Below are 142,364 nucleotides of genomic sequence, written 5' to 3' on the forward strand. Positions count from 1 at the left end.
GCGGCTTATGACCGTTTCCATGGAAACGGTCCGTATGGTAAAATCCTGACCAAGAAAGAACCAATCAGAACGCGCGGATATACCTCAAGACTACCTTGCCATATAATAAATGTGTTTAAGTAACTATCTACCTGTTTGTAAGTGTTAAATGTCACTCTACAATCTGAACAGAGTTTGTTAGTAAAAGATAGAGCTTGATGGCCCAGTCAAGGACAGCTTCTACATGCAGCATGTACAAAGCTTACGAAAGCATCACATTTTTCTGAATTTAATCAATAACTTGAGATGGCAGGCAATATGGATTTTGAGATGGCGGGCAATATGGATTTAGAGATGGCAGGCAATATGGATTTTGAGATGGCGGGCAATATGGGTTCTGAGCTTTTATTAAAATTTATTGGGTATTTCCCAGACTACCTTTCGGCATTGTGGCGAACGCTTTAACGCTTTTTTTGGACAACCTTTGTCGACACGGCTCTATAAGAAACAAGCTGATCGGACAATCGCAGATGTATTAATTTTTATGTGGATCTCTGTCATTACATTGTCTCGATGCGTAAAAATAAAAGTGGTTAATGCTTGGTAGTCGGTTCATATTTACTAAAAGTTTCTTCATAAAGTAACTTATATAACCCTTATTGGTGATAAAAGAAAGCAGACCGCAAGAAGTCTAAAAGTTTTAATTTCTTGCTTGAACCTTAATGACTGAGAATGGATGAACACCTGTTCAAACTGTTGTGCACAGAAAGTATCCCTTTACTTTGCAATTACAGTTGAGTCAGTTAGAATCATCCAGATCCCGTTCAAAAGGTTTTTGGAAGTTACCTTGAAATCTTGATAGACTTACATAAGAAGTGATGATCAAGCAGAAATGGAAAACAAAAATAATTCCTTGCGGTCTGCAGAAAACATATGATATTTAAATTATTTCTGTCACGCGATTGTTCAGATATTTCCATATATGCAGGACGAACTGTATAAATCTACAAGAAATCATTAAAGTTTAAACAACGAGCACGGCTTGTTGACGGAGCAGCTACAGTGACATTGATGCTTCATCATTGACTAGACGGATTTTAACTTAGATGACGTCATCTGGAAGCTGCAATACAACTCTCTAGTCCAGTCTTAACAAAAAGTTAAATTTATTTATTTCCCATTTACCATAACCAGCACAAGCCTATAAATAGATTCTGAGACTAGAAATAACCAATGGTTAGGAAGTGCGGGCTAGAACACTTTTGAGTCGAGGGATTTTCAATAAAACTTTTGTTGAGCGTTGAAATTGGTTGGCCATCGCGTTGGGTAGTTAGATTAAAAAACCTGCATGGCTCTGTTGAAGCCAGTCCGTATAGCGTACTGCGCAATCTTAGGGTTTGTTGTCATTTACATCCGAGATTCGATGGGTTGAAACGTCCGATTACACCCGAAACTATTGTGCGTTTTTTAATCAAGGAAACGCTGTTTTCGATGTTTTGATTTGAAAGATTAAAGTACAATCAAGCATAGTTTTGTGCAGCGTACTGGTAGCGATCACGCGTTTCCATTCTCAGCTTGTGAAACAGCGGCCGAAAAAGTCGCAATCTTTTAGTTTCGCTTCCTTCACTGTTTATTACTGGGTTTAGTGGACAGGTTTTCCAGTCATCTGTCAGAGGAAGACACCGTTACAATTTAAAATTAGTTGATAGAAAATGAAGAAAACGTGACATTGCCTCTTGAGATGATCTCGATATTATTACAGTATTATTATTATTATTATTATTATTATTATTATTATTATTATTATTATTATTTATGCAAATTTGTAACGCTACGCCGAAGAGTGTAAACATTCAAGGCGGCTTTCAAAGTCTGCTCAAAGGCAAGCGATAGCCACGTTAAAGTTTCCCCGGTTCCTTGCCGAATTCTACCGAAAACGTTGTGCGTTTTTAAATTAGGAAAAGCTTTTACCAAAGTTTTCATTCGAAAGATTCAAGTACAATCTTCATTCTTGCGCAGCGAAGATTTTTTAGAAGCGATTGCGCTTTGGAATCCAGTGATATTGCTGTCGCACATGTCGAGTCCCATTGCGACATTCATGTGACGAAATTGTGAAGCAAACGCCCAACCAAAGTCCTATATTTGCCATATTTGTAGAGTATTCAGGTGAATAGAACATGGATTGGTAGATGTTTATATAATCTACGATTCCACTGTCGGTTCGCATCGAATCTCAAATGAAGTTGGTCGGAACAAAGTTTCATCGCTTGCTGCTCTTCTTTTGACATCATAGCGAGAATTGAATTCAATCTCTTGAATGTACGTTAACACTCCAATGATACGAAACTTTGGCTTTGAAAATCGAGTACACTGGCCGACGCGGCGGCCATCTTTTTTAAAACTGATATGCTTGTTCGTGTGGAAATGGATTGTGATTGGTTTACGAGAATTTATCGATCGGTTTTGGTAGAACAATTTTGATCCAAGATCGAGATCTTGCGTCCAAAGTAGGGTTGCGGTCTCTCCTTGAGCCCGCAATAACAAATTGTACTGCGCGGTTATTTACATTTTCACGAAAACAGTGTTCTAAAACACAAACAACAACAACAGCCCAGGGACCCCACTCACTTATTTTAATAACGGGGGGGTCCGAAGGATTTTTTTGGGTCTGACATTTTAGCCAAAAGGGATTTTTTGGGTCTACGAAAGATGCCGGGATTTTTTTGGGTCGCGAAAACAACACAGGGATGTTTGGGGGTATTGTATTTTTCATCAGCTCAAATCAACAAAAACATAAGCGCAATTAACTGCTTAAGTGGTATTACGGGATATATATTAATTTGAAAAGTAATTACCGGCACTCCACGCGCATCTAATCCAGAGAGAAATATTCATATAACAGTCATGCAAGCTTTTTGTATTTGTTTTTGTATAGTTTTGTTTTTGACCAAAACCAAAGTTGAAGTTGGCATGTTTTAGCTTTCCAGAAGATAAATAATAAATTGGCACATCATGTTTTCACGCGCTTGACACCAGTGTCATGTTTTCAAGCGGTTTTTTGACACGTCATGTTTTCCTGGCATCGGCGTTATGTTTTCCTGCGCTTGGCTTCCTATCTTGTCCCTTGGGTGATCATATCCTTAATTCTTACGACTTTAGGGGTTGAAACTGAACCATTGCTATTACAAGGAGAAATTTGATGCCGATCACTGTTACGTCTTAAAGGGTTACTTAATTTGGGTCGATCTAAAAGAAACTGTGATCATGTGCTGGGCATGTGAAATAGACGTACTGATCACAACATCAGAAGCAAGAAAATTGTGACACAGTGAGTCTCATGACATGACAAATAACACGAAATTTGATCTCACTACTGTACACTTACTTCTAAACAAATTTTCTTGCTTCAGGCAATAGTGTTCAGCTTTAGACAGACAACCAACACTGACGTTTTCTCCAGAGTCGTGAGCTGTGCTACAATGTCTATGAAAAGCGAGGTACCATATTGTTCATTAATGTAAATATATTCAACTTCTCAAAAAGTCTCTTCTGTTTAAAGAGACAACTTTCACCTTCTTTTCTCGTTACAAGAAGTTTACCTCTAATAACATTTTCAATATTTCTTTTGCGTAGGACAACGCCCCACCCCAAGCGATAGATGAGCATTGCGAATCAAACCATGACGAAGGTAAAGGAAATATTATAGTTTTTGTCAGGAACGAATCGCTCCAGAAATTTTGATTGTACAGTAAAGTAAAACTTGACTTCTTGGCTTCGGCGTTCTGTACCTAAAAGGAAAGTAGCATCGCTCCAGAAATTTTGATTGTACAGTAAAGTAAAACTTGACTTCCTGGCTTCGGCGTTCTGTACCTAAAAGGAAAGTAGCATGGGAAAAATAGTTCCTTTTCGTCAAGGAACGAAAAACGTGGCATTAGAGACATTCAGCACCGGGCTTTTCGGCAAAAACCTCAGGCGGCGAACGGCTAGAGATCACGTGACAAGGCTCTGACGTTACGTTTGCGGTTTTCAACGTGGAGAGGTAGGTTTTCACGCGTAAGTCGTTTACCTCAGCGATTTGAGTCGTACTTTTCATTTTTTTGAAACGTAAAAATGTCAGATTTATAAGTAGCAAGTCTTTATGTTGATGTTTAGGTGTAAACTAACGCAAAAGAGCGAACATGAATCTTTATGTTGCTGTATGAAAAACAGCACTACTGCTGTTCGCAAGTTCAATATGGCGGCCACTTCAAGAGAGAGGTGTAGTTAAAGGGGTAGAAGCCATAAACGTCAAACACTAAACGCCTAATCTGAAACTGCCGTTTCCGGTTTGCCGTTAACGCAAAAACCCTGGTGCTAAATGTCTCTAATATAGCGCGCGAACTTTGGCCACGATTGTCAACAAAACTGAAGCGGTGCCTTTCTTCGTTCCCATAAAATCGTTGATCTTTTTTAATATGGTGAGTGAAGTATTACCGAAATTTATAGTAATAAATTGATCTTGAAAATCGATCCTAGGCAATTCTTGGGCAAAGTCTTTTTGTACAAATATTGATTATATGCAGTTGTGCTGCATGTTACATTCTGACACATGAAAACGGATTTTACCAGATGTCCTCTACCGAACAATTAATGAAAAGATCCGGGTACGAGATTAACAGAATGCCTACTGTGTCTATAGTTAGGAAATAGAATTTCATTTTTTAGTTGAGTTATTTTAGTCAGGGGCACCCAACGACAGTTTTCTCTCAGATCCTTTGAAACGCTATTTTAGGCTATCTGGAGTGCCTCTAAGCTCTGTAGGTTCATTTTAGGCCGCGCTATATTTTTATCTCTTCGGTCATTCTAGGGCCACTTGAGTCTTTTCGAAACTACTAGGACAATTTTGTTCATTTCCCGAAAACCTTAGGTCTTGTTTCCTTTCCGAAAATCTTAGCTGACCTTTTTTCGGTACCTGAAACGACATTTTTGTCAATCCGAAAACACTAGGCCTTAAATTTCCCATATCACGAAAGTTCGAAGTGAAAATTCCCTTCAGAAAATTGTAGGGGATTAAGGGCCTTCCGAACAGATAATTTACCGAAACGATCCGTTGGGTGCCCCTGTTTAGTGGCGTGATGTAAGAGCTTGCGACCGTCATGTTGATCTTGTGATCTGAACATGCAGGGTAACCGAACGAGAACTTACATTAATTCAAGCAAAATACGTCAAATTTTTCCTGTGTTCTCAGGTCGCCTGCTGCCAGGCTTTTAAAGACATATTTGTGTAATTGGAATAGACATTGATTTGTTGCGATGCTGAAAATTTAAGTTGTAGACAAATTGAGAGACTCAAATTTTATTTCTCGAATTTACTAGCTACTGACTATTTTACGAAAAGTCCAGGCGAAACCTTTTTCGCATTTTTAACGACACATTTGCCCCTTCGAAGGAAAGGAATTAGTTTGCCATCGATACGAAATTTCAGCAAACATTTTACTAAACAAACTGGTGGATTTCATTTCTTTACGACTAAATCCCAATTTCTGAATCGATTGAGGCCGCTTCCGAACAGATATCGACCTAAATGAACCGCATTGGGTGCACTTAATTCACAGTCTAGGTTATCCTACATAAACGTACGTTTTGTAGGTTGTCGTCTGGTTGGTTTATTATTTAGGTCTTTTAATTAGCGTTTGTTCCCTAAATAGACATGCTCGGGAGTTCTTGCCGACCAATTGGCTTGCATCATTGTATTTGAACAGTCTGTTTCTTTAAACTGTTGTTCTGTTCGAATTTTCATTGGATACCCGTTATTCTAAGTAGTTTCAAAAATTTTCTACCTATTTTACTTTATTAGATATCACCTTTGACATAGATATGCCTTGCACCTGGTTCCTCTCCCGTGACTGTTCGTGCTCACCGTTCGTAATCTTCCTATTTTCTATTAGTGTTCTCATTTGTAATTTTAACTTGATTTTTCTTAGGTTGGGTTTGCGCCACGTATGGGTATCATATCCCGTTCGCGCGAACCCTTTTGGTCTTTCTTTTCATATTTCTTTCTCTCATATAATTTGCTGTTATTTAATTAATTGAACAATAAAGCTGAACGAATAAAGAATAAACGTGAATTACTTCGACACTCAATCGAAAACTGCTCTGATAGGACAATTCTTGTTAATCTTAGAACCTGGAGTTGAACAACACGACATTAAAATTGAAAAATCAATGCAGCACACTCATGATCACTCTCCATCTTTTTGTTTTCTTCAGGCCCACTGTTAGTGCCTTCAAACATCCAGGAAAATTTGCCTGTTGCATTTGCGATGCTGGAGAAGGTGCCCGACAAGTGCAGATGTCATTCTTACAGTATTTTTGTAACGGATGGATCTACTGCGGAAAGCATATTTCAATAACATAAAATTATGACTGCCCTATCAGAATTTATAATCCCGGTTGAATCGTGCAGTAAAATAAGTCAGTAAATCTCATCGAAATTGCTCTTTTTTAAATCGCGATGTTATCTAAACAAACGTATATAGGAAACAAGCTGATCGGATAATCGTACAAGTGTTTTGTGGATCTCTGTCATTACGTTGTTTGCATGCCTAAAAATAAAAGTGGTTCAGTAATGCTTGGTAGTGGTTCATATTTACTGAAAGTTTCTACATAAAGTAACTGATATAACCCTTATTGGTGAAAAAAGAAAGCAGACCTAAAGAAGTTTAAACGTTTTTAATTTCTTGCATGAATCTTACTGACTGAGGCGTCGTTCACACGTATCCGGAAATTTGTGAAAACGCAAATTTTTTTTTACGAATACGGCTTGTGTCCACACGTATCCAGCGTATTTTCCGGCCGTATCCGGAAATTTTTGAAAACGCTCTCCAGAGTGGAAATTTTTTTATCCGATACGAATACGTATACGTGTGGACGGTCGTATCCGGAAATTTTTGAATACGCTTTCGTCATTCTCTTGGATCCAGTCTTCACGGCGAGCATTATAAACAAACATGGCGTACAGCAAGCCGGGTTGTAGCTTCTTTGTTAGTTGCTCTGATTTCTAGTTTGATATCATGCGTTCAGATAAATGCAGCTGTGATAAATTCACACAACCAATACATTAGAGATCGACAGGATGTTTTGAGATTGTTATTCTGGATGCGACCAGGAAGGACAAGCGCATAGTGGGACAATTTTATCAGTGGCACAACGATCGAAGAAGAATGGAGAGAGAATTTTAGAACTGGGAACTAGAGCAAATCAGAAAATTTCCGGATACAATCGGATACGTGTGGACGGCTGAAAACGATTCGAATATGCTGCGTGTGGACGCGAAAATTTTCGCATCCGCAAAAAAATATTTGCGGGAAAAAAAATTTCCGGATACGTGTGGACACGAACCCCTGTTCAAATTGTACATCAGAAAGTATCCCTTTACTTTGCAATTACAGTTGAGTCAGTTAGAATCATCCAGATTCCGTTCAAACTGGGTTGGAAGTTACCTTGAAAGCTTGAAAGACTTACTTAAGAAGTGATGATAGAACAGAGATGGAAACGAAAAGAATCCCTTGCGGTCTGTAGAAAACATATGATAATTAAATTATATCTGTCACGCAATTGTTCAAATATTTCTATATATGCAGGGCGATCTGGATAAATCTACAAGAAATCATTAAAGTTTAAACAACGACTATGGCTTGTTGACGGAGCAGCTACAGTGACATTAATTCTTTATCATTGACTAGACGGATTTTCACTTAGATGACGTCAGCTTAAACCTGCAATAAAACTCTCTAGTCCAGTCCTAACAAAAAGTTAAATTTATTTATTTCCCCTTTACCATAACCGGCACAAGCCTATAAATAGATTTTGTGATAAATTGTATTGCGCTACATAATGCTTACGACTTAACTAGATATTCATTCATTGAATGTAAATATATGAAACATATATTTTGAACCGCGGATGAAAGATCAAATTGAAGAAAGATGCTCGCAGTTAGTTTGCAACTTAAGCAGTTGCTAAAGAAAGGCCTGAAAAAATTTAGGCTTGAACGGGATTCGAACCCATGACTTCTGCGATGCCGGTGCAGTGTTGTACCAACTGAGCTATCAAGCCAACTGGGAGCTGGTCGTATTGTGAGTTCGTAATATACCCGTGAAGGATGAATAAATAAATGTAAATATATGAAACATATATTTTGAACTGGGGATGGAAGTTCCTAGTGACCAGCTCCCAGTTGCCGGTTTCCAACTTGTAAAGTAAGGGCACCAACATTGAAAAAACTAATTCCTTTAGTTTTCGAAGGAGCAAATTAGTCGTTTAAAATGCGAAAAAGAACAAAAAGGCAAGCTTGCATTTTCTTAAAACCAACAACAACAAGAAAATTTGGGAAATAAACTTTTCTTTCCCAAAACTTTCTCTTACTTCAATTTCAGGCTCAAGCACCTTTATTAGCTTTCACAAATGTGTCCTTTAAATGCCACAAACGATCTGGGAACACGCGATACAATATTTTATCCATAATTGGTTAAAGTGCCTATGAAGCGAAAATTGGTTTTGTGTGGTTACAAAATTTTCACTTTGAAATATACGATTCCGACGTTTTAAAGTGGTGGGGCCTGAAAATTGTGGATTTTACGAACGCTCAAAGTTAGCCTATTTTGCTCTCAAAAATGGTCAGAGGACTGGGTCGAGTTTTATGCTGAATTCCAAGTTATAACGTCACGTTGGTGCCAAAAGTTTGTTTACTTTCATTCCGTTCCTTCCGCCAAAGTGGATCGGAGAAAGAGAAAAGCATGTCTAGCAATTCTGTGAACGATCGATTCTGGCAACTCTCTTTGTTACGGACGCTAGGAACGCAATATCGCCCTCGGTGTCGCTTATCTTTCTTCTCTTCCGCCATGATGAATTGCAATTCTTGGCACCAACGTTTCTCTTGGAGCACTTAAAACTGACTACTACATCAAGGTTTAACAGAAGAAATAAACAATGTTGCTAGATTTTTGACTCTATTGTATCGGGCCCCCATACGACACTCGTCTCAACAAACCGTTTATCCCTGACATGTGCACATAGTAGAATCATAAATTTTTACATCTTGTAATTGAGTCTCACCGTCCACTTCAAGCGAATGGCGCCGATTATTTACATTTTCACGAAAACAGTGTTTAACAACAACAACAACAACAACAACAGGCTCCCTCGTTTAGCGTTAACCAACGGTTAACGGGCGGTTTTCCGCGTTTTTGGCATCAGTGTCATGTTTTCTCGCGCTTGGCGCCGGTGTCATGTTTTCCCGCGCTTGGCACTGTTGCCATGTTTCCCCGCGCTTGGCACCAGTGTCATGTTTTCACACGCCTGACACCAGTGTCATGTTTTCAAGCGCTTTTGGCACGCCATGTTTTCACGCGCTTGACACCAGTGTCATGTTTCCAAGCGGGTTTTGACACGTCATCTTTTCCCGCGCCTCGCATCGGTGTTATGTTTTACCGCCCTCGCTATACTTTTCTTATGAAATTACAACGGAGACGGTATTCAAATATCAAGAAAAACGCCTTGGGTGATCATATCCTTAATTCTTATGACCTCAGGGGTTGAAAAACCATTGATATTACAAGGAGAAATTTAATGCTGATCACTGTTACGTCTTAAAGGGTTACTTAATTTGGGTCGATCTAAAAGAGACTGTGATCATGTTCTGGGCATGTGAAATAGACGCACTGATCACAACATCACAAGCAAGAAAATTGTGACACAGTGAGTCTCATGACATGACAGATAACACGAAATTTGATCTCACTACTGTACACTTACATCTAAATAAATTTTCTTGCTTCTTTTAAGGTTCAGGCAGTAGTGCTCAGCTTGAAACAGACAACCAACACTGACGTTTTCTCTAGAGTCGTGCGCTGTGCTGCAATGGCTATGAAAGGCGAGGTACATATTGTTTGTCAATGTAAACACATGAAAAGTCTCCTCTGTTTAAAGAGACAACCTTAACCTTCTTTTCTCGTCACAAGGTATTTACCTCCGAGAACATTTTCAATATTTCTTTTGCGCAGGACAACACGCCACCCCAAGTGATGGAGGAGCATTGCGAATCAACTGATGACGAAGGTAAAGGAAAAATTTTAGTTTTTTGTCAGGAACGAATCGCTCTGGAAATTTTGATTGAACGGTAAAGTAAAACTTGACTTCTTTGCTTCGGCGTTTTTGTACCTAAGAGGATAGTAGCATGGGAAAAATAGTTCTTTTTTGTCAAGGAACGAAAAACGTGACTAAGGAAACAATTTTAAACTGCAGGATGCTCGAAAACCGACGGAAACTTCATTAGTTCAGTTAGAACGGTCTCTGTTTCCTAAAAGTTTTCTGCCACCAGAAATCGGTCAACTAAAGAATCTATACAGATTAACGTATGGTCCAACAATTGTCCTGAGAAAAAAAAAAAAAAAAAAAACAAAAACGAAACCATATTCAAAATATTTGTCTTGAATATTTCTTGTCTGGTTTTCTCGACTGATTAGTTGAGTGGGAATAGAGAGAAAAAGTAGTAATAAAATGAAGTGTTCGGCAATTATTCCAGGACCATAGCTAGCGCTCGTCTAAGTTGTATCCCAAAATAAAAACCAACAATACTGTTAGTTGAAAGTCGATAATTCTCAAACAGTATTTAGTATACGCTTGCGTCCTGAAAGGTGGATACACTGAATAGAGCCCTGTCCCTAACATTGGCTTATTTTAAATTATAAGTTCATATTTAAGACTGTCAATTTGTTTTGCATGTGGCTTTCTGACGGTTTATCTTCACCTCTTGTTCTGTTAAAGAGCAACTGACAAATTAAAGCCATTCCCGGTAACTAAACGGGCCTTAAAATGGGCTCTATCACGGAGATTGTGCTGTATGTTTGTCGAAACTATTCAATTATTTGTGAAAATTTTTGTTTGGCAATAATTATAAAGCGCGCGAACTTTGGCCACCATTGTCAACAAAACTGAAGTGGCGCCTTTTTTCCTTTCTCAGAAACTTAAAATCGTTGATCTTTTTTAATACGTTGAGTAAAATATTACCAAAATTTAAAGCAATAAATTGATCTTGAAAATCCGTCTTAGGCAATTCTTGGGCAAAGTGTCTATGTACAAATGTTGAGCATATGCACTTGTCCTTTGTCACAGTCCTGACACATGAAAACGGATTTTACCAGATGTTCTGTACCGAAGAATGAGAAGATCTGGGTACGAGATTAACTGAATGCCCACTGCAACTATAGATAGGGAATAAAATTTCCTTATTTGGTTGAGTTATATTAGTGGTGTGATGTAACAGCTTGTGACCGTCATGTTGATCTTGTGATCCAAACATGCAGAGGAACCGAACGAGAACTTGCATTAATTCATGCAAAATACGTCAAATTTTTCCTGTGTCTCTTTAAAAAAGACATATTTGTATAATTGGAATAGATATTGATTTGTTCCGATGCTTAAAATTTAAGTGGAAGAACGTTTGAGAGACTCATATTTTATTTTTAGAACTTTCTAGCTGTTGTTTGTTTTACGAAAACTAGGCTAACCCTTTTTCGAATTTTTAACGACACATTTGCCTCTTCGTAAACGAAAGGAATTAGTTTTCCATCGACACGAAATAATAATAATTAGAAGTTTTTTTTTCTCTCTGAAGCATTAGGTGCACTTAATTCAAAGTCTTGGTTAATATCCTACATAAACGTTTTGTAGGTTGTCGTCTTGTTGGTTTATTATTTAGGTCTTTTAATTAGCGTTAGTTCTCAAAATAGACATGCTTGGGCCAACTGGCTTGCATCATTGTATTTGAATATTCTGTCTTTTAAAACTGTTGTTTTGTTCGAGTTTTCATTGGATACCCGTTATTGGATACCCGTTATGGCCGTGTAAGCATATTTCGGTTTACTTCGATCATTTAACCCAAGGATTTCTAAATCATTGGAATCATTCAAGATTCTAGTTAATTGAGAATAGTCGGAGTTAGTTGAGAGTTTGTTGAGATGCAATAGTAAGATGGCATGTGCAACTTTGACCGATAGAAGCGGAGCAAGTCAAGATTGAAGTCGGCTGGAGAAAACACAAAAATTTCATCGACGGTCTTAACAGCTTGGTATCTCAAGACAAACACGAGTTCGCTCATCTCCTTTTAAACGATTCGCCCTCAACATCAATTGCTGCCTTTTTTGAACACAATTCATCAAAGTCATCCACACTTTAAGGAACTGTGAATCCATCCAGGGTGGATGCATTTCTACCAGTTTAATTTCAAACCATTTTGCGCATGCAAATTTTGCACAGTGCCTTTTGTTGTTTTGGTTGCATGCTATCCTGCGAGAGGAAAGGGAGGGGGGGGGGGGGGTGGGGAGGAGAGGGGGATCCGCAGAAATTGGGTTGGTGTTTATAGCGCTCTTTATTAAACTGTTAACTTCCTTCAAACCAAAGTGTTTAATTTTTCCTACCCTGTTCACATTAGGCCCTTAGACCTAAGGAAAGGCTTCAATTCACGATGTTAATCAATGCACTTCGGTAGACACAAAGTAGTGTTTTATTAGAACGGTTTTCATTTGAGTGTCATAAAACCCAAACCAAAATAATTACTCTGGCCAATCACAACTGACGCAAAAAGCGCAATGAAATAATCAGAAATCGAAGGAAATATATGTAACCGACGCCAAACGATGGAAACAGCGTGCGAGGAAGGCCTGCTTGGTTTCGGTTTTGTTGCTGATTGGTTGACAAGGTGTCACGTATTTCGCTGGCCCATTACAAAGCGAAGTAAAGCAACACCATAGGAAACGTGAAATTACTTTGGACACTCAATTGAAAACCGCTCTTATACTTTAATAGGGCAATAATTAGTAGTCTTAGAACCAGGAGTTGCACATCATGACATTAAAATTGAAAAATTAATGCAGCACACGCATGATCACTCTCCATCTTTTTGCTTACGTCAGGCCCACTGCTAATGCTTTCAAGCATCCAGGATTTGCCTGTTGCATTTGCGATGCTGGAGAAGGTGCCCGACAAGTGGAGATGTCATTCTCACAGTGTAATTATCACGGAAGGCACGAAAGGCTTATTTTGTGGTCTACTCTATAACTGACCACTAGCCAAAGTATTTTGTATGACTTTTATACAGAAACTCGTGAGCTATGGTGGAAATAATAAAATGAGCCTGAGTCGGATCAAAACATATTTACGCCCGCGAACATCAACTCTATTGTTATATTAGTATTAAGAGTATACTTAGATTCTTATCAGTTTTCCGCGATTTACAAAACGTGACTAGATCAGCCCACTTTGAAAAAGAATGATAGCCTGGGCCGAGAGTAGCCGCCCAAGCGATTGTGGGAAGGTTTGGATGGAACGTTGGCTATTATCATCGCCAATGTAGATTAAACAAGATTGCTGTGATATGTGTTTATATTGGAGATAACGTGACCATTCTCATGACTCCAACGTTCGGGAGCCGTTGTAACTTTGACAAGTGTACATTTGGGACTCCAACTAGTAGGCTATTGCAATAATCAATTTGCGCCATAATGACAGATTTAACTAGCGCTTTAGCACTGTCTAAGGACAGAAACTTCCTAATGCACCATATATTGTGAAGATGGTAAAGGCATGATTTTCATATTGCATTTATATGATTTATGATACCAGGGTTTGAATCAAAATGTGCCCTTAAACTCCTAACAGATGTAACAACATAAATACTAGCATTGCCAATGGTGATATGATCAAGTCTGACTTTGTTAAGTTGCTGACGAGATCCAATCAGTACAAATTGGGTGTTATTATTATTCAGTTTTAACACCATGTGATATTTAGATAATGCTAAACTGAAGAGAATTCTAAAACAAAACTAAGAGTCAAATTTTTTCAAAGGATCTTTATTGATTATTAATTAGACTTAAATCAAAGTTCACGCTAATCCAGGGTTATCTTAACCTGCCTTTGAACTACTGGGTCCTGGGTGAGTTGCATAAAATTTAACGTCGGGCGTAACTGCTGACGCCAGACCTTCAGCCCAGTCACATTCAGTATTTTAACGTCTGACGATAGCAGTTACGCCCGACGTTAAATTTTATGCAACTCATCCCTGATGTTTAGTCTCATTCACTTACATTAGCATAAACTAGGGACAAACTTGTTACAAGTAAATGTGCTCTATAAATTGCAACGTCGGAGACCCATGGGCAGATAGTGAGGACGAGAAAAGAGTCGAAACGAGCGTGAAAAAAATTGATGGAGACATTTTTTCCCTCCCATTTCAGTCGTCTTTTTAAGGCTGGTTCACACGTGCGACGCAAACGGAGGTGCAATGTAAACATATTTCGGTTTACTTCGATCGTTTAACCCAAAGATTTCTAAATCATTGTAATCATTCAAGATTCTAGTTAGTTTAGAATAGTCAGAGTTAGTTGACAGTTTGTTGAGATACAATTGGTGGAACGTGGAGCGTGTTTTGCTGGCCAATTACAGAGCGAAGTAAAGCAAAACCAAAGCAAACGTGAAATTAGTTTGGACACTCAATTAAAAAGCGCTCTTATAGGACAACAATTAGTTGTCTTAGAAGCAGGAGTTGCACTGGTCATGGTATTAATATTGAAAAATCAATGCAGCACACTCATGATCATTCTCCGTCTTTTTGCTTTCGTCAGGCCCACTGCCAATGCCCTCAAACATCCAGGAAAATTTGCCTGTTGCATTTGCGATGCTGGAGAAGGTGCCTGACAAGTGGAGATGTCATTCTTACACTATTATCATCACGGATATGACGGAAGGCTTACTTGGATAAAATAAAATTATTACTGCCCCATAAGAATTTATATTCCCGGTTAAATCGTCCAGTAAAATAAGTCAGTAAATCTCATCGAAATTGCTCTTGTTTAAATCGTGATGTTATCTAAACAAGCGTATATAGGAAACAACCTTTTATCCTTAAATCTCTCAGTGCCAGAAGGCACATAAGGCTTAGACATCAGCCTTCTACTGAGTCGGTCTGAGGCGGCACAGCGCGCCGCACTCCAAGAGCTCCAGCCTGTGCCGTTCCGCTCCACCTTCACCATGCGTCGCCATGTTGTTTTGGGGCGGCCTCTCTTCCATCTTCCCTCCAGAGTCCACCCTAGGGTCACAGCGCAGTCGTCTGTTGGTTCCTTCTTCAGCACATGGCCGATCCAGTTCCATCTCCTTCTTTTCACTTCATCGCTGATCTTCTCCGCTTCTACCGTTTCGAGAACCGTCTTGTTTGAGATGTGCTGCTGCCATCGGATTCTGAAGATCTTTCTGAGGTATTTTGTTTAAAAGATGTCAAGTTTTTCTTCCTCTCCTTTGGTCAGTTTCCATGTCTCGCATCCGCACAGTAAGAGTGATAAGACTAGGCTCTTAAAGAGGGAGGCTTTGGTCTTTCTGCTAATGTCTGTTGCTTGCAGATGTAGTTGGGTCTTCTGAACGATGCGCTGGCTACTGCTGTTCTCCTCTGTTTGTTTGTTTTCGATTGTAGGTGGTTCAGGGTTGATGACAAAAGGGCTATGTCGTCTGCGAAATCGAAGTCCTCAAGTACTGTTGTGAAGTTCCATCGAATCCCGGTTTTCTCCCCTTCCACCGTCTGCCGCGTCACCCAGTCGATCACAAAGAGAAACAGAAATCCCAACATGCATCAACCCTGCTTCACACCAGTCACCACTGGGAAGAAGTCTGTCGTCTCGTTGTCGTCAAAAACCGCGCGTTGGAAGTTCTCGTAAAGAGTCTTCACCATCTGGATGAGTTTCTGAGGGATTCCATACTTTTTTTATGATGATCCAAAGGCTTTCTCTATGCACGGAGTCGAATGCTTTTGCAAAATCAACGTACTGGATGTACAGTGTAGCATTCCATTCATTCGCCTGCTCCAGAATGTTTCTGAGGACGAAGATCTGTTCTACAGTTCCCCTGCCTCTCCGGAATCCTGCTTGCTCTTTTCTAAGAGCGTGGTCAGTCCCTGCCTGGATTCTGTTGACTAGGATCTTGCTGAAGACCTTGCTTGCTAGAGTTAGCAGGGTCACTCCCCTCCAGTTGCCACAGTCCTGAAGGTTTCCCTTTTTGGGGATCTTGCATATGAGTCCTTTGGTCCGCTGCTTTGGAACTTTTTCTTCTGTCCATATCAGGTCGAAAATGTGTTTGAGCTCCTTACTGGTCTGCCCTGGGCCTGCTTTTAGCATCTCTGCTGTGATCTGGTCTACTCCTGGTGCGTTCCCGTTCTTGAGGGCTTTCATTGCTGCTCTGATTTTTTTCCAAGGTCGGCGCCTCGACTGAAATGTCCAGCTCTTCTACTTCTAAGTTTTCATCTTCTGGTGGTGATTCTGGCGTGTCTCTGTTCAGTACTTCTCCAAAGTGTTCTTTCCACCTGGCTAGTCTTTCTTCCTTGTTTTTCAGCAGCTCTCCATCCTTGTTCTTCACCGCCGCTGCTTGCCTGTTGTTCTGGCCTGTCAGCTGCTTTATGATGTCGTACAGCTGCTTGGATCTTTCATTTTCTGCTGCGTTCTGCGCTCTTTCTGCTTTCTCCGCCATCCATCTCCTCTTGTCTTCTCTCACGCTTCTCTTGACTTCTCTGTCCTTCTCCCTGTACTCGTTTCTGATTCTGTTCTTGATTCTCTCTGATCGTGTGCTGTCAATCTTTGTCGTGATGACCTCGGGTCCCCTCCATCAAGTAGAAACCTTTAATCTGAATACATCCTTTGTCTCAACAAGGCGCCTGCACACATGCACTGGAAGTTCTGCAAAGAGTTTGGTATTGAGTTGAAGGAACGATGGTATGAGCATGAACCCAAAGCTGTCACCGAGAGGGACAACGTCACTACTTTGTGGGATATGCCCATTTACACTGACAGGACCATCGAGCTAATAGGCCAGACATTGTGCTGAAGAACAAGAAGGCCTTCTCATTGACATGACTACACCCCTCGACTCCAACACATCAGTCAAAACCAAGGAAAGCTCAACAAATACAAAGACTTAGAAATCGAAGTCAACTTGTCAACGGTCATCCAGATCCTAATATCTTTAATACAGCTCTCCATAGCACGCAAAGCATCAGCCAAGCTAGCCTCAGGGTTAATGGTGAGAAGGATATGTACAGTTGAGTGTCATCTGCGTATGGGTGAGTTCTCCGGTACCCCTGGATTTGACCCTTCTTTCCTACAGTTAATCTGCAACGAGCCTTCAATTCCAATTAGCGTCTTCCACCTATCACGATCCAGTGAGATGGAGCGGTAAATTATTTAGATCTTGAATTAGCCGTTACCGCAAGTTTATTTAGAGCAGTTTTACGACGGTTTTGATTTTACGACACTGAATTGGAAACCGCTCTATCTTTTAAGGTACCAAGTCTGAATTAAGTTTCGGGTGTATTTAATATTAATTGAATGACTAAGAATGAAACAGCTGAGCCAAGGATATAGAATTTTGCGTAAAGATTTTTCAAGCCATAACGTATCTTTGGTGGCAAGGACTGCATGACTTGTGTAATTCAATGTTTTGTACAGAATTTACGGTTTTTCTTGCCAATTATTTTATAGAAGTCATTTTTTATTTTATTTTAAAGAATGTTCTCCATAATTCAAACCAACCAACAGCTTCGTTACCATTCTCTTTCTGTTGGTGTCATATTCATTTTCACTGCCTTCAAAAATGGTCGTTTAATATTTTCTTTAAATTCAGGTTATTAGTAAGTAAGGGACATGCCAGAAATTTGATTGGAAACTGAAACGTTAGCACTCGAATCTGTTTACGGTGACCAAATTACTTTTAAATCAACTCAGTTGATGGCACGAAATATTCTTAAGCTTAACAAGGCTCATAATTGACATAATCTTTCACCTCAATTTATGCAAAATTTCTCGATGTTGGCTACGAGAACATTCTGCAACTCGAGACGTGTTTTCTTTGTCTGTACCTAAATCACAAATTCTTGTAGGTTGATCTAACGCGATTTACACTGTCCATCTCGTATCATCAAAAGTTGCACGCGCACCCATTGGCATGTCATTTCTTAAAAAAAAAAAAATATTCAACACACCATGCTAAATTTCCTGAGAACAGCAAAGTTGCCAAGCCATTTCAATTTATATTTATAGTGGGGACGAGCAAAGGTTGGTTCACACGGGCAACGCAAACGCTAGCGCAAGCACAAGCACAATCACAAGCATACACACGTGTGAACAACTACAATGCAAATGCAAACGCAAGCACAAGGGCCAACGCAAGAAATGGAAAAATTTTCATTTCCTTGCGCTTGCGTTTGCGTTTTACACATGCCACCCGAGGAAACGCAAGGGAAAACGCCAAAGTAAGATAAAAAAGTACTCATTCTCGCATGCATTTAAGGTTTAAGCTTAAACCAAGATGGCGTCCTCCTCTGCCGTCTTTACTTGTCTCGTTCCGAGAGTCCTCGTTTCACGACTGCTGGTCCAGGGTAAAGCAGAGTGTGGGAACAAGATTGCCGCCATCTTGGGATACTGAAATGCGGATGTGTATCTCATTCTGCTTGCGCCTCCGTTTGCGTCGCACGTGTAACCAGCCTTTAAAAGACAACTGAAATGGGCGGGAAAAAATTTCTTCGTCAATTTTTTTTCACGCCCGTTTCGACTCTTTTCTCGTCCTCACTATCTGCCCATGGGTCTCCGACATTGCAATTTATAGAGCACTTTTATTTATAACAAGTTTGTCGTTTATGCCAATGTATGTGGATGAGACTAAACATCAGGGATGAGTTGCATAAAATTTAACCTCTGGCGTAGCTGCTATCGTTAGACGTTAAAATACTGAATGTGACAACCTAGTTCCCAGGGTCTCTCTTCTTCCCGCCCCCTAGGTTGTGAATGTGACTGGGCTGAAGGTCTGGCGTAAGCAGTTACGAAGATAACCCTGGATTAGCGTGAACTTTGATTAAAGTCTATATAAGAGTTGATGTTCGCGGGCGTAAATATGTTTTTGGCCCGACTCGGGCTCAAATGAGTTCTGAGAAGGGCCAAAAACTTATTTACGCCCAAGAACATCAACTCTATTACTATTATAATAATTTCAGAGGGCATTCACAAAAGGAATCAAAGAAAGTACAGTTAGTGATCGCGATATCTTCTGTAAACGCTGCCGGAATCGCGTCGGCGTTCATTTCATTATACAAAAACTTTCGTTGTCACAAAAAATTAAAGCTTTGGCAGAACACCGCAAAATTTGTCAAAAAAATCTTTGGCTCTAAGTTTTCAAAAGGAAAATAACAGAATTTTGTAAACAGCGAAGAAATAGTCACTTACGACTGTTAAAATTAATTGTGCAATTGCTTAACTTGACTGATTGACTGAGCGGTTTCGCTCGAAGAAGACTACTCTCGCCTCGCCTCCGGCCCTGGAGCAACTACAGGCATTATTTCCACCATCGCCCAGGAATTTCTGTATTAAAGTCCTCTTCATCTAGCTCAGACGACTGAGAATTTGCTTCTTCGTTAGGTTTTCCATCGATTTTGTAGCTAAAAACAATCTCTCTGCAGATGGCAGCGCTTCCAGTCAAACAAGCAAGTAAGCGGCGCGAACAGTTGAATGGCTTCCAGTTCTGATTGGCTGGCTACGTTATTTTCTTCTTTCTTATTGGCTCAGAGCAGCGGGCTAAGATATATTATTTTAGCCCGCTGAATTCTTCATTTTAGCTCGCAAAATACGCCGCAATGCCCGATGAAATTATTATTATTAATAATCAATAAAGATTCTTTAAAAAAAAATTTGACTCTTAGTTTTGTTTTAGAATTTTCGTTAGCATTATCTAAATATTAGCCTTTAAAAGCAGTTTTAAAGAGGGAGATGAAAACCTTGGTTAACTTTTAATCGTGGATTAGCGTTAATCGGCTTTCGAACAACCGGGCCCAGGAAAACAAAGGACGTTGTCCTGGTTCCATAGCATTAAAACTGCAATCTTAATATCTGTTAGGAGGATAGGTTTAATTATTTGAAAGTAAATAATATATTAGTATTACGAGTATACTTAGATTCTTATCAGTTTTCCGCGATGTACAAAAAGTGCCTAGATTAGCCCACTTTGAAAAAGAGTGATAGCCTGGGCCGAAATTAGCTGCCCAAGCGATTGTGGGAAGGTTTGCGGGGGGTGGGGGGGGGGGGACGTTGGCTATTATCATCGCATTCAGCATCCCCCCAAAACAATCCCACAATCGCTTGGGCAGTTACTCTCGACCCAGGCCATCACTCATTTTCAAAGTAGGCTATTTAAAACCTGTCTAAAATTTTAACTATCAGTACCAAACCAAACGTTTATCTGGTTATCTGTTGAATGAATAAATAGTTTAGGAACTAAAATAGTTGTAGGTTTTGCTTTTCCATCGAAATCACTCATTTTTCAGAAAAAAAAAAATCAGTGTGTGGTTTGTAATTTTCGTTCACCAAAGTAAATATGGCTACATATAATTGGCTCAGTTGGTAGAGCATTGCACCAGTATCGCAGAGGTCATAGATTAGAATCCCGTTCAAGCTTGAAATTGTTTTCAGGCTTTCTGCTCGTAGCTGCTTTATATCCAAAGTTGTGCACATACCTGCAATGGTTTCTCACTTATTAATTCTTTCATTCGCTGTTCAAACTACGATTTTCATATATATATTGGCAATTGGAACCAACACCCATTTACAGTTTATGTACAAAAGAAACGTTATATTAATAATCTCTTACCGAGGTTTATTTTTTTAATACTCAGTCGAAAAGAGTATTCCGATTGGCTCACTTACCTTAAGTATCAAAATATCAAAGCTGCCATGGAAGGTGGGGGGACAATTGACCGTTTTAATTTTATGTCGGTTTATCAACGGAGTTGATAACTAAAGGTAAATTTACCACTTTCGATTTACGTTGTTTTACAATTTGGAAATTTTATTCTAAGCAGGGAGCAATTTTTTCTTTTATCATTACTTAGGTGGTGAATAAACTTTTCTTCCTGGATTTGGTTTAGAAACATTTAAATTAAATGAACTGCACCATAACTTAATTTTAAAATTGGCAGTGTTCCATTCCATCAGAATGTTCAGTGTAACTGGTTAAACTCTCCACCCTCGTGCCATTATACATGTGACCATGAATTAGCTATTGAGTACGCGCGCTGTGGAGGGAAAAAACCTTTAGCTACGTAATGATCGGACTAGCTGAACCGCTTTCACGGGGAAAGCCCGTATCATTGGCAGTGTTCCCGGACTTTCAGTGCAAATGGTTGAAATCTACTTTTTCGTTCAACTGAACACGTGACCATGAATTAGCCAATTAATGCGCGCGCTGTGGAGTAAAAAAAACCTTCAGTTACGTAACAAAGGGACTAGCCGAACCGCTTTCACGGGGAAAGCCTGTATCATTGGCAGTGTTCCCGGATGTTCTGTGTAAATGGTTGGAATCTCCACCCTAGTGCTACTGTTAAAGCGTTCAGTAGCATATCCAATCATTTCTGGACAACACATAGCGGTTTTGATTTACAACTTACAATGTTTGAACGTTTTGCCGAGGCATTCTTTCCACTGTGAGGACTAATTCTAAAAAACAACTCTGAAATATATTTTCTAAATATACTATTTCAATTCCCCAAAACTACTCTGAAATATATTTTCGAAAGCACACGTAGCTTTTTCTTATCATACGAACGACTTCTAGTCGTTTTCATGTCATGAGACTTACTATTAGGCTCGATTTCCAGCCGCTGTTCGAGAAACGAGCCCGCGCTCCTCCCCCGAAAAGACTCTCTCTCGGGGAGGAACAAAGACCGGACTCGAGAGAGCGGCGGAAATCGAGCCTAACTTACTATTTACTGTGTCACAATTTTCTTGCTTGTATTGTTGTGATCAGTACGTCTATTTCACATGCCCAGAACATGATCGTAGTTTCATCATCATCTGAACAATGCAAATTTGGTCATGCGACTGCCAAATCACGCGGAATATTTGGCCTGATATTTAGCCGACAAGGCCGTAGGACGAGTTGGCTAAAATCAGGAGATATTCTGCAATATTGAGCAAGGTAATTGTTTTATTTTTCAATTCATTGATAACAAAGCACAGTTTTATTGCAGAAAAGCTGGGGGTGATCTTAATTTTCTCATTTTTCTCCCCGATAAACGAAATTGCGTTTATCGCAGGAAACCTGTTGACTACAGACGACGAATATTCAGTGCACCATGACGATAGCTGGCAAGTGTTGAAATGTGTTAAGTAATACTTCACAATATTTGGTGATCATTTGACGTCAGGGATCATTTGCGACGCAGCACTCCATTTTACATCAATTTGCAGTGTTTTCTAGTGCTGAATCAAGTTCACTCGCTGTCAGCAACATGCAAAATGTTGCCATGGCGTCTCATCTAGATAGGTGGTAACAAATACTTTGATCCGAGGCCGGATGATGTACCTTTCATTGTATTTGTTCTGTTGCAAAATTAAAACGTGATAATAATTTAACTAAATGATTTGAAATGTCAGACCTCACGACTACTTTAAAACGTTATTATATTAGAATTTTATTTTTGTTCTGAGCCAGAAGAACAACGTCAAATGGACAATGAAAGTGTATTGACGTGATGCAAGACTAAATTTAAACCTTCGTCAAAATTGGTGTAGGAGTGTGCAAGCTGTTGTTCTTTTTTCACCAAAGGACAAAGCACGTTTCAAACAAAATTTCTTGTATTCTTATCACACGTTTCTTGGTGATTTAGTTCGAATGAAAATAGACGTTTGAGCATACAAAAAGGCGAGCATAACCCCTGAAGCCCTTATATTAAAGAACAAATTCTCCTATACCTTTCTTATGAAATTACTTTGGGAGAAGTTATTCAAATATGAAGAAAAACGCCTTGGGTGATCATATCATTAATTCTCATGACCTCAGGGGTTGAAAACCATTGATATTACAAGGAGAAATTTGATGCTGATCACTGTTACGTCTTAATGAGTTTCTTAATCTAAGTCGATCTAAAAGAAACTGTGATCATGTTCTGGGCATGTGAAACAGACGTACTGATCAGAACATCACAAGCAAGAAAATTGGGACACAGTGAGTCTCATGACATGACAAATAACACGAAATTTGATCTCACTACTGTACACTCACTTGTAAACAAATTTTCTTGCTTCTTTTAAAGTTCAGGCAGTAGTGTTCAGCTTGAAACAGACAACCACCACTGACGGTTTCTCCAGAGTCGTGCGCTGTGCAACAATATAATGGCTATGAAAGGCGAGGTACATATTATTTGTTAATGTAAATACATTCAACTTCTCAAAAAGTCTCCTCTGTTTAAAGAGATAACTTTCACCTTCTCTTCTCGTTATAAGGTATTTACCGCTAATAACATTTTCAATATTTCTTTCGCGCAGGACAACGCCCCATCCCAAGCGATGGAGGAGCATTGCGCATCAAACGATGACAAAGGTAAAAGAAATATTATATTTTTTTGTCAGGAACGAATTGCTCTGGAAATTTTGATTGTACACGCAGTAAAGTAAAACTTTACTTCTTTGCTTCACGTTCTTGTACCTAAAAGGATAGTGGCATAGGAAAAGTAGTTCTTTTTTGTCAAGGAACGAAAAACGTGACTTAGAAAACAATTTTAAAAACGTCAGGATGCTCAAAAAGCCGACGGCACCTTCGTTAGTTCAATTAGAACGGTCTCTGTTTCCTAAAAGTTTTCTGCGACCAGAAATGTCAACTAAAGAATCTAAACAGATTAACGTATGGTCCGAAAATTGTCCTGAGCAAAAAAAAAAAAAAAAGAAAAGAAAAAAAGAACCATATTCAAAATATTTGTCTTGAATATTTCTTGTCTGGTTTTCTCGACTGATTAGATGAGTGGGAATAGAGAGAAAAAGTAGTAATAAAATGAAGTGTTTGGCAGTTATTCCAGGGCAATAGCTAGCGCTCGTCTAAGTTGTATCCCGAAATTAAAACCAACAATACTGTTAGTTGAAAGTCGATAATTTCAAATAGCATTTAGTATACGCGTGCGTCCTGAAAGGTGGATACACTGAATAGAGCCATGTCCCTAACATTGGCTTATTTTAAATTATAAGTTCATATTTAAGACTGCCAATTTGTTTTGCATGTGGCTTTCCGACGCTTTTTCTTTACTTTGCATTTCACCTCTTGTTCTGTTAAAGAGCAACTGACAAATTAAAGCCATTCCCGGTAACTAAACGGGCCTTTTAAAAAGGTCTCTATCACGGAGATTTTGCTGTATGTTTGTCGAAACTATTCAATTATTTGTGAAAATTTTTGTTGGGCAATAATTATAAAGCGCGCGAACTTTGGCCACCATCGTCAACAAAACTGAAGCGGTGCGTTTTTTCTTTCGTTGATCTTTTTTAATACGTTGAGTGAAATATTACCGAAATTTATAGCTATAAATTGATCTTGAAAATCCATCTTAGGCAATTCTTGGGCAAAGTGTTTTTGCTACAAAAATTGAGCATATGCAGTTGTGCTGTGTGTCACATTCCTGACTCATGAAAACGGATTTTACCAGATGTTCTCTACCGAGGAATGAGAAGATCTTGGCACGAGATAAACAGAATGCCTACTGTGTCTATATTAAATAAATAGAATTTCCTTATTTGGTTGAGTTATATTCGTGGTGTGACGTAACAGCCTGTAACTGTAACTTTCTTATGTCGATCTTGTGATCCAAACATGCAGGGCAACCGAACGAGAACTTACATTAATTCATGCAAAATACGTCAAATTTTTCCTCTGTTCCTAGGTCGCTTTCTGCCGGTCTTTAGAAATTGGAATAGATATTGATTTGTTCAAATGCTGAAAATTTAAGTAGAAGAACGTTTGAGAGACTCAAATTTTATTTCTAGAATTTACTAGCTGTTGCTTGTTTTACGAAAAGTCCAGGAGTTAGTTTTCTATCGATACGAAATAATAATAATAATAATAATAATAATAATAATAATAATAATAATAATAATAATAACAATAACAATAACAATAACAATAACAATAACAATAACAATAACAATAACAATAACAATAACAATAACAATAATAATAATAATAATAATAATAATATTGATAATGATAATAATAATAATAATAATAAGAAGAAGAAGAAGAAGAAGAAGAAGAAGAAGAAGAAGAAGAAGAACAAGAAGAACAAGAACAAGAAGAACAAGAAGAACAAGAAGAAGAAGGAGAACAAGAAGAAGAAGGAGAACAAGGAGAAGAAGAACAACAACAAGAAGAAGAAGAACAAGAAGAAGAAAAAGAATAACAAGAATAACAATAAGTTTAATTTGCTCTCTGAAGCATTAGGTGTACTTAGTTCAAGGTCTATCTTGGGTAATATCCTACATAAACGTTTTCTAGGTTGTCGTCTTGTTGGTTTTTTATTTAGGTCTTTTAATTAGCGTTAGTTCTCTAAATAGACATGCTTGGGAGTTCTTGTCGACCAATTGGCTTACATCATTGTATTTGAATATTCTGTTTTTTAAAACTGTTGTTCTGTCCGAGTTTTCATTGGATACCCGTTATTGGAATCAGTGTATGGCCGTGTAAGCATATTTCGGTTTACTTCGATCGTTTAACCCAAAGATTTCTAAATCATTGTAAACATTCAAGATTCTAGTTAGTTGAGAATAGTCGGAGTTAGTTTAGAGTTTTGTTGAGATGCAGTTGTAAGATGGCATATGCAGTTTTGACTGCTGGAGGCGAAGCAAGTCAAGATTGAAGTCAACTGAAGAAAACACAAAAATGTCATCCACAGTCTTAACAGCTTAGTACCACAAAACAAGCACCAGTCCGCTCATCCCCTTTAAACGATTCGCTCTCAACATCATTTGCCACCTGTTTTGAACACAATTCCTCAGAGCCATTCACACTTTACGGAACTGTGAATACATCCAGGGTGGATGCATCTCAACCAGTTTAATTTCAAACCATATTGCGCATGTAGATTTCACACCGTGCATTTCGTCGGTTTGGTTGCCTTCTATCCTGCGAGAGCAAAGGGAGGGGGGGGGGGGGGGGTAGTGGGGAGGAGAGGGAGATCCGCAGAAATTGGGTTGGTGTTTGTAGCGCTCTTCATTAAACTGTTAACTTCCTTTAAACCAAAGTGTTTAATTTTTCTTACCCTGTTCAATGCACTTCTCAAGACAAAAAGTAGTGCGGTTTAATTTGAACGGTTTTCATTTCAGTGTCGTAAAACCAAAACCAAAGTAATTACCCTGGCCAATCACAACAGACACAAAAAGCGCAATAAACCAGTCAGAAATCGGAGGAAATGTATGTTACCGACGCCAAACGCGGGAAAACGCGTTCGAGCAAGGCATGTTTGGTTTTGGTTTTGCTGCTGATTGGTTGAGAAGGTGGCACGTTTTTTTGCTGACCCATTACAGAGCGAAGTAAAGCAAAACCAAAGCAAACGTGAAATTAGTTTGGACACTCAATTGAAAAGCGCTCTTGTACTTAAATAGGACAATAATTAGTAGTCTTAGAACCAGGAGTTGAACACCATGACATTAAAATTGAAATATCAATGCAGCACACTCATGATCACTCTCCATGTTTTTGCTTTCGTCAGACCCACTGCCAATGTCTTCAAACATCCAGGAAAATTTGCCTGTTGCGTTTGCGATGCTGGAGAAGGTGCCCGATGAGTGGGGATGTCATTTTTCTTCAGGCTACACGGAAGGGATGTTTGGATAACGTAAAATTATGGATGGCCTTTAAGAATTTATTATCTGTTGAATCTTCCAGTTAAATAAGTCAGTAAATCTCATCGAAATTCCTCTTGTTTAAATCGTGATGTTATGTAAACAAGCGAATCTAGGAAACAAGCTGATCGGATAATCGTACAAGTATTTTATGTGGATCTCTGTCATTACATTGTCTGTATGCGTAAAAATAAAAGTGGTTAATGCTTGGTAGTTGTTCATATTTACTGAAAGTTAATTTTTACATAAAGTAACTGACATAAAGTAACTGATATAACCCTTATTGGTGATAAAGGAAAGAAGACCGCAAGAAGTCTAAACGTGTTTAATTTCTTGCTTGAACCTTACTGACTGAGAATAGATGAGCCCCTGTTCAAACTGTTGTACACAGAAAGTATCCCTTTACTTTGCAATTACAGTTGAGTCAGTTAGAATCATCCAGATTCCGTTCAAATGGTGTTAGAAGTTACCTTGAAATCTTGAAAGACTTACACAAGAAGCGATGATAAAACAGAAATGAAAAACAAAAAGAAACCCTTATGGTCTGTAGAAAACATTTGATATTTCAATAATTTCTGTCACGCTATTGTTTAGATATTTTCAGATATGCAGGACGATCTGTATAAATTTACAAGAAATCATTTAAGTTTGAACAACGACTACGGCTTGTTGACGGAGCAGCTACAGTGACATTGATGCTTCATCATTGACTAAACGGATTTTAACTTATATGAGGTCAACTAAAAACGGCAATACAACTCTCTAGTCCAGTGTTAACAAAAAGTTAAATTTATTTATTTCCCATTTACCATAACCTGCACAAGCCTACAAATGGATTCTGTGATAACAAATTGTACTTCGCTACATGATGCTTACGGCTTAACTAGACATTTATTTATTCAATGTAAATATATGAAACATATATTTTGAACTGCCGGATGAAAGATCAAATAGAAGAAAGATTTTCGCAGTTAGTTTGCAACTTAAGCATGCAGTTGCGAAAGGAAAGCCTGAATGAATTGCAATTCTTGGCACCAACGTGACGTCAGCGGTTAATGTCACGTGGCATTTTGGCCGCGCGGTTCGAATACCATTTTTGAAGGCAAAATAGCCCAACTTTGAGCGCTCACAAAATACGCAATTTTTACCCCAGCATCCTAAAACTTTGAAATCGCGTGTTTGAAAGTGTAAATTTTATAACTACCTAAAGACAATTTTCGTTTCATAGGCACTTTAAAATTCCGCGTTGGGTGCCCGAAAGCGAGCCGAAAGTTATTCACTTGAAGAGAATACGATGTTCTGGTTGGCTATTGATGTGTAAATAATTTATCAATGGGTCTGAGATGTAGAAGTCCAGTTCCTTTCTCAAACTGCATAAAAATAATGTTATGGTTAAATTAATTGTTGCAAATGTTCTTTTGAACAAAAATAAGGCAAAAATACGTGAAAAGAAATAAGACGTTATCTTGTAAGCCTGATAAATAAATGATATAGTAATAACACTCGAAAAAGAAAATCCAAGCGCTTCTATCAGGAGTCGAACCTAAGACCTTCCGATTACTAGTTCAGTTCGCTCCCATTCAGCTACAGGGGACTTGCCGGATTTTCTTTGTCCGAGTCACCCCTGTGTTACTTTACTAATTCTTCTACCAATACAAAAATCAAAATAGTCGCTATTGTGGACATAAATTTAAATTTGCAGAAGCTGTTGCTTCACTTTTTCAAATGTTCATAAAACCATCGAGCCCTGTTGACAAACACGTCACTCTCCGCATCCACTTTGTTAATAGGATGATTGTTGCCAGGGTACCACAGCAACCTGAAAATAAAACCAATAATTAATCCTTGCAGCGGTTTACAGTTGAGTGTTGAAAGTAATTTCGCGTTTAATTTGGTTTTTCTTTACTACGCTCTGTTTGTTTGTTTCTCCTGGAGAGTCCAAGCGTTGTTATTTTGATCACTTCAACCTGACTACTACATCATGTTTTAACAGACGAAATAAACTATGCTGTCAGCTTTTTCACTCCATTGTACTGGGGCCACATGCGATAGTCGTCTATACCAAACGTTTATTCCTGCCATGCGCACACAGTCGAATCATAAAATTTTACATCTTTTGTCTCACTGTCCACTTAAAGCGGATGGCGTTTATTTAAGTTTTCACCAAAACAATGTTCAGCAACAACAACAACAACAACAACAGGCTCCCCTCATTTAGCGTTTACCAACAGTTAAGCGTGGCACCAGTGTCATGTTTTCCCGCGCTTGGCGCCAGTATCATTTTTCCCGCGCTTGGCACTGATGCCATGTTTCCCCGCGCTTGGTACCGGTGCCATGTTTTCCCGCCCTTGGCACCAGGGTCATGTTTTCCCGCGCTTTGCATCGGTGTCATGTTTTCCCGCGCTTGGCACCGGTGTCACGTTTTCCCGCACTTGGCGCCAGTGCTATGTTTTGCAGTATTACCTCACTTCAGTTCCTTGTGCCTTTAACACTTTATAGAAACTTATTCCTTGACTTGGAGGAACCCGCACATCTTGTTCTCCCAGCATAATTAGGGTAGGAGTCTTGACCTGTGAGACAAAGGAACATAAACAGCAATTAACACGGGTAAACTTGGGACTTTAGGGAAAATCTTTAATACGAAATGTAACAAATTATTTCTTTACGCACGGAGAACCAACAATCTCGTTTCAAAAATGCCGTGCGTTCCAGGTCGAGTTGGAATTTGAAAGGCGTACAATAGGGGCCTTACGAAAGCACGACGGCAACGCAAACGAAAACGTCACTTAGAAATAAATATTCTGGTTATCTCATCTACTTTGTGATGAAGTGAATTATCCAGAAACATGATCAGTGGCAACGACATTCAAGTCCAGAAAGAGAGAGAAAAATTCACCGTCGTATGCCCACGCCTTCCCGATAACTTTAAATTTTGTTATTTCAACGACGAAGTCAAAAATAAAAGCAAGAGCGAGAGGGCAAGTACTATTATCGTGACTGCTGGCGGCTTGAAGTCAGGCGTAAAACTGGTTTTAAAAGTAGTTTGTCACTAGAATGGATACTCCAAAACAAGGTTGGACACCTTAAGATGTTTACAACAGAAATCTTTTGATTTTTCCACAGCAGAAATCTTATTTCAAACGGTAAAAGAAGTTCTCTCGTTGTAGTAAACCAAAATTTGGTTTTAAATAATGATAACCATCCTTGCTCTCGTTTTGTTCATTTTCAATTCTCGGTTTTCACTGTCACGCCATTGAAAAAAAATCAAAACCATTCCATGAATGAAGTCAAGAAATTGACATGGTATAGAGGATAAATAAATAAGGCATCTGTCCAAGTGTCAGGTCTGTGCGGCATTCCGTACTCGAGTTATTTGACAAAATGTTCCTCATAAATTTATAGAGCTTAGTATGGAGGCGCCATGTTTGTGTCCCTCTGAGGGGCACAAACATGGCGGCCGGAAATAGGAAAAAACATCTGGAGTTCACTTTTGCCAGAAAAAGATGTCTGTTTGCCCTTGTGAATTTCGAATGTTTAGATTAATATTTCTCCTCAAACTTAAATTGTTTAGAATGCTGAAAATCACCCGAAGAGTCATTTTTAAGATACGGAAAAGCTCTGTCACGGCCGTCCTCTTGATGTCACGCACGTTGGAAACACGGAAATTGAAACTGTTTTCAAAAGGAAGCACGACATCGAGCTAAGAAATTGTGAACAGACATATTTTTAGGTAATCTTTCCTTGAATGAAGGTAAAAATTTTGTAGGCCTCCCAGTTTTGAATTCAAGAATTTGGTGACGTCACGTGAAAACCAAGAATTCCAAGTTGTCAGATGGCTCTGGATTTTGAAGTAAACAAATTTAGGTTCTCACCTTCTTTATATGAACAATCGGTGATTTTTCCAGTAGCTCTGCCATCATTTGTGGAGTTGGCGTGCTGTCATGACTGAATTTATATCCTCCTTCGTAGTAACACCTTAAAGATGGAAATTCAAAGTAAGCGAACCACGTCATAGTGAACCTTGAAGGGACAGCGTCACCTTCTTTTGAACGGCCAAAAGAAAATATCTGCATGGTTGTAGACGTTCAAATAATGGTTCACCGTTGTTAACAATAACCTTACTAGTGCACAGAAACTAGAATCATTCATCGCTGGCTGCGGATGGCTAGGATGGAAATGGATTGTAGGTTCCTTCTGAGTATTTTGTAAAAACCTGCTTAAAACTAATTATAGTTTATTCTTCCTTGGATAAGTCATTTATTTGTTCCTACTAGTGCTCTAAGAGCAATTTCATGTTTTACCACAATTGTCGCTAATCTCGCAATCTGATTGGCTAATTTTCCGTTGTCGATAAGAGTCTGGACAACGCTGCTCGCGTCAATCAGCGCGCGGAAATTTCGACGGTTATTGTAAAAATTTTCTTTGACGTTGATATTGTGGTAAAAGACAAATCGAATGTGGTTCAACGTTGTCTGCACTCTTATCGACAACGATATTCACCATCACAGTGGTCAAAATTTTGTGGACTCACGAGGTGCAATTAGAAAATAGGTTCTTATAGTTTTATACTTAAGCAGTTTTCACCATGCGGGAACAGCAGATAATATAGTAAGCGCTACTGGAATCGAAAAAGGAAACTGGGTGTAATTACGCATTTTTTAGACATAATTAAGCAACATAAGTTCTAAAAAGGTCGAAACTACAAAAGCATGTATGACATTTTTTGCGAAATTGAAACTTAGTTTCCTCTGAAAAGTGAGCTTTTATTCCTGGACCGGGTCGGAATGAATTGCAACTTTAAAAAGTTGGCTAACCTGGTTTCACCGTCTCGCATTTTCGATTCCAAAATACGCTAGAACAAATCACCAGTTATTCCATTCAAGAATTGAACTCATTTCTTGCTGTCGATGCTCTAGAAGTATTTTGTAATTAACCTATGGTAATGTTAGACCATTTTCGCCCAAACACTTCCAGCCAACACACGGGAAAAACAAGAGTTTCGCAAGTCTTAACTTAAATTATTATTTTTTTTTAGAAAAGGATGTTGACCTTACCAATCTGGCATGTCCGAAATTGATGTCATGACTACAAAGCAATTAAGAAACAAGAAGCGATCAGTGTGCACAGAACAACAAGAATTCTCTAGATAGCATCCAGTCAATCAACCAGTGAGTCAGTCAGTGAGTTCGTCCGTCCGTCCGTCCATCATCCAAGCAATCAGTCAGTCAGCCAGTCCATCAACCAAGCAACCAATCAGTCAGTCAGTCAGTCAGTCAGTGAGTCAGTCAGTCAGCCAGCCAACACCTTAGTGGCTCATTGTTTGGGTGGATACGTTGCATTAGTTGCTGCGCCTCGTGACTCCACAACATTTTGACCACTGTGATGACGAATATCGTTGTCGATAAGAGTGCAGACAACGTTAAACCACATTCGATTTGTTAATTAGAAAATAAGTTGTTATAGTTTTATACTTGAGCAGTTTTCCCAATGCGGGAATAGCAGATATTATGGGAAGCGCTACTGGAATCGAAAAGAAAACTGGGTGTAACTACGCATTTTTTAGACATAATTAAGCAACATAAGTTCTAAAAAGGTCGAAACTACAAAAGCATGTACGACATTTTTGCGAAATTGAAGCTTAGTTTCCTCTGAAAAGTGAGCTTTTATTCCTGGACCGGGTCGGAATGGATTGCAACTTTAAAAAGTTGGCTAACTTTTTTTCAACTTCGCGCATTTTCGACTCCAAAATACGCCAGAACAATTCACGAGTTATTCCATTCAAGAATTAAACTTCTTTCTTGCTGTCGGTGCTCTAGAATTATTTGTAATTAGCCTACGGTATTGTTGGACCATTTTCACCCAAAAGGGTCAAAATCGCCGAAACACTTCCATTTTAACGAAGCCAGCCAATGGACGGGAAAATAAGAGTTTCGCAAGTCTAAACTTAAATTATTTTTTTTTTAGAAATGGATGTTAACCTTACCAATCTGGTATGTCCGAAATTGATGTCATGACTACAAAGCAATTAAGGAACAAGAAGCGATCAGTGTGCACAGAACAACAAGAATTCTCTAGATAGCACCCAGTCTTTTTTTAAAAAAAAAAAAAAAAGCACAAATAAAGATTATTATAATAATTATTATTGTTATTATTATTATTATTATTATTATTATTATTATTAGTCAATAAACCAGTGAGTCAGTCAGTGAGTTCGTCTGTCCGTCCGTCTTTCCGTCCGTCCATCATCCAAGCAATCAGTCAGTCAGCCAGTCCGTCAACCAAGCAACCGATCAGTCAGTCAGTCAGTCAGTCAGTCAGTCAGTCAGTCAGTCAGTCAGTCAGTCAGTCAGTCAGCCAACACCTTAGTAGCTCATTGTTTGGGGGACACGTTGCATTTAATATTTTGGAAGAACCATGAACTGAGTGTACATTTCCGTCCTAAATCTGTCGATAGTGCTTTCCATAGGATGGCTCCTCTAAAGACCGTTAAGGTCTTCATGTAGTTCGTGATAAAACGTTGCACATCGACTCTTCTTAAAACTGATCCGAACGCCATGCATACTTTGTCGTCAAGTTAATAAATGGCCCATTTTATAATTGTGCACTTGTACTTGGTAATCTGACCTCTGAGTGAAAGCGAGGCTGAACTTGACTTGATACAAACCTCAGTGATTTTCATATGAAATGCGAATTTGTTAGTATACGAACAGCACTATTAACAGACGGAAAGTAGCGAGGTTTGTATCTTAACTACAATCATCAAGGACAAAAGAGTTGGATCAAATTCGAATTTGCGATGTCTTCGTACGCACGCGACAGAAACACGGTACGCAAGAACGAAAAACATGCGGTCAGCGACCCCCGCCATAGTTTCTTTAGTTAGGTCACACTAAATTGCTATTTAATACAGTCAAACCTCTTTATTACGGACACCAAGGGGACAGGAATAAGTGTCCGTATTATAGAGGTGTCCGTGTAAGAGAGGTGTCCGTAAGGAGAGGTTCCACTGTAGTATACTTTGCAGGATTTATCCCAAACCCTTCTGTCCTTGATTGTAGCCTCCCTTGCACTCAACTCCAGTCTCGCTTTCAGTCAACTCCAGCCTCGCTTTCACTCAACTACAGTCTCGCTTTCACTCAACTCCAGCCTCGCTTTCACTCAACTCCAACCTCGCGTTAACTCAATCACAGCCTCGCTTTCACTCAACTACAGCCTCGCTTCCACTTAACTTTAGCCTCGCTTCCACTCAAGGGTAGGTCACCACGCATTTAACTGTTAAATGGGCGATTACCGGATCAACTTACCAGAGACGTTAAGTGCGGGATTCCTCATAGCAGCTGCCCTGTAGAAATCCTTTCAAAGGAAAAAAAAAAAAAAAAAAAAAAAAACACTATTGAGAAAGGTAATGAAAATCACCCAAGTTGCGTCTTTAGCGCTAGACATTTGTCACAAAACACGATTGGCTTTGGTTTGGATTCCCATTGGTTGAGAAAGTGGCGCGAGTTTTGTTAGCCAATCACAGGGCGTAGTAATGCAAAACCAAAGCAACCGCTAAATTACTTTCCACACTCAATTGAAAACCACTTTAAAAACGATTCATAAATACAAGGGAATCCATTTTGAAACGATGCCGAAATGTCTGAGTGGTCTGTTTCAAATGAAAAATACTACACATAGTTTACGGGGATCAATCAAACTTGCTGTTCCATACGTAAACACAACAACTCATGGATTACATTTCATGCATCATGCAGCAGCTATGTGGAACGGACTCACTTAGGACCTGAAGTCTATAATATCCATTGATGATGTTAAATCAAAAGTGCGCCAAATTCAATTACTTTAAATGGCCAAAAAACATATTTCTATCAATGGAAACGTTAAAATAATGGTTCAATCTTGGTAACAATAACCTTACTGATAATATTAATATTATTAGTATTAATAATACTAATATTTGAACTGGAGAAAATAGCAATAGAAACAAGACACAAAATGTGAGTCTTACCGGGTACTGGCCAATAAGATGTGCAGTCAAAAATCCCCCGTGGGAGCCTCCCATGACAAAAACGTTTGTAGTGTCCAGCTCACCGCTTTCTAAAACCCTGGTAGCCGCACGCTTAAAAATGAAGACAAACACGATTGAGGTTTAAAATACCACAAGGATAATAGAAATGTCAAAGCTGAACGTGCTACGGTGAACGTTTTTTTGTACTTAACAGCCCTTGACAACAACAAGACGGACAAAAACAAAATCATTGAACAGCCATAGCTTAGTGGTAGAGCATCCGAACTAGTAATCGGAAGGTCTTAGGTTTGACTCCTGATAGGAGCACTCGGATTTCCATTTTCCTGAGTATGCCTGTGCCACTCACTGAATAATACACCATTCTCCTCACTCCATGTATTCTGACGCTCTAACGAAGTGCTAGCGCTCGAAATGTCAGCACTCGAATCCCTTCACGAACGGCGGCGAAATAGATCGTTAAAATTAAAAATGTATACCAGCACTAGAAAGCACTTTTACTTTAGTAACCGTGCAAAGTTTCAGCATATTATGTGTAATACCAGCTGAGAAAATGTAAGTTGAAAAATGAACAATTTACAGACGTTTGTATGACTGGGGGTATGACGTATACCCCCAGTCATACAAACGTCTGTAAATTCGTCAAATTTCATCTTACGTTTCCTAAGCTGATATAACACCTAATATGCTGACACTTTGCAAGGTTACTAAAGTAAAGGTGCTCTTTCCAGTGCTGGTATCCGTTTTTTCATTCAGTTCAATTTTAACTCATTCAAATCTGTTGCCGCCATTTTGGAGAAGGGTCTATTCCCCACGGAAGCAGCACTACAGCTTCATTCGAAACTAAGCCCCTTAATTGGTTTATAACTCTGACAAGATGGGATGGGTCCTGTGGAATTACACTTTCAATTCAAGCGAGTTTGTATTCTAGGAAGACGTCCCTGGGACCAACATTATTTTGGCCCTTGGAAGTAAACCTTTTGACGAAAATGAGCAGCCGGTTCAAACGATGGGACAAGTCCCCGCGACTAGTCGCTGCAACAACTTCCTCGAGTGTGCCGAGCTTTAATGCAAAACTTCGCATAATCTAAGTAGGTAAGTATCCAGTGACTTATACTTACTATGGTTGGATTCGAATTCGCATCCGAAACCTGGTATGCGTTTTTCAAAGCTCTCGAAGAGCTTTCGGTTCGGTTGTGTTTCGTACAAGCTAGCTCAATGCGTTTCTTAATCTTGGAAAACTTAAAATTGGTTTCGTTTTCAAAATTATCCCAAATTGAAATTTTGGTAATGAATTTTGTGCGTGAAAAATAGTTGTCCGGGTCCGAATTTTTTTTTTTTCTGGAGTTTGAGGAACGCGCGCCAGGAATGTTTTTTGAGCTGTTTTGGCTACAGAACAAGTAACTGGAACCTTGCCTTTCAACTTGCAGCTTAACAAGCGGACTGTAAATAATTTCAACTCAAAATAACGGCAAGGAAAGAAAGAAAGAAAGAATGAATGAATGAAAGAAAGAGAGAGAGAGAGAAAGAAGGAAGGAAGGAAGGAAGGAAGGAAGGAAGGAAGGAAGGAAGGAAGGAAGGAAGGAAGGAAGGAAGGAAGGAAGGAAGGAAGGAAGGAAGGAAGGAAGGAACGAAGGAAGGAAGGAAGGAAGGAAGGAAGGAAGGAAGGAAGGAAGGAACGAAGGAAGGAAGGAAGGAAGGAAGGAAGGAAGGAAGGAAGGAAGGAAGGAAGGAAAGAAAGAAAGAAAGAAAAAAGAAAGAAAGAAAGAAAGAAAAAAAAAGAAAGAAAAAAAAAGAAAGAAAGAAAGAAAGAAAGAAAGAAAGAAAGAAAGAAAGAAAGAAAGAAAGAAAGAAAGAAAGAAAGAAAGAAAGAAAGAAAGAAAGAAAGAAAGAAAGAAAGAAAGAAAGAAAGAAAGAAAGAATGAAGAAAGGACGAAAGGAAGGAAGGAAGGAAGGAATTAGGAAGGAAACATATTTCGAAACCTGAACATCTTGCACATCTTGTGTTCCAATGTGTCCACTCAGCGAATCAACAAACGTTTGGCCAAATCCGAGGGATCCTCTGAAATTAACTGCAGAATCAACGAAAACACGAAGGGTTCATCAACAGAAAAATCTCGTAAAATACTTCTAGAGAAATCCAGAAAACAGGTGTACTATAATAGAAATCTTTAGGATTATTCAATTACAACCTAGGAAGTTTTCAAAAGGAATGCATGCATCATTTGTTGAGGGAATAGGCCATTTCCGAGATGCTGTGAACCTCATTTTGAAAGCATTCATATGCAATCAAAACTAATTTTCACATGAAAAGCTTTGCACTTAGCCTGGCTTTCATAATGAGGTTCACAGCAACTCGGAAATGGCCTATTAGACAAAGGGCGCTTTCCAATTGTCAGAGCTCGCTGGCCAGACCGATCGGTCTGCAAATAGAGCGTACCAATTTTGAAGGATTGTTTCTTCGAATTCTTCAAAATGGCACAATCTGAGAACAGCGCGCGCTATTTTGAAGGAATAGTCCAGTTTCGAATTCACCAAGACCGCTGGATAAAAACACAAAAGACGCATTTATACAGGGTTAGCCTCAACCTGAAGCAAAATATTCACAAATTCTAGCACTAAGCAGGAAAGTGCTGAATCCTAAAATAAAACAATACACAGAGTTGTGAAAAGTTCATCTTCTCACTGGTATTTGTGAATATTTTACTTTAGATTGAAGCTAACTCTGTATAAACATTCGGTTCTACTTTCCACCGACGCAGCCCCCAGTTCCTTTAGAAATTAACCCCCTTAAACATTGTAATAAAACTGTGTAAACACGTCAGCGTGCATGCAATTAAAAGAGAGATTAAGCACCACGTTTACGGCAAACGGCAAACGTGAGATTCATGTTTATGTTTTCTTGAAAAATATGAGTTCGTAGATGAAAATAGTACAAGATAATTCTGGTCTTTAATTCTAACGCAGAAACACTCAATAGGCCATTTTCATGATGGCGTCATTTGACTACAACTACCAGAATTCATTTTGTTTTCCTTTTCAAATTCAAATTTTGTAATCCCAGTGGAGAGCAAAGAACAATAGCTCTAATTAGTATGATAAAACAAAAAAATGAAGGATTCTGGTAGTTGTAGTCAAATGACGCCATAGTGAAAATGTCCTATTTTTCTGAGAAACTGAAAACAGCGAGCGGCAAATGAAGGATAAACATAGTCACGTGGTCATCTCTGCCGTTTGCCGTAAACGTGGTGCTTAATCTCGCTAATGACAATCATCATGTCGTGGGCATAACTGTCTGTTTTGGCATTTGCACAATACAGCGCACCCGGGATTACAAAATAAACAGACCCCCCTCCAGCATACTAGTATATCAGATGTTGTAACCCATCGATTAATTTCCGCGCATTCTCATTGAACAAAACGCGTCACGTGGTACAAAGTCAGACGTAACAGCACCCAATGTTTTTTTTTGAAGAGAAAAACAAATAAAGAACATCACAGTTATAGGTGTTAGTTCTTGTAATCCAATCAAATTTAATAAAAGCAAGTAAACTGGTTAGCTTGCATCTGGCTGCAGTCACGCCGTGGTCATCAAAGGCTATTTTTGTCTTTTCCAATCAGTAAAGCGCGTGCGCCTCAGAAATTAATCGTAGGGTTATAAAAAAAAAAAAACTCTTTTCGGCTTCCAGGTATATCGGATATTAGCATACGTCAATGACCGACTATCGCGTAACGCGCAATCTGATTGGCTACACAGGTGCAGTCCATCAATCGATAGACGGCAGTTTTTCAGAGCGCGCGCGATTTAGCATAGACCTCTTTCATAAATGGAGGGTTTAATTGTTATTCTTTTGTATGCATTTAAATTAGCCTTCCTGGCCTCGCTAGCATGTGTAAAAACAAAAGTATTTTCACTCAAAAGCGAGGTCAAGAAGGCTTATTTGCATGCACATAAAAGAATACTAATTATGCCCTCCATTATGAAGGAAGTCGATGCATCATTGCACAAATGTATCAAAATTTATGAAATAAAAAGATTTTTTGCTTCACAGATCGATCACTGAGGTATGCTAAAACAATTAGACGGCTCGCTCTCGGTTTCTATCGCCTTTGATAGTTGGCTCGGGGCTTCGCCCCTCGCCAACTATCAGCCGATAGAAACCTCGAGCTCGCCGTCTAATTGTTAAATAACGCCCTCGGTCGAAAGATAGCCTCAAAATTTCACAGTTTCCGTCGAAGATTCGCTTCAGTCTGGCTAACTGTTCATTTTTCGGACAATCTTTCAATCTTTGAGCCCCGGGCATTATCTTCCAATGCATCAGCTGCCTATAAGGACATCAAGGAAAGTTACTTTACCACAGAGTATCGCAAAACCAAGTTTACAAAGGCAAGCGCTGGCCAGGTCGAAATCGGACATGAAGGCTGTGTGAGGTCCTCCATGAGGAAACACGATCAACGGAGGCTTCTTGTCAAGTGTCTTCACAGGCTTCATCAACAACGCCTCGTATTCATCTTTCAAATCTGTAGGAATAATACAGAATACAGGAACTCTTTGCCTTCGAAGATTAAATCAAGTACGTTCAAAACTAGTCTTCTCCAATGTTATCTGTCTAAGCGAGAAACTTACAGTCCTCCACTAAACAAAACCTAAGCCAAACCAAACCAACTAAACGAAACCAAACGAAACCAAACGAAACGAAACTGAACTAAACTACAGTCTAATGAATATTACCAGTCGACCTTCGATCATCGTTAAACAACCACCTTAAGTCCCAACTAAGTCCTAAGTCCTAACTAACCCACACTAAGTCGTCGCGGAAGAGTTGCAATGCGACACACAACGTTCAACCTCCACTCATGAAATAAATTAACGTTAAATTGTTGAAAATCATGATACAATCTAATTTCAAATTTCATTGGAAAACAGGGAAATAATATTTCCATGTCGCACAAAAAAGGATGTTACTATCGCCTATTTTCGCTTTTAAATTTCCCGGGCGCCGCCATCTTGGATTTCATGACGTTATACGGTTGCTCAGTGTTTCCTGACACAAAAGAACTTCTGCTTACTGCAATAGCGGCAGTCTACGACGTCATAATGTTGTAATATATCGCAAAACAAACGTTGACAATAACTAACCTGTATTTCAACATATTAGATTGAAACAATGGTGGCTGACTCTAACAGGAAGTAACCAGTCCACGACGTTAAATGGCAAAAATATACGTTAAGTAACCACACTGGTATGGTAGCCTGAATTTATCTCTTAGCTGCTAAACCTTATTTTTTCTGTGATTTTTGTTTTCCTCGTGTTTTGTTGTAACTTACTATTCTTTAGGCCTTAGGCCGAGTTGCAAATTTTATGTTATGTATGTTATAAACTTACATTACCATGTGAAAGACAGCGTTAAGATTAGTCATTTGATTAAGTTTGGTGCTGTTTAGTCGAATAACAACCAAGTTATGGATCTTGAAACATTATTCCAAATCCATACAAACGTCCCCCCAAACCACTTCTGAGTCGAAAATTACGATGTTTATCAAATTCTTTTTATATCATAGAAAAGGGAAAAATTTTGAGAGTTTCCATGATTCTGGGGAACGCCGTCTCAAAATTACAGACGTTTGTATGGATTTGGTTCCATGTTTCAAGGTCCATAACTTGGTTGTTATTCAACTAAACAGTACCAAACTTTGTCAAATGACTAGTAGTAAAGTAGTCTTTCATGTGGTGGTGTCAAATTTGCTACCCGACCCAGTCCCCTGCTCAACCTCAAAGTGGCCAATATCGTAAGTTCCTGTAATTTTTGTTTTCTTTCTTTTAAAATTATATTTACATAAATTTCAATAACATACAACAAAATAAATAAATAAATAAATAATAATAACTAACCTGACTTTTCGCTGGGTACAAATGACATCACCTCCCACGTGATCTCTTTCTCAAGGCTGTTATCAAAGGAGTGAGCTTAGAAAAATCAAAAGGAAAAACAGTTATGAATAAGGAGAGCTACCCACGAATTTCACTACGTTTCTCTTCTAATTCTGGCGCATTTTGTCAATGGATCAAGCTATTGACCTCAAAAAAATTATTTTCCTATCAATTGTTAGGATAGCTTATTTCAGTGTTTTCAAAGTGTGGAGCGGGGCACGAAGTAAAAATGTGATGCGTACCTTTGGCGAGAAGCGGGAAAAAAACGAGAAGAGACTGGGGCGAGGGAGCGAAAGTATCGTAAAAGATGTCGACTGGTACATTTACCCATAATTCCTGAGACGAAAATCCTTAAAATGCTCATAAAAGCGCACAGAAAAGTTCTAAAAACTTCAAACCTAGCATACACAATGTTGTTAGTACAAGGACGAATTCCACAAAAAATATGACTTTTTACGTGCCTCTTGATTGTGTTAGGTTCGTAAGGTATTATGGTAAAATGTACAGCCGAAAAGTCCGGTACGATTTGAGGGACAATCTTACCTACTGGTATCCAGGACAGACCAGATTCTGGGACCACAGCTGGCAAGGCTGCTACCATCTGAGGAGGGAATGTTTGCACTCTCATCATTAAAGCCTTCTAAAAGCGTCCTTGACAGTGTTCCATCATCCTGAATTTGGTATTTTTATGTCCAAGATAAACGTTTGTTTTTGCGAAAAAGCTAAAGAACTCAAAACAAATTACCCTCAGTGGGAGACAAAAAGCCAGCCACAACAACAACCCATGCAACCTTTTTATGTTATGATGGCATTCATAAAAATTTTCGCGCTATTGGGCTTCCTTAACACGATATGAATCCTTAGAAAATAATATGGCTAGCCTTCACGCAGACGTTTGCCCGAAGCGGCGCCATCTTGGAAATAGACTTCCCACTCCTATTCGGCTCAAATAGGCGACGTTTACGCTTAGCCTATACCAAGGACCTTACGTAAACACGACGGCGACAGCAACGAGAACGTCAAAAAACAAAAGGTTTAATGAGCAAAACAATGGCTCTACACGTGCGTTAATAAATTAGAGCATTTCTTTGACAACCCCTGCAAGACAACGACGCGAACAGACCAAATTCAAAGTTTTACGGAGAACGTGGGTATAAGACGGTGAAATTTTCGTGCTGTCTCTGGCCTTAAACGCCGTTGCAACGGCGTTATAATTCCTTCATATTGTACACGCTGAACGGGTTGGAAAAATTCCATAGTAGATCAGATAACGGGACTAGAAATACGTGAATCGCAAAACCTCGCGAAGCTGGGGCTGGGTGGAAAGCCCTCTTTCGTGTTGTAGCATCAAATGAGGAGATTAAAAGGTTTCTGAACCAGGGGGGGCTGGCAGCTGCCTTTGATCTTGCCGCTTTTCGGAAAGTGATGATCGCCCCAGTAAAGAAATCTGTCAATCAATCGAAAACCGTAACGAGCATGCGCGAAATGCGAAGGATTCATGCTATTTTGTCTGTGGCGACTCGACGGAGGAGAACGCATTCGTATTAAGTCATTGTTACTTTACTGTTAGCATGTTATTTTGCGGTAGTACGAAGTTTGAACACTGCGATTAATCAAGACCGCTGGAATGAGGTGCCAGCTTTGTTTTAGGTTAGTAGAGTCGTCAGCAATGAAATTGCGAGCGACATGTTTTCAGCGAGTGTATGTGGTGAAGAATATGATTTGTAGTGTAGCGAACGATTATGGTTTTCGTCGTCTCAGGAAGATATTGTACGTCGACAAAATAGTAGAATTCAATTTCGATTGTTGTTCAGTTCTGAAGAAACTAGAAGCCACGCAGTGTTTCACGACTGTCATCGCGAAAGCCCAGAATGTAAGCTTATTTCTCAAGATCGGCTTGCAACTTTAATGTAAGCGTATTAAAAGTATTTGCGCCACATTTTATGCGTATCAACTGTTGAAAGCGTCGTTACGAATGAAACAGCATGTTTATTTTACGGAATTCTCCCTCTGTTTAAATGTTGCGTGACGACAGTTATTCCTGTAAGTTTAATTTTAATGCACAAATTGTTTAAATTCATACACAAGGAAAACGGCTTGAGTCCTTAAGAAATTTTTGGATAAGAAAATTTTGCAACTGGAAAGGATAGCTGATAAAGATCTCAGAAGAAGATTGCTCAACATTATTGTGAATAGAGCTACCAGGTTTGTATGAGTGGTTGCAAGGGTGTTTGTCTCTTGTCTGTATGGGGAGATTAACTTACGTGAAAAGACATTCAGGTCCTTATTCTCTCGTTCAAAAAATTGGGAAGTTGAGTTCAGTAGCACCGGGTGAACAATGTACTGGTACACTGAGATCTTGCAGAAACCACACGCATGTGCAGAAACCTTGGAAGGTACATGTAAATATTATTGTATTACCTGTCGCCCTTTACAATACAGATGTCCATGAACACCTGTATCGGTATGGTGGTTTTCCCCCATTGGTGGATGCCAAAATGGGGCTACTGGGAATACACCCTAACAACCAACTGCAAGGGAGATACAGTACCAAATAGATTCCGGGATGGTAAATCAACCATGGTTTCTCTATGTATTGAACAGCCATTTCAAAGAAGACAATCTAAAAGTAAATTATCACCCCTTGATAACTGAAGTGTTTCTAGCAACTCGAGGATTAACCCAGCTGACCACATTACTCTGCAGTATAATTATGTCATCAAAACATGACAATATACATCAGAACTGTAACATACTGCAATACTGTTTAATTGGTACATATTGTGTAACATAGTCAAGTGTAATTAGCATATTGTAAATTATGCAATTACTTCACGTTTTCACACACTTGCACAGTGTAATGACTGGCTGGAGTATTGCTGCGCCCTGCCTCTTTTATGTTCCAGTTCTCACCCCAGAGGTATGACAGACAAAATCTAAATTAATGAAAGATAACTTCATCTCTTTAAAATGATGAGATTTATTACCAAGCATACATAATGAATTCAAAAGTCAATATTTGTGGCTCACTCGGCAAAGTTGAAGAGCAAAATGCTGCTAACATCACCTCTCAACTGCTCACCATTTAGAAGAGATTAGAGAAGAAAAATCTGTTGTTGAGAGTATGGGCATGACAATAACATTTTAACTTAAGCAAAACAGAGAATTAGATCATCAGAGCATCCACAGTTTGTTGACTCCCAGTGGGTAGTTGCTGTAAAGGGAGAGATTCTACAGTGTACTTAAATGAAAAAATCTATAGGGAAGGTAACGATAAAGTGGAATGGAAGAAGTCTCACTGGTCTAGCCCTGCGAACTATGTGGGTCAGCTAGTCGTTGGTTACAGTATTTTCGTTTTTCGCTGCAGAATTTGCATCCGTGATCCCTCTTGATGACCAAACTTCAGGTAAAAGAGAGACCGAAACTTTCCTGTGATGTTTGGACGTCGAATAGCCAAATTATTTGCGAATCCGCAGAGACGCGCCTTCACATAAAATCGCCGCCATGTTTGTTTATCAAAAAATCGGTACTTAGTCTCGCTCGGTCAAATTTCTTAACTGGGGCGATCATCAATACTCGGTTCCAGGCCTCGCTGCTAGCCCCCCCTGTTCTGAACATAGCAACTATTTTGATGAGCATGGTCTTTTCGTAGTTCCACAGGCTAGTTTGCGGTTAAAAATCTATTTCTGACGCGATGAAATGTACAACGGGCGTGCAGCGCTGTCGTGTTCGATGAATTTATTTCCCACGGAAAATTATTTTCCCGCGGCCACAAAACGTGTAATTTCTTCAGTGCAATCTTTCACAAAAAAAGATTTCTAAAAGAAAGGGAAAAGATTCTGGAGAGATAGTTCTGTATCCAGGGAATATTGATGAACATTGCAGTTGAAATTTGATCATGCACGCATATTTTTTCCGATGTATGCAAATTTTTTTCAGACGACGCCAGACAGTCTGACGTCATTCAAGTGCGGACACCTTCAAAGATATAAACATATATATATATATAAATATATTTTTCGCTCGAATTCGCGCGGCTTAGCTCCGCTCGGGCCGGCTCGGCTCGACAAATTTATTAACCTCGCTACGCTCGGGCCTTCGGCCCTCGCTTCGCGAGGAAATATTTATTGGCGCTGCTGTCGTGTATTCTTTAGGCCCTATCATGGTTTCCTGTTCACAGTCCCCTATTTTTCCGTGGGATTTTCGAGACTCGTACGCTTTGATCGAACACCCGCCTTCTTGGTTTGTAAAGGCGAACGCAACCTAGGGAGAGTGCCTAAACCACCAAGGGGGGCCCAGTCAGGGTTTAAACTCTCCCCAGGTTTCGGGTGCCGTTACAAACCAAGATGGCGGCTGTTCGATCAAAGCGTACGAGTCTCGAAAATCCCACAGTAAAATAGGAGACTGTGAACAGTCTACTAACATGGCGGGAGCGACACGAAAGAAATAATTCGTTACAGTAGACAGCTATATACCTGCTAAGAAAAAAAAAGAGAGAAAGCTAAAGAAACGGCGTCAGTGTCGCGAGGTGAGAAGAAACTGAAGAAGATAACAGCTTACCAGTTTAGGAGGGGAGTTTGGTGTAGAGTGAGATGCCAACAAGATATCATTGTGTACATCAAGAAAACTCCAGGATCCGGGCTCTAGAATTTGAAATAAAAACAAGAAACAAATCAAGCAATCAGCAAAGGTTTGGCCTTTAGTAATGGCATATTCGACTGATCAAAATCAAGCAAAGTTAAGTTTTATGAATACTTCAAATCAGTGATTGGGTTCGGTTTTTTGCTTTCATTTATGGCTCAAATACGTTGTTGAGAGTCTGTGACTTTACGGAACCATTAAATGATTTACTAAAAAAAGTTTTATTTTCTTGTTGACGTGAGGTATGGGGCGGATGGTCGGTGATGGGTGCCTTTATTTTCTGATTGAATGTGTTGCCACAAATGTGTTGTTTGTTTGCTTTGTTTTAATGTTTACCGTCCATTAATAATCTTTTTGGAGTGTAGGAAAAGTATTGGATGATGACGTGACAATATCGGTAATAAAAAAAATGCTTAATATCGGTTAATATCGTACACGTATCGGATCGATTTGAAAAAACTGGAATCGGCCCACCATTACCAGCAGCACTGTAAAGGTATTGCAGATGTCCTGGATTGAATCCTCTTGACGAAGTATTTTTTTCCAAGCCTATTTTTCGGCAAGTTGCGTACATATAAACTGCGATGGTCTCTCATCAACCTGTTCGAACCTTGTTCAACTTCGTTCCCAGAGCCCTCGTTACCCTTGTCCAGCGGAACGGGAAACGGTTTTTGTAGGTACTTCATATATGGTAATTATCATGTCCTCAGTTACTGAGAACATAATAATTACCATATATGAAGTACCTACCACGGAGTTTTCGTTCCGCTGAAGAAGGGTAACGAGGGCTCTGGGAGCGGACCTGGAATACCATAAATTCAAACAAAACCTACTCACCAGTAGTTAAATTGGTCACTGACATGTCATTACAATTAACGAGAATGATTTTCTGAAATAAAACAGATAAGATGCCAAATCAGCTTTCACGAGATTTGTTTCGTTCCGGTTTTCCTCCCTCCACAAAAACCAACATTTCCAAATTCCAATTCGATCTGGAATCCGAGGGCCACAGGTTTGTCAGTCGTCAGACTGTTAAGTGTCACCCTCGTTAAACAAAGTTGATTTATTTATTTATTTATCCGTCATGTTTGTTTCTACGAGCCAACAATTTGTTCGGAGGCGTCTCCTTGACGTCGGTGCCTTCTCTTGTTATTGCGCATACGTTCTGCGCATCCCGAGATGGTCCGAGATACCCGAGTCTGGTGTCTAATACAGAGGTATTTTTTGCGCGGTTGATAACTATGGCTGAAAAAAAAAGATCTTGGAATCCCAAAATGAAATCAACGATATTCGTATTCTCGGTATTGAAGTAGATCTAACTTGCAATGGAGGCTCTTGCGTGGGGGGGGGGGGGGGGGGGTATATTAAAAACTATATTTGCCTGTGAAAAGATCCCCCCCCCCCCCGCCATCCCCTGGCCTTAAGCCTCGTGTGGAAGATAGTTCAATACGGAGAATACCGGTACCGTCTGTTGGGGCTAACCACACATTTTTCAAAGATAATAAAGCTTCAATTTGGAAACAAACTTCATACATTGTTACGTATTTTACAGCTAGTAAGTACTAATCCGGCAAAAGATCAGAGGGTGCGTTCGATGATCTCGATTCCAGGTTTTCTCTCCTTTGCCAAGTTGATGATGATGTCATCCGCCCCTGCGACGACATTGTAATGTTGTGAACCTCTTGTAAGCAACCACTTGAAACATGGTCTGACCTCCATGTCCACTGTATGTACTACGCTTCTCAGAATTTAAGAGGAACTTTAAGCGACAACCTAGCACTGCCTCTATTGTAACCAGGAAAACTGTATGCAATAATTCTCTTCGAATAAGTAGATGTGTCAGACATGTTCCTAGAAAAGACCTCCTCTGGTTCGACTCTCGTAAGCTACCACAAAATCATGGCATCTTGATGGAATGCTATGGCTTACGTAATGTTTAAAACACGAGCAGCAGTGTTTCATCGGGATTTAAAACCACGAGGCTCAGCCGAGTGGTTTTAGACCCGATAAAACACTTGCTGCGAGTTTTTTGAACGGCTTCAAAAACATTCCTGGAAAAGCGTGTGTCAAGAGAGTTCATAACAACGATGCTTTTGTGAACATTGGAAATTAGCATACGAGAAAAACATTAAACACCGCATACTAATAAGGAGGAGGTTTATCGGGTTCTAAAACCACTGCACGTGATGTTTTATCGACCATTTGATAGGTCAATGGGCTTATGAATTATTAATGAGATTTTGAAAGACCTTAGAACTTCTCCATGTAGAGCTGAGGATGACTCGTTTCCCGTTTGCCGTCCAACAATGCTTTGTCAGACCCCCAAACACATAGATCCCTGGAAATCCATCCCCTGCAACGAATTTTACATTGCTTATTAGTTGTGCTTCACTTTGCATTTATTTATTGATTAATTAATTAATTTACTTATTTATTTATTTACTTCTGCAATCCATCATACAATAGGAAAGGAATACAGAAATTAAAGTGCCCCTAACCCTTCAATTTGTTTTCTTTTGGTAGATTTCCATATCTGTGAAGAACTCATTTTCGAAGTTTTTTTTTAGAAATATTGGATCCTTTATTTTTTTCGAGCGCTAAAAGTTACTGAAATTTTTAAATTTTTGCGCGCTTTAAGCCCCGCTGGACAAATTTTTGTCTCGTGGGCTCATTAGGAACGAGCCAATGAGAAGCGTTCGATATTTGACACTTTCTTAGCTGTGACGTAAGAAAGGGCCTCGAATCGTTATTAGAAGGAATCTTATGCGTGCTGATTCCTTTCTCTACATTTCGAGAGTTGCTGCATCCAAAAACCACACATTTTCAACCATTTTCTCTGTTTACAATTGAAGCATTACCGCGAATCTTCGGATATTTTTGCACGATGTCCTTTTCTTACGTCACGCTCCATATTTGGACACATTTGGCCGAGTGGGGGACTTATGCGAACGATAGGTGAAAATATCGACAAGACTGCCTTCACTTCTAGCGCTCGTAAAAAAAAAAAAGGATTCAATATTTCTCAAAATTTTTTTCGAAAATGAGTTCTTGAAAGATATGGAAATCTACCAAAAGAAAACAAATTGAAGGGTTAGGGGCACTTTAAAGCTAAATGTATGTATTGCCCGTTCCGAAGTTCAAATGGAGACTTGGGATGACTTTCTAAACTTTCATTTAGTGAGACATTGGAGTCCATCACAAGAAAGATCACATTTAAATTAGCGACGAGTTTACCAAGATGGAGGTTCTGTCGTTAGATTGCAATCACGCAGAAGGCTTTTAAAAGTCGGAAAATCAGAGACTTTGGGGAGCTTAAGCAACGACGACGGCAACGGCAACGAAAACGTCACCAGAAATATAACTTTATTTCATTTGTGCTACTTCGCGATTATTTCAACTCGCTCAATTTTACAAAAATGGCAAACTATCCAGGAAACAAATTGGTAGGAGTGGTGAACAAATTAAGAAAGAAAATGAAAAATTTACCATCAGGGGGTTCTCCACAAAACCTTAAATGTGCTCATTTCACGTTGTTGTTTTGCAGAGGACGACAAAGAAATGTACCAAAATGTAAAACGCGCGTGAAGAGCGATTGTTTTTGCTCATTAAACCTATTGTTTTGCGGCGTTGTCGTTGCTTAAGCTCCCTTTAGTATGGATTTGGGGGACGCCATCTCAGAAATAAAGACATTTCAATAGAATTTGGGCGACTTTTGACTGGTCACTGCCTGGTTACTACGCAATGAAACATAACCAAACTTGGTAAACTTGCTAACTGTTATGTGATCTTTGTGGCGATAGGGTTGAACCCGGTTCGCTTCTTCATGTGACGCAATCTGAACAATGTGTAAACTAGGACCCAGTCCCTTTATGAAATTTGGAACGGACAATTGCAGATCACAGATTAAAAATGTCTTAGTACATTGAAAGCGTCACTTAGAGAGATCTGACAGAGTTCCAGCAGATTTACATCAGTCTTCGCCCATTGAGGTAATAAATTTGACCGTTGAGGTAAATAATTCAACCTTTTGAGTCACATTTAACAATTATTCCACGAGCGAGCGTTGGATATGAGATGATAGATAGCCAACGAGGTGCGTAGCGCCGAGAGCAAACTCGATCCCGGAGCGTTTCCATTGTCTGGAAACGAGGTTGAGGGGAGGGATAAATCTGGAGTAACCAGCACTCAAGAACTACCACTGTAAGACTGTAAAGAACCTAGAATGTGCATTGAGTAAAGCCTGGTTTACACGTACGACCAAAGCATAAGCATAAGCACAAGCATAAGCACAAGAAACCTACGTTTAAACCGGTGCGACGCAAGCATAAGCGCTTTGTGCTCAGTTGCGCTTGTGCTTATGCTTGCGTCGTTCCGGTTTACACGTAGGACGCAACGACGCAAGCATAAGCACAAGTACAAGAGAATGGAACGATTTACATTCTCTTGTGCTCGTGCTTGGGTCGTTGCGTCCTCCGTGTAAACCGGGACGACGCAAGCATAGGCACAAGCGCAAGGAAAAGAAAATGAAAAACAGTGACAAGTTGTCAGCGTACATTCTAGTTACTCATGCGTTGCCATTTTCCGCCATGTTGGAATCAAATCTCGCGCCAAAAGGTAATCCGGCCGCGCGATTGTGCCACATTCTTTATGCCTCAGCGCTTGCGTATGTCACCTTATGCTTCGCACGTGTAAACATCCTTGTGCTTATGCTTGTGCTTATGCTTATGCTTATGCTTGCGTCGTACGTGTAAACCAGGCTTAAGAGTCCAGACTGGAGACAAGTTTCTTACTTTCTGGAATGTCCACGACATCAATGACAGTTGAGGTAGTCTTCGTGTTCCAGTCATACTAAAAACAAAAGAACAATTCGACACAGTGACAGGCTTGTTAGTGCGTCGAAAGATTAGGTTGTCAGTGTTTGTTAGGTCTGGATTTAGAGTATATAACAATTCAAGAAGTGTACAATAACAAGACTGCATCATTCATTAGGTGTCAAATAATCATTAACGTTAATTATTATCCACCAGCAAACGTTGGATATGAGATGATAGATAGCCAACGAGGCGCGTATCGCCAAGTTGGCTATAATCATTGCACATCCAACAAGCGCGAGTGGAACAATTGTTTCACTAAAACCAATCAAGAAATATTGCTGGATCTTGCTGATTTCGCTTTGCAAGAACAACCAGAAGGCAATTTAATGGTCACTAATAATTTCTCCGGCATGGTATAATGACTACTCATATACAATGGCCGCTAAGCCAATCAAATCCCTGAAAGTACATTATAAATGACAAGTATTATTAGTAACCTCTATAAACTATGAATACAAGACAAATGGTGATTACTGCTATCTCAACTTGCGCATGTAAAATTTTTTCGTTTTCCATTCTTATTTTCAATAAAATGTCCACTTTGATTGACGGAATATTTCTGGAATAGACTCCACACTTTTAACAATTGAGGCTACCAAGATGGATGCCATAAAACTATTCCCGTCACTTGATGATGGTCAAGGGATGTGCAGCTATATTTTCCCTCCTTTCTAAAAGACATAGAATATGAGAGCGCGCGCGCGCGCGAAAATTTCCTTATGCGAGGTCCCGCGACCGGCGGAAGGGAAGTGAAAATTCCGCGCGTAGCGTGTCCTCGCGGGGGACAATTTTCGCGCACGTTAGCGTGGGTCGCTCGCTTTATTATCCCTGAGTAAAATAAGGGACTGCTTGTAGTGTATACGAGAAAAATTAAAATACAAACCTGCATTAATCTTCCACATTTACAATGTGCGCCGCCCACATCCGAGGCAATGTAAATCTAAACAAAACAAAAAACAACAAACCTGCATTAATCTTCCACATTTACGATGTGCGCCGCCCACATCCGAGGCGATGTAAATCTAAACAAAACAAAAAACAACAACATAAATTATTTAGGATTTGCGGAGGAAAAACTAGCGTTTCTCTTTGGAGTCATAATAAAAATAAAAAACAACGTGTTTATCTGCACATTTAAAAATCTTGTTGCAATAGAGCCGATTTTCATCAGCTTGCAGAACAGGAGTTTTTAATTCTCGTTTTACAGGCAAGCGGAGGCAAGCACGAGGCCACCGCGAAGCACGAATCGCGCGCGACGGGAGGGGTTCATTTATATTTTGCACCCCTCCCGCGCTCGCCTCTTGCTTGCCTTCCTTCCCCTGAAAAACGCAAAAATAAGAACGCCTGTTCTGCAGCCTAATTTTCATCCGCTCATCATTTTCTTCAAATCTCAAATATGGCCAAATCAGCCAAGTTGAATAACATGGAAAAATTACTTCCAGTTTGTTTTTTCTGAAAGGTCCTTGTTCCGTTTGCAAAAAAGCATTGTAAGTGGGAGTGTTCTGCAGTATGTTCCTTGCGTTTGGGAGGATTTTGTCGACCGCTTATAAATAAGTTATTGAATCAGCTGAGGATAAGAACACAGCAGCAAAGAAAAATCAGAATGTGTGGCCTCCTATACAACATCCAACATTCTCAGACTTTGTCTACATTTCGCAAGACTTTGGATTTTTCAAGGGACCACTACTCAGCCCAAGAAATAATTGTGACCTTACCAACTTGTCCTTAGCAGGGTTGAAGCGGGGTGAGTGCACTGAATATTTGGCATCGCTGAGCTGTTCTGGATTCACAAGAAAAATATACGCTACTAATTCACCAAGAAAGTAAAGCAAGGACACAGTAGAAGACTGTAAGTGTAAATACAAGGTGGAAGAATTGATCTTAAATCTCTCAAAAGTTCATTCTGTTTGCAAATAACAGTGGTAGCACATCTTGAAAGATGTGATACAAAATTAACTAGGAATGCTTACCGAGATTTTTTCCATCCAATGACAGAGAAAACAATGCATTTCTGGACAAAAAAACAACAACAACCAAAACAAAATGTTGAACAAGAATGCAAAAAAGATTATTGATTTCATAAAATCCATTTAAAAAAACATCAATCAGACTATAAATCCTTAACACTGTTTTCAGTCCCATTTTTTCCAGTATGATTGGCGTCGAGATCATATGCTTTGGTTGATCTGCTGCCAACTTGGTTTCACCGTTTGTAATGATGAGTGCAACCTGGGAAGAGTGCCAAATCTACCAAGGGAGCTCAGAGTGGGAGAGAAAGACTATACAACCTTAAGAGGGGCCCCCTCGGTAGTTTTGGCACACTTGCTAGGTTGTGCTTGCCAATATTACAAACTAAGACGGTGGCAGTTCATTATTCCTATGATCTAGAAGACCACATGGGAAAATAGTGGACTGCAGTCTCCCCAGTCCTTCCATAAAAAAAAAAAGACTGTGAGTGGGGGTGATTCCCTCCTCCCCCCCCCCCCTCCCCTGACAGTTCACACATTAAAACTAATAATAATCAAAGATAAGGGAGTGCATTCGATGATCTCAATCTCAGGCTTTTCTCCTTGACCAAGTTGGCGATGATGTCATCCACCTCTGCAAAATCTACGACGGATGCCAGATAGGTGCCCCAAGACCCATTAATTCCTTCGTTGATTGTCCCATACAATCTGCACTCCAAACGCAATAAGGGTGCGTTCTCTCTATATTGAACGTAATTATCAGTTGATTTAATTCAATAAGATCTTACTCTCTTATTGGACAGTAAATAAGGCCAAGCCTGTATGGCTCATGAAACCATCCCACAAAAACAACGCTGCTGTCATCTGGACCCCAACAGGCCTAAAGAAGATTATCATAGCAGTATGTTAGGAAAACAATTTTGTTTGGTACCCATGACTACGAACCTCTAACTATAAAAACTCTTTGAGTCAATCCTTTCCCAAGTAGGCCTGACTTTAAGAACTGCTTTTCCCACAAAAGCGTATGACATTTTTATTTTCATTGCTCTTCCTTGATTGGGTATTTGAATTGTCGGCATTCCAAAGGTCCCCTGAGATATATTCTAAAAATAAAACTACTTGGGAAAGGGTTGACTGTAATTGGCTTACTGCTTTTGTGGTTTCTCTGCCTAATTTAGCATTTATTATTCCTTTCTTTTTCTGTATCATGTAATAGGCAAAGCTAATAAAATAAAATAAAATAGTATGGCAGGCTTTGCAGTCAACGATAAAAACAAAGGTCTTAGGTGGAGGTGCTATGGGTGAGGGGGAAGGGTGGAGGGGAAAGGGGGAGGGGGAGGGGGAGGGGGTGATGACAACCTTATGTGGTATTAAAAAGGAATCCATTTCTGTTAAGCTTCCTTATTCAACCTAATGGATAAATTTTGGTAAATATGGCTAGTGTTGTTTTGCTCCTTGGAACGTATTTTGTTTTTGGAATAAGCAGAATAGCATGCCATGCATTCCATGCTCCTGACAGCTCCTTGCAGTCTTTTGGGAACTGATAGTGTATTCTGTCTATTCTGTTGTTCTGTTGATAATATTTTTAGTGGGAAAATTTGGGGGCAGGCACAGGAGGCAAAAGAGAGAAGGCCTTGTTCAAACTGTCATTTCAAGAATGGGGCGTTAAATAAACAGATCCTGAGAAAAGCTTAATGCATCAGGGAGTTTTATTTATTTAGAGACTGTAACCTTCAAATACTGTAAGGGTCTTACTAACCGTGACCATGACTATGGGTTGTGGGTTGGGAAGGAGTTGAGGGGCTGAATAACACTTTAAACCCTAACAGTGAGCCGCCTCAAATTTCTCCTTGTAATATTAATGCTTATTCAACCCCTGAGGTCATGAGAATTAAGGATATGATCACCCAAGGTGAATTTAATTCATGGTAATTTAATAACCTCTACCCAGTACTTTTATAAGAAAAGTATGGGGACAAGGTACATGTAGGAGAATTTGTTCTTTGATATTATGAGTCAAAGGGTTAATAGAACTAATCAATTTTTTTTTGTCTCACCTGTCCAGCAGATACGTAATCAGGCACACCATCCAGGACTTTGATCTCATCGTTTGTCACATCAAGAACAGCAAGAACAGGGCAACTTTTGGAAATCAACTGCTCACCCCAGTCTTCCTTGAGGTCAAACTGTGTTCCCTGAAAAAAGGGGTTAGGAGAAGATGGGTCTTTTCTCATCAAGAACGACATTCAAAATAGTTATCTTATAGCCCATCTGGCCATTGTATAGTTGCTACAAATGTTTGGTTTATAGTAATTACTGCACATTTACTCCACATTTATTTTTATTTTATTTATTACTAATAATTCAGTGATGTAGTCCCTTACTGGCCAGAGAACATAACGTCTTTTATCCCTTCCCCTCTCCCCACCCCAATCCAAGGATAGCCCAAAAAGAAATAAAAAACATTAACTATAACTACGGCTTTTTGTGAATATAAATTTATTATAATAATAATAATAATAATAATAATAATAATAATAATAATAATAATAATAATAATAATAATAACAACAATAATAATAATAATAATAATAATAATAATAATAATAATTATTATTATTATTATTATTATGCACAGTAAAACTATTGTTATTGTTACTATTATTGTTATTATTATTGTTAATATTTTGTTATAATTTATCATTACTGCTTATTCGTTTACTAAACATCTATTTTTAAATTAATAATTTAGTGATGCACACCCTTACTGGCCAGAGTACATCTGTTTCAGCCCTTTTTCCCCTCCCTCCTACCCCTCCCACCCCCACTCCCATGGGCTCGCTCCCCCTCCAAAAAGGCCATTACTAAGGCTAGTCCAATACTCAAGAAGCAAAAATAATTAATAATAATAGTAATAGTAATAATAATAATAATAATAATAGTAATAATAATAATAATAATAATAATAATAATAATAATAAGGTAAAATCCTTATTACAAAATCTCAATTAAACTCCTATTTACAATCAACCTGCTGTCACAAAAAATCCAATCAATTCATCAAAACACTATTCATTCACAAATTCTGAAAAATAGAAGTAACTTAACCTTACATAAAAGAAGAGGAAATAGATATAATTAATAATAAAAGTTCAAAATTCTATAAAATAAAGAATTCCATATTTATGCAGAGATATTAAGATCACACAATCGAATCATACTAATGACGGCTAAACCAGTGTCAATAAAAAGCCCTAAGTATAATAATAATAAATAAATAAAATAAAATTTATTTATATCTTTGTTTGTTGTTGTAATTGAAGCTTATAATTTAGTAAATTATTTTTTGTGTTATATAAAAGAGCTTCTCGTGAGTACTAACTCTTTCTACATATTAGTTACCTTTACTGGAGCAGGCTTGTCTGATGGCACATCTGAGGAACACAAAGCCAAGATAATTAATTGTTACATGCATGTCAGACATCTCAACTATAAGTACTCTGATAATCTGACTTTAGAATGGTAATTATCAATCATTCCTTAATGCACTGTTTCGTCCCTCTTCATTGTTTCTCTTGAGAATGTACATCAATATAACCCAAGCACAGTTTTTCCTGAAAATCACATAATTGCAGATTAAAGCTATCCAGAACCTTCCACTGAGCTACAAAGAGTGTACATGTACAGTTTCCCCATGATAATCACATCATACACTGTAGATATACATGTACATGTAAAGCTATATACAGAAACTAGCTCCCCAAACCTTCCAGCTGCATGTGAGTTTCAAATGTTTCTTGGGGTTTGCAATTATTGAAAGAACATTTCAAATGCTGGTCTCCTGATCGATGCATGTTGACAGGAAATGGCTTGAGGGATTTTCTATTCACTTTCCTTTTAAATTGGGTTTTAAATAATTTCAACAGTTTACAATATTATTAAGCCGTCATACCTGGTTTTTGCTTTTCAAAATATGAAACAGCTTTAGGCAGTTTCTTTTCTGCGACATACAACAAGGATTGTTCAGATGCTGACCAGGCTAAGCAACTAAACTGAGCTGCAAAAAAATAAACATGTAAACAAAAGATAATTCGACACATAAGAAACATTCAGTCAAATTATTCAGTAAAAGCTGATCCCAATTTGAACAAGAAAGGCCAACACACATCCAACGTACTGAGGGAGGAGGGAGTGGTGAACTCGGGGACAGCAACTGGTGGGGGTCCTAAGGAGAGATATTTTGACACTTCTTCAATCATCCCTTAGAATTCTTTCCAACTTTTAGAAATTGTTTCCCTTTCTCTATCTCACCTCTTGTTTGACTCTCCTTGACTGAAAGATTGTTTCTTGAGAATCTGATCCTTGTTTTTTTAGTATCCCATACACAGGTTAGAGATTTCCTTGATCTTTTACACAGAACATTGTTATTTCGAAACCTTTTTTAAAATACAACAACCTCAAAGATATGCACACAGCCTGTCTGTATGAGCTTCCTGTCAATTTTCTCCCCTTCCTACCCCTACATAAAATGTAAGGGGGAGACAGAAAGTGCCATGATAAAGTTGTACTTATTATATGTACAGAGGAATCCGGTAAATACAGACACCAAAGGGATAATTGCAAAAGTGTCCATATTATCTGGGTGCACTGTCTGCAATAGCTCATTTGAATTTGAAGGTAAAACATTATATATACATGTACTAAGTACGACAGTTAAGTAATAAGCATACAGGTGTACATGGCATGTTTACATTAAGAGTGGCTATGTGATTATACTTACAGTCCTCATAAATCTTCCCATGTTTTTCACAAGCCTGCACATCAACACTCTTGACCAAGTAACCACTGGACCAAATCTACATTAATCACATTTGGACAAAGAACAAATTGAATCCAGATAATAGATTTTGGTCTTCCGGCCCATTAGCCTCTTTTATGGTAAGAAGGGAGGGAAGTAAATCTATTAGAAGAAATGTCAACCACATGTTACATTGAGCTTCATACCCATAACAATCTTGTTGTCTGTGAGTATATTTGAACAGGTCTGATCTACAACCATCACAATCACCCATGATTAAAAATCAGAGTTCTTTCAGATATTCACTCAAGTAAAGGCCAATAAGGGGTGGGGGTGAGAAGGAGGGAGAGGAATGATGTCCCTTAAGCTAAGGTCAATAGGGGGAGGAGGAGTGGTGGTGAGATGGAGGGAGGGTGATGATCCCTTAAGGTCAACAGTAACTTTTCTCATTCTTGCTAAGTACAGCAGCTTAGAACTGCTTGTCCTCTTTACCTCTAAAAACTGCTTGTCTTCCTGTCCTTTGCTCCCCGGCACCTTTCGCAGTATTGCTTGCAGTTTACCACTTGGTGAAACACTGCTCAATTGTCTGAGGAAAAGACAAGCCAAACAAAAGTTTATAAACTGGACTGATTAAGCTGCATTAACATTCTTGTTCCCAAATATTTGTGTAAAGAAAATTCTCACTGGTTTCACACAATTATCCCTTCTAGTCAGCTGACAATGATGATTACAATAAATGTGTGACTTCAGTTTGTAGTACCTGGTATCTGTGATGGATATTTAGTATTTTGTATTGTGAAATAGATTGTGGAACATGGTTACAAATGGGCAATATATGTGACCCTATTTGCAACAAGAGGGATTAAGGTGAAAAAACATTGTCAAGTGTATTTATTAAACGTGCTAAAAAGTGTTTAAAACTGTTTCCATGTGTTGCTACATGTACATGCAAAAAATCCAGTGAATGGGTGCTAAAACAACAAAAAGCAATGTGTACTACTCAGGGCTGTCAACTCTCCTGGATAATCCGGGAGTCTCCAGATTTTGAACCTTATCTCCCGGTCTCCAGATTTATGTATGTAATCTCCAGATTTTGAGCCATATCTCCTGGTCTCCCGATTTATGTATGTAATCTCCCAATTTTTTAGCTGGATTTCTCCAGATTTATGTCTCTCCCGGATAATTGATGAAGTTTGGTATTTGTCGTAGACTCGACTTTCTGACAAGAAAATCTGAAATGAGTAGCGTTGTTTCTGGTACTGTCTAATGTACGTCCCCCCCCCCTCCCACTGAACCCGTGAATTTGGCCTTGATGCGACACCTCTGTAAGGCGCTTTGTTATTGCTGGCCGGGGAAGTCATATTCTCCATATTTGAAGACGTGCGAGGTTGACAGCCCTGACTACTAGTACATGTAGGTGGGTTTAATCCCACAAGCCCATCAATTATCATTAATTGCTATTAAAAAATTAATATCATGATTGCTACTTACAAGTTTTGAACTTCCGTGGGAAACGAAGGTTCTCTGATATTACTAAAACACTTTCTAGCAGTATCATAACTTGCAATGTGGCTTCTGCAAAAGTTACGATTTTCATTTCTATCCAAATCCCTTTGAGACCACTTTGAAATGATGCTCAGCTCTACTGTTGCTGATGTTGAATCTTGATTAAGTAAAGAAACTCCTGCATTGGTAACAGAGCCAGTCTTTGCGTGTTCTCGGTAAACTTGAACAGCTCTATCCAGGAATCCCTGTAAGAAAACCAACAACTCACTCATGGTCCATACATACTAACTGCAGCTGCATAACAGCTACAGATACCCTGTACGTGCCATTAAAATAATCTCTTTAAGTGTCAGGATTTGTAGTATTATGACCTTCAAAAGGTCTGCAATTGTCACTGTCTGCAACAGATCTAGATGATATAGGAAAATGTATCCAACAACTGTAAGATGGAATTTTATGGATTTGTAGAAAATTTTAGCTTGTGCCACATACATACACTATAACCAGTGGTAATATTTAGCGTTATTTATAGCCCGTCTGTGGCACAGGTTAGAAAATTTGGGCCAAAATCTAAGTTGGATATAGACTGAGAAAAGGCTCTCTTCCCTGCAGAAGCTCCTTCAGAATAAAAGGAGCAAAAAAATGGAAATGTAAGAAAATGAAAAAAAAGAAAAAGGTGGCACAGGGGACGAGAAGAGCAAGAAAGTGGGAGCCTTGCCATCCTATTTTTCCTCTCTCCGTTCTTGCCATTTCCAGCAATCCTCATTATTTTACTCTCTCCAGTCCCTCATTTGCCTTCGCTCTGGCAAGAGAAGAGGTGGAAAGGTCAATCTTACTATTCCTCTTCCCCATACAAACTTTATGAAAAATAGTTTCAGTTACTCTGGAGCAGTTCTTTAGAATAGCTTTCCTGTTGAGTTGAGGCAAGGAAATTCTCTTGGGACCTACAGGGCTAGCTGCAAACAACACTTCTAAAAATCGATCTACACAGCAACTTATGTAAAGCAGGCTCTGAGTCTAAATAGGTTTTGTAACGATAGTTTTGATGCATTACATTAGTTTTAGTTTAAATAAAGAAATAGTGTTTTTAAGTCCTGGTGAGTTGACTATGTTTAAATAAAGTCATTCATTCATTCATTCACTCAGTCATCCATTCGTTCCTTCGTTCGTGCATGTGTGCGTGCGTTCATTCCTTCGTTCATTCATTCCTTCACTTACTCACTGATTCATTCATTCATTCATTCATTCATTCATTCTCATTTATTCATTCAATCAATCAATCAATCAATCAATCAATCAATCAATCAATCAATCAATCAATCAATCAATCAATCAATCAATCACTCACTCACTCACTCACTCACTCATTCATTGATTCTCATTCAAGCCCCCCCCCCCCCCCCCCCCCCACCTTACTTGTAAGGTTTGGTTATAGTCACCATGCATACATCTTGATGGGTTAGCCTTTACATGTGACCAAATTCACAACAGTAGTTTATGTGAAAAAACGTGGAAACCAAAACGTGCGAAATGTAAATTTGGTTCTTAGGTACGCATTAGAGTCCGTGGATGTGAGCATTTTTTAAAAGCGAAAGTTGGTCTGAGAAGTGTACTTTCGTATCATGTGGTGTTGTTCATTTCAGAAGGGGTTAGAATTTTTCATTTTTCAGTCGGTCGATGAAATTGTGCAACGAAACCATTCAAGGGAAACCTACTAAGCATTATCCTCCGGTAGATTTTTTTTCCTATTTTTTACAAAGATTTAAGGTTACTTTCAGTAAAAAGTCAGCTGACAAATGTGTTCTTTGAATTGAGAAAATTTAGCTTGAAAAAAGTTGAACGGCCCCGTTATTATTTTCGCTACGTGTGCGCACATTTGACGCTTTACCAATCAAAGACATCCACATTGAAAATTCAGTGATCGGCGGAGAAGAAAGCAAGAAATTAAACACATTACAGAGCTACTTACCTCAGAAGCGCTTTTCTCCGCCATCTTCCTTGATCTGTGATGCCCGTGTGACTTTTCAGACTCTGGACCCTGGAAATGAGCGGGTTAGTGTAGTGCGGGCTCAATATTACCCACAATGCTAAGGTGGCAGTCACCGGTGGTAGTACCTGACTTAGGATTTTTCGACATTTTAGTGTTATTCTCGCATTTTTAAGCAATTTTCAGTCGATATGGCGGCTGGATTACCTCGTAGAATAACCAAGGTAGGTTCATTGAGTAGTGAATTTGCTCGTGAGCGAAAAAAATGTGTCAAAATTGGCTGTCTTTCGGTTTAGATCCTCTAAATCTTGACAAGTGTGCATGTGACAATCGAATAGATGATCAAGGTAAATGTCTTTCGATTTCAGGAAACTCAGCGATTGCTCGCCGAACCTGTGCCTGGTATAAGCGCTACTCCAAGCGAACAAAATGCAAGATACTTCAAAGTGAGCATAGAAGGGCCGAGTCAGGTAGGGAAGTTTACTCTACCGTTTGAATCCCTTTACTCTATAACTCAATTACTTTGTTGTATGAAGCGTGAAGCTACATGCAACCTTACTTTGCAAGTTGTAAATTATAAAATTCTTTTATCGTCTTTGGTTTTAGTCACCATACGAAAATGGGACATTTGATCTGGAACTATTCCTTCCCGAAGACTATCCCATGGCCGCCCCGAAAGTCCGTTTTATGACAAAGATTTATCATCCGAATATCGACAAACTTGGTCGCATCTGCCTGGATATCTTAAAAGGTTGGTTGGAGTCAGATTAAAATTTAATTATTGAGTTCTCGTGTTTTATTATTTGCCAAAGGCGCGTGTTTACATAACTGTTTTATCTAATTTTTTTATCGCAAATGATGAGTCCAGTCTTTCAATTTAACTTTAATCTTTCATATCACCTCTCGTTCCTAGCGTATTAAATTAAGCCTTAATTAAGGTTAAAGCACTAAATTGTGACCGTTCAAATGAAAGTTTATTAACATTACTTCGATGTTATACTGTTTTTAAGTGTTTTGATAAATATTAATGTTAGTAGGATATTTTCACAAGTTTTGATTTTGGGTAGCATATATGAGTGAAGTTTTGAAATTCCCATCCAATTTGTTGAATCCCATTGCTTTGAACAAAACTTAGAAAACATATGAAAACAAATAAGGCAAATACAAATTATTGCGCTCCTTCCTACTTGCTTTTGAATTGTCACAGGTTTTCAAGTGGAATGGAGGTGATGGTGGGGGGGGGGGGGGGGTTGGGGAAGACAGCGAGGGAGGTCTGGGATATTTTGAAAATATACATATTGTAAGTCTTCTGAAATGGCTGGAAATGCATCTAAATTGTCAAGTATGGTATAAATTATACATATTCTAATTTATATTGGCTCCAAGTCACATTTTCTTTTTAATTCCAACAATTACATCTGTAATGAATCTTAGTTTACTTTTCTGGCCCTCACATTAAGGAACAAGCGTTTAAGAAAAATCTTTAAATAAACATATTCCTGAGCTGAACTTAACAATCAGATCCTAAGATAATTATCACTTAATGACCAATAAAACAAACTCTATACCACAACCAAGTCCAGTTCTTCAAAGGTTACCTTTGTATGTTGCAAATTCATTTGTAGCAGAAGGTAAAGTTTATTGGTTTTCTGTTTGTGACTGTTCAGAATTGTGAGGTTACTAAACCTTGTTTTTGTCATGGTGGAACAAAGTATTGAAAAAAGTGTGTGTGTGGGGGGGGGGGGGGGTGGGGTGGGGGGAAGGGGAGGGGCTTTTCCAGTCCTCCCATGCATGGACCTTGTAACAAGGAGTTTGCTAATGTTATCTAATAAGTTTGTTTGTTTGTTGTTGTTGTTTTTTGTTAGTTCTTAATTAATTTTTCCTTGCTATCTAAGTGGCTAAATTTCTGTCAGTAAAACGTTTCTAGGCAGTTTGTATGTCTTTGCCATAACCATGAATACACATGTAGCTAAGAAAAAACTCAACAGCATCATTAACAAAACCCAGCTGGCTCTATTGGACAGTGCACCTTTAAAATGTTCCTCACGTTGTGGTCACACTACGTTCTTTTGCCCGAGGGAAAATTGATTTACCTAGGGAAAATTTACCTGAGTTCACCCGAAGGTAAATTTATCTCGCCGGTCTCGGGTTTCATTTTCCCTAGGTGAAAAGGTCACACTGAAGAAAACACATCCAGGTATTTACAAGGGATTGACAGGATTAAATTTCATGCCCGGTAAACATATATTTGGCGCGCAAATCGAAAACAACATGTTTGAAAATCACGCAGATCAAAGAGAAATAATTCTCCTCTTTTCATTACCTTTTTTTATGTTGTTGCAACGAGCAAGGCGATCACGAGTGGTTTTTCTTCAGCGTCTGATACTGGTTTCTGAAACGAAATATAGCCGATTAATAGCTATAGCAAACAAGGAAACTAAATCTTCAGTAAATTCAGCCAGATGGAACGTGTACTGATTGCAAATGATTTATACTTACACGTTCGATCTAAACCACGCCATCTTCTTTCTTTGACACACGCACACGCCTGCGCAAAAGCGACAAAAGACTTGCACTTCGACGTTTTTCAAGTAAAACAAGACGCGATAAAATCAACTCTGTCATCAGCCCGTTTGCCGACAAGCATCTATTGGCTAACTACCTTGGGATGTCAGTTTACCCCTTCAAAACTTGTAGGGTAACTGTCAAGGGAAATTCTATTGTTCTCTTGACATATTCAAGCATCGATGGGAAAAATTTTCCCCAGGTAATTTACCTGGGGAAAAATCGGTCACACTTCTAAATTTAAGTTTCCCTAGGTAAAACTGTCAACAAGTCAAGTTTACCTAGGGCAAAAGTGCGCAGTGTGACCACAGCTTTTGTGTTTTGTCGAAATTTTATCTTGTGATAAGATCTCTTTTAGATGATGAAATTCACCAGTGGCCAGCTGTTTGGGACATCCTTGTGTAACAGGGAATAATGGTAGGGTTGGGGGTGGGAGGGTTAATTGAGACATACCATATGGTGCTTGGGTGAAAAATATAAACAAGAAAACTTTCATCACTTTTTTGTGATATTTCTTCTGACAATAGATAAGTGGAGCCCAGCTCTTCAGATCCGCACAGTTCTGCTATCTATTCAGGCACTTCTTAGCGCCCCAAATCCTGATGATCCTTTGGCTAATGACGTAGCTGAAACGTGGAAGGAAAATGAGGTCAAAGCCATTGAAACTGGTATGTAAGCAATGCAAACTAGTAATAATCAAAGATTAGGGAGTGCATTCAATGTCACTAGGCTCTCTCTCCTTTGCCAAGTTGTTGATGATGTCCTCTGCAAAATCTGTGGGGGATACCAGATACGCGTCCCAAGATCAATTCATTTGAAATTAATGTTGTCCCATACAATCTTAAGTCCAATCTGTATTAGGAGTGCATTCTTTCTGCATCAAAACAACAAGAACTTAACCAGAAGGGTGTCTAGGTGTGCTGTGGGTACAAAATAAATACTTTTTTTAAAAAAATACTTTGAGCACTTTTTTGTAAAATGCACTAACCCATCATGTATTTTTTTTGTTTGAATTGTATATTTTGTGGATTTTAAAAGGGGTGGTGTCACCTACGTTTAGTTTAATGTAGCCAAAAAATGTGTTTGTATCACTGGAAACGTTAAAAAAATGGTTCAGTGTAGTTAACAATAATATTACCCTGCTAGCTATTACACAGAAACTAGTGTTAATTATATTTGGATGTGGATGGCTAGGATGGAAATAGATTGCGACTTGAAAAAACTGGCCAATATTTTTCAAGTTCTTCCTCTGTGTTTTGGTGAAATCTCAAATAAAACTAATTATAGTTGGTTCTTCCCAGGAGAAATGAAAATAATTTCCTCTTGGTACTAAGATCAGTATGATGTTAGAGGATGGGTATCTTGTTAAAGTTTGAGTAGTTTTATCAAAATGCAGAGAAATCTTTGTGACAGTGACCCTTTCAGCAGGTCCCTACGAAGCTTCAAACTTAAAAGTTTATTACTAGGAAACACAACTTTTAGATCAATATGTCACTAGTTTCTTCATAAGAATGTGGAGGCACAGTGGTGAAGTCGTTAGCGGATCTGACTTTCAATCGGATGGTCGGAAGATCTGAGGGTCGTCAGTTTTAGGCCAGGTTGGTCTCTTCATTGCTGTGTTGTTTCCTTGGACAAGAAACTTTGCTCCACATTTTCTCTCTTCAACCCAGGTGTATAAATGGGTACTGGCGACATACTGCTGGGGGTAACCCTGTGATGGACTAGCATCCCATTTGGGGGTAGAAGCAATACTCCTAGTTGCTTCATGCTACAGAAACCAGTCTAAGCTCCGGCCGTGTGGGTCACTTAAGCTTGCAGTGCGACTTTACCTTACCTTACAGTTTGTATCTTCTTCATAATAATAAATGATAAAAACAAAACCTTGCCATCTGGAGAACTCTTCAACTCTTCATCGTGTTTGACTTATATCTTATCTGTTTGTTGTTTCAGCCCGTGCTTGGACGAGACAGTATGCAATGACAAAATGATAACAGATGAACTTAGGAAAAGTAATGTTCATGAGTATAGAATTCTGTATCAGATCTGTGTACAAGTTTTTTGTACATGTATAAGCAGCAGCGAGGCTTCTTTTAACTGTCACTAGTGAAAACATTTTTTTGTAAAATATTTCGTAGATTTATTGTCGTGGTAACCTATGAATGCAGTGTGCAAACTGTTTAGCTATGTGCGGCAGGTCCTTGTTAAAGGGACCCTCCATTCTTACACAAAGTCACTTGAAATTATGTTGAAAATAAAGTCTATGTCCCAACCTTGTTTGAAGAAGTAAAAAGAACCTTTTAGACTTTGGGTGTATAAAAGCCTGGATATAAATAGCACATAGTTGCCCCTTTGAATTTCCTGTATACTGCTACACTGTACTTTTGGATGGTTTCTTTTGTGCAAAATGATTGCAGCCCAGAACCATGTGATTTAAAAAAAATGGAAATTGTGGTGTACAGGTAATTAAAAAGCAAAAATAGTTAACAATTATTCACCAAAGTGGAGGCGAATAGTGGCGAGGTAAATATCCACCACTTTCACCGACACTGAGGTGAATAATTGTTTTAGTATATACCACACAAGCTGAATAACTAGCAGGCCAAAATTCCTTTATTTTTCACAGTATACCGACAAATGGTAGGAAATTTTAAAATCTTGCGCGCCGTGCGGTAAGCGATTTCTTGTTGTATAAAGTTCCGTCTTCCTTTCTTGCGAACAATAATATTATTAAAACTTTTTGAGACACTTGTTTAGTTGCTAAAGTGTAATTTCTTTAATTGTTGTGTGAAATTCGTCTTGATTTTGAAACCACGCTCCAAAACGTTAGATGTTTTATTGTCTACATTGTAATTATAATGCTCGGCAGTTTTCGTAAACAAGCCATTGTAGTTTCATTTTTCGCCTTAGAATATGAGGTCGGAAAGATTAAATAACTTACCATTTAATGCCGTCAAACTAAACTTTGTTGTATTTTTGTATTTTTTGTAACAGCTGCCTCGTTTATCTAAATAAATTCCTCTTTAGTGACCGTGGCGAAACTGGAAGCCATCTTGTTTCTCTTTGGTTGCTCGGAGGTGAATAGTACTTGGCTAATCACCTCCGAGCTAGCCAATCAGCGCGCGCGAAAAGTACTTTCACTTGTGCGGTATATACTAATGATATTTATACCCTGTTTTTTTCGAAAACTTAAATAACATTTCATGTTTTGTAATTTAGGGTAATGAAAGGTGTTTCCAGCAATTTGATAGTAATGGCAATTTAAGGACGGTGTCACCAAATACAGAGATATTTCCGTGCAGTTTATAGCCATGCTGGAGAAGCATATCCTAGCAAGGGCTAATCAGAATCCAAAAAGAAAATTGGGAATTTCCACACATTTTTCAGAGATAATTACCAACAATAACTCTTAAAAGTGTTAAAATACAAAACAATGTATGGTATTTTTTTCCCAAAGTTAATTGTGAAAAACGCATGGTAACCCCTAATTTTCTTTTCGGATTCCAACTTTCCTTGCTGAAAACTGCTATTCCTGCATAGTTGTAAACCACGTAGTCAAAAATATCTTTGTTTTAGAAGGTAACACCTAAACCGTAGCTTCTCAGCTAGAGTGGACTAGGCTCTCTTTTAATTTTGACCTCTTGTTTTTGGAACCTTACTATAAATCCTCCCTGGATAATTTTCCAATATTGTTGAAGTAGTTCAGAATGAAGACGAATATTTTAAGTATTATTTTCTAAACAGCAGGGTCTAGCTGTTCTGCTGGATTAACGAGAACTTTGATTCGAGTTTAATTACTAAACAATCAAGATTTTTGCAAAAAGAGTTTGTCCCTCAGTTTGGACTTTGACTTTTCCTTGCCATTAGCTTAAAATAAGACTTTAAACATACTTTTAACGAGTGTGCTGAAAACTTCGGTTATCTTTTAATCGTGGATTAGCTTTCATTGGGTTTTGAACAACCGGACCCAGGCTATTATATTCAATCAATTGACGGGATGAGAGCTTAACCGTCTTATGTTGTCCGATTTTTTGTATTGCTTAAAAGTGTTGGAATTTCTCCATGTTGCCTTCAATTTAGTTGGTTAATTTTCCTGTTTTTTCTTTTTTTTGTTCCCGCTGATTTACGGTTAGTTTTAAAAGTGAACGGAGTTTTAAGATATGAAATAAGCCTTCCCTGTCTATTAAGATCCCCATTAATGAGGCCTAAAATTAGATAACCCCTCGAGGACTTATAGAGCTTTTACGGTAGAGCGGTTTTTCAACTGAGTTTCGTAAAGCCAAAACCAAGGTAATTACTCTGGCCAATCGCAACAGATGTAAACAACACAACGAGCCAATCAGAATTCAAATCAAATACATGTAACTGGCGCCAAGCGCGGGAAAACGCGTGCAGTGAAAACACGATTTGTTTTGGTTTGGATTCCCATTGGTTGAGAAAATGGCACGAGTTTTGTTAGCTAATCACAGGGCGTAATAATGCAAAACCAAAGCAAATGCGAAATTACTTTCGACACTCAATTGAAAACCGCTCTAATGTTATTGTGTGTTGTGAATTCCTTCTTTACCAGAAGTCCCCATTGCCATAACGTATAAAAAACCGATGATGTTGGCTGCAATGACATCCGCTTTTGTGCTTTACAGTTCACACTGCTTTCAAAACCTGGGTCATTTATAAATGAAGTGAAACAATAATAACCGCTTGGGAGATCATGTTTCAGATTGGCAAGAATGATGTGCAGAGAAAAACTTTGTTCATGTGAAGTTTATTAAAATGATCCATGGATTAAAAAATTGTGCAGTGTTGACCTTTCTGAGTTGCACCTGTTTAACAAAGCGGCAGAATGACGGCAGTTTTCTATGGTCTGTACTCTTATAGACCTTAAAATGACGCCATAAAATGTTCAAACTCGAGCTCAAGTGCGTGGTCTTTCGATAAACCGAACATGTACCGAAAACTGTTAGTGTTAAACGCTTTACCCGTAACCCTAATTGATATCGTCGATAAAAACAAAAGGAACTCTCTTGTTCAATGACAACCGGTACTTTGGAAGATAGGTAAATTTAAGTCCGAAGTGTCATGGAAGATCGGTCTTCGTACATCTTTCTCTTCTTAAATCAATGTTTGCTTTCATCAGCAAAGTTGACAGATGATGCAATTTGGCCACCGTAAAGAGAGCACACGAATCGTTGCCAAATTACCTTATTAATTAGCTCTGTGGATAACACCAAACGTTCGGTCTCACTCCCGGGTGATGTAACACCAGTTTCGTCAGAAACTAATCGTCTTTTTCTTACTTAGCCTCTTGAACTGTGATTGGCGTCAAGGCAACTCTGTGAACTTTCTTACAGAGAAAGGCAAAATAACAACCCACAAAACAATCATTTGAGTGGTTCTCAATTGAAAGGCTTCCCGCCCCCCAACCCCGTGTCGAAAGTAATGTCTGTTGGCATTGGTTTTGTTTTATTGCGCTCTATGATTGAAGTTTAGCAAAACTCACCAAAACCGATCGTAACTTGCTCGCACGCATTTTCCCGCGCTTTACGCCGGTTGTATTTGCTTCAAGTTCTGATTGGTTCAACGCGCTGCTTTCGCTTTGTGATTGGCCAAAGTGATTCCCCACTCCAGAAACTATGGGGAGACTCACTGTACGAGTGAGTGATCATAGGATCGTTTGGGTGGACAGATGGTGATTCCGCCGATGAATAAGTGCATTTCTCGGCAGTTAGTTGTATTGCAAATAGGTAACTCTTGGAGAAACAGCAGCAAAGTGAAGCTGGATCTTTGTGTAGATCAGGGACAGCAATGTTGAATAAAACGGAAAACCGAATACAAGGCTGATAGAACAGCTAAAAAGGCGCGATGATCATCCTTCCACGCAAACGATCCGACAATCGGTAATTTGTACCAGTCTTTTCGCAGTTTATGGAGTGGGGAATTACTTTCAATTGGTTTCGAATGAAAACCGCTCCACAGCAAAACAGTGTCCAACGACTAACTTTCTCAACTCAGTGGGAACTTCGTAGTAAAAGTTAAAGCAAAAGAAGAAAAGGAAAGAAAAAGAAGGTAAAGCAAATGACATACACGCAGTTCTCTCGTTTTATTTTATTTTTCCCTTCCTTTTTTTTTCTCATTCCCTAAATTATACCTTTTTTTTCACCCTCTCCCATCACCTATTTGCATTTCCTCTTTTGTTTGCCTGTCAATTTTTCCTCTTATTGAAGCAGCCTTTCTGAATAGAATAGAAACGTCATCGCTTTAGGAACCTTCCAATTTCGTCCATCACTGTGCTGACATCAGCCGGGCACACAGTGTTGTGTATTTGAGGTCGTCCGATAGCACTTTCAAGATTAACATGCATAGCAGGGCGAGCGTTGAGTTTGTGCAAACGCGCAAACAACTCTTGCGGGTCATGTGACGACGGCAATTGACCAAGGCCTTTCAGCACATCATGAGCAAACTTGCTGTAATGCGCAGTCGCAGAAACAATCATAGGTCGGTTGACATGCGAAAATCCACCAGCTATATCCATAGCAACGGCCGTGTGGGTGTCTAGGATATATCCTCTTTGTTTGTACGTGGATCGTATGATGCCAAGGGACTGGTCTGCTGAGGTCCAATCAGCCTTGAATATGGTGGATAGCTCTTTCCTGAGGTCACCGGAAATCTAAAAGAAAACCGTTTGTAATTCAGAGGAATACTGAAAAAATTGACAGATAATACAATGGCTTGGTTACCAGCAGTTATTCATGGAAACGAGCCAGCGCTCTTTCCCCGAACAGACGGATGGGCACGTGGCCTTTCCATTGATGATTTCCACCAATCAGAAATCGACCTGCTCAAATCGAGGCTGAAGTTAAGCAGGTCGGTTTATGAAGCATGCATTAGATTTTAGAAGAGTCAACAACACCGAATAAGTATGGGGGCAAAACTGCAATCTCGAAGGATTACGTTTCGATGGGAAGTCATACTCACCGTGAAATACTTGTTTTCCTCAAGATTTCTCATCATACGGGACACAGCTGCTCCATTGTTCCCGGATGCGTGATAAAGCAATCTCTCTAAATTTGAAGATTTGAGGATGTCAATCGAAGGCGAGATGGTCTGTCTCAAACGACGCGACGCCATGTTGTATGATCCAGTTTGAAAGAAATCCGTGAGGACGTTGTTCTCGTTTGAGGCGCAGATCAGGTTCTTGAAAGGAATACCCATTTCCTGTGAAGAGAAAGATAGTCAGGACCGGAAAAATTTACAGCGAAATGGCGTGCGACCAGACTGCGGTTTGGATTTTAGTGCCGTAAGCCGCGACGAGGGGAGAGTTTTGAATTCGTTAATCCCCGGTTTGAGTTGACCGGTTTGCTTCCCAATATAAACTTTACATGTATTCATGGACTGCGCTGAGGGGTATGGATTTTGACCGGTTTCAGGCTGAAATTACTCCATTTAACGCAAACTGAGTCTGAAAACGGGTATTGGAAAGTTACATATTTCGGTCGCAAATGGGGTGAGGATTTTGAAGACCGCGTTGCACACTCTCGCCAAAAATACCGAGTAGTGTCCCCTCCCACTACTCCTTCCTCAACGGGGAGTGGAGGGGGTGAGAGGCTTCAAACTAGCACTATAGCTCAACATACCTTGGCATAGTAAGCCCCGAGAATATTGCCAAAATTTCCAGTTGGTACGCACAAATCTGCCTCTTCGCCCATCGAGATAACCCCAGACCTAACAAGGTCCAAATACGCTGACGCGTGATACACAACTTGCGGCAATAAGCGTCCCCAATTCAACGAGTTCGCAGCGCTTAGCTGCACATTATAGGAGTCCATAAGTCCCTTGTTAAACGACGAGTCGTTAAAAATTGTCTTGATCGTAGTTTGGCAGAAGTCGAAGTCGCCGTTGAGACCGATAACGCGCGTGTTTGGGCCATCCGCAGATGTCATCTGAGCTTTCTGAATTTGACTGATTCCTTCCTCGGGGTACAAGACTATGACTGCAGTACTGGAGTCACCTGAAGTCAGAAGCATGCAAGAAGTATATATCAGGCCACGTTCCACGTGCATCCGTTTTCATTTCAAAACGCGACCTTTTCTTCATTTTCCGTCCTTTCGTTTCCCGTTCCGTTTTCCGCCTTCCGTCGACAGGTATCTGGTTAAAACGGTCACCGAAAACTCGACTTTTCAAAACCGCTCTCCACAGTGGAATTTTTTGAAAACGCCATTTTTGTGTTTTCTTTGAGATACCTGGCGCACGTTTCTCGAAACTCCCAAAAAACCTTTTCGCGCGCAATAATCTTCACTACCAGAAATTATCTTTTTAATAATTTTGAAAGGCAAATTGTTGAAATTTTTACAAGATGAAGAAACACAGTGCGCTAGTTTGAACGAAAAGTCGCCACAGACCAATCGATAGAAGATGGACTTGAAAAACGGCGTTTTTCATGCCCAAATTCTTGCCGGCAATTTGAAAAGTTCCGTTTTCGCTGACCAATTTCATCAGATACGTGCGAACGGAAGGCAAAAACGAAAAAAATTGCGTTTTCAAACGAAAAGGATCTGATACTTGTGGACGGCAAAAAAAGGCGTGAATATCACGCAAAATCGAGTGTTTGCTAATGAAGGAAATTGTGTTTTCTTTGGAAAAAAAATAAAAACTCCGGTAGTAGTTCTCGGAAAGTTAACGTGTAGCTACATTTAACCAAGTTTAGTGAGCTTACGCCTTGCGGACATATCGCTACATTAGCTATTATGGACAAACGGACACAGGTTCAGTCCGGGCGACCAAAAAAATACTGGAAATAACCTCCGCTATTACGAAATTTCTAGTGCAGATACTGAAATCATTGTATCTCTTGTAGTAAAAGTTCATTATAGTAAACTTCTTTGAAATGTGCTACTTGATTGGCTTACTGTTGGCCAAAGCGAAGGCCAAGTTTTTATCGAGGATTTTAGCGAGTAAATCTTAGTGTGTATACAGAGCGGTTTTCAACTTAATTATATCCATTTCGAAATCACTGGTGATCCTTGGAATCTGATTGGTCCAAAATGGTGCAATTTATTCCCAAATTGAACCATTTTTTTGCTCTAAATCGCATCCTTTCTTTAGCCCATCAAAATGGAATTGAATTAACACAAATAGAATATTAATATTGACAATGATACTCTGTGATTTCAAAATGGATGTAATTAAGTGGTAATTGAACTTTCGTGTCGTGCAATTTTGGTCTGAAATCATACTTGTGATTTCAAATCAAACTCGCGTTGCGCGCTCGTTTGATTTTGAAATCACGCGTATGATTTCAGACCAAATTGCACTCCACTCAGTTCAATTACCAATATGAATCGATATCGAAAGTAATTTTGCGTTTCCTTTGGCCTTGCTTTGCTACGCCCTGTGATTGGTTAACAAAATTAGCCCGGCACTTTCTCAACCAATGAGAAGCAAAAACCAAAACCAATCGTGCCTCGTCCGCACGCGTTTTCCCGCGCTTGGCGCCGGTTACATGTATTTGCTTTAAATTCTGATTGGTTCATTGCGCTGTTTGCGTCTGTTATGATTGCCAAGAGTAATAACTTTGGTTTTCGTTTTACAAAACTCAGTTGAAAACCGCTATTAATAGTAAATTATATTTGTTACCTTTGAAACCTTCAAGCACGGCGCTTCCAGTATCACCAGAAGTGGCCACGAGAATCAGAAATTTAACAGGTCCGTCAGTGGAAGACTTTCTAGAGATGCCTTCGCTGAAAAACTGTGGAGTTAACTGCAACGCGAGATCCTTGAAGGAAGCCGTAGGTCCATGAAATAGTTCATGAACATAGAACTGGTCATTAAGTTTGGTAACAGGTGCAATTGCTTCGTGTTGAAAGTTGCTTGAGTATGCTTTGTTGATCATAGCACGCAGAGTAGAGGGCGGAAGATCAGATGGTGATAACCACATTTCCAGGATTCGTAAAGCTCTTTCCTGATAACTGCAGTGTATCAGCCTTTCCCACTGACCTAGTAAACAATTACGGTAAATTCATGATGTTGGGAATTTAGCAAAGTAATCGATATTAGCAAGCAGTATCGTTTTTTTTTTTCCCGATACTGCACGTGGCCAGCCAAAGGTCACACTTAGGCTGTGGAAAGGCGCTTGAAAGGGAGGGGGGAGGGGAGGGGGAAGAGGAAAATCAGGTGCGTGTGCTACTCCTCCCTTCGCCTTCTACCATCTGCCATGCAGGCTGGGTGACACGACATGTACGCGGTGTGTGTTTTGTTTTTGTTTTTTTTTTTAAATTTATTTTTGCTTCTTCTTTTTTGAAACGAGGCTGCCATTTAGGATTTTTTTTTTGGGAGGGGGAGGGGGAGGAAGGGGTCAAAATCATTAGATCTTGTCCATTCTGTTCTCTTCTGCTCTGTCCTGATCTGTTCTTTTCCTTAAGTTTACTATCATCATCATCATCATCACCATCATCATCATCATCATCATCATCATCATCAACCAAGCCCGACATATAGTTACTTACCTTGTGTAAAGTGTGGTATTTTCTTTTTTGGAACATACAGTCCACCATCAGGGGCCAGACCTTCCAAGACAACATCTAAAAATCCTGGCCTTTCCTCTCTGTGAGTGTGCTTCTCCCTTGTACTAGTGAATCCCTCATTACGCCTAGATTCTTTTAGTCTTTCCAAAACTTTGTTGGCAATTTCTTGTGCAGAATCACCTCTGGCACAGGTAACGCGAATGTCATAGCCGGCTTCATAGAACTGTTTGCGATACTGGAGAATCTCACTCATACTTATTCCTGAAGCATGAAACATGACACAAAATATTATTATTCCATGGCACGCATATATTTGGATATGAGATGATAGACAGCCAGTAACGCCCTAAGTGTTGAGTTGACTATAATGATCTCATACCCAATAAGCACAAGTGGATCAGTAATTGTTTTATTAAAAATAACCAATTCAAGACCAGTAAGTTCTTGCTGATTTCATGTTTCAAGGAAAACAAGAAGACGATTTAATGGCTGCTATTTTTTTAGGCATCGTATAATGCAATTCCTGATCATGATTGGCAAGACAGATCGAAAGGCAGAAGTTATCGAATATTTCAGAGAGACCCTCTCTAACTATAAATGACATGGCTGTGGAACAGGTAGCATCAGCCAAATCTCTTGGGGTCTACATCGACCAAACTTTAAATTGGGAGTGTCATATTGAAAATATTTCTAAAAAGATTGCTTCCGCCATTGATGCAATTAAGCACATAAGACATCTAATGCCATTTAATATTTTAATCAATGTTTATCATAGCCTTGTTTAACCTCACTTTGATTAACTTTTCCAGGTTGACTCCAGGTACATAAAAGGGTAGGGATTTCACAAGCTGAACTATAGCGAAGCATAAGGAAAACTGTCATTTAGGTATTTAAAAGGGCTTTTCAAACTATTTGAACAGACCCAACCAAACAGAGATGCAGTTTTTTTTTTACTGAAAGTATGTGAAAGGGAGCAGTACCATCTTCTACAGACAGTATATTAAAGGGTTACATTCTCTGTCAAAAATGATATAGAAGGGCAAGGGTTTGGAACTCAGAATGGAGCCTCTTTAGTGACCCCCACCTTGATCCCCTGGGGGAGATAGTGCAGAGCCTGGCTTGACTTTCTGCAAGTTATGAATGTTTGCTTTTGACAGCAGAGTTGATACAGTAATTTGGACACCGTAAGGAGATTCAATTGTGCTGGCATTTCAAGTGCTAGCCCTTCATCAGCACAAATCCAAGTTAACCTTCAACACTTAGTCAAATTTGTATCCGAAAGATGACAGAATTTAGAGGGTGAAACTTCTACCATCACACAGGGAAATAATTTTGTTCAGAACGTTTTGAAAGCCTAGATCCTGGTAATTGGCTTCCCAGGTTAAAGACCTTGTCAAGATCTTGTATGGTCATGGATGACCTTGTCCAAGATCTTACATGATCTTACTGAGGATCTTGCCAAGATTATATCAAAGACACATTTTCTTGCCATGATTTCACTAAGATCTTTTTAAGGTCTTACCAAGGTTTTTAACCTGGGTTATAGAGAGTCAACTACATGTACCTTCATTCTGTCCAACAATTCGATTCACTTTCATCTCAGCCAGCCGATTCAAAATGTCACCATCCTCAACATCTAAATAGACAACATCACCAAGCGATTTGACATGTTCCATGGCCCCTTTGTGCATTGGATTAGAACCACTTAGAGAAATGACTGCATCATTGGTGAAAAACTGCATCAGTGCGTGGCCCTCGGCATCAACAAAGCCATTAGATCCAACCTGGGATAACTGTTTACAAAAAGAAGATAAAAGTCAGATACAATCTTGTGGTGAGCAGTGTGTGGATTACTGCTGGTTAACCGGCTTTATTAAACTAGACTGTCTACACTCATTAAATGAAGTCAAATATTAATTAGTTATTAAAAACTGGATTATTGCATAATGCAATTCAAACACAGGGATTTGATTGGCTTAATTAGCATCCTTAATATATAAGCCATTGTACCATGCCTGAGAAATAGCGACCGTTACATTGTCTTCTGGTTGTTCTTGCAAAGCGAAATCAGCAAGATCTAGCCGAATTTTTTCTTGATTGTTTTTAATAAAACAATTCCATGCACACTTGCTCATTGCTAAATCACTGACTCATTGGCTATCTATCATGTCATATGCAAAACGCGCTTGTGGAATCACGTAATTAATTGTTAAATGAATAACAACTTAACATCCTTATTCCTAAGGGTAATACCATCGGAGTAACTTCCCTCCCACCCCATACAAAAACCCAAAATTGCTTGTCTGTCAGCAGAAACAAAGAAATAATTGTCAAGTTTGTTATAAATTATCACCCAAGTGCAATAAAACTGTCGATTGGTGCCTCCTGCTAGGGACAGAGTAGGCCGGTATGGATTGAAACTTAAAAAATGTTGGCTAACGTTTTTCAAGTTCTGGCATTTTTGCTTCCAAAATGCGCTAGAACAGATCACGAACAGATTCCTTTCAAAAATTGAGTTGATTTCTTTCCTCTCATCCTTCTAGAATTATTTGGCAGCTGATTGAAGGTCTTATTACATCATTTTTGACAAAAGATACAAAAACCCCCACTTTTTCTCTATAGAGGTACATGTAATTTTATTTCAATGTCTGAATTCTTTTTAAATCAATAGTTCAAGGGCCTTTAGAGTTAGTTTAACAAGGTACTGAGAGCCACTAATAAATTTTGATTAGTTACTTATAACTGACCTTATCTGCCACCGTCATTCCCCACACCTTCTCTAAGACATCATCGTCAACATCAACAACTTCCTTGCGCAATTGATCACCAAGCATTCTTCCAATCGTTGTTTTCCCTGCTCCTGGACTCCCCATTAGAATTATGTTGTTGCCCTTCTGTGATAAACAATACACACGGTCACACAAATATTTGGAATTGCGGGGTGAGGGGTGGGGGTACTCAGATGTCAAACTGGAGGCTGGAAACATGACTAGTCCTCAAAACAACTCAATAAAAAGACAGACACAAACCATTAATCCAAAAAGGGGTGGCATACAAAGGGTCACTTATAGCAGGCCACAATTAGCTAGGGACATGTGCCTGATCTAGGGGAGGACCTTGGGCAGCCTGTATCCTGCAATTTTTCCTCCCTCCCCCTCCACCCCCTTTCTTATTTATAGACCAAAACTCCAAGATACATGTATTTCACAAAGGGAAGCACTCCAGCTTGAGCTTACTTGCCTGATGATCTGGATCTGCCACTATGTGGCACAGACTGTCTACCCTCAATTAAACTCTTCACCATTTGAACATGCATGAAGTGAGAAGCCGGCACAGGGTTCATACTTTTTTGAGCATTGAAATTCCATGACCTTTTCCATGACCCTTTCCATGACTTCTCCAAGTTTTCCATGACCTAAATTTGACCATTGTCTTGGAAATCATCTTTCATTTTGGGTATGTTTTTACTATTTTCTTTACAAAAAACCCCAATTTATTTTGTACTTTTTAATAACCATCGATATTTTCCATGACTTTCCATGACCCACACCTAAATTCCATGACTTTCCAGACCTGGAAAAGGAAATTCTAAGATTCCATGACTTTCCAGGTTTTCCATGACCCATACAAACCCTGCCGGTGGGACGGGCAGGAGTGAGTGAGGTACTGAGGGAAGGCAAAAAACATCTGTGTCTCCTTCCTTCTCCTTCTATCCATGATTTGCATAAATGGAGAGAAATGTATGCATGGGTAGGGGGTAGTAGCAGAGACAAAATCACAACACATTATCTTACATAGGCAAGAAAATTTTATTGTGCAGTTCCAAAAAATATCCATACTCCCCCCACAGATGTTTTTTGTTATGCACCCCTTCCCCCTCCTCCCAGGAAATTCCAGTTTAGCTTCATACTTTGCTTCTAAATTTTTGACTTTTAAGACGCCCTCTTCGCCTAGCAATTTCCGATGACCTTTCATGGGGTGGGTATGTATTATATTTGTAACTGTTTATTGCAAGTGACTACTGGTGCAAGTGCCAATACTCGAACCACTTGAGACAACAATCCCCCCTCCGGGTATGGCTTACACGACTTTGTATCTCCTCAATTGGCATTTACCCCTCTCCTCCCCCCGCCACCTGAAGCCACAACAACCAGCCTGCGTGGCAGGCGAAATCGACGCGCAGGCTACACAATCAACAACCTAAACATTATTAGTTGAAATCATGCACGGTATGATTACCTTTTGTATGTTGTCTTTTAGCAATTCTCCTTGGTAGTCGGCACAGCTCCACAAAGAGGCCTTCCTCGAGCCATTTCTGTGAAAACTTGCGTGTCTTTCCCGATTTCCCATGGGAAAATGCGTGACCGTGCAAAGAGCGCGAAAAAGCTTCGCGTGAAAAGTCGATAAATACGGGCCATTGAAGTTGGTTTTTGTACGCAGTCGAGGAAGAAACATCATATTTCAGGATAACTTGAAGTAAATACTGCGACTAGATTACGCACATAATAAAAAGAGCTGTACAATTTGGCGAAGGACTTCGAACTTAATGCGAAAGTGCATTTGGCCGGCAGCCACGTAGAAGTGAAGTGATCAACGAGGGGAGCCTGGAACGAGAAACACCGTACTTTTTTACATAACTAAACATTTCGTGGATCAGATGATCACGATCATGAATAGCTATCAATGGAGAAAGAAGTCTTTTTATGACAGCCATTTGCATTAAAGTAAGTGTTAAAACGTGAAAAAAAATTCTTCGTCATTCTCATGTCTCAATATTGTAACCGGGACTGTGGACTGCGGATTGCGGACTACAGACCGAAGCCCATCGCGACTGATCTGAGCCAGTCAAAGCTGATCAAATAAACTAGGTATAACAGTCCGGAATAGGAGCCCCGGGGGGGAAGGTGGTTAATTCCCTATACTATATCGGTATGTGCCGCCCCAAAGGGTATGGTTAGCCGTTTTGGTCTGAAAACGGGTATAGATTTTGACCATTACGGTCTTAAGTCGGGTATGGTTTTCAAGGGAACCACGATAGCGTATAAACGTATTTGTCGTTTCAACTTCAAATGAATAGTAAAGAAAGAGAAGTATCCAAAATATACCATTCGAGCTGAATTTCAGGTGAATTTTACCAATTGGAGCATTTGCGAGCATGCGAGCAGTGTGTTTATTTTTTCGAGCACGAGCAGTTGTCAAATTTTTCTTGCGAGCAGCGAGCACTTTAGAAAAATACAGGTGGCGAGCAGGGAGCACTTCGAGTACTTCGTAAATTTTCCGCTAGCCGGAATCTCTCTTTTATTAATAGGATACGTTGTTTTGCACCAAGTAATAGCTAATAGTGTTCGTAATGTCTTCGTGTGGAACGATTTGAGTAAAGTTCTAAAAGTGGTTTTAAGGCCTTTGTGGCGGTTACTTTACTACAAATATGATAAAGAATAAACCAACAAACGAAATGCTTGTCATGGAGCTTCGTGCGTAATACATATAGCGCCTCCAAAACAGTTACAGGATGTTTCAACCTTTTTGTTTTAACCATATCATAACTGATTCATCGTTTATATACCGTGTAGCATGAAAATTTTGCGGGTTCTAATTTTTGCGGATTTTGCGGATTGACATCGATCCGCAAACATTAGTTCCCGCAGAAAAAAACACCCGCAAAATAAAATGCCGCAAAAATTAACTCCCTTCAGTCAAATTTAAAACTCCGCTTTTAATAGACTTATGCCACTGGAGCGATATATATTGGACTTAAACAAGATCATACATGATTTTCCATTGGGAAAAGCAACTGTCAAGAGTAAAGTAATTCACTACATTAGATTGGCACGAATGGGTCATCTGAAGGAACGCACAGACTCAGTTGAATCGTGCAGCAGACCAACCATGTTCTTGTAGCGCTTCTGCGGCGACTTGAACAGAAGTTCAACTGAACAAGAGTGTTATTATTATCGACTGAGTCTGTCTCATTGCGCGTTGCAATAGGGCATAGTTTTGCATTTTAGCAGGTCGCTCCCAGTTAGGTGTCACGATGGGAAATTGCCCCCTTCCTCAAACTAGGAAAGATTTAGTCATTTCACTTGGAACTGTACAACTTCACTCATTTGAAATGCGGAATGGTACACAGCTGTCACAATATGCAACAATGCGGCATTCGAATAATCAATAGATAGTCCAGTTACTAATAGAAAATTAAATTATTTACAGTAAATCACACGTACTTTCAATAGATCGTCCGATTACTAATGGAACACTGTGTACAGTAGAACATGTGACTGATATTAATCTTGGCAGTATTTTGCATTTCAATAGAACAGCTGCTGAACTCAAACAATGTATATTTCCTTCCTACATTTACGCTTTCAATAGCTAAAAACGAGAACAAAGCTATCTCGGAGAACGCAACAGATGCGCACTTTTACTATTACATAGGCCTAGAATTTAACCAATGAGATCGTTTGTAAGTTATCTAGTTCACACGAGTTTTATTGTTTCCATTGAATACTGTGCCATCTGTGTTTATTTAAGACGATATATAAGGAGTCCCGAAAGTATTGTAAAATGATTACCTGTGACGATTACCTTTGACGATTACCTATAATTGTCTACGATTTCCACCATGGATTACCAACAAGCCTGTATTAGCTGTGAAGTATCTGCGAGGTTTACTCTACAATCATGAAGAAAGTTGCTGTGACCAAGAAAGATCTCTCTCCTTTTGCTGTCTGTTTCCGCCATGGAACGAAGAAACTAGACCTTGTACCTCTGGCAGTTTGTAACGAGTGCCGGCTGCCAAGCTAGTTGCTCTACCGAGTTTCTTCCCCGTTTCCCGCCGTTTCCGCGCTAGCACAACCCGTTGCTAGTTTTCAGTTCACGCACCGATCTCAAGCAATTCACAAGTAATATTTGCTCGCCCTCGAGTACCAGAAAAGCCGCCAAGAGAAGCCAAATTCTCCGTAGCAAGATAGCCAAAAACCTCTCGTTACATTTGTCATACCACGTCACATTCCTCTCGTTACATAGGTCTTAAAGTACATCTTTCACTCAAAAACCCCTCTGTATGCCTAGAAAGGTTTCAGCTACGGTAATTCAAACATTCATACTGCTTTCTTATAGAAAAAAATACGATAATAGCGTCGTGGCAAACCATATTAACGAAACTGTGTTTGGCTGTGCATGGTGGGGGTAGGCTTTTTGTTTTGTTGTTGTTCAGTCCCTTTGCACAGTAAGGTATTACAGTGATATGTCTCTAATATGTAACTAGAGTGAACTGTGACTCAGTTGACCGTACAATAAAAGTTGAAAATATTCAGGTTTCTTCCACTTAAATATTCTGCTGCTTGAACCAGAGTATCGCAAAAATTAGTTCCCAGCAGGAATTTCAGTCATCTCGAACCGCAAAAATTTGTTCCCGCAAAACACAAAAAATCGCCAATCCGCAAAATAAAACTCCCGCAAAATTTTCGTGCTACACGGTATGTAAGCCTTATAAAAAATAACTACAAAGCAGGATCATAACGAAATTAACGAGAATGCGAGCATGCGAGCATTTGCAAAAATTTTGCGAGCACGAGCAAGCGAGCACCCGTGTAATTTTTGCGAGCAATTCGAGCAAAGGCCAAATTTTGCGAGCACTTTTAAATCGGAATGGGACCATTCGATACCCCTCCAATTCTTGACTTCGGTACTGAGGCGAAGCTTGATTACGCTACAACAAAGGTCTGAAAACGGGTGTGGAAAATGTTTTGGTCTGAAATAGAGACAGGATTTGGTGAAACGGGCGACTAACCCCTTCCGAGAATTCCGAGGAGTAACCCCCGCGGGAACAGGTCCGGCGTTTTTCAAAGTTCTCGAAGAGCTTTCGGGCTCGAAAAGTAATTTTGTTATCCCTTTTCTATAGATTGCCGGTTGGGTTTCGTCCTAACTAAGTCTACGTGTTTCTTAATCTTGGAAAACTTAAAAAATTTTACTCGTTTCAAAATTATTAAAAATTCAGTTGTTGGTAACGAAATTTGTGCATGTAAATAGTTTTTCGGGTCTGAAGTCTTTTAGGGGGTTTGAGAAACGTACCCCTGGTGAAATAAGTGTGGAAGGCCAAGGCTTATCACGTGTTCACTGTGAGTGACTCGCTCACAAATTGAAAAAATCTGGTTTTAATTTCCCACTCCCCGTGACTGGGAGGCGAGGACGTTGAAGGCCGTTAGAATTGAACGGCGCGATTATCAGAGCAGAGCTGATGGCGTTCAAAACTGGCTCAGGGCTCCAGTTGTTCAAAGAGCGGATAACTTTATCCAGCGGATAAAATGCATTGGCCGGTTGGACTACATTTTACTGCCACTGGATAGTAATTTATCTAGTAATTTAACCACTGGATAGAGCCGCTCTTTGAACAACAGGATTAAGATCCCGGAAGTGTGTCGGGATGTGTAACTGAATACGTCAAAGAGTTTTAGAAATCAAGGGGGATTTCTGGTTGAAAGGCTAACAATTTAATCTGTTCATGTTGTCCTTCAGCAGCATGGTTAAGCAGGCCCGTAGTAAGGCTAAAACAACTGAGGGGGCTTAGCAAAATGGTGAAACAAAACTACTCCCCCCCCCCCTCTCCCCGTCACTCAAAACAGACTGATCTGGGAGTTTAAGATGCAACGAGAACATAAAAAACCCGGTAGATCTAGTAAGTAAAACCATAACTTTGCACCTGCATCACACTCTTAGGTACCTGTTTTTGCCTTTTCTTTTACGTGGACTGCTACGTGAAGTTTCCTAATTTCACGTTTAAAGGCGGTCGTAGAACAAAGACGACAAATTTTTCTTTCTCTTTTTAAATTTGGAGTCGGACAGTAAGAATCCGACTGCAGGAGAATTTTTTTTCATCTGGTCTTGAGGACATATTTGTGTGCCTTTTTGTGTGACAACGCGGAAACACTAAATTGTTATAAACTAAGGACATTTGTATTGCTTAAAATGGGCGGATGTCTTAGAAAATATGTAGTTTATTTCGACAGCTTTCACGGCTTCAGATTGATTGATTTCAATCCATTTTGATTCTTATCACCGCCGATTCACAAGATAGGAGTACCTGTTAGCGAAGGAAACTGACAGGTAGTGAAAAGGAACTTGCAGCGTCAGAATTCAACATTAATTTGTTTTAATTAGTGCTATTTTGGGGCACATTGCTTTTTAACTTCCAAAAATTCTGGGGGGGGGGGGGGGGCTCAAGCCCCCCCTGCCCCTCCCCTCGCTACGGGCATTTTTAGGAATACATAAAACTGTTCTATTGAGGCCTCAAACTGCTGTTTTAAAGTAAAAACTAAAATCCAAGCTTTCGCGGCCGATCAACGCCGGGCACCATCAGATGATGCCACTGATCGGCGAAAGCTTGGATTTTAGCTTTTACTTTTAAACAGCAGTTTAAGGCCTCAATAGAACAGTTTTATGTATTGCTAACAATTTGGTTTTTCGTTTTTTGCTCAATATTTGACACAAAATGTATATAAAATCAGTTTCAGTAGCCCGTGATATTGACTGAAAAGAATGAAAGAAGTCTATAGACCCATAGATCATGCGGCTATTAGAGTCTTGTTAGGCCTGCTGTAAAATGCTGAATATATGCTCCCTAGAAAGTTAAAAAGTAATAAAAGATTGCTACATAAATTTAATGATATTTTCGTACAAACATTAATTACAAGTTTTGTTTTTCCTCCTTTTCAATAATTGCTAATATCGGTTAGGACTGAAAAATAACTCAACTTAAAAGATACAAGGCTGATCGAACTGCTGGTATTTTAATAGCATTACATACCCATTATTTCGGTTACAGTAACTTTCATCAGGGGCTAGAAAGGCTAAGCGAAAATGGAAAGAGACGGTTACAATATTTAGAAGGGGTACATTCTAATTCTAATTATATAATCTGCAAAGGGCATAGCCCGACCATCACCGCAGATGTGCAAATGTGCAGGTGCAAGTATTTAACTGTAATACAAGGTGCAAATGATAGGTTAAAAAGAATGATCGTAAGCAAGCAAAAAATATTAAAGCTCTCTATATAAACGCATTCTTTTCATCAGTTCAGTTTCTTTTCTTTCATTTCCATGCCAATACGCTGAATACGGAACGATATTAAAGCAAACAGGAAAGAATTGAAACAAAACAAGATATGATATCTGATTTAGATTCAGTTGAAACTGAAAGGCAAGCTGCTTCCACTTTCATCAAGTACACAATCCTCAGTCTACAATACCTGGTCCTCATTTTAAATCCAATCCAGCCGTTTATACATCCAGTCCACATGTGACTGTTCTTTCGTTCTTTGTTTATTCAGGGGACACTAAAAGTAAGAGTACATGACATGATTGCTTTGTTGGTAAACTGCTGGTCAGTCGCGACCGCAGTTTCAACCGCATGGCCTCAGCTGTGTTGTGAAGCAGTGTGAAGTGAGTTTGTGAAGTCTGTTGTGTATCATTTTACATGAGTTTCTTGCTAAAAGAGTTCCTAAAAGACTGTTGAAAGTAAGGATTCCTTAAAGTATAATCGCGTTTGGATTCAAACCACAGCATGCCTGCATGGAAGATTGGATTCAAACTAAGCTTTTTTAAAAAGGAGGAGAATGCAAAACTGCAAATCTCGAATTTACAGGATTGCTGCATGCAACCTAGCAATAGCAACTGAGCAAGTGATATCTACTGCTTACACAATCGCTTGTACCTGTATAGTGACGTGATTTTACTGGCGTGCTGTACAGCAAATACAAGTGTACTGGATACACACATATAAAAAGAGCTACATGAACGCTTTATAAATGCAGTACATTGCAAGATAATTGAACTTTAATTAGCCCTTTTAAGTATCTGTGTCCCAGTACACCAGTCTGTGATTTAGAAGAGCATGGCCCCATTGGGCCAATGCTTCCCAAAATATTTATATTGACTTCAGCTTTAACTGTTTACAAATTTATTAAGCTTCCTTTGAAATTATCTTTTAGGAAACAAGAATGCCATCATCAAAGACAACCATGAGGTGGGGCCAATTTTAAGCTATAAAGGGAGCCTTATTAGATGTAGGATATATATTTTCCGTAGCTTTTTGTAAAGCATTGCAGCTTACAGTAGACCAGCTGTGGCTCCTCGGCGCTGTGTCACGCAACTTTATGGTTGGAACTTATGGTTGCATGACAGAGAGCCCCTGTTGTTCAAAGAGTGGATATCTCTATCCAGTGGATAAATCACTATCCAGCGGATAAAATGTACTCCAACCAATACATTTTATCCGCTGGATAGTGTCGACTTATCCGTTGGATAAAGTTGTCCACTCTTTGAACAACTGCCGAACCTGAGGACTGGACTAACCTTACAGCTACATTAAACACTCAGTGACTGGTCTTGAGACCACGGATATGTTTAAGTTTGTTTCCTGTGACAAAGTTGAGGGAAACGTTGAAATTCGAGGGAAACAAAATTATCTGGTTTCCTGAGGGACCAGTCATTAATTGATTTGTTATATAACACAACAAAGACATTAAAGTACAGATGAAATGTTGAAAACAAAAGACAAACAAAAGTTTGAAAAACACTCTGAATCGTGTGACATCATGCCACCCTCACATTCTCTTCACATGCAAAAGCGGTCAACATTTGCATTTGCGTAACCCTCTGACGTCATAGTTTTTGCAATTTTACACACTCATGGGCTTTTAGCAGCAGCCTGCTGAGTTCTATTGTTAAATGTCATGCGACTATGAACTAGCCAGTGAATGCATGATTGCGCTTTGGTTGGAAAAAGTTCAGGTATAATAATATTATACAACAAATATGTAGCCGATTGTATCCAAGTGCTTACTGTAAGCTTTAGGGTAATTATACTTTTTACGCGGGATGCCCTGAAGGGGCATACCGTGTCTAAAAACAGGTCGATTTCTTTTTTTTCTTCCTCGTAGCCACAAATCTGTACATTAATTTATTCATGAAACCCTCCCCTCTCCTACTCGGGGTGTATTGTTCTGATTGTCTTCAACAGAACCAGGCCAATAAAAATCCATTCTTGTCGCTTATATCGCGAGGGAGGGGACCCACTCACCGCTACCTGTGTGACGTCAACACATCATTTGATATATTTATTAAAAACGGATTAAATTTGTGGCGCCATATTGTTAACATGTTGTGGACCCAAGTGTGCCGTTTTCAAACGGAAACTTCACCATTTTGAAGCGGTGAATCGAAAGAATAACTTCTAAGAAGCACTCAACATCTAAAACGGTGGAAATTGGAGAGTTCCTGGCGAAGTAATCGTGCTTTGTTTGACAGTCCCGAACCACGATAGGAGACAGAAAAGAGGTCATCGAGAAGCTTACGTTATCGTAATGGAATTCCCGATATTTCCGGTGAGATCCTCAGTAGCGTAACCCAAGGGAAACAACATAACGCGATCTTCCTGACTCAAAATATTCCATTAGCAATGATAGTTTTATCAATTGGCGAGGCATACAGTTGGAATAAATGAATCAGCCACAGCATCTTCGAGATTTCCTGGCGAAGGAATCGTGCTTTGTTTGACAGTCTTAGACCACGATGGCAGACTGAAAAGAGGTCACTTACATTATGGTAATGGGATTTGCGCAATTTCCCTTGAAACCCTGAGTAGCGTAACGCAAGGGAAACAACGTAAGGCGATCTTCGTGACTCAAACTATTCCTGGACCATTAGCAAGGATAGTTTTATAAATCTGCGAAGCATACACCTGGAATAAATGAATCAGCCACAGCATCACGCGTAATGCCAGTATAGCAGGCATCTTGTTAAATGTAGACTGAACATTACATTGTATTTGTAAAAACAAGGACAGATTGATTCATACCAATTATTATGATATTGACTTTAAGATGCAAATTATGATTATTACTTTGCAGGTCTGAATGTCCTGTAGGACATGAACCTGTAACTTTCAATGATTCATTGGACTGTCCAGCAGTTGAAGGTGTTGTATCAGAGGGTGACAGCTCATCACTTTGGCTTATCAAAGTGCCGCACAATGTAAGTTTGCCGCAAATCCTTAAATAGCATCCCTGATGCATCGTGGAATTATTCGCTGTGCTTCCACCCTATAGCTTTTAAATTACAGTACCTGAGAATACTAAAAGAGAATGAAGATGTCCTGTAGAGTTGTATGAAAACCTTTCATCTGCAGGCTATCTGAGCATGCCTTGTACAGTCAGCCACTCGTTGTTTTCTTACTAAAAGTATAGGGAGATCAAAATTCGTGCCTTATTTGAGAGCAAAATTTTCACTAAATGCAAGTTGAAAATTTAACAAGCCTAAACAAGCATAAACCTCTTAAAAATTAATTGTATCTGACCTACAGTGCAGCTCAGAAATAAGCGAACCAAAATATGTACGTAAAACGCATATAATATGCGTATGCGTATATACGCATACGCGTATTGACTTATACGCATACGCGATCATTAGTATGTATGAGCTAGCCTATTGTTTCTTCTATTGTGAAAAGGTCATTGTTGATTTCAATGGGCATTTCAAATAAGCTAAAAACTGGTGGTCAAGCTGCATGTCCGTCAATCGTCTTGTGTTTATATCGACTATTTGTTGTTGACCGATGTCGAGCATCATATCGAGTGCATGAGTATCAAGTATAGGGGTGTAACGATTCATGTTCCTTTCGATTCGATTATTCAAAATTGCCATAGCTGTTGTGCTCCTGTGGAAAAAGCTTGCTATGCGCCATATCCTTCCAAGAAGCCTGTCCATTTGAGATACCTTAAGTCCTTTTTGGGTTGCCAGATTGATTGTATGGCCCACACATCCAATGTGTGGTGAAAGTTCAGCTTGCTTTGCAGCATTCACTATATTGCTGGCATTGTCAGATGTCAGAGATGGATTCTGTTCATATCTTTGTAAATTCCACTCAGATATAGCTGAAGTCAGTATTTTTGATAAGTTTTCCGATGTATGTGACTCATCCATTCTTCTTGTTTGCAAAACATAGTTTTTAATGTTCCATTCTTGGATGAAATGTGCGGTAACTGTTATGTAGCTTTCGGTTGATCTAGATGTCCATCCATCACTTGTTAAAGCCACGAACTCGGCACTTTTAAGGTCTGATTCGACTTCTGCTTTGACTTCTTCGTAAAGTTTAGGTATCACCTTCTCAGAAAAATGAACTCTGCTTGGTAAGTCATACCTAGGCTCCAGAACGTTGATCATGTGTTGAAACCCTTTATTTTCCACAACTGAATAGGGCCTCATGTCCTTTGCAATGAAAACTCCAATAGACTTCGTTATTGCCGTTGCTCTGTTGCCCGACCGCGGCAACTTATTTTTCAGAACATCTTGAATTTTTGACTGTCCAGGTGCAGTACTGTTTTTGGTACCCGCCGTCTTTGACTGCAACACTTCCGTCTTTTCATCAATGCTGTGTTGACTTTTTAAGTGCGCGCTCATGCTCGAGGTCGAACCGGCACAATACTTGAAAGTTGCGAAGCAAATTTTGCAGATAGTTTTAGACTTGTCTGTTGTTCCGTCTTTAGTCGGAAAACCATAATATTTCCACACTGCGGATCGAAAAGAAGCAGGCGGATTCACAATCGCTTGCTCATTCGTCGCCATGTTTGAGAACGTGACAATGAGCACGCACATGGTTTGCCTTATTGGAAATTCTCAAGGGGCCGGGGTGGTAGAGGGGCAACATTTTTACCAAGCAACATGGCGCAAGAACTGCAAGTTAGCGTCTTTGATCGATTGTCAATGAAAAACGCGCATCTTATTGAGATCTGGATGCTAAGTTTACAATATAATGACTCACTGAGGGCACTTTTGGAAGGGTATAGAAAAAATCGAACCAAAATCGAAACGTGGAATCAAATAATCGTGAATCAAAGCGAACGGTCATAATCGCGATTAATCGAGAATTCGATTAATCGTTACACCCCTAATCAAGTATTGCCCAAATCTCCTCATTAAATAAAAAATGTGGCCAAAATGATAAGCCTCACGTTAAGAGGGAACCACTTGATATTTTTATTGTCTTTTCTAAAGCACTCGGTTTCTTGAGCTGCAATTCAGCTTACGCTCGCGGCGGCATAATTTTATAAACGTTCACTTGCCAAAAAATAACGCATAATGTTCACAAAATGTGATCGGTGCATCATAGAAACTTTGAAAAAAAATCCTGGCTTTGAAGAGAGAGCATTTCACCGTTTGAATCAGCGAATTCTGCCAAAAAGAACCGGAGATATCGTTTTTTTCAGTTCTTGCCGTGACGCTTTAAAGACAATAACATTTCACAATGGACTCAGGCCGGCGCGTGCTGAAAAACCAAAACTTTTCTTTGCAGAAAAATCAAATAAATGTTATCGACGCATCACAGAAACTTTGAAGAAAAATCTTGTCTATGAATGTAAAAAGGTATAGAAATACTAAATTTTAAGCAGCCCTCTCTGACAAAGGCAGCAGAAGGGCTGCCAAAAATTTAGTATTTTTATACCTTTCTGAACTTTTTCAAATTATTTACAACTGTTAATTTAATGTTATGTGTTCCAGTATGATGTGTCAAGTCTGTCAGGCCAAGAAGTTGTTCTGAATGGTTCACTAGATTTGCCGTCTGTTGTTAGCAAGGTACTTGTACGTTTAATTTAAATGTACAGTAACTGTTTTTGGAGTAACTGTAACTACAGTAGTAACAAGCTGATCAGTGGTAAAATTCATCGAAAAAGTCCAGGAAAGGGCACATGATCTTATTAAGGAAAGGTTTAAAGTCACTTAGTTTACATTTATACTTCATCAAAAAAGTGGGCTCTGTGAATTTGAAAGAAAAGAAATGTTGCATAGCCTTTTGTCATGGTAACTTCAAATTTTGATGTAAGGCTGGTACCGAAAATCCGTTCACACTGATATTCAGGGCCCAATTGTTCAAAGCCCAATTAAGCTAATCTTGGATTAACGCCGTCATGTACTTTGATTTGAGTTTAATTACTAATCAGTGAGGATTCTTCCAAAAGATTTTTGCCCCTCAGTTTTAACTTAGACTTTTCTTTACCTTTAGCCTTTACCTCTGAACCCATGACCTTTGCGATGCCGTTGGAATATTAGAGACCTTTAGGTTCTAGACAAGTACAAGTATGATTACAAATAAGGAGATTTGACTTCAAGTTTTTAGCAAAGTACTACAGCTGTAAGAAGAGAGATATATCAGGAAGCTTTGTTTTACTCTTTGTGAGCGACAAAGTTGAGGCAGTTGTTTTGGATGATGATACAGTGAAGCCCTTTTCTGTTTCAAAAACGAAAAGATCACCTTTGTTTGAATTAAGGACTTGCTTTCACCTCTATACCATTCTCACATAAACTGGTAGTAAAATGACGTTGGCTACTTATCTTCTTTTCCTGCAAGAATGACACTACATGTAGTTCACTCACGCAGACCCTTTCTCTATTGGATTTGGAGAAACTTGTACTTATACTAGAATTTAAAGTTCTCTATAAAAAAAGCAATCACAGTGCACATTAAAGTATAAATTTATCGCAAAAAACATGGTGACAGCCTGTGTTTAATCAGCTAGAGTAAGAAACAATTATATTTTTCCATTTCTGATTTCTTGATTTTCACCTTTAATGTCACTATTCCACATATACTTTAAATTTGTTTAAGAAAGCATGCAGCTAGATAACAGTATTGAGACAAAGTAAACAGACAACAAGGTGGCATAACATAAGCCTCACTTACCTCCCCACTAACGTGGGGTAGGACAAGAGTATTGGCCGAGCCTTTCTTATCTCCCCAGCACCATACGGGCTGGATTGGACAAGATAAAGGCAAAGGTTTGAGATGGCAAGATACGAGCAATGCCAAGAGCTTGAGGGAAGTCGCAACGCAGACTTAACCGAACCACAAGGAGTGACCGCGAGTTTAATGAATATATAACAATCCTCCTCCAAAGGGAGGGAGGGTGGGTAAACAAAATTTTTAAACGTGTTTGCGTTCGTGCAATACTGCCAGGATAATGCCCTGGGATAGTGTTCTGATGCTTTTATAGCGAGACAGTGACTCAAAGTTCGACCAATAGGTAAAAATGTACTATAAACTAAAAGACACAACGTGGCAAACTACTAGCCATCAATAGGGCTTTACAAAACATGAACCAATCCCAGCAAAGGTAAGATTCATTTCTAGACAATTGTACAACATATTGGTACAATTTCCTAGCCATGAAAGGCTTTTATCCTAACCCTACTGAATAGAGAGTATTCATTTATGAATGAGGCTTTCGTGTATATATTGTTGTCTGGGGTCAACACAACATTGTGTGACCTACCACCCCTAAGGCGTCACGTTCCATTAAGCGCATTTTACCGTTCGGTAAAAGCCTTATTATTCAATTCCACTTCTGTCTGTTCCCTTGGTAGTGTGTAGCTCTTTAGTAAGGACAACAAGGTACTGCATTCTTGCTTTTATTAGCTACATGTATTTATGTTAATTTTATTTTGTTTGTTCTAGAACAAGGATAAGAAATATGAGGTTCAGTCAAAGACAAATCGCAGTGCTGAGGTACCACTGATAGTAATGTTATCAATAAATGTTTTTGGTCGTGAATGTGGACATGACGTTCATAATTTTGAATTTACATTTATGTGATTTGTGAGTACAAGTGCCAAAGGTTTGTACATAAAAATTCTCAGGTTTTTTTTTTTTAATCAGTTGGTATTAATACATGAATTAAAAATGCAAATAATTTAATTTTTGCTTTAACATAATTTCAAACAATTAATAATTTTATTAATTTCTATTGCGCAATTATCAATATAAATTTCAATTGCGCATTACAATATGATCATAAAACAAAAATAAAAAATATATATAAAAATACAAATGTAAATTCAAATTTAAATATATAAATACTATAAAAAGGCTTGTCTAAAAAGATAAGTCTTGATTGCCGACTTGAATTTGTTAATTGAATTTATGTCCCTGATCTCAGTAGGAAGCTCGTTCCATAATTTGTGGGCGGCCACGAAAAAGGACTGGTCTCCGAGAGTCTTGTGAGACTTCAAAGCAGGATAGTTTAACGTCAAAGACTTTGTTGAACGCATAATACGTTGAACCCATACACGCATTTCAGCAAACCTTTATTTACCCAGGTTATAAGTGATTATAGCACAAAGTTCAAGTTGGACTAGCTGAACCTTGAAACTTTTTAAACAAATAATTCAGATTATCATTCAATGCATTTTTTCTTCCTTTTCATTGGCTGAGAGCAAACCATGTGACCTGCAAATAACTGCCTACAAATAATCACTCAGGTCTGCTCACGAATGCGCAATACTGTCCAACTGTGTTTTGCTGCAAAAGATATTCTGCTCATGTGTAACTGAAACCACATCCTTGTGTGAAAATAGCAGATCGCTCCCTGAGCTGTCAGAGTGATTTGACGTCTTTAGTTGATTAAAATTATCATTTGATTGGTTATCTCAAAATATCGTGATTTGTCAGCGGTGAGCAGAATGAACTCCGAGACACTGTGAGATATTTTGCTCAACTTCATCCAATAATTCAAAATGAATGTACATGACTAAACATCCCAGCTGGCAGTATAGGCAGAAAGGCTAGCTACATGTACATGACTGTATAATTATTGCAAACGTGACTGAGCGAGTGGTTATAGAATAGGACTTGAAACCACGACCTCCGTATTTCTAGTCCATCATCTAACCACTTGGTCATGCTTTCATTCAACATAATAATTATTTGGTAAGACAAAGAAAGGCAAATTACTGAATGCACTGTAAAGTTGATAAATTAAATTATTACAAGATGGAATTGTTTGCTATGATCCTCCATACTGTACATCATGTGTTTGATCATTTATAATTTTGAGCTATAATTTTCAAGTCTTTCATCCCTGGATTAAAATGTGTAAGTTGATGAGTGCAAAAGTTTGAGCTATTGTAAGTCTTTTGTCACATGCTGTCAATTGTTTAGAACAATTTAATTATTATTCTGTCTGCCCACTTTTCTCGACTATTCAAATACAGTGTTATCTATTTCATTTCATTTCATTTCAGCTATCATCTTTTTCTGTTTTGCTTCCATCGTCTCAAAAAAAGTCTCTGTGTGCAGGTGAGAAATATTTGAACTACAGTTATATTACATGTAACTAAAAATTAATCATGCTGACTGATGATTGCTCATGTTTTGTGTAAAATACATTTTGTTCTTGACAACTAGACGTAAGTTTCCCATTTTTCCTTTCCAAAAATGTATTAATAATTCAGTGTCTCATATTTCTTGTATTTTAATTAGTCAGATATAAACTTACTGTAAGCTGTAAAGAAGGTTCAAAGCGTAATAGAGCGGTTTTCAATCGGGTGTCCAAAACCCAAAACCAAAGTAAATTACTCTGGTCAATCACAACAGGTGCAACCAGCACAATGAACCAATATTTACAATACTTACATGTAAAACATGTCTTTTCTTTTCTTTTAAATGCCGCCTAGTAGTATTTAAATTGCCCGTGGGGGGAAATCTCTATTCCTCATAAGCTTCGCTTCTCGGAGATTTCCCCACCACAGTCACTCTTTCCATTTTGCATGTTCACTTTAAATTCAATATTAATTAGCTATTTATTATCCTTTTTATTCTATTTGTAATTTATTCTGTGTGGCAAGATAATAAAATAAGATAAGAATAAGATGTAACCGGCGCCAAGCATGGGAAAACACATGCAAGTGAGGCATGATTGGTTTTGGTTTTAAATCTTATTGGCTGAGAAAGTGGCGCGAGTTTTGTTAACCAGTCACAGAGCGTAGTAATGCAAAACCAAAGCAAAAACGCAATTACTTTTGACACTCAATTGAAAACCACTCTAAACTAGACATTGAAAGTGAATAATTACAGTGTATATGAAAATTCGAAATGCGGAAGAAAAAAAGGAATATTAAGTGAATGATCATCACAGTTAATGTACAAAACTTAAGTAGTTTCAAAAAAGAAAGCCTGAGAAAAAATTTCAGGCTTGAACGGGATTCAAACCCATGACCTCTGGATACTGAGCTATCAAGCCAACTGGGCAGCTCCCAGTTGGCTTTATAGCTGTTGGCAAATGGCTGTATATTATTCTTTCTTCGAAACATCAGTCACTCTAAGAATCTTCTTTAGGAGTTTCCATATATTATGCTTACAAGTTTGATAATAACTATGATCATTATTACAAATTTATGGCATATAATCATCCCGGATGATTATAATAATTTTCTTACTAATCACATGACTCCTGGGTTCAAACCATTTACAGACATACAAGTTTCTTGATTCTCAATTTGGATTCTCAAACTTGAATGTCTTGAATTTTAAGTTGTGAGAATCAAGTTTGGAGAATCAAGTCCAGATTGTCAATTTACATTTGAGCGGTATTGTATGTCTCTCGTGGTTTCCACTGTACATGTTTTTCTGAACCTTTGTGTTTTTCCCTTTATTTAGCCAGTTCGATAATTGGACAAATGAGTGTCATTCAATCAGTGTCTGTCCCTCCACCAACCCTACCTGAGTCATCTGATTCACTGACTGTCCAAAGACAGTCACACACTAAATACGTTAAGAAATGGGAGCCATTTGGAAGCAGTAAGTCTGTCATTTTAATAACTTCGTAGATTTTTGTTGAAAGATGTATTTTTCAGTCAGTTAGTTTACACAAGTATACAATAGAATACATATATCTTATTCGATGGTTTTACGTATAATACGCGGGGATATTTTCTGCGGGGCGAGGAAAAATACGAGCAGTAAGCAAAATCTCCACGGGTGTTATATTTAAAACCATCGAATAAGAGATTTATTGTTCCACTACAAAAAGATTTTGTTATTTTGGCTTTTCTTTTCTGGTAAGAGTGTTGAAATACACCCGGCATTATCTGTCCATCCAACTGTCTATCGGTATATGGCGCGTGCGAATGACGTAAACAACACAGAAAGCCAGTGAAATGTCTTTGTCCGTATTCGCTCTCTTGTAAACCGGTCAAACCAGGAGGCTGAAAAAAATGGGGATATGCAGGCTTAAGTGTGCCCAAACAAACAACATGCTTTATTTAAACACGATGGTAGTTAAAGCAACAGAGTTGCTTGTGGGATCGTGTATCTAACTAAAGTTTAAAACATGCATGCATTAAAATTAATAGCAATTATGTTCGTAATTTTACACATTAATAAAACGTAAAATCCATTGAGCTCTTTCTTTGCGTTTGAATCAAGGTTGTATTGAAGTCTAATTGTTTGATAAAATCTTCCTTTCTGGCTTTGGCATAAAATAGCTTGTTTTAGGAATGTACGCCAAACAATAATTGTCGCTTTTTACAGGAGAACCCAAGCGAACGTCTAAAGAAAAGAAAACTAAAGAACCGAGAGAGCATTCGAAAGATAGTACCGATGGAGCGAGGAAACAAAGAAGGGACAGAAAAGAAGGCAACTTGGAAGAAACTTCCAAGAATATAGAAAGGGTAGAGTTTGATGTAACGCGGGTAAAAATTGAACCCAGACTTGATTCTGATTCGGAGGTTACATCACAAAATGGAGACAAGAGCTCTCGTTGTGGGAGAAAAAGAAAAAGCGCAGTGAATGATCCTGGCAAACATGATGGTAGTGAAGGCGAGAACGGCGTTTCGCCAACCAAGAAAAAGAAGGAAGCTGTTCAAGCTGTCAAAGTAAAGCCAGAGTTTGGTTCGCCTGAACGTTCGCCAAAGCTTTATAGGAAGGAGCGAGAAAGTGATGCGGACATTAGCGGAGCGAATTTTGGTAACGAACACCATGATGACTTTGATTTGGCGCGCGTCAAGAGTGAACCTAAACAAACGCCTAAGAAATCAAAAAAGCATAGAAAGTGAGGCGACTATCACAGCACAGCGGCAAAATGAGTGAGTGCGCATGCTTAAGCCGCGCGTGCTATTTTCGCGCGCGGGGAGCGGCTACCATGGAGAAAGAGCTATAGAAAGAGCCAGGTTTTAGAATGGCGGCAATTTTATTTTAAACTTTCAGGTGTTTGTTTGAATTTGCAAAGGATAAGGCCCAAACAAAACAGCTAAGGTTGTTACTTTCAAGGAAGTTGTCAAGGGAACTCATCTACCACATACAATTGTATCTTTTTTTAGAAAAGAATGAGTCATTATAAAGCAAGTCATATTCCCATTTACTCTTGTGGGAAGCTATCCAGATTTTGTGATATTGTTAAATGAAACAACAACTGAAAGACAATTGTATTGCAGTCTAATGTTGATTTAGCTGCTCCGCGTTTGATGTCAAACAGCACGGTAAACTCAAGTGTAATATCAAAGTTATGAATATTCTGTTTATCAGCTAAGTTGATAAAGTAAATTGGCGGCCGTAAAGAGATTCGACAGCTGATCTTTTCAGCGTTAACCCTTCGTCAGCTCTCGAATCTCGTTTTAGTAGTAAAATTAACGTATCAACTCGGTTGTTAAAACCAAATATTCGTTTTCACTCCTCCAGCAAGCAGCAGCATAGTCGGAGTTCAAAGTTGACCCGTGACAGAACAGGAATCGCTCAGCAGCGGACCGTTTTATTTTTGAGGGGTGGAGGGGTTAGGCAACGAGCAAAGAAAAATTCATGCAAAGCATGTTTACACTCACAGAAGAAAACAACTGTACACAGCGTAAAAAGCAAAGAAATATCTTGCAGTGTGCTGGAAGAAATTCATACAAAGCTTGTTGTCACGAAAAAAATTCGGACAGAAAAAAAAACTTGCCCACCCCTCCCCTATCAAAAATAAAATGGTCCTTCCTTCGCATATAATAGGCCCATTTTAGTCCCGTCAAATTCTCAGCGAGTGTAATTTAAGCTTGAGAATAATTGCAAATCGCAGCCAGGGAACCAAATTACCACACAATACTTTACTTTTCGAGGGTAATGCTGCTTGACTTGTACGCTACGAAACTGAAATATAAGCAGCAGGAATAAACGAAGCGACAACTTTGAATGGCAAAACATTCCGTTTGCGCGCTTTTCTTCGAATATAATATTCTCCCTTGTTTCTCACGTACGCCGTTTTTTGTTTCATCAGCAATACTGCAAAATTTCTCGACCGATTCGTTAATAAATTCTCAGTCTTGATTTCCCTAAACAAGCTCTCTTAAAATGCGCGGTTTTATTATGGAAACAGTAATCAGTCGAGGAAAATGAGCCTCGAAAGAACATTGTTATGTCATGATGCGTGAAGCCTTGGAGGTTGACTTCACTTGCGTCGTGCGCATAAAACTTTGAACCCCATTTAAGGTCAAATAAATGAAACGCGACACATGATTAGGCCAGCAATTGTAAATCAATGCGTGTACGTACATACTGCAGGAATCATACCTGAGAAAACACTCATTAATTATATTTTACCTCAAATTTGGCTCACGTCATGCTCATCTGTTCTGGTTCAATGCTCGGTTACTATTTTTAAAAAGGCCTTCAAAATGCATGGTTTTTACTCAGGTAAAACGTTTTCACATCCAGAGGTCGTAAAGGGGTTCTTAAACGGTGCTGAGAGTTACTTTATGAGGTGAGCGACCCTTTTACTTTCAAAAACAATGGAGGACAACTTTAAAGCAATTCAAGAGGTTGTTTGTTCTCCTTCACAACACGGAAACTCCTTTCTGTACACGCTTACAACTTTGAATATTGCTCTGTCAATCACTGCAACACTGGGAAATATTGTTATCTTGGTTGCTCTTCGCAAGGAAACCTCGCTCTATCCGCCGTCAAAACTTCTTCTCCAATGTCTTGCGGTTACGGATCTCTGCGTTGGAGTGTTTTCCCAGCCCGTGTTTGTTATTCAGCTTCTTTCCATCGTCCATCACAGCCATGAGCTTTGTTACGCTGCTGTCAGTGTAAACTCAATTGTTGCTTCAAGTTTGATTGGTGTGTCCCTGTTGACCATAACTTTTATTAGTGTAGACAGGCTACTCGCTCTGGTGTTGGGATTAAGGCACAGAAAAGCGGTAAGCTTGAGACGAACTCGAGGAATTGTGATAAGCTTTTGGATTCTGAGTGTTTCCATTTGCAGTTTACGATTTTTCTGGGAGCATTATGTATTAATCTCGCGGCTGGTATCTGGAATAGTTGCGCTCTTGTTAGCAGTCTCGGCTATTTCTTACATGAAAATCTACCTAAGCCTTCGACGCCACCGAAATGAAATGCAGGAAGTTATTCACCAAGATGGACAACTTAGCACAACGCGATACAAAAAGACAGTGTCCACCGCACTGTGTGTGCAGTTGGCCGTGGTGGTTTGTTATCTTCCATATGGAATAGTTTCTGCTATGGCAGAGCCATTTTTGTCATCAAATAATCTTGCTTCTAAACTTACAATAACTCTTCTTTACTTAAATTCGTCGCTGAACCCGATTCTTTACTGTTGGAAGATCAGTGGGGTGAGAAAAGCCGTGAAGGTCGCATTCAGTCGGATTTGTTGTGTTGTTTGCCCAGGTAAAAAAGCCGTAAATGTTATTTTTTTATAAAGAAAAACATGAAAACTGAAGTGGTTTGTTGTGCATGTGTGTGGAGGCCAAGATTAGAGTTCTCGTGTGAGTTTCAGTTCCGTTGAGAGTCGGCAGATAATGAAGAAAATATCAGTGTAGTTTTAAAGAAGTAGTTTGCGTCGGCCTCTTAAAATATTGTAAAAAGTTCAGCTCTGTTCATCAGCAAAATGAATTTAACGAAAAATGAATTTAACGAAACGCGGGTAATTTGGCAGAATGTTGCATGGAGGGTTCGGCAGCCAAATATTAGAAGGCCTTCCGCGCAAAGAGAGTTGTTTGGCTCAAAAGACGTTAATCCCCTTAGTTATACCGAGGTTTATTTCGGAAAATTTTGAACCGCGACTTTCAAAACTGAGAGATCCTCTGCAAGACATTCAAATAGACATCAAAATCTCGAGACCTTTGATGAAACAACAGCCATTCTCTATTGTAGATACTGATATTTGTAAGTGTGAAATAAAGTTTTGTTGGTGTTATTGTTGTTGTTGACTTCAGCTCGGCCCCTTTCACCCCCGGGGTCTGTCGAAGGAGCACAGCATAACGGTCTGTCTTTTGTGATCATTTACTATATTCTCATGACCTTTACGTCTGATTACACAATGATATTGAAAGGAGAAAGTAGATGCTCGTCACAGTTGGGCTTAAGGGATTTGGGCTTCACTGTTTGCAAGTTAAACGAAACATCAACCTACAGCTACATGTGACTTTCAGATGAGTCATTACTTTGCATAAAGTACCAGGCCCGCACAAAAAATCAACTTGGAAGAGATAATTAACAATTATTCTATGAGCGTTGGATATGAGATGATAGATAGCTAACGAGGCGTGTAGCGCCGAATTGGCTATAATCATCTCATATCCAACAAGCGCGAGTGGAATAATTGTCTTATAAGAAACAATCAAGAGAAATATTGTTAGATCTTGCTGATTTCGCTTTGCAAGAACAACCAGAAGACAATTTTTAAATAGTCTTATAGACCATTAAAATGGTCTGTTTCTCGGGCATGGCATATACGACTCATATCAGTGGCCGCTAAGCCAATCAAATTCCTGGAATTGCATTATACAATGATGCAGTTTTTAATAATACATGTTATTTACCGGCTGGGTGGTCCGCCGGTATTGGGAAATACTGCACTCAAGACAGAGGTCACCGGAGTTTTTCCTAATACGAACCGAACTTGCTAGGCCGGTGAACAACATTTATATTTTTTTATACTTTTTTTTATGAATAAATAAAACTCGCAGCTGATATTCGGAAGCGTCCGTGTGATTATAATATTACATCTATTTAGCTGGAAATAACCTCGGCAAATAAGTTCTGGACCTGAGCAGTCGCTAAAACGAAACTTATTAATAGTGAATGAGTGAGTTTATACGTCGGCTGTAACGGTGTGTTTTTGGAAAGCATATTCTAAGATTGTTATTGGGTAACTTAAAGGTTGTTCTCGAAATGACGTCAGTTGTCAAATCATTTCTTATGATGAAGACCCTAAAGAAGTCTTTTGTGAATAAATGTCTGAAAATGTTGGAAATATAGGTAACATCTGCATTCTAAAGACATACAGAGATCAATTAATGATAAGTGTTTTGTGAATAACTTGTTGCGTCGACCTTGGTACCCCGGCAAAACTGCAAAACAAAAAATCTTGAAACTCGAAAACGAAGCACCCCAAACTTAGAAACTAAACTGCAGTCACCCTTTATTTTAAAGTTAGAAGCGGTTAAATCGTTACTATAAAAGGGGGCATACATTTTTACGCTGTTTTTATCTATTTATTTATTTATTTGTTTATTTATTTATTCAAATTGACGAGAAAAAAATAATTTGCACCGTTTCAATTTTTGTTGTTTTTATTATTTTTGACTAATTGTTTTAAAGTAGCTGAGAATTAAACAGCAAAATTTACATGACATGATCTTTTGGTCACGGAAATTTTACTCTCGAAAATGCAATTGTGATCGAATGATAATCATCGAACAAAAATAACAATGACTTCCGTGGGTATGAAATATTAAAACACGCTTTACAAAGCACTGAACGCACAATCATCAAAGTATACTGCTTTAAATTTTTACTGTACCGTGATAAGTTTGGATCAACACGATTTTTTAGCAAAGAGGTAAGTAATAATCTAAAATCTAACGTTTTGTTTAGGATTTAATCATCTCAAATTTTATAGAATTATCACTGTAGTTGTTGGGTAGGGCGTAGCCGGAGAGTACACCGCTTAACTTTCGATCCAGTCCTACCACGTCCTGTGCCAGATATGAAACTCACAGCTGAAATGGTTGTTTGTTTACATATAAATAAACAATAGATAATAACTATTTTCCTATATTTTTGTGGTTTGGTAAACTGTATTGTTTTACTTTGTGTTCTAATCGAGTACTCGTAAATTTTTCTTACAAAATTTTTATTACCACGAACGCAGTTCTTAGTTTTTCAGGCTAGTTATGGTCTCGTAAAACCAGTCTTTCCTGACACGATAAATAGAATTTGAATAAGTTTTGAAAGATTCGTAAATCAATATACACTTTTCGGGCTCCGATGACAAAGCCCTTCATGTTGCACTATAGGGACAATATTCTCACATCTCTTTGTTTCACTGGGAAGTCTGAAATCTTATAAAACCCTTAGCACTTACATTGTGTATCAGTAAAACTATGAACCATCCTGGAACCATGAATCGATAAGGCGACTAAACTTTGTACTAACTATTAACAGGGTCATAAAGAGAGCACTCCGAAGCTTTTGAATTAATCGCCTGAAAACCTCACGAAGCATTACTCCGAGCGAGTACTGCAAAGGTGAGTAATGATCAATGGTTGTGCCAGATACTTCTACTGACAGAAATCGCTCATTGTCACTTGTGTTTGTACTCCCTCGGTAAACGGTATTTACAGTAGGATGTACGCTAGCAACACCTTTTTCAAGTCATCTTGAACTGTCGTCACTGTGTAAGCAAGTTCGGTGTCAAAATCGCCAATATTAGGTGATTTGGTGTGTAAGATAATGGCGATACTGAAGTGGCCACCAATCGTCACCTGCTCCCTCGACTGAAACCGGCAATGACCAGCCATCACTGGTGCGGATCAATCCGCTGCGACGATATGGGGATGGTATGAAATTCATTTCCATGTTTACCGCTTGCTTCAAACATTAAGATCGCTGGCCTCTTAAAAACGTTTGGCCTATGGAAATAAAGGGTGCTTACCATTTACATAAAAAAAAACCCGGAAATGCCAGTTGGAAAATCAAATGATAGGCATCATCCCATTTGGAGTACTTCTGAAATTATGGGCTTTTGGTTAAATTGATGTATTTTTATTACTCCTTTTGGGATTTACAGCTAATGTTCATACATTTTGCATGTTATCCATCTTCTGTTAAGACAAGCTAAATTATTTCGTATTTATGCCGAAAATTTCCATCCGGGTGGTTTGCGTAAATGGTAAGAATCCAAGGTTTCCATTTTTCAGTCGTATTTTCTAGGCAAAGAAACCCACTACCTGCTAAAATTCCTTATTCCACCTTAATGGCACTATTCATCCTCGGCTGAAAAACCTTTTAGTTAGGCTGTAAACATTGTACTTAAATTATTTTTGTTTATTTGTTTGTTTTTTTCAATACCTTTGGTCCTGAGCCTTACTTTTTTTTTCTTATAGATGGTTTGATGTCCCAGCGGATTTTACCAACTTTTATGTAGGTAAAGGAAGATATGATTTTACACGACTTATATTTAATTAATCAATTAATTATCAAGAACGGTCTTTGAATTAGTGTTGACAGAAATTTCGTGTTTGCTTTGGTTTTACTTACATTACTACGCTCTGTGATTGGTCAACCAAAATCGCGCCACCTTCTCAACCAATGAGGGGCAAAACTAAAATCAGTCGTCACTTGCTTGCACGCGTTTTCCCGCGCTTGGCACCGGATACATGACTTTCATTGAATCTGGTTGATTCATTAGGCTGTTTTCGGCTGTTCTGGTTGGCTACAGTTATTACTTTGGGTTTGGTTGTATGACACAAATTGAAAACCGCTCTATTTCTTGTTTATTTTTCATTTACTTAATTATTTATTTAATATACTTTGACATTGATATAAATTAATCAAGATCAGTGAGTACATTTAAATTCATTCTATGTAGAAAGGTGTTCAAACAATTAACGGTATCTGTGGCCACAGTCGCGTTTTATGGGAGCTTTCTTTTTGCGCGGTGGCAATATAACTTAAGCTGATAGTTATTCGCTGTATGGTTGTTTGCTGCAGGTCTGTAGTTGTCTGCCGTACGTTTAGAGCTGTCAGACATTGCAGTTACTTTTTCCATTTTCTCCCTTTACACGATGTTTCTGTGTTTTTCCATGCTTCCTTTCTCATTAAAGTAAACAAGTAAAACTAAAATTCATTCCAACAACAGTAAGCCCTGTTCCCTGTCTTTTGTCTTAAAATCCCACCTTACATTATACAGTGCAGTTTTCATAGGGTGAGTAAATATTTCGACCTCCCGAACCTGAAAACCGATGTCTTTTTTTTTTCTGCAATCTAAGGCGGTTCTGATGGAAACGAAGCAAATCAGGTTGCTATTTTCACTGATGACTTTATTACAGAAAAATGAAAGAATTTGATTTTCGACTTGTAAAACGAAATCCAAATTTTGCTTGATAATTTCAGTTACATAGTTCTATGTTATTAGGTCTTGTCATCTTGTCTTCCTTTGTACGGAAACCATCTACGCTGCGTTACGTTTTCTTTGGCTATCAGACCTTTTATAATGTTAAAGCGATTCTCATCAAGACTTTCGATCAAAAATGTCTACTTTTTTTTCCCAAATTTTTCCTATTCGAAAATTTTTACGTTTTCCTCAAGAAATGAACGCGGTCACATAATTACATCAATTTTATACTCAGCCCCTTTAAAATATCATTAAAAAAGCGTTATGATAATAGGCTTTCTTTTAATAGAGTTGTTTTTAGAACGTTTTTCAACTGAGTGAAGTAAATCCAAAACTAAAGTGATTACTCTGGCTAATGACAATAGATGTAACAGAGGAACAAACCAATCAGAAGTCGAAGTGAATACATGTCACCAGTAAACCGCGGAAAAACACGCGAAGCATGCCTCGACTATTGGGTTTGGTTTTGCTTCTCACTGGTTGAGAAAGTGCGTACGCTTTGCTAAGCAATCACACAAATACGAAAATCGCTGAAAACCACTCGATTACATTTGAGTGTCGACTGAAGTAAGTTCACGTTTGCTTCGTTTTTGCTTTACTTTGGTTCTGTGACTGGTTATCAAAACTCGTAATGTGCGAAAAGCCGGATCCGTTTTTGTTTTGTTTGGTGAAATATTCACGCAGAAAACTCAGAAGGAAAATCAATTTTAGGAAACGACTAAATAAGAGTAAATGAGAGCGCTGCTAAAATTAGTTCTGATCGCAGGTTAGAAAACGCACGCTACTTTCTCGACTAATAAGAATTGAAGCCCAAAACAATCATGACTCGTTTGTACACGTTTCCTCGCGCTTGGCGCCAGTCGCATGTATTTGTTTCGAGTTATGATTGAGTCAATGTGTTATTGCCCTTTGATTCTCATTATGGAATCGAATCGAGGTTTTTGATAGTTTTTATTGAGGAAATCAGTTTTAATTTGATATTTATACAAAAGTAATTTTGCACTTAGCCTTGCTTTCGTGATGAGGCTCAAAACTACTCGGAAAATGGCCTATTTCTTTGGCTCATATGTTTGTTTCGGATACTCAAACCAGTAGCACTCAATAGAAATTTAAAAAGCCCCAACAGGCAGTCGTTCACGCACGCTTTGTTTTAAAATATGCGAATTGATAGAGTCGAGATGCATCATGATCAAATCCAGTTTTTCTAGGCTTTGTTGTCGTTGCTCAAGTATCAAATTTAAATGTGCCTAACGTTGAGTTAACAGCCTAAGGAAGTAATCAATAAGCTTAGGTATGAGAGGAAGCGTTACTAGAGCAAAATAGAATTTAAAAAATTCGAGCCCGTTCAAGGATTAGAACAACATGGGAAGCGTAAAAACTGACTGGTTAACTATTAAGACTAGAAAGATTAAGGGGAAGGGTGTCTCAGATGAGGTCACATCAGGTTATCTGGGTAAATAAACCAAACTGATTGCAGGACTGACATTACGGAAAAGGGCTTATTTATTTGGGCCAAAAATAAAATGTTTCAACTAGTAAAACTAGTCATCTTCAGGACCAGAGCTAAAACGGAACGTATTCAGAAACAGTTTATTTGTGCGTCGTGTGGTACCCTGCATTCAAAAGTTTAATTCGTTCTTATCTGAGTACAACATCGTCACCATCGATGTCGTGTCAAAAGTATTCTCACTTATTATGAATAAACAGCTAAACTGCTACTGACGTATTAACTTATTCTTTTGTTCAATGATAAAACTTGTCACTCAGCTGTCGTGGGAATCGGACGGTTTGTTTTGGTGGAATATCTGTTGGGAGGGCGGCATTCCACATCAGAAATTCGGTGTAAAATTGCGATGAAAAGCTAGCGTGCTCATTGCGGAAAAGTTATCTCAAACTTCGGAAACAGTGAAAAACTAAACTTTTCGTTTTCGGAGGGGCAAATACGTCGTCTTAATTGTGGAATGACTGTTCAGCTTGTATTTTCAAAGACCAACAACAGCTCGGAAATTCGAGGAATAAGATTTTGTTCCCTCAAAGTTTTCGCGATTAAACCTTTAGCTAAAAACTCCTAGCAAGTGAGATTGTGTTAGCGTTCACAAATTTGCCTTTAAAATGGCAATAAAACGACCTAAGAACACAGAGGACAGCATTTACAGTATTTTTCTTGAATACTCTTCGCAGGTGCGAAGGTGTCAACCTCGTTCTCAGGAGGAGACATTATGGGAACGAGGTTGGTTAGGTGTCCGTAATCTATTTATTTACACTGAAATTGTTAATATGAAATGAAAACAATAGAACGCGGAGCAGGCTGAGATTTCTACTTTGGTTATAACAGATAAAGAGATGTGTATTGTTAATAAAACCGTTTTAAGGTGAGAGTTAGAGTTGAAACTGCTGACTTGTTTTGTGAAAATTATTATGGATCAAAATTGAAAAACAGTCAGAGAAAAATACCGTGGGAAATGTGCCTTCATCAAATCGCTATCTTCTCAAACTATCCTTCCTTTTAGGTACGTCGAATGTAACGGAAGTACGTTTGATAAGACCTGCGATCATCATTTACACAAAAATGGTGGATGGAGAGTCAGGAGATCTAGACATAGAGAACCATATTCTAGAGCTTATAAATGCCAAAGAAGTTGGAGACAGAGGGAGGGAGGGATGGGCCTCTTTTGAACTGGGTACTGCTTATTTACAACAAGATGATTTTAAACAGACTATAGAGTATGGCACGCAAACGCTTAGTATTGCAAAAGAAATGAGTGATAAAGTTTTGGAGGGAAAAGGCTATAGGCTTTTAGGCGTTGCTTATGACAGTCTGGGTGATTTTGAGCAAGCCATAGAGCACTTTACTAAATATCTTGGTATTGCACAAGAACTGGGGGACAGACCTGCAGAGGATATAGCCTGTTGCGGCATCGGCAGCGCTTATGAGGAACTTGGAAAATTTGAACAAGCCATAGAGTTCTACAAACTGCATCTTAGTATTGCCAAAGAAGTAGGAGACAGGGATAGCGAGACATGTGCATGTAGACAACTGGGCGATGTTTATTTCAGTCTGGGTAACTTTGAACAAGCCATAGAGTACCACACCAAAAGTCTCAGTATTGCAAAAGAACTGGGGAACAGAACTGCAGAGGGAAAAGCCTGTTGCGACATCGGCAGAGCTTATGAGGGACTTCGCAATTTTGAACAAGCTATGGAGTACTTCAAACTGCACCTTAGTATTGCTGAAGAAGAAGAGGACAGGGATAGCGAGAGATGTGCATGTAGACAACTGGGCGATGTTTATTTCAGTCTGGGTAACTTTGAACAAGCCATAGAGTACCACACTAAACTTCTCAGCATTTCAAAAGAACTTGGGAATAGAGATGAACAGGGAGCAGCCTGTTGCAAACTCGGCGAAGCTTATGAGGGTCTATGTAATTTTGAACAAGCCATAGAGTACCACACCAAAAGTCTCAGTATTGCAAAGGAACTGGGGAACAGAACTGAAGAGGGAAAAGCCTGTTGCGAACTCGGCGGAGCTTATGAGGGTCTATGTAATTTTGAACAAGCCATAGAGTTCTACAAACTGCATCGTACTATTGCTGAAGAAGAAGGGGACAGGGATAGCGAGAGATGTGCTTGTGCAAAATTGGGCCAAGTTTGTTTCAGTCGGGGTAAGTTTAAACAGGCCATAGAGTACCTCACTAAAGAGCTCAGTATTTCCAAAGAACTGGGAGACAGAGCTTCAGAGGAAAGTGCTTATGAATATCTAAGCAAATCATATCAAGACCTTGGTGATTTTGAACAAGCTATAGACTACCGTAAACAACATCTCAGGATTGCTAAGGAAGTGGGGGACAAGGCGAGCGAGGGAAGGGCATATATCAGACTGGGTGAATCCTATAACACACTGAAAAATTCAAAAAAAGCCACGGAATGCTCCACAAAAGGACTCAATATTGCTAAAGAAGTAGGGGACAGGTTAGAGGAAGCACGTGCCTACTGCAGCCTTTCCCATGCTTACAGCAATCTGGGTGATTTGGAAAAAGCCCTGGAGTACCGCAAACAACAACTTAGCATTGCTAAGGAACTTAGGAACAAGCAAGTAGAGGCATGTGCATGTTTTAATCTTGGCACAGAGTATTTTGGCATGGGTAATATTGAACAAGCCATAGAGTACCACACACTATCTCTTACTTTGAGCAAAGAGTTAGGGGACAGGCGTTTGGAGGGACAGGCATACAATGTGCTAGGCCATGATTATGAATCATCAGGGTATTTTTCTGAGGCTCTTAAGTATTATCGATCAAGTATAGAGATCATGGAAAGTACAAGAGCTCTTCTTCAGTCAAATGATGCGTGGAAAATAGGCTTCCGTGATTGCCACTGGGAGCCGTACACTGGTCTTTGGCGAACTCTTTTGAGGAAAGGAGAGCCTAAGGAGGCTTTATGTGCTGCTGAGAAAGGACGAGCACAGGTTTTGATGGATGTTTTGAAGACACAGTATGGTGTTGACGCACAACCGTCCATTTCAGTTGAGCCAAAGGAAACGATTTCCTACATGTTAAACGATTTACCGACACAAACAGTGTTTATAGCACTTGATGAAGCTATTGACACGATCAATTTTTGGGTACTGGGGAAGAGCAGAGAACTTCGATTTAAACAAACCAATATTGAAAGCGGACTTGCCTCCTTCTTAATGGAAACAACCTTGACAAAGATTGGTGTTCGTAGTCGCGTCATATGCGAAAATCGCTCAATGGATGAGCTAACTGATGACTCACGATCCAAAAGAGAAGATGTGGAAGAAACAGAAGAGTCTTCAACCTCCGCTGCTGTCAATTCTTTGCGCAAACTGTATGATGTGATTATTGGCCCCATTGCAGACTTGCTCCAAGGTGAACAGTTGATAATTATTCCAGATGGTCCATTTTGCCTGGCTCCTTATTCTGCATTGAGTGAGTCAATCAGGATTCGCACTGTTCCCTCGCTGACCGCGTTGAAACTGATTGCAGGTGCACCTGAGGACTTCCACTTTAACACTGGGGCGCTGATCGTGGGAGACCCATGTTTAAAGGAAGTTAGCGTTACGTATACCAACCAGTTCGGTGAGCCCTTATGGAAGCAGCTAGGATATGCCAGAGAGGAAGCAGAGATGATTGGAAAACTTCTAAACACCACACCTCTGATTGGGAGTGATGCAACAAAAGATGAAGTGCTGAAAAGGCTCAAGTCGGTTGCTTTGGTGCATATTGCCGCACATGGATGTGCTCGAACCGGAGAAATTGTTTTGGCCCCACAGTCTAACAGGACATCGAAGATCCTTGAAAAGCAAGATTTTATCTTAACCCTGTCAGACGTGCAAGCCGTTCGTCTGCGTGCAAGGCTTGTTGTACTTAGTTGCTGTCACAGTGGCCGGGGAGAGGTCAAGTCTGAGGGTGTGGTCGGCATAGCACGTGCTTTCTTGTGTGCTGGTGCTCGGTCTGTTCTGGCGTCACTCTGGGCGATTGATGACGAGGCAACCCTGATAATCATGAGAAATTTCTACCAACACCTAGCACATGGAAAACGCGCCAGTGTGGCTCTTCAACAGGCTATGAAAGCACTTCGTGAGTCACAGGAGTTCGGTACCGTGAAGTATTGGGCTCCATTTGTGCTGATTGGTGATGACGTCACTCTTGAAATTGGCGAACAGAAATAAAGAGAATGGTGAGTCTAGTTTGCGTTAGACTTGAGACAAAAGAAATTTTATTTGTAAGTAATTATGATTGTCAGGGTCTGACGGACTTCAATTCTATCTGAAAGTTATGTTATGATAAAATTTGCTGTGTGTTGATTCCATTCGTTTTAGCTTGAGTTAACGTCACGTTACGTCACACACTCCTCACCACGGAAGATTCTAACGATGCTCTCACAGATTAAATTATTTTGTTTTATTTTATTTTGTTTGGCAGAAGAAGCGTCTTCAAGCCAAGAAGGAGATGCTCAGCGAAACCGACCCTGACGTATGATAATGTCCATTTGGTTTCTTTTAACTCAGTGATGATTTTTAAGACACAGTGTAATAACCTTGGATCCAAAAGATGTCAAAAACCCAAAGGTCCATGCTTGCTTTTATTAAGGAATGAACAAGGGAACGATTTAAACCCGATTGCACTGAACGTTGGCCTTTTTAATGTAATTCGTTCGGTGAGGGACATATTCATTGCTTGTTTCTGTATATATGTTGTAAAAGACTATCGCTGTGTATATAGTTGGAAGCCATTACTTTAAAGGGATAGAATAGCCAAGACAAATATTACTTAATATGATTAAAATGATTTTTTCTTTTTTGTATATATTTTTCTGAGATGGAACATAACTTTTATGAATCCAAACAAGGACAACAATTTTTTAATGTTGTCAAGAAAACAAGACATGGCTGCCTCATTCCTCATTTTTAAACGTCGCGTTCTTTTGGGACTATTCTGGAATAGGAATGAAGGTAGTGGACGGTATTCATGATCTTCTGGGACCTATTATGTTTTCGACATGAACAGCATAGTATTCCATTCATCCTTCCCCTGATACCAAAGTGAACGGAATTCGGTTTTCCCAGAATAGAAATTGATGTGTTCTTTTGAGAACTGATAGGCTGGATATTCTGTTAATTCTGGACCGGAATAAGAATAGGCAGAATTTGCCCCAAAAGAAAGCGCCTCCAAATCAATTCAAATGTTTCGTTTCACGATGAAACATGTATTTCCATTGACATAGTTTTTGGTGACGCGGTATAAGAGGTTTTCATACCGGGGTGAACAAAGTCTCATTGGTATCGTGTAAGGAGCCCTATTAATAACAGAACAACAAGTGTAGCGTAAATACCTAGATTATGTTATCAAAACATTCACAATAAAATAATAATTATACATAGCAACTTTGGCGTGATAAAAGTAATTTTATTTTGTTTTCTTTTTTTTTTCTTCAAGCGCTCCCAAATGACGGTGACTTATAGACAAAGAAAAAGAATCAAAATACCTCGAAGTTCTCGGTAAAGACCTGCGCCAAAAAGCAAGTCGAGAACGATTGGTAAAAACAGGATTGTTTTCGGTGTACAAACAAGTGGAAAATGAAATTGCTGGAATATTGTCGCTTCAAGTATTAAAAATGTTGGTTTCTTTCAGCTCTATTATGCCTAGAGTCCAAAAATGCATCTCGAAATTTCCAGTTGACTGTGGAGTCGACTAAACATTGTTTCGCTTTAAAATTAGAACTGTAGTTAAAAGCTGTACTTTCCTATTCCTTTTTAAACAAAACAAAGACGATAAAATACGTTCACTTAATTTGTTTATCCACGAAGCACTAAAAAGTCCTCTAGAAACTCTTACTAAAGGTGTCCTTGCGTTCTTGGTCGAATTGGAATTTGGAAATGTTGGTTTTTGTGGTGAGAGGAAAACCGGAGTAACCAGAAAAAAAAAAATTCGGAGCAAAGATAAGAACCAACAACAAATTCAACCCGCATTTGGCGTCAACACCGAGCCCGGACCGCTCTATGTATGGGAGGCGAGTACTCTTATCACTGCGCATGCGCCATCCCTGCTCCCCTGGATAGCACGTTCTTTCCACTCACATTGCGAGAAGGGAAGAAAGTTTCGGGTTTCTATGAAAATAATATTTCAAGCCAAAAACAAAAACGAAAAATTCAAGACGTACCCACCCCACCACCTTATAATCCCCTTCCCCCTCCCTACTGGCGACTTACTACAATCAAATGGCTGCTGGATCATGCCCTCAACAAACACAAGCTTTCAACAAAATAGTTCAAGGATGATCAACAGGAATGTGCTTTTGGAAAGCATGTAAATTATCGGTTAATTTGATTACTGTTTGTAGAATCTCTTTTCATGAAGGCGCAAACAGGTCTTTTGTGAATAAAGGGAGGAAAAATATTGGAGGTTTCAATGTCATTCGCGCCAAGATGAATTGATTATGAGTGCTTTGAGAATAATTTTAGACTGCTAGCGGTCTCTTTCTTCTGCTAAGGTCTTTAGCGCGTGATGCATCTTGCCAATCCCCCCTCGTTAATTTTTTTTTAATTTGCATAATTTTATTGTCACTTTGTGCGCATGACCTGAGGGAAAAGTACGACTGCTCGCAGTCTAGAATTATTTATTCTGGCCTTGGGGTGGGCAAATGTCGAAAACGAAAAACTAAATATCCAAGATTAGTATAAATCTACTAGTGTTCTATCACGAATGTCGTTCTCTGATTGGCTACGCTACTCGCTATCTATTCTGTGATAGATAGTGAGTAGCGATTTTCAACAAAATGGCGCCCGCTTCTTTGCTTTTTCGAAGTGTCTGCGATGAGGAAATAGGTAATTTACTTGTTTAGTTTTGAACGACTAGTAGATTTATACTAAAACAATTAGATTATTCGCTCTCGATTTCTATGCGTGATAGCTGATTCGGGCTTCGCCCTCATCAGCTATCACGCGATAGAAATCTTGAGCTCATAATCTAATTGTTAATTAGAAAATGAAGCACCAAGTTGAAGTTCGAAAACGAAGCCAGGAAGCATATTTTAATATGACTAAAAACTTAGAAACTAAACAACAGTCACCGTTTATTTCAGGACTGACTCGTGAGTTCGAACGCAAATTTCACTTCCGCCCAGTCCACAGATGAAGGACGAAGATGAAAAGAAGTAGAATTTATTTAATTTTCTGTAATTCGTCGCCATTTACTCAACTTTTACAACAAAGTCTCACCGTCCAAATCAGTCGGCCCTTAAAGGGCCATTGTCTCTTTTGTGTCACTCCCGAATGGCGAAACTAAAGCATACCTGTATTAATGGCCGCTTTAAAATAATTAAGCCCTAGTTTCTTTCATGATTACTCGTATAACTTGTGCACAAAACTAGATAGGTTATCTTTGCAGATGACCAGGATGGAAATGGGTTGAAAATTTAAAACAATTGGCCAATGTTTTCAAGTTTTTTTTTTTCATGCGGTTTATTGGGGAACTTCCGACTTAAAATTGATTATGTTTTGCTCTTCCTTCGAGAAGTCTGTTTATATAGTTTTCTTGGTATTCTAAAAGGAATTTCATCTTTGATCAAGTACTTTGTTCAAAAAGCAAAATGCCGTGACAATGCCCCATAACCTTCTCAATTACGCGCAATTTATGTCCACTCTATCGGCTGAAATAACTAATAGCCTTTTATAAGAATTAGTTTGTGCTAGGCGTGTTCTTCAATAGTCAACACTAAAACAGTCTATTCATTATTGACCGTCCTTGTCACGGGTAACGACGCCATCCAACGTCTAATTTATCGATCGAATTTAACCATCTACTTTATCATAGGTACCGAAAGTATCGGTCCTAACTGCTTTTGTGCTTTCAGCGTTTTCATGACTATTGACATCTGCAGTGAAGTGGAAATTTCCAACTACATTTGAATGCCAAATGCAAAATTTTGGTGGAAATTTCCACCGACATTTTGGCAACATCCGTAAAAAAACAGTGGCATTTTAAAATATCTCTAAAAAGTTTACATTTTATCGAAGCGTTTCATCTCGTGTTGAGGTAGCGACTTCACAATTTTTAAGTTTTGTTTTAATGGATATCGAGATTTTGCAAAACCGAGCAAGAGGATTGTAATATCTCACGAAATTTAACTACAAATCTTCCATATTTTGCCAGATTTTGGCTGTATTGAATGATTCGTTATCCGCGGTGTTTTAGAACGTGTTATGTCATCTGCACTTGACGTGGACGGACAAGCCACGACTGAATTCTCATAAACATAAAGTAAATACAATATTTACCTTGTGAAGGTAGTATTACAATCGTTTAAAACAGAAGTAAACCGGTAGTTAGAAGGGAAAGGCTAAATTCCGTGTGAGGGAAGGGGGGAGGGGGGTCGTGCAAGGAACGCACATTCATGTGCACCCTTTGAGAGATCTTAAAGCAAGAAATTTAGTAAAAAAAAGTACTTCTGCTAGAATTTATCAAGAAACTTATCTCTTTTAGAATGCGACATGACAGGAGGAGGCAACGTGGTCGAGTGGTTAGGGCGCCGAACTTTAAATTCAGAGGTCCGGGCTTCAAGTCCCGCTCTGACCACTAGCTGGAGTTGTTGCTTGGAAACCCCGAGTTCATCTCCTCGGCCGAGCTTGTAAATAGCCAGCTAGTCTGCCTCCTGCCAGTTGGGATATTTAACCATGTTATTTTCAATTGAAATTATTGGTTTGTGAAGTTTAATGCTCGGCCCCACTAGCACTTGTGCTATAAACACTGCCGAGAAAAAACGGGGGCAAACCATTCACTTAAGTTTAGACAGCCAAGAGCTAAGGTTAACTGTTTATTTTCTCTCACTTTTCGTAGGAATAATTAACCAGTGGAACGCGCTCCCTAACGAAATAGCGAAAGCGAACAATTTTATCATTTTCAGAGGTAAACTGAGAAAACTTTTAAATTATTGCATTATTATCATAGTTGCGTTGTGTATTTAATTAGGGAACGTCCTCGACAGGGAAAACCTACGACGTTTCCTTTTTGTTTTCTTTAAATAATAAAATCTTGTTGTGGTGACGGCGGTTGTCAAGAGGTTTTGTTGGGTGGCGAAAATTAAGTACTTAACGAGAAATGCGAAAAGCTATTAATAATAGTCTTTAAATCATTGCATGTTCTTACACCTGAGAAAGCTGTTTGTCCGGTTGTGACATAACTGAATTTTCTAAGCTCTAACAGACTATTAATAAACTTGCAGTTCCATTGCCTCGCACCCACTTACTGAAAAACAGCATAAGCTATAGTTATTTGGAACAGCTCACCTTCAGATTTTTTGCAAGCATCATTTCTAAATAATTTCTGTCCGTCGTGTTGGGGTAAAGACCAGTAAACAAAAGTTACACAAAAAAAGGATAGAAAATACGCAAATAAGTCCAGTGAAAATCAAACAGACAAAAAAGAAGAAGAAAAAAAAAAAAAAAAAAAGAACAGAAGAGGAAGAAAAAGAAGAAGAAAAAACAAACTCAGTAATTGCTATTGCAGTTGGGGTGCAATCTTTTGTTAGCCCTATATCCCTATTCTTGGCTGTGGGTGATTCTGTTCTCCCCTTTTTGATAGACTATCAGTGGGCCCACACAATCGCAGCAGCGAGGCGCACCCTCGGCTGCACTTCTCTCCACAATAAGTGCTATGGCCTTTGTTCGCAAAAGGTCCGGATCTCTCCAAGGAGTGGTACCATCGTACCTTCTGACCTATTATCCTCCCAGAAGGGCACCCTTCCTGTGGTCCACCCTATGTTACACTCTTGCATAGATTCCCCTAAAGACACTGTTACTCTAGATCTACGGGATAGGCTCTGCCTTCCCTGCCAACCAAGTCTTGCCACAACAATTAGCATTTAAATTCTTCTTCTTCTGCGTTCTGAGTGTTTGTATCATGCCTCGCCCTTTCTGTAACTAGGAGCTAATTTTAAGCTGTGAGCATCCAAGTCAAAGTCAGATTAAGAGACCGGTAAATTCGCCTGAAAGGGTAGGTGCGCTTTACCTTGGCTTTTTTTTTTTGTAATGCACAAAGAGTTAAAAAAAGTTATGGGAAGTGAATGAAAGGGTCTCACTGATACACCAGAAATACTACAGTTAATTTTGCTTCTAGGTCTATGAGTTCTCTATGAATAAGTGAAACTCACAGCTGACATTTTGAACCGTCCGTGTGTTTATAACATTACAACTTTTTTTAGCTAGAAAGAGCCTCAAATACGGATACCCCGTTATAGATCAGGATCCAGTTGTTCAAAGCCCGATTAATCTAATCCTGGGTTGACGTCAACTTTGATTCGAGTTTAATTGCTTATCAGCGAGGACTCTTCAAACAAAATTTGTTCCTCGGTTTTGACGTAGGCTTTTCTTTATTTTAAGCCTAAAATTAGCTTTTAAAACATTTTAAATGAGCGAGATAAAAACATCATAAAATTTATAATCGGGAATTAGCGTTAATCGGCTTTCGAAGAACCGGCCCCAGGAGTCGCAAAGAATTGAGCGACACGTCGGCTGTAGCGATGTGTTTTTTGAAAACATATTATAAGATTCTTGATGGGTAACTTGAATGTTGTTCTCGAAAGGAAGTCAGTTGTCGAATCATCTTTTTTTAAGCACAAAGAAGTCTTTTGTGAATAAATTGCTGAAAATGTTGCACTATACGAACCAATCGCAGTACGAAAACAGACAGAGATGAATGAATGATGATTGTTCTATGCATAAGTTGTTGCGCAGCCCTTGGTACCCAAAACTGACAAACAAAATACCTTGAAACTCGAAAACGAAGGACCCAAAACGTAAAAAAATAAACTTCAGTGGCCCTTTATTTCAGAGCTAGAAGCGGTTAAATCATTACTATAAAAGGGGACATACATTTTTACGCTGTTTTTATTTATTTATTTATTTTTTATTCATTTATTTATTTGAAGAGAAGTAAACAGTAAAATTTACATGTAATGATCTTTTGGTCACGCAAGCTTTCCTCTTGAAAAGGCAATTGTGATCGGATGATTATCATCGAACAAAAAATAACAATGACTTCTGCGGTTATGATACATTAAAACACGCTTTTTAAAGTACTGAACGCACAACCATACTACATTGCTTTAAATTTTTACGGTACCGTGACTGACAGGTTTGGATCAACACGCTCTATTGGCAAAGAGGTAAGTAATAATCTTAAATCTAGCGCTATCTTCAGGATTTAACCGTCCCAAATTTTAGAGAATAATCACAGTTGTTGTGTAGGGCGTAGCCGGAGAGTACACCGTTTAACTTTCGATCCAGTCCTACAACGCCCTGTGCCAGATGTATGAAACTAACAACTGAAATGTTTGTTCCTTTGAAATAGATAATAGATACAAACCATTTTCTTTAGTTGTTGTAGTTTGTTAAACATTGTTGTTTCACCCTGTGTACTAATCGAGCAACTCGCACATTTTTGTAACAAAATGTCGTCATATTCCAACAAACTCAACGAGAGACTTTTATTACCACGAACGCAGTCCTTTGTTTGTCAGTCGAGTTATCAGGTTATCTAGGTAAATAAGCCAAACTGATTGCAGGGCTAACACTACGGCAAAGGGCTTATTTATTTGGGCCAAAAATAAAATATTTCAACTAGTACAACTAGTCTTCTTCAGGGCCAGAGCTATTTTTATTTGTGCGTCGTGTGGTACCCTGCATTCGAAAGTTTCGTTCTTATCTGAGTACAACATCTTCACCATCGATGTCTTGTCAAAAGTATTCTCATTTATTATGAATAAGACCAAACAGCTAAACTACTGGTAGCGTAATTCTTTTGTTGATAATAAAACCTGTCATTCAGCTGTCGTGGGAATCGGATGGTTCGTTTTGGTGGAATATCTGTTGGGAGGAAGGCATTCCCACTTCAGAAATTCGGTTTAAAATTGTGATGAAAAGCTAGCGTGTTTATTGCGGAAAAGTTATCTCAACCTTCCAAAACATAGTGAAAAACTAAACCTTTTGTTTTCGAAGGGGCAAATACGTCATTTTAATTGTGGAATGACTATTCAGCTGGTATTTTCAAAAGACCAACAACAGCTCGGATATTCGAGGAATAACATTTCGTTCCCTAAAAGTTTTCGCGATTAAACCTTGAGCTAAAAACTCTTAGCAAGTCAGATTGTGTTGGCGTTCACAAATTTGCCTTTAAAATGGCAATAAAACGACCTAAGAAAACTGAGAGGACAGCATTTACAGTATTTTTCTTGAATGCTCTTCGCAGGTGCGCAGTGTCAACCTCGTTCCCAGGAGGAGACATTATGGGAACGAGGTTGGTTAGGTGTCCCTAAGCTATTTATTTACACTGAAATTGTTAATATGAAATGAAAACAATAAAACGCGGAGCTAAGATTTCTACTTTGATTATAACAGATAAAGAGATGTGTATCGTTAATAAAACCGTTTTAAAGTGAGAGTTAGAGTTGAAACTGCTCAGTTGTTTTGTGAAAATTATTATGGATTAAAATTAAAACACAGTCAGAGAAAAATACCGTGGGAAATTTGCCTTCATCAAATCCCGATCTTCTCAAACTATCTTTCCTTGTAGGTATGTCGAATAAGACCTCCGATCATCATTTACACAAAAATGGTGGATGGAAAGTCAGGAGATCTAGACATAGAGAACCATATTCTAGAGCTTTTTAATGCCAAAGAAGTTGGGGACAGAGGGAGGGAGGGATGTGCCTCTTTTGAACTGGGTACTGCTTATTACCATCGAGGTGATTTTAAACAGGCCATTGAGTATGGCACGCAAACGCTTAGTATTGCAAAAGAAATGAGAGATAAAGTTTAGGAGAAAAAAGCCTGTTGGCTTTTAGGCGATGCTTGTTACAGTCTGGGTGATCTTGAGCAAGCCATAGAGCACTTTACTAAATATCTTAGTATTGCACAAGAACTGGCGGAAAGACCTGCAGAGGATATAGCCTGTTGCGGCATCGGCAGCGCTTATGAAGAACTTCGAAAACAGTTAACAAGACATAGAGTTCTACAAACTGCGTCTTAGTATTGCCAAAGAAGTAGGAGACAGGGATAGCGAGACATGTGCATGTGGACAACTGGGCGATGTTTATTTTAGTCTGAGTAATTTTGAACAAGCCATAGAGTACCACACTAAACTTCTCAGCATTGCCAAAGAACAGGGGGACAGAACTCCTGAGAGAGAAGCCTGTTGCAAACTCGGCAGAGCTTATGATCACAGGACGAAATGTCAAGAATCCGCAAACTGAAACGTTGCGGAAACACGTGAAAACGTTACGGAAACATAACGGCTAACACGTGTTTCCGGTAGCGGATACATGTCGTTTATTCATGTTTCCGTCGCTGCGGTTACAGCGGAACCGGACCACTTTTTTGTATGTTTCCGTCAGGTTTCCTTTGAAGGAAACACATGTTTCCGTTAGCGTATTTTCGTGATAGCACTTGCGGAAACACGAAGTAACGCTACGGAAACGAGTTTTTCTTTATGTTTCCGCCAACGTAATTGAACCCTATATATTCGCGCCACAACGCGATTCCGCATCGGAAACCTCAAATTTCAAGGTGATTCTTCCGTTTTCGCTTCTCCAGAAGGTCTGTTTAATTTGTGGTTGTTGTTTGTTTGTTTTTTTTTTGTCTTCCAGGTTCTTTTTATATCACATCGCTTTGTGATCAGCACCTAGTGCAATCGTTTCCTGGTGGATGTTCTTTCTAAATCTAGGGAACTGCGCGTTGCTTCTCTTTGTGCGATCTTATGTTTTATTTGCATTGGAAAAATTGCTGTGAAAAAATAGGAAGTTCGGCGGGACTACTGATGGTCTACACTAAATCAAAACACAGTATTCCACTAGAAGTCTACTGATTTATTGTCAATAATAGCCACGTTGGCAGTACACATAAAATGATCTAACTTATCGATTTTAATACACGAAGTAAAAAGAGAAAAAAAAGTCATAGCAACATGAATTTTTCCTATCGACTGGATCTGAAAGAAGCTTTTTGAAATACAACTAAAGAAAGGTTCAGCTAATGTCAATCACTACGAACTGCCCAGCGAGGGCCATCATTTGGACAGGGACGAGTTGACACTTCGTCACCCCGGCTAACATGCGCAGTGGTGCGTCGTTGCCTCTCGCTCAGACCTTTGAGGTACTCCTCATCCAGTCTAGCTTTAATGTTCCTGAGCTTACTCCTTTCCCACTGTAGCTTTTTTATTTTCCTTGGCTTTGGGCCATTTATTCTCGCCTCTGTTTCTTCTTCGCTGTTCTCTGAAGACATGTAAGACAATGCTTGAGGAGAAGAAAGAATCTCCCGCGCCTTTGCTTTGTCAGCGTCCGAAAGGATCGTCGTCGACCTTTCTAGGGTTGAGAGGCGTCTAGAAAGTTTCTAAATGAATAACCAAAAAAAGAGAAAAATCATTAGGAACGTGTTTCGTGATGGCCTTTGGACAAAAATGCCGCCATCCATGTATAAATAAATGATAAAACCATAAGTTGATAAATAAAAATCTGCTGATGGCTATGCAAGTAAAATGTTCAGTTAATAGGGGGTTATAATTAGACAAACTGATGTTGGAATTTATCGACTGAGGTAATGAAGAAAAACAGAAAAAGGATTTTAAGAAAAAAATTGGAGGGATGTACATGTAGCTGTGCCAGAAAGAGTCCAGTAGTGTTTTGAACTTTCCATACATTTGTCTGTATAGCGAACCAGCCGTGAGCTGCTACTAAAAAAAATTGTTCGCGGGAAAAAAATACAGGGAAATGTAGGGAAAGTTAAAAACACGACTGGACGCTTTCCGGCACGCTACATCCCTCCAATTTTTTCTTAAAATCCTTTTCCTAATGCCAAAAGTTTCCAATTCGTGAATTTTTTAGAAGCGATGTTTAATGAAAATTATTTGACATCGGATTTCCATACAAACACTGTTATTTCAAGCCTGTTTGCCTACTCGTCAAAATGGCGTCGAAAACCGTGATAAGGCCTATTTCACTCGACATAGCACTACACTCTGTTTTAAAAACTATTTCCGTCTAGATCCATTTGTTGACTGAGAGAGGCTTGATTGCAGATAGAATAAATGTATAATCGCCAAAAATCAAATGACAAAAAAAAAAAAAAAAAAAAAAAAAAAAAAAAATGGTAGAGTAGGGGTTAAAGAGAGCTGAGACTGCTTGACACCGAAGAGCAGCCTGGAGTAATCGCTTATAACTTTTAGTTATAAACTTACCCTTTTCAAACGATTGTTTTGCTTTGCTTGCATCCGATGTTCCTCGTATTTAGAATTTGTTCGCCTAGTATTGTCGTCCCTTGTTGACCGCCAGTGTTGCTGAACAGCACCTAAAATGATATGGTATGTTAAAAATCGATAACACGAAATGATTGATCGAAATTAGAAGCGAACTATCATTGAACGATTGCGAAACGATCATATGCAGTAACGTGAACTTCAAAATTTCTACATGCTATGAAAGACGCCCTCACTTTTTCATTTAAAATGCCTTGGAAATAAACTTTGATAAAGTTTTACAATCTGTCAATGGGTAAGAGTTGTAAATTGTTTGGCTCTGTCGGCCTTGAAATCTCGTCAGAATTCAAAATAATCTCAACGGCTCTTCTTTGATGGTCGTCTACCGAACTCAAGTTTTCAGCCTCTTTTGAAGTCTCCGCCGGGGTATTGCTTTTTTTTCATGTTCCAACAGTGACAAGCTGCTAATTTGTGCTAACAATGCCATGTAATGTGAATAAAAGAAAAAGATTACCAAAGACAAAATTCTTGACTGATCTTCAAACTTAATTATTCTCTTAACTAATGCCATATACTCTGATCTCAATTCTGGGGCTTCAAGGGTAAAAAGATAAATGCATACGAAAATCTCAGGGAACTTACCCTTGATTACTGACTTCTCCCACTTTTTCTTGCCATAAACTGACCGGACTTCGCTCAGAATTTTCTTGGACATGCGCTGATTTTCTGGACTGTCGAAACTACAATTGATAAAAACAAAACAACATTTTTGATGGAATTCGAGAATTATCAAACTAATTCCTTAAAACTAGGCAATAAATAACAAATATTCTAGCAAACGTTACATGATTGATGCGCACTTTTTCCCGCCCTTTCGCAGACTTGTTTATTCACATTTTCACCTGCTCGTTTTGATAATACTTTGATTGACCATATATGTTACTTGGACATTCTTAAGGAGCATACTCGGCATTCGCCCATAATCCGACTGGAAAACTTCCCACCATCAACATTCACTAGAACACTTACTAAGCTGTGATGATCACGGCTCTGTAAAAAAAAAATGAGCTATTGTATACCTTCAGTATCAAGATCGGTCAGACACTGTTATTTATTTTTTTTTTACCTGGTGTTAAAATCAAACGCAATCACATTTTCCTGATCCTCTTCTTGTTGTCGATTTTGTTCCAGTTCCTTGTAGACTTTCCTAACGGCATTCTTGTATTTTTCCAAGAACAAAAACAAAATCAAAAGAAAGAACGTTAAAATCCACAACCTACAGTAACTACAGTATAGATAATTTCACGTACAATACATCGGTGGACTTTATAAGGCACCAAACTGTTCAGTGGAGGGTAAATCGCCAAACAAAACTTTAACACTCAGCACCGCACTACTGATACACAGGGCCAACAAGAACGCTTGTTCGCTCAGAAATTCCTATTACATGTACCCGAGCTCGCACTGATGAGACCCGCCAACTTTTATCATTTGCAATTTCTTTGAGTAAACATTTCAGTGCAGGATGCTTCACCTATAAGTTTTTGAGTAATAAATCTACACGTGCAGAGCCAGTTTCCCGGTTGTTCGAAGCCGATTAACGCTAATTCTCGATTAAGAGTTGACCGAGGTTTCCAGCTCGCTCGCTTAGAAGTTTCTTTTAAAAAAGCTAAGAAAAGTCTTTGTCAAAACTGAGGGACAAAAATCATTTGGCAAAACTTTATTCATTGGTAATTAAACAAACTGGAAGCAAAGTTCGCATTAACCCTAGATTAGCTTAATTGGACTTTGAACAACTGGGCCCTTGAAATTTTAAAATAGTATTGCTTTCGGACGTTGTAACTTGTTATGTCGCGTGTATGTCATTAAAATCAACCATGCATGGAAATGCACGCGCTTAGCGCGTTTTAAATGTGGAAAAAAAAGAGATAATTTGTCCTCGTGAAATAACCTTGGATTGTAAATTTCCAGTTAAGGACATTTCCATAAGGTCAAATTATCTCTTGTTATCAGTTATTTCTCTGTCACATTTCTTTAAAAGTAAACTCCAGGCATATACGTTTTGATATGCATCAATTAGTTTTCTCACCTCTGAGTAACAAATAAACACACAAACGAAGAGCGAACGATTGTTGACTGTTTGTTGCCCCCGAGCTATTCTTCCGCGGAGTATAATTTTCAAAGAAGTGCTTGTTTGATTTTTTGTAAGCACCTAAAACTAAGACGTCAGTTGGCCGGTCAACTAATCTAAGCGCACTTTAGCAATGTCACTCTAGTGTTATCAGTGTGTTAAATAAACGATCATTCGTCTCTCGAATATTTTCCATCAATCGTTGGTTTAGAATTTAAGAAACAGTTACTTACCGAACACTCGGGATCGCTCTCTTTAGATCGCTGGAAGAGTTTTCTCTTCGCTGATGTTTTAAGATTTGCCACCTCGTTCCTCAGCTGCTGGTTTTCCTTGCGAATTTCCGAAACTTCGGCCAGAAGTTTTCTCACAAGATCATCTGGTGCAGCTCTTGGGGTTTCCTGGTCGAGTATTCTGATCTCCTGATTTTCAGCATTCGGTAATATCGACGCCATAACACTTGCTTGATGACGAGGGCAATTAGTGGAAATAAAAAAGTCTAGAAGAAGATCTGCGAGAATGAAGATCGATTTACGATTTCGATGCAAAGAGGAAGACAGGCACAAGACAGCGTCCCTTTGCAAACAAAGCTCAAATTTCCCGCTTCTTCTCGAGAACACGCTGCTTTACTTGTTGTCAATAGCAACAAAGCACTGTGAGCCCGCAATAACATGCGCAGTGTGACATTTGTGCATATCAGCGCAGAAAAAAAAATCACAACTGTTTCTCGGTTCATGTCCGCCGGTTGTCGCTGTATTTTTGGCGTTTTTTTCAGATCGTGTTGTCTTGATCTCTAGTAAGCTGGGTTTACGGACAGAAGAAATGAAGAGGAAAAGTTTGCATGGCGATTCAAATCGTAAGAAGAGGCGTCAAAGGTGTAGGCAACGTTGTGGTCATTGTCAACAGTTTCTGAGCAACTCACAATTTCATGAACATCGGAGACTCTATTTTAATTCAAGCTTAAACCAGTGGAAAACAGTAGAACATATGAGAAAATCATCTGTGCCTGAAGATGTTCCAGGATCCAGCTCAAGTGAAAGCGAAGGTGAGCTCATAATGTCAAATTCTTGGATATTACACACATCGATAATTTCCGGGATGAATATGAGACATGTAGGTCGGTAGAAATCGATGGTAATCATTTGACAAATATATCGGACATCGATAAGATCGAAGCTGTGACATTTTGTGATCATCCAATTTGACCGATTTTGGGTGTTAGTGTTCCAATTTATTAAAAGCTCCAATATTTATCAACATCAAATTTCTCCTTGAAATATCAATGCTTTTCAACCTCTGACGACATGAGAACTACAATAGTATGTGCTACATCCTGCTTACTACTATCATGTCAGCTTCCAATCATGCTTATAAACCACTTTCTTTTAGTACAAGATTGACTACAGTGTAGAACTATGAAAACCCAGTAATCTTTTTTGCACAAATAGAAGCCAAAAACTAATGATCCAGTTTGGTTATTAGCCCAGGGGGGGTACTCGGGTATAAACGTGACGGGGAGGGGGGGGGGGGGGTCTGACGGAGCCTAATATTTTGCACCCCCAAAAAAATACATGGACCTTATATTGTGCACCCAAAAAAATACAAGACTGCCAACAATGAAAGTTATTGTGTTCGCAAAGATACCGATGATTGGGCCAATGATAAGCTTGTGTAATAGATGAGTCATGGAGAGAAGTAAATGACGTCTCAGTTTACAGAGTGTCGTTCTCTTCATTCCCATTGGTGTTTACCGGTGGCCCCCAGGCCCCATGCCGCTTAGAAAATATGCGGCTTCCTGGAAATTCGGCACTCTGGCTACGTGCAGATTATTCGAGTCATGCTTTTAGATCTTGCAGGAACTTTGGCTTGAATTGCATAAGAACTATTAGCCTGGCGGAAATTCGAGCCCAAAAAATACACGCAGATTTTTCAGACCCAAAAAAATACACGGTTTAATCTTCAGCCCAAAAAAATACTGGAGTTGAAAATTTTAGACCCAAAAAAATACGTCGGACCCCCCGTCACGTTTATACCCGAGTATCTCCCCTGGGGTTATTAGTACCTAATATATTTCTTTAATGCCTATTCATGTGCACAGTAATCATCAATAAGCTTACTTATACTGAGTTCTAACTTAAATATTAAACTAGAAAAGCGGCACATGGGTAAACCACAGTGTAAGTTCCTATGCTGTACGAGAATGATTCTGGACCTGACGATCTTTAATCTTCTATGGAACTGACGTGTGAATGTGGCTAATTTCAATTAGATAACATAAAAAATCGAAAATGGCCAGCAGTTCAAAAGAAAATGGTTGTGGCTTCTTTTATTTCTTTTATGCCAATTCAGATCTACTTCTTATAAGGTTGTAGTTATAACCTACATTTAAGCTTTATGATTTTGTGTGATACATGTAGTGACAAAAATGATTTAATTTAAATGTAGATGAAAATGTGGATTCATCCTCTAAGCCAGCTGTACAGGACGTTCCTGCAAGTGATTCAGGTTTGTGTTTATTTGCAACCTGATATGGATGTATTGAAGAGAAAGAGATTTTTGCAGTGAAACTTGAACAAGCTGCAAAAGCTGTAAAAGGAACACAGGAATCATTTTGATGGCTTAATTTAGATGTTCAGGGCATCTGACAGGGCATGGGAAAAAATTTGAAATTGTGCAGGAATGGGGGGACAAATTGTGCGGTAGGAAAATAAAGTTGATTTTGCAGGACATTGTGTGGGATTATGCAATGTTTTGACCAGCAAAAAATGTTCTTGTTAACCCATAAGGATGATAACTTCGTTTCAATCAGTGATAAACTAAAACATGCTTCATATTGGTCATCCAACCACAAATCACTGCAAAGCTTTGTATGAACATTTCACTGAATAGTTTCGCGTTGTCTTATTGCGGTTTTTTTTTAGGGTTAGGGGAACTGACTGAATGTAATTACTACTAAGAAAAATTATGGCTTTGAGGTAAATGGGTATAAAATGTAAGATTTAAAAGTTAAAAAATGTTCCTTTCCTTGTGCATAATAGGCACACCCCTGAATTATAATCAATGCAAGTTAATAATTAACTAAAATACATTTAGCTTAGCTTAATATGGTGATTCTGTGGCCACATATCTCCACTGGCCAAATCCCCACAAACAGATACCACTGCCATGGTTCAGTTCCACATGTGGCCTTAAACCAAATTGATAAAGGAATTTTTGGGACCTGCCTTTTTCAGTGCATATGGCGACTTCAAACCCTGCACATCTTGCACAAGATCTTGGTTTAATACAATCTCATTGTTGCAGCAAAAAAAAAAACAACTTGGGGGGGAATTAAAGTGCCTCTCCCACTCATTTCTAGTACATGGTGATCTGCTGACTCCCTCGCGGATGGTACGATAATGTTTGGAACTTTTACCAAAATAATTTGTGCAATAAATGGTAAATTTAACAAGGAGCCGGAAATCATCATTAGGCAATGTTGGTTTCCTCTAATAGTGTGAGCAAGTTGCAAGTTTTCACTTTCCAACAAACAAAATATCCACTCATAATCTTAGCACGAAGTGTATACATGTATGTGTTGACTTTGAGGTGACATTTAGTCCAAAATACTGTCACTATTTACTCATTTGTCAACAACTTTTGCATATACTATATATACTTAAGTTTAAGTTTCAAATTCGAATGGTTTTGAATTATATTTAGATGTTGAGACAAGTCTTTGAAATTGTGCTAAGATTATAGTTAATTAGTTAATAATTATTATTAACTTGCATTGATTGACAGACAATCAATCAAATAATCTGAGACTCCTGCACATAACTCATGAAGGATGTCCTTATGCTCATGTGGAACCACAATAGGATTAAATAAATTTTACAAGCTTGAAGAAGACCCTTCTTTACCCATTTTAGCCTGTGAACAGGCTCTCAAGTTTGATAAAGGGCAAAAAGAAAAGCGCAGTATGGGCTGTTCATAGGCCACCTTTTTTTAGTGTAATTGTGGAATTTTTCGTAAAAAAGCAGGGGGGTCGTCTAACTCCCCCCAAAACATTCCAAATATCATACCACTTTGGCTTTTGAAGTTATTAGATGGGCCTTTCAATCTGGCCAAGTTTTATTAAAATTGATGAGATGGCATGTATCACCACTGCCTTGTCCTCTCATGGACACGGTGGTTAGTCCAATAGTTTGCTTTAATAATTTCTCTTATGATATAACACGTCAAAACAAACTTTTTGACTGGAATGCATCAAAGAAAAGCAAAACGAAAAAAATTTAGGAAAAAAAAATTAAAGAAAGTCATGGAGTTTGATTTCTGGCTAGCCACTGTGTTTGCAAACAAGTTTCCTTGTACCTATTTTAACATTCAATATTGGCCACCATACATGTAGGGTACTTTTACAGACAAACATGATGAACATTTTTGTTTTCTTACACATCTTAGATGCTTGGAGTGGATCTGAATCTTACAGTGCTGATCATCAGGTACAAGTTCTATATGTTCTTGGCTGTATTATCTCTTGAGTCAGATTGTTTTGTATCATGATGTACAATGTGCATATTGATTATTGCCAATCAATATGATAAACAAGTGTGACACTTTCTAGAATAATACATCATTCTCATTCATTCACCAGGCTTGAAATAATTATACCATCGCATTTTTTTCATATACCACACATTCAACATTCAAATCCTAGCAGTTGGCAGGATATTTGTCCCATAAACCTAGTTTAATGGCCTTTGCTCCCACAAGTCTCCTGTAGCTCAGTGGTAGAGAATCCGAACTAGTAATCGGGAGGTCTTTCACTGTTGTAGGTTTGACTCCTAACAGGAGCACTCAGATTTCTATTTTCCTAGTACGCCTGTGTCACTTTCTAGAATAATACATCATTCTCATTCATTCACCAGGCTTGAAATATACCATGACATTTATTTCTGCATATAAAAAAATATTGTACTCATTGCCTACTCATCAATCTCTATGATCTAGTCATTTGCATTATTTTATGATTACTCACCAGGAAGTCATTTCCTATTATCCAGCAGTTTCTGATCTCATGTTAAAATATTTTTGAGAAATACCAATGATTCTAGTGAGTGAAAATTATACCTTAAAGTCATGATTACCCAATAACATTTCACAGGAACATAAACAATTGATAGGAACTTATTACAAAACATGGCTTATTTTTTTGCTTATAGCTTTAATTTTCATTATTTTTTTCTCAGTCACAGGGACCAGTTGACTCCAGTGAGAGTTCTGAGAATGAAACTAGCTGTTCTGAAGATGAGGGTACAGATTATTTGGACTCAGAACCAAGTGATGTAGAGGATTTGCTGCAGCCAGAAGAAGTGGAATTGCCCCAGCCTTCTCCACATTGTACAAATCAGCAGCGTATGCAAGTAATTTTGACCTGGCTGGTATATTTTATTTTAGTCTGGCAGTACAAGAACTACGTGAGTGACAATGCAATTGAACAGCTGTTGAAATTTGTCCAGCAATTATTATTTTGCATTGGTCAACTGGTTAAAGACCACACAGATTTGTGTTTAGTTCTTGCAACCAATCTACCAACAAGTCTCTACTCTGCAAGACGGTTTCTGAAAATTGATCGTGACAATTTTCTACAATATGTAGTTTGCCCAAAGTGCACTAAACTGTACCAGATGGATGAGATTGTTGTCAATGATGGACGTCGAAATTTTGCGAAAACCTGTGACAATGTGCCCTTTCCTCGAGCAAGGCGACCAAAAACTTGTGGTGCACAGCTGGCCCAAAAGGTTTTGAGAAATGGGAACACCAAATTTTATGCTGTCAAGACTTACTGTTATAAGAGCATCATTGATTCCCTGGAGACTTTACTTAAGCGTCCTGGACTAGAAGAGCAGTGTGAAAAGTGGAAAACAAGAAAAATAGATGATGACAGGTATGCTGATGTTTATGATGGGAAAGTGTGGAAACAGTTTGGTAACTGGAAAGGCAACAAACCTTTTCTTAACCTTCCTCGATCGTTGGGTCTAATGATGAATGTGGACTGGTTTAAACCTTTTAAACATCGAAATGACTTTTCTGTGGGGGTCATTTACATGGTATTGATTAATCTACCAAGAAGTATCCGGTTTAAGAAAGAAAATGTTATCCTGGTTGGCATCATTCCTGCCCTCAAACATGAGCCAAAATCTCTAAACCACTTTCTTGAGCCTGCTGTTGATGAACTGAATGCATTGTGGAAAGGAGTCAAGGTGAACACCTATAAAAGTCCATCTACCGCAGTAGAAATTCAGGCAGCAGTTTTGTGCTTTGCATCAGATATTCCAGCAGCACGGAAATTGTGTGGATTCCTCGGGCATAGTGCAAGGCGAGGCTGCTCTCATTGCAACAAGGAATTTCCAGGTGGCTTTGGAGAGCAGAAGAACTATGGTGGTTTCGATGACCGGGATGAATGGCCAAAGAGATCTTCTGAGCAACACCGAAGAGATGCCTACCGAGTGAAGAACTGTCGGTCCGAGAATGCTGCTGAGAAACTCGCAAGTCAGCTAGGAGTCAGATACACTGTTTTGTTTGAACTGCCATATTATACCAGTATTGAGATGTGCGTGATTGACCCGATGCATAACTTGTTTCTTGGAACAGCAAAGAGGGTCTTTTCCAAATGGATTGAGGAGGACATAATCACAAAAGCAGGTTTGGTGAAACTTCAAGAAAGGATAGAGGAAATTTCTTCATTATCAGATATTGGAAGACTTCCTGGAAACATTAAGTCAAATTATGGTGGGTACACTGCTGCTCAATGGAAAAATTTTGTCCTTCTCTTCTCAATGTATGCTCTGAAGGATGTACTCCCTGATCAACATCTGCATTACTGGCAATCATTTGTTTTAGCTTGCCGTCTTCTCTGCAAGCCCTGTATTACAAAAACAGACTTGATGGTTTCAGACTGCAAACTGATGCATTTCCTCAAAGAATATGAGAAGATTCATGGTGAATTAGCTATAACACCAAATATGCACCTTCACCTGCACCTTAAAGAGTGTGTGGAGAACTATGGTAGTATTTATGGATTTTGGCTTTTTAGCTTTGAACGATACAATGGTATTTTGGGCTCTTACCACACAAACAATAAGACTGTAGAAATACAAATCATGCGTAAGTTTATGACTTCTGGAATTCTGGCCAATATGCAATATAATCTCCCAGAAGATTACAGCAATTGTTTTCTCTTTAGTTGCAAAGCACAAATTGACTCCAAAGGGATTTTTGGAGAAACTGTTGTAAACTCGCAGCTTATGATGGCCTCTTCTGGTCCCTTACATGGAAAAGAATCCGTATGGACGGACTTCACATCTATTCGTTTTGAAAGCTCTTACAAACTGGGAAGTCTTGACCAAGGTGAACTGAATACTTTGCGTTCTGTGTACATCACCATGTATCCAACAGTGACGGAAGCATCATTGGCCTTGGCTACCCTTTACAAGAAATACAAGTCCTTGGCAGTGTGTGGCGAAAGGTATGGTTCTACAGCCAGTTCTAGACTTTGTCCCTATGCTCGCATTATTGCATTATGGTGTGGTGATAATGGAGTCATTAACCCTGGAATTATGCGAGCTGGAATTATTCGTTATTTTATGGTTCACAGTGTTGAAATCAAGGGAAAGCAGGCCATCCATACTTTTGCAGTTGTGAACTGGTTAAAGTCCTCAGAACAAGACCTTGGCTTTGGAAATCCTCTCTCTGTTTGGCTTCCAAGCAACATTGAGCATGGTGGACCAGCTGTTTTTCTGCCTGTTCAAAGAATTCACTCCAAGTTTTTATTTGTTGATAAGCTGTTTTCTGGACAGAGATATTTAATTTGTTCTCCTATTTGTAGGAGAATATTACTTTGAGTTAGTTAGGGGGTATGAGTTTAGGAAAGCAATGGAACCTCCTACAGGGACTTATTTTTTCAAGCCATACACTGTTCATGTAGCTTCTGTTCTCATGTACCACTTGCAGTTGATTTAGTTAGTACTTACGTGTAATAGAAATTTAGTCAGGGCACATGTGGTTTCTTGAAATAGGTTGCTGCTTGTGGGGTTCCATTGTGTTTATTTATTTGTTTGTTTATAAAACTTATTCATATTTGCATAGGTGCAAGTGCATCAATGATTTACATTACCAATGATATTTCAACATTCAATCAGTTATTACCCGTGCATTTTGCTGTTTGAACTTGTCCATTAGTGTACATTTTGGCGTGAGAGGTCACAATAATTGTCCAACTATCACAAGCTTTAGATAAGTTGCATTTAGAATATTTTGAAATGTTACGAGAGGTTTTTTCAAAAATACTCCACCGAAACCATGGAGTTATCTACTTAAAGTACATGTACAAGGTCACAATGCTGACTGTTGATTTATTTACCTGGATGATTAGCTTCTTTACAACATGGGCTTTTGATTTTGCAAACAAACTTACACATTTGTAAAGTTTAAGCTCCTTCCAAATTCTTCTAAATAACAGAAAATTTATCATTTTTACATGAACTGCATTATGTTTGGCAAAATGGCTACCATTTTAATGTTTACAATAAGCATAGACCAGTCATACCTAATGGCTAGACCTAAAAAAGAAAATTGACGAGTTGTGAAGCATTGTTCCAGCTTTTGAAATAAAAGAAATGACGAGTTATACACCAGAGAAAATTAAAAAAAAAACAGCTAAGCAAATTGTATTGTATGCCTTTACATAGTTGTTGTCAGTTTGCTGAAATAAATTCTTAAAAAAGGTTTATGTTTATGTCATTCATTTTTTAATGTTAATATCAATGAGAGCCAATCATTTGGGTTCAGTTGACAACCAGTACAATTTTGCCCAACTTAATCAATCAAATGTCCCAACCACATCAAGTGGCTCAATTAATAAAATGACCAGTCCAGCTAAAGATAATTTCAACTTCAATGACGTCATGGTCAGATCAAATGAGCCAACTTGATTTAATGACCCAACAACAACATAAAATGGCTCAAATGTGTTAATATTGTTTCCTAACAAAATCCATTGGCCCAACTGGACCTGTAGCTCCAACCTGACCTGACCCTGACCCTGCCTCGTCAAATGATCATGATTAATTTCGAACCAATTATATGGTCAGAGGCCTACAAAACCATTGCAACTCTGCGGTTGAAATGACACTGAAACACGCACCAGCTTGAGCAACGTTAGGTTTGAGTAAAATTTAAGGCGAGCTTTAAAAGAAAAGAAAACCGTTGACAGAAACGGAAATCTAACAACATAAATGTAACGGAAACATGATGCAACGTTTCCGTTCAGGAAACGTGACGGAAACGTGACACATACGGAACAAATTGGTTCTGTGGGTTTCCGCAACACGGAAACGTGACGTAAATTAGTATTTTCATGTTTCCGTCAGGTTTCAGAAAAACGAAAACTTGGATTTTCGTCCTGTGTGAGGGTCTATGTAATTTTGAACAAGCCATAGAGTTCTACAAATTATTCCTTAGTATTGCCAAGGAAGTCGGGGACAGTGGTTGCGAGAGATGTGCTTGTGGACGACTGGCCGATATTTATTTCAGTATGGGTAATTTTGAACGAGCCACAGAGTGCCACACTAAACTTCTTAGCATTGCCAAAGAACTGGGTAACAGAACCGTAAAGGGGAACGCCAGCTGCAGCCTCGGCCGTGCTTATCAGGGTCTATGTAATTTGGAACAAGCTATAGAGTTCTACAAACTGCATCTTACTATTGCTGAAGAAGTAGGGGACAGGGATAGCGAGAGATGTGCTTGTGCACAATTGGGCGCTGTTTTTTTCAGTCTGGGTAATTTTAAACAAGCCATAGAGTGCCACACTAAAGTTCTCAGCATTGTAAAAGAACTGGGGAACAGAACTGCAGAGCGAACAGCCTGTTTCAATCTCGGCCGAACTTATGAGGGTGTATGTTATTTTGAACAAGCCATAGAGTTCCACAAACTACATCTTAGTATTACCAAGGAAGTAGGGGACAGGGGTAGTGAGGCATGTGTTTGTAACCAACTGGGCGATGTTTATTTCGGACTGGGTAATTTTAAACAAGCCATAGAGTACCACACCAAAAGTCTTAGTGTTTTCAAAGAATTGGGGAACAGAACTGCAGAGGGAAAAACCTGTTGCGACATCGGCGGAGCTTATGAGGGTCTATGTAATTTTGAAAAAGCCATAGAGTTCTACAAACTGCATCGTACTATTGCTGAAGAAGTAGAGGACAGGGATAGCGAGAGGTGTGCTTGTGCAAAATTGGGCGCTATTTATTTCAATCAGGCTAATTTTAAACAAGCCATAGAGTACCACACTAAACATCTCAGTATTGCCAAAGAACTGGGTGACAGAGCTTCAGAGGACTGTGCTTATGATTATCTAAGCAAATCATATCAAGATCTTGGTGATTTTAAACGAGCTATAGATTACCGTAAACAACATCTCAGGATTGCTAAAGAAGTCGGGGACATGGCGAGAGAGTGAAGGGCATATCGCAGACTGGGCGAATCATATAACACACTGAAGAATTTAAAACAAGCCACGGAATACTTCACAAAAGGACTCATTATTTCTAAAGAAGTAGGGGACAGGTTAGGGGAAGGACATGCCTACTGCAGCCTTGCCAATGCTTACCACAATCTGGATGATTTTGGAACAAGCTATGCAGTACCGTAAACAACAACTTAGAATTGCTAAGGAACTTAGGGACAAGCCAGGAGAGGCGTGTGCATGTTTAAATCTTGGCACAGATTACTGGAGTATGGATAATATTGAACAAGCCATAGAGTACCACATACTATCTCTTGCTATGAGCAAAGAGTTGGGGGACAGGCGTCTGGAAGGATATGCATACAATATGCTAGGTCGTGATTATGAATCCTCAGCTACTTTTTTTTACTGAAGCTCTTGAGTGTTATCGATCAAGCATAGAGATCCTAGAAAGCACAAGAACTCTTGTTCAGTCAAATGATGCGTGAAAAATAGGCTTTCGTTATCTCCACAGGTCTCCCTACAATGGTCTGTGGAGAATTCTTTTGAAGAAAGGGGAGCCTGAGGAGGCTTTATGTGCTGCTGAGACTGGAAGAGCAAAGGCTTTGATGGATGTTTTGAAGACACAGTATGGGGTTGACTCACAACCGTCCATTTCAGTTGAACCAAAGGAAACGATTCCCTATATGTTCAACGATTTACTGACACAAGTAGTGTTTGTAGCACTTGATGAAGTGGCTGACACGATCAATTTTTGGGTACTGGGGAAAAGTAAAGAACTTCGCTTTGAACAAACCAAAATTGAATGTGGACTTGCTTCCATCTTAATGGAAACAACCTTGACAGAGATTGGCGCTGGTGTTCGCGTCATATGCGAGAATCGCTCAATGGATGAGCTAAGTGATGATTCACGATCCAAAAGAGAAGATGTGGAAGAAACAGAAGATTCCTCAACCTCCACTGCTGTCAATTCTTTGCGCAAACTGTATGATGTAATTATTGGGCCCATTGCAGACTTGCTCCAAGGTGACCAGTTGATAATTATTCCGGATGGTCCATTTTGCCTGGCTCCTTATTCTGCATTGAGTGAGCCGATCAGGATTCGAACTGTTCCCTCGCTGACCGCGTTAAAACTGATTTTAGGTGCACCTGAGGACTTCCACTTTACGACTGGGGCGCTGATCGTGGGAGACCCATGTTTAAAGGAAGTTAGCGTTACGTATACCAACCAACCCTTGTGGAAGCAGCTAGGATATGCCAGAGAGGAAGCAGAGGTGATTGGCAAACTCCTAAACACCACACCTCTGATTGGGAGTGATGCAACAAAAAACGAAGTGCTGAAAAGGCTCAAGTCGGTGGCTTTGGTGCATATTGCAGCACATGACTGTTCACGAACCGGAGAAATTGTTTTGACCCCAAAGTCTGACAGGAAATCGCAGATCCCTGAGAAAGAAGATTTCATCTTAACAATGTCTGACGTCCAAGCAGCTTGTGTACAGACGAAGCTCGTTGTGCTTAGTTGCTGTCACAGTGGCCGGAGAGAAGTCAAGTCTGAGGGTGTGGTCGGAATAGCACGTGCTTTCTTGCGTGCTGGTGCTCGGTCTGTTCTGGCGTCACTCTGGGCGATTGATGACGAGGCAACCTTGATGTTCATGAAAAATTTCTATCAACACCTGGTAGATGGAAAACGTGTCAGTTTGGCTCTTCACCAGGCCATGAAATCAGTTCGTGAGACACAGAAGTTCGCTGCTGTGAAATACTGGGCTCCGTTTGTGCTTATTGGTGATGACGTCACCTTGAATTTGGCGAACAGAGATAAAGAGATTGTCGAGTCCAGTTTGCGTTGAACTTATTTTATAATTAAGACAGGCTGGTTTTGATATTCTTCAAATCCGTCTGGAAATTTATTGTTTGCCAAGACTTGTGTTGTTCAATAAATTGTGAGCACGGTTTTGTAAGAAAATTGCTTAAGAAGGAAATTATTTCGGTTGTATGTGGAAGGTCTTACTGGTAACTGCACCGGTACGTTTTACTTCTAGGCTACTTACATCAGAACTGTGTTCCTTAAATCTTTTTTTTTTTTTCGCAGCAAAAATACTTAACTATCTTACACTTGTAACTCTTTGAGGTAAAGATTGTTCTTATACAATAATCAATAGTTGTAGCTTTGAATTTCTTTAGCTTCCCTTGAGTCAAACTTAACTAATGGTTGCGTTCAACAGTGCCATGTATTATGCAATCAAACTCCTTTTGAAACAAAAGTAACAACGGCATTTCTCTCAAACTTTCTCGTTCGTTTGCTGTAACGTATTTTGGAATGCTTTTCGTTGATTCCATTCGTTTCAGATTGAGTTAAACTGTTCAAGGAGCGATTCAATTATATAAGCGGAAGTCGCAGAAAATGTTGTGAGATTCGAAAGAAGAAGAGTCTAATTTTTTCTCTCGTGGACTATCTTTGGTTTTCAAAAGTTGAAAGTCCGGAGTAGATGTTTTAGTTGCTTGTAGATAGGCGGAAGTGGAAGAACACACATAACTGCTTATACTTAATAAAATTGGGCAATATCGGGCAATGAAAACAAGGACTTAGCTGGGTTGATTTTGTCTCGAAACAAGCCTTTGAAACTGATCCCTTAAAATCAGAAGAATGTCCCACAGATCGAATTATTTTGATTATATTTATTTTGTTTGACAGAGGAAGCGTCTTCAAGCCAAGAAGGAGCTGCTCAGCAAAACCGACCCTGACGTGTGATAATGTCCATTTGGTTTCCTTTAATTCTGACGACTTTGGAGGCACAGTGTAATTATTTTAGATCCGAAACGGAAAGGCGTGAAAAAAAAAAAAAAAAAAAAAAAACTTCAGGTCTATGCTTATTTTGACTGCGAAATGAAAAAGTGAACAACTTAAATCCAATAACACTAAACACTGGATTTTTTCTTGTTATTCATTCGGTGAAGGACACTCTTTGCCTCTTTCTGTATATATGTTTTGGTACTGGCACTTTTAAACTTTTATAAACTCATCATCGATGGAAACAAAAACAAATACTAACAAACAAAAAATTAAGTAGGTTTGACGATCGGTCTTATTTATAGTGTTACAACTGCATGAAGTGACGTCATAAGATTGTATGACTGTGTATATAATTTGAAGCCATTACTTTCACGGGATAGAATATTCAAGACTAATTATTACTTAATGATAATTTAGAATACATGATACTCGTTTCTTTTTTGTGTATGTTTTTCTGTGATAGTATAGCATGACAGCGTATATAGTTCGAAATTATTGCTTTCACGTGATGGAATAATCAAGACTAAATCCTGCCTAATGTTCATTTGGAATAGGTGATACTCATTACTTTTTTCATATATATTTTTTGTGATGGAAATATTTTCATGAACTCGTCAACTTTAGTTTTGCTAGTTTTAAATAAAAACAAAACAAAACAAAACAAAACAAAAAAAAAACGCCATTGAAATGTAAGTTTTACGATCGCTTTTTCTTTAAATAAGTCGGTGTTAAAACTGAGGTGCTATCATTGTATGACTGTATAGTTTAAAGCCATTGCTTTTGAGAGGTAGAATAGCTATGACTAGGTCTTAGTGTTAATCTAGAATGCAAGATACTCGTTGCTTGTTGTTGTACATATGTTTCCGTATGGCAATAACTTTTATCAACTCGCCAACCGTAGTTTTGCTGGTTAGAGAAAAAAATGAAAAGCTAGATGAACAAAGTTGAAATTAATTCTAATTTAGCTTAATCAAGCTTCAATCAACTGGGCGCAGGATTTAATTATTGGGGTGATTAACTTCCCTTTAACTTGATACTAGTGCGACTTTCAAACTGGAACGGGTTCATTCCGTGTCTCTCTTGTGTCTTCGTATTCGTTTCTATAACACCGATCCAAACTCGTGTCTGTGCGAGTAATATCAGGACAAGTTCTCTCCGATAATTGCAGTGTATCGAGATTTTCACTGCGCCAAGAAAAGTCATTATGTTGTCATGGAAACAAGTCATGACTGCTTTTTTCCGCATTTTTTAAAGGGCGCGTTCTTTTGGGAATATTCCGGAATAGGGACACACATAAGAGAGGTGCTCGTGTTTTGTTTGGACCTATTCTGTTTTCTAAATGAACAGAATAGTATTCCATTCATTTGAATTCTGCCCCAGATACCAGAATGAACGGAGTACGGTTTGTCCAGAATAGAAATTGCGTTCTTTTGAGAAAGCTTTCAGGTTTATCGAAATAGGAGGACTCGTGTTCTTTTAGGAAGGTTTTTAGTCGATAAAATCGGAATAGACAGAAACGTGTTCTTTCGAGAACTTATAGTCTGTGTATTGTGTATTGTTATTTTTGGACGGAATAAGAATAACCAGAATTTGTCTCAAAAGAATGCGCCTCTAAATCAGTTCAACCGTTTTGTTTCATGATGAAACTTGTATTTCCATTGACATAGTTTTTGGTGACGCGGTAAACGAGGTTGTCATACGGGGTGAAAGTCTCACTGGTATCGTGTTACGAGCCCAATAACATAGTAAGTAGTGTAACGTATACACTGACTGTATACTAAGAGTTAGTAGTCAAAACATTTGCAATAAAATAATTGTTAAATCTATATAGCAACATTGGTGTGATAAAAATAATATTTTTCTTCCTTTTAAGCTTTCCCATAGGACGGAAAACTTTCTTTTTCCAGTCAGAAATAGATTTACTGGAGCTCTTTTATTTTCCTCGGAAAACAAAACAAAGGAAATGAGAAGACCTTCGAAGTTCTTGCTGGGAGCGCAAAAATCTGCGACAAAAAACAAGTCGAGAACGACTGGTAAAAATAGGATTGTTTTTTGCCTGCAAACTAGTAGAAAGTGAAACAGCTGAAATATTCTGCTTTCAAGTGTTAAAAATGGTAGTTTCTTTCAGCTATTTTATCTGGAAAATTCCCAGAACTTGTGTGAGAAGGTATGCTTTCTTATTCCTTTTTAAACAACTGAACGAATAGCATGTTCTAGCCACTCACATTGTGAGGAGAGAAGGAAGTTGGTTTATATGAAATATAATACTGCAAGCCAAAAAGAAAAAAACAAAAGAAATTCAAAAAGTACCCACCCCACCCCCTCCCCAGCGGCTTTCAATAAACAAATAGCTGCAGGGTTGCACTCAACAGACACAAACTTTCAGCACAATATTTCAAGGAGTGCCACAACGGCATGTGCCGTTTCAAAAACATGTTATTGGTTAACTTGATTACTGTTTGTTTCGAAGTGATTTATTTGTAAAATCCTAATCTCTTTTCATATGAAGGCCCAAACAGGTTTTTTTGTAAATTAATGTTGGAAAAATGTTGGATCGCTTTCAGTGTCATTCGCAGCGCGGAGACGCGCTAGGATGTATTGGCGATGAGTGCTTTCCTGTCTTGGGGCGAGCAAATGCCGAAAACGAAAAACTAAATACTCAAGATTAGAAAAAGAAGCTCCTTGAAGCTCCTCGAAAACGAAGCCAAGAAGCATCCCAAACTTAGAAACTAAACTGCGGTCATCCTTTATTTCGGAGCTGGATGCGTTTAGACCATTACTATTAAAGGAAGCTAATGCAACTCAATCTATTCCAATTCCCGTTGATTTATTTGTTTCCAAAAATTATGCAGAGTCCGAAAATAAATCTCGAAAACTTTCACCTGTTGTGAATCGAACGTACTAGACGTTGTTTCGATTGGAAATTAGAATTTCTCGATGGAAGCTACACTTTCTTATCTCTATTTAAAATAAGTCGAAGGAAAAGCGCGTTCACAGTTCGTGGGGAGAAGAACTTTGTCTCGTTTAAAAGATATATTTCAAACAAAATGTTAAAATTAGAGAAAGAGGGATACATACCAGAAGTCAACGAAGACGTTCTTTCTCGCTAACAGCCGCTCAAGTTTGTTCTTATTTTTTAGTGCGCGGACCCGCCTCTCTCCTCCCCTCCTCCTCTTTCTCGTCTGTGTTCTTCCAATATACTAACATACAGTTACAACAAAATTGTGTTTCCAATTATAAGGGGCTAAAGAAAACCGAAGTAAAAAGAATAAGACATTATTTAACATGTTATATTTATTGTTCTTCGAGTTCAGTTGCCACACAAAATAAATTACAATACGGGGCATACAATTAGGTATATTAAAATGTAAATGGAACTATTAGTGGCCAACAATTCGGTGAGCCAGGCGTTGGCACGGGGTGTGTGAAATCAATGTTTTCGATCCGCTTGCTGAAACCCAGGTATTATGCGTGGGAGTTGGCAGGTTGGTACAGATGTTTTTTTCAGTTTTTTTTTTTTCTTTTGCGTAATAATTATACCTCAAGCAGCGATTAAACCTAAATGATAGCGTGAAGTCAGTTTTTAGCGAAGTGTAACGAAAAACAATAGGTTTTTGGCAGGTGAATGAAATACAAAGGAAGTAAAACAGCAAACTCGGTCGACGAGTATGTTTCTTAACTTAATTCCTACATTTCAATCCGTTTACTCAAAATATCACGCCGGATTATTAGAAACAGATGTACACGAGTTTTGATCGTAATTTCTTAGCCAACAGGCCAATTAATGTTAATTTTTACTTTCTGTCGGAGAACCAGCATAGAAACTATTCTTGGGGAACTAGAGGGTTAAGTCCCTTAAATCAATTATAGATCTATATATAGTTGCCAAAAAATAAATATTCTCGGTCTGGGCGGCACACAACCACGAAAAATTTCGAGGAATTTCCACCCTAGAAAAAATATGTTATATTTTTTTAATAGCTTTTTGTACCATTGGCGCACCTCATGCGGCTATTATGCTTTCTTCATAGTGGGCTTCTTTGGAGGTAGGCGGTCAATTTTTAGTAAAGTACAATGGAAAAAATAACAGGATTTTGACTGTAAATAAACTAACCACGCGCAAACTCATTTAGCGACTGAGCTTCTTTATTTAGTTTCTCGATTTAAATCTGATCTCAACGATTTCAATCAAACAGTTGGTCAACATTTATTGTCGGTGTTTCTTGGTTACGTTAGTAGAAGGCTTTGCCTCACTTCTTGACCAGTTACTAATCTTCTCCAGTGAAAAGTATACCATAAAAGGTAAGAATCAGTCTGGTAATTTTAAAATTTGTAAGGGTGCATAATTTAAAGGAATTCTCAGCTGTACCTGATTTGACAGCATTTAAGGACGGTGCCTACTTCTGTTACTGCGCATACGTTCTGCGCATTAGGAGATACTCGGATTTCCTACGGGTGGTGCCTACTAATACAGGAATATTTTTGCGCGGTTTAAAACTATGCGGAGAATGCAGAACTCAGCAAGTGCTGTTGGTACCCAAAATGAAAATTGGGGGTAACAATACATTTTTTAGAGATGATAAAGCTTCAATTTCGTAGAAAACGCCATACATTGCTTTGTAGTTGACGGCTTTTTAGAATACTTATGGCTTAATTACCTCTAAAAAAATGCATGGCTACCCCCGCAACTTTCTTTTTGGATTCCAATAGACCTTGCTAAGATCGCATTTCCCAAATAGTCATAAACCGCGCAAAAATACTTCGGTATAAGTAGGCATCGTCCTTGAGGCCGATTTAGGCGGTAAAACTTTTGCTTAACGACTGTTGCATGTGACTTCTGTTGCGCGTTTGTTTACGCATGCAAAAAAATCGTACATAAATCTCGTCATTCAACAGTGCCTAGGTCTGCGATAACAGCGCGCAGGATATTAAAATTTGTTTCGAAATCCTACGACTTTTTACACGTCGTGCATGACAAGTTTTAGGTTTAATTGCACGAAACAATTCGTATCGTAGGCTTGTTACCCGTTATAAGTCCGTCATACAACAAGTAGTTTTTCGTTCACCGGGGTTGGTCTCGTGGAGCATCAGTTTCCAACGAATTATTACACTTGGCTTCCACTGATGAGTGGCTAAGTCGAAACGCCTGGAATTTCTCCAAATTTGTGTTACTTCTCCGCCATTCACTCAACCGACTTTTACAACAAAGTTTCTTCTGTCGAAATCGACACTTAAAAGGGGCATTGTTACCTTAATGGAAGCATTAAAATAATGCTCCTGTTTCTTTCACAAATTACTTCAATAACTAGTGCAAAAAGCAAGTGTAGGTTACTTTTGCAGATGACCAAGATGGCCAGAATGGATTGAAAATTGTAAAACGTGGCCAATGTTTTCAGCTTTTTTCCTTATGTTTTGGGAAAGATCACTAAAAACTGATTATGTTTTGTTCTTCGAAAAGTCTGTTCATATTGTTGTCTTGCTACTCCAAGAGCAATTTTATCTTTGATCAACGTTACATTCACAAAACCTTGTGCAGTTTTGACGAAAACTTAGCAAAATGCCTGTGACATTGCCCCCATTACCTACATACACAAAATTTACGACTTCACTCTGAATAAACAACAGCTTTTTTGATGGTGTTAAGCATCTTCTAAACATGGTTTTACATTAGTCAACACTAAAACAGTCTATTCAAAACGTTTGAAATCAACCTAGACCTAAACACCACCTAAGCACCTCTAAACGCCACTAAGGGAAGAAATTAATTACGAGTGATTATCGATTAGTATTACCCAGCAAGTAATACTTTGAGATACTTCATGTACCATGTCACGTAGGAGAAACCTCAGTGAAACTTTATTAGTATGACGTCATAATTTCCCGTATATGAAGCACGTACCAGTTTTTTTAGCGTTTTATCACTGTCTGTCCATCGCACTAAATTCAAAAAAACTCTATATACATACATTAAATATATTAGTTACAGAATAGCAAGTGTATAGATAATTTTACTGTTTTATTTTCAAATTATCTTGGTATTATTAAATCAAGTTACGCTTATTACTTGGTTTTAAAATTATTGAAGGAAACAATGGGCTGTTGTTGTGCGACTCTAGTCTGGAAAAGCGAGTCAGCCAAAAGTTTCACGAAGATCAGATTATTGCCAAGGAAATTTTCTGGGCTGACCTTCGGTACCAAAGATCAAAAGGTTGCTGTCAGACCCGAGGAAATGGAGCCCTTGTCCTGACCTCCGATGTACTTTGGTTCAACATACTGTGCCCAAATAAACAGATCGAAACGCCTCTACGAAACATCCGCTCCGTTGAAGTTGGATCTTTTAGCTATCCACTTTTTATTGGTGATTACGTCGATGCTAATTCTAACATGGAGGACGAAGTGATGATTGCATTGGTTGAGCCTCATTTTTGGAAGAGGAAGACTGAAGAGGCTATGTCCAATCTAGTTAGTCTTTAGATCGTTATTTTATAACTGTTCCTTATCCCATCAGGTTGAGAAGTGTTATCAAAGAGCAGAGGGGGGGTGGGGGGCATTTTTTTTTTTGTTACTCAAAGCCAAGACGCAAAGAGAACAACGTCACACATGGTTACAGGACTCTAGTAGGATTAACCTTTGCAAATATATGATCGTAACTTTTCCAATTTTTCAATTTCCTAAATAAATAGTTGAAACATTCTCATAAGGTAGATCTGACTTCCGCGTATAATTTTCTACTCTATGAGCTGTCACTGCTTGGCTAATTTCCGGAAATTTTGATTGAATCAAAAAGTGCCCCGTTGCAATCACTTCATGTACCTGTATTGTCATGAGTCGATAAACATTGTTCCGTGTTTTTATTCTGATTAAAGTGGTTTGTAATGGAGTTTCGAAAGTTACTTCGCGTTTGCTTGGTTTATTTAGTTTAAATTGTCTTGCTAGTCCGTAAGGCGGTTTTCAGTTGAGTGACGAAAGCAATTACACGTTTTCTTTCACCGATGAACACTTCGAATTCTCGAAAGTTATAGCGAACATCCTCTGTGCGAGACGACCGCGTTTGTAGGGAAGGCTTTGTTTTGCCAAGGTCAGTTCTTGCGTGACTCATTGAAATACATTTGAAAAGACTTCCGCTTGGCAACTTCATTATCACTAGACCCACTAGCCAGGCATGTACTAGGGCATGCTTTGATGGTGCTTGCAATTCAATCTTTTTAAACAAACAAAAAGACAAGAAAAAATCGAAGTAAGAAAGCGAACGCAACAGAAAACCACTCAATCACAACCAGTTCAAGTTTGGTCAAGGTGAGTTAAAATTTATTCCTTAAAAGTAAAATGAATTTTAATTCAAGATGGCTGGTCCAAAAGATGGCAAGTGAAAGCTGTAATACAGACATAAAAAATGTTAGACTGGTAATAATCTCAAAGAACTCAGTATTTAAACAAAGTCT

At 38.9% G+C, this 142,364-nt stretch overlaps 8 protein-coding genes and 1 long non-coding RNA gene across 30 annotated transcripts; 6 read left to right on the forward strand and 3 right to left on the reverse strand.

Moving 5' to 3' along the window:
• Positions 1-3,295: 3,295 nt before the first annotated feature.
• Positions 3,296-26,910, forward strand: LOC146457330 (uncharacterized). 12 transcript variants are annotated; one of them, XR_014858526.1, is made up of 4 exons: positions 3,296-3,311; positions 23,134-23,230; positions 23,366-23,420; positions 26,569-26,910. It is a non-coding gene; the product is annotated as an uncharacterized LOC146457330 (long non-coding RNA). The 12 variants fall into 12 exon arrangements; XR_014858517.1 differs by lacking the exons at positions 3,296-3,311; positions 23,134-23,230; positions 23,366-23,420; positions 26,569-26,910 and adding exons at positions 3,331-3,476; positions 3,613-3,667; positions 6,228-6,292; positions 12,994-13,172; XR_014858521.1 differs by lacking the exons at positions 3,296-3,311; positions 23,134-23,230; positions 23,366-23,420; positions 26,569-26,910 and adding exons at positions 3,336-3,476; positions 3,613-3,667; positions 6,228-6,497; positions 6,591-6,706.
• A 557-nt stretch (positions 26,911-27,467) lies between these two features.
• On the reverse strand, positions 27,468-60,472 carry LOC146457331 (acylamino-acid-releasing enzyme-like). 4 transcript variants are annotated; one of them, XM_085092145.1, is made up of 25 exons: positions 60,416-60,472; positions 58,432-58,691; positions 57,433-57,526; positions 56,923-56,998; positions 56,095-56,199; positions 55,545-55,576; positions 54,200-54,337; positions 52,931-53,022; positions 52,146-52,186; positions 51,891-51,955; positions 51,059-51,115; positions 50,092-50,149; positions 47,551-47,654; positions 46,139-46,190; positions 45,221-45,303; positions 41,204-41,261; positions 40,622-40,696; positions 39,084-39,248; positions 36,711-36,799; positions 34,710-34,820; positions 34,006-34,054; positions 31,756-31,786; positions 30,574-30,676; positions 29,165-29,271; positions 27,468-28,520 (listed from the first exon to the last, which is right to left on the reverse strand). In XM_085092145.1, exons 1-25 carry the CDS (start codon positions 60,437-60,439, stop codon positions 28,415-28,417), a joined length of 2,175 nt encoding a protein of 724 aa, XP_084948271.1. In that variant the 5' UTR covers positions 60,440-60,472; the 3' UTR covers positions 27,468-28,414. The 4 variants fall into 4 exon arrangements, with proteins under 4 accessions (XP_084948271.1, XP_084948272.1, XP_084948273.1 ...); XM_085092146.1 differs by lacking the exon at positions 31,756-31,786 and adding an exon at positions 32,685-32,715; XM_085092147.1 differs by lacking the exon at positions 51,059-51,115 and adding an exon at positions 51,141-51,197.
• A 35-nt stretch (positions 60,473-60,507) lies between these two features.
• Positions 60,508-65,427, forward strand: LOC146457332 (ubiquitin-conjugating enzyme E2 N-like). The gene is made up of 5 exons (XM_085092149.1): positions 60,508-60,657; positions 60,802-60,903; positions 61,040-61,184; positions 63,526-63,666; positions 64,949-65,427. Exons 1-5 carry the CDS (start codon positions 60,625-60,627, stop codon positions 64,984-64,986), a joined length of 459 nt encoding a protein of 152 aa, XP_084948275.1. The 5' UTR covers positions 60,508-60,624; the 3' UTR covers positions 64,987-65,427.
• Positions 65,428-69,091: 3,664 nt separating this feature from the next.
• Positions 69,092-78,090, reverse strand: LOC146457333 (threonine synthase-like 1). The gene is made up of 8 exons (XM_085092050.1): positions 77,755-78,090; positions 76,263-76,409; positions 75,080-75,308; positions 73,498-73,776; positions 72,629-72,988; positions 70,630-71,003; positions 69,971-70,210; positions 69,092-69,662 (listed from the first exon to the last, which is right to left on the reverse strand). Exons 1-8 carry the CDS (start codon positions 77,971-77,973, stop codon positions 69,246-69,248), a joined length of 2,265 nt encoding a protein of 754 aa, XP_084948176.1. The 5' UTR covers positions 77,974-78,090; the 3' UTR covers positions 69,092-69,245.
• Positions 78,091-83,909: 5,819 nt separating this feature from the next.
• Positions 83,910-98,527, forward strand: LOC146457334 (uncharacterized). 4 transcript variants are annotated; one of them, XR_014858501.1, is made up of 9 exons: positions 83,910-84,029; positions 84,503-84,537; positions 86,423-86,546; positions 89,070-89,144; positions 91,021-91,083; positions 92,586-92,640; positions 94,000-94,140; positions 94,873-95,982; positions 96,029-98,527. XR_014858501.1 is itself a non-coding variant. In XM_085092090.1 (8 exons), exons 2-8 carry the CDS (start codon positions 84,512-84,514, stop codon positions 95,394-95,396), a joined length of 1,008 nt encoding a protein of 335 aa, XP_084948216.1. In that variant the 5' UTR covers positions 83,910-84,029; positions 84,503-84,511; the 3' UTR covers positions 95,397-98,527. The 4 variants fall into 4 exon arrangements, 3 of the variants coding, with proteins under 3 accessions (XP_084948216.1, XP_084948219.1, XP_084948218.1); XM_085092090.1 differs by having other exon boundaries at positions 94,873-98,527; XM_085092093.1 differs by having other exon boundaries at positions 91,021-91,071; positions 94,873-98,527.
• A 390-nt stretch (positions 98,528-98,917) lies between these two features.
• Positions 98,918-135,593, forward strand: LOC146457335 (uncharacterized). Of its 4 annotated transcripts, none has more exons than XM_085092016.1 (5): positions 98,918-100,174; positions 100,780-100,862; positions 101,721-101,761; positions 105,241-108,430; positions 108,676-109,346. In XM_085092016.1, the coding sequence occupies exon 4, from the start codon at positions 105,300-105,302 to the stop codon at positions 108,420-108,422; it is 3,123 nt and encodes a 1,040-aa protein (XP_084948142.1). In that variant the 5' UTR covers positions 98,918-100,174; positions 100,780-100,862; positions 101,721-101,761; positions 105,241-105,299; the 3' UTR covers positions 108,423-108,430; positions 108,676-109,346. The 4 variants fall into 4 exon arrangements, with proteins under 4 accessions (XP_084948142.1, XP_084948144.1, XP_084948143.1 ...); XM_085092018.1 differs by having other exon boundaries at positions 101,721-101,757; XM_085092017.1 differs by lacking the exons at positions 98,918-100,174; positions 108,676-109,346 and adding an exon at positions 134,824-135,593 and having other exon boundaries at positions 100,206-100,862.
• On the reverse strand, positions 118,266-122,147 carry LOC146457336 (uncharacterized). Its single transcript, XM_085092021.1, has 5 exons — positions 121,861-122,147; positions 120,623-120,714; positions 120,139-120,236; positions 119,479-119,588; positions 118,266-118,634 (listed from the first exon to the last, which is right to left on the reverse strand). The coding sequence occupies exons 1-5, from the start codon at positions 122,077-122,079 to the stop codon at positions 118,281-118,283; spliced, it is 873 nt and encodes a 290-aa protein (XP_084948147.1). The 5' UTR covers positions 122,080-122,147; the 3' UTR covers positions 118,266-118,280.
• On the forward strand, positions 122,199-130,393 carry LOC146457337 (uncharacterized). 2 transcript variants are annotated; one of them, XM_085092019.1, is made up of 4 exons: positions 122,199-122,669; positions 124,070-124,129; positions 126,068-126,108; positions 126,856-130,393. In XM_085092019.1, exons 1-4 carry the CDS (start codon positions 122,447-122,449, stop codon positions 129,508-129,510), a joined length of 2,979 nt encoding a protein of 992 aa, XP_084948145.1. In that variant the 5' UTR covers positions 122,199-122,446; the 3' UTR covers positions 129,511-130,393. The 2 variants fall into 2 exon arrangements, with proteins under 2 accessions (XP_084948145.1, XP_084948146.1); XM_085092020.1 differs by having other exon boundaries at positions 126,862-130,393.
• On the forward strand, positions 132,247-133,978 carry LOC146457338 (tetratricopeptide repeat protein 28-like). The gene is made up of 2 exons (XM_085092124.1): positions 132,247-132,461; positions 132,646-133,978. Exons 1-2 carry the CDS (start codon positions 132,247-132,249, stop codon positions 133,976-133,978), a joined length of 1,548 nt encoding a protein of 515 aa, XP_084948250.1.
• Positions 135,594-142,364: the final 6,771 nt, after the last annotated feature.

This window comes from Pavona decussata, unplaced genomic scaffold (genome assembly GCF_977016875.1).
Source record: "Pavona decussata unplaced genomic scaffold, jaPavDecu1.1 SCAFFOLD_244, whole genome shotgun sequence".
Taxonomy (NCBI): Eukaryota; Metazoa; Cnidaria; class Anthozoa; order Scleractinia; family Agariciidae; genus Pavona; species Pavona decussata.

What these genes read in the sequence shown, in the direction of transcription:
- LOC146457331 (XM_085092145.1), bottom strand. Translation starts at nt 60,439, where the DNA reads ATGGCGGAGAAAAGCGCTTCTGAG. An exon ending in CTACATGGAGAAGTTCTAAG is followed by an intron (nt 46,191 to 47,550) that starts GTCTTTCAAAAT and finishes GTTTTATTTCAG; the next exon opens with AAAATCATTCTCGTTAATTG. An exon ending in TCCCGCACTTAACGTCTCTG is followed by an intron (nt 31,787 to 34,005) that starts GTAAGTTGATCC and finishes ATTGCTTTGTAG; the next exon opens with TCATGACATCAATTTCGGAC.
- LOC146457332 (XM_085092149.1), top strand. Translation starts at nt 60,625, where the DNA reads ATGGCGGCTGGATTACCTCGTAGAATAACCAAG. An exon ending in TACCTCGTAGAATAACCAAG is followed by an intron (nt 60,658 to 60,801) that starts GTAGGTTCATTG and finishes TTTCGATTTCAG; the next exon opens with GAAACTCAGCGATTGCTCGC. An exon ending in CTGCCTGGATATCTTAAAAG is followed by an intron (nt 61,185 to 63,525) that starts GTTGGTTGGAGT and finishes TTCTGACAATAG; the next exon opens with ATAAGTGGAGCCCAGCTCTT.
- LOC146457333 (XM_085092050.1), bottom strand. Translation starts at nt 77,973, where the DNA reads ATGATGTTTCTTCCTCGACTGCGTACAAAAACCAACTTCAATGGCCCG. An exon ending in TAAAAGACAACATACAAAAG is followed by an intron (nt 76,410 to 77,754) that starts GTAATCATACCG and finishes TGTTTATCACAG; the next exon opens with AAGGGCAACAACATAATTCT. An exon ending in CGTGCTTGAAGGTTTCAAAG is followed by an intron (nt 71,004 to 72,628) that starts GTAACAAATATA and finishes TTCTGACTTCAG; the next exon opens with GTGACTCCAGTACTGCAGTC.
- LOC146457334 (XM_085092090.1), top strand. Translation starts at nt 84,512, where the DNA reads ATGCCATCATCAAAGACAACCATGAG. An exon ending in TGCCGTCTGTTGTTAGCAAG is followed by an intron (nt 89,145 to 91,020) that starts GTACTTGTACGT and finishes TGTTTGTTCTAG; the next exon opens with AACAAGGATAAGAAATATGA. An exon ending in AAAAAAGTCTCTGTGTGCAG is followed by an intron (nt 92,641 to 93,999) that starts GTGAGAAATATT and finishes CCCTTTATTTAG; the next exon opens with CCAGTTCGATAATTGGACAA.
- LOC146457335 (XM_085092016.1), top strand. Translation starts at nt 105,300, where the DNA reads ATGGTGGATGGAGAGTCAGGAGATCTAGACATAGAGAACCATATTCTA.
- LOC146457336 (XM_085092021.1), bottom strand. Translation starts at nt 122,079, where the DNA reads ATGGCGTCGATATTACCGAATGCTGAAAATCAGGAGATCAGAATACTC. An exon ending in GCGTTTGATTTTAACACCAG is followed by an intron (nt 120,237 to 120,622) that starts GTAAAAAAAAAA and finishes TATCAATTGTAG; the next exon opens with TTTCGACAGTCCAGAAAATC. An exon ending in GGAGAAGTCAGTAATCAAGG is followed by an intron (nt 119,589 to 120,138) that starts GTAAGTTCCCTG and finishes ATATCATTTTAG; the next exon opens with GTGCTGTTCAGCAACACTGG.
- LOC146457337 (XM_085092019.1), top strand. Translation starts at nt 122,447, where the DNA reads ATGAAGAGGAAAAGTTTGCATGGCGATTCAAATCGTAAGAAGAGGCGT. An exon ending in CGTTCCTGCAAGTGATTCAG is followed by an intron (nt 124,130 to 126,067) that starts GTTTGTGTTTAT and finishes TACACATCTTAG; the next exon opens with ATGCTTGGAGTGGATCTGAA. An exon ending in CTTACAGTGCTGATCATCAG is followed by an intron (nt 126,109 to 126,855) that starts GTACAAGTTCTA and finishes TTTTTTTCTCAG; the next exon opens with TCACAGGGACCAGTTGACTC.
- LOC146457338 (XM_085092124.1), top strand. Translation starts at nt 132,247, where the DNA reads ATGCCTACTGCAGCCTTGCCAATGCTTACCACAATCTGGATGATTTTG. An exon ending in TCTCTTGCTATGAGCAAAGA is followed by an intron (nt 132,462 to 132,645) that starts GTTGGGGGACAG and finishes TTATCTCCACAG; the next exon opens with GTCTCCCTACAATGGTCTGT.